General features: G+C 47.0%; 2 protein-coding genes across 3 annotated transcripts; both read left to right on the top strand.

Moving 5' to 3' along the window:
* The first annotated feature begins 11,414 nt into the window (after positions 1 to 11,414).
* On the top strand, positions 11,415 to 95,927 carry Wapl (cohesin release factor wings apart-like). Of its 2 annotated transcripts, XM_077686146.1 has the most exons (19): positions 11,415 to 11,570; positions 16,304 to 16,416; positions 19,977 to 20,165; positions 20,690 to 21,751; positions 24,182 to 24,247; positions 26,482 to 26,625; positions 26,999 to 27,135; positions 27,319 to 27,430; positions 28,665 to 28,922; positions 40,316 to 40,427; positions 46,111 to 46,223; positions 47,074 to 47,150; positions 59,343 to 59,560; positions 68,161 to 68,276; positions 70,110 to 70,244; positions 73,761 to 73,938; positions 75,716 to 75,804; positions 85,973 to 86,068; positions 94,168 to 95,927. In XM_077686146.1, exons 3-19 carry the CDS (start codon positions 19,989 to 19,991, stop codon positions 94,231 to 94,233), a joined length of 3,156 nt encoding a protein of 1,051 aa, XP_077542272.1. In that variant the 5' UTR covers positions 11,415 to 11,570; positions 16,304 to 16,416; positions 19,977 to 19,988; the 3' UTR covers positions 94,234 to 95,927. The 2 variants fall into 2 exon arrangements, with proteins under 2 accessions (XP_077542272.1, XP_077542273.1); XM_077686147.1 differs by lacking the exon at positions 16,304 to 16,416 and having other exon boundaries at positions 11,417 to 11,570.
* Positions 95,928 to 102,459: 6,532 nt separating this feature from the next.
* Positions 102,460 to 109,014, top strand: LOC144160109 (TBC1 domain family member 25-like). The gene is made up of 3 exons (XM_077691718.1): positions 102,460 to 103,446; positions 105,183 to 105,228; positions 108,923 to 109,014. Exons 1-3 carry the CDS (start codon positions 102,460 to 102,462, stop codon positions 109,012 to 109,014), a joined length of 1,125 nt encoding a protein of 374 aa, XP_077547844.1.
* The last annotated feature ends 35,165 nt before the right edge of the window (positions 109,015 to 144,179 follow it).

Below are 144,179 nucleotides of genomic sequence, written 5' to 3' on the forward strand. Positions count from 1 at the left end.
GGTTCCCCTACGGGAAGATGACGACGGTGGTTGAACGCGAACCTATCTCGTGATGGATTCTTTGGTTGGCCAATCCCTAGGGGCATCCTGCCACAATCAGCATCAGAGGCGCTGCGGACGGGGCTGGTTGAGCTGCAAGGCGCGTGGCGCTTCCCGCCACAGCTTTCCCACGGGAAATTCAGCATCCCCCTCTAAAGTTTTCAGTTCGTCGTTTCCGTTGACGTTCAGCTTCGCGTGCCTTCGTTGTATCAGTAGCTTCTTGACGTAGTTTGAATGAGTCAAGGACATAAGGCGCGTTCGTAGCACTTGCTCCTGTCCCGGATTTGTAGCGTAGTGGGAAGAGCACCGCGTACCTGCCGTTGCGGCCAGAGAGTCGTGGGATCGAAACCGGGCGCTGCTGACTATTTCTTCTTTTTATAGTGTAGTATCGCGGAGCTGTGGGTGTAAGGAGGAGAGTTGCGCATGCGCAGTGAGCGTGTGGACGGCGCCGCCATCAACGACGCAGGACCAGGCGAGCCTAAGAAATGCTCCGCATTTAAAACGCCGATAGCTACGCAGCGGTCAGTAACCTCCCCATCTACGGAGCCAAACACCAGGTTAGCGCATATGAATCGGCCACCTACGGCACCGTCAAGGGGGTGATCCGAGGAGTCCCGCTGACGGACTCCGCTCAGGAAATCAACGACTTCATAGTGCACGAGTATAACCCCACAGCACTACAAGCCAACCGCATAGGCAAGTCTATGTCGGTGGTCATAGCGTTTCAAGGCTCCAAGGTTCGGAACTACGAAAGTACGGCAACCTGCTGGTCGAGTGCTCGCTATACCGCAAGCAGATCGACATGTGCTACCAGTGCGGCCGCCTCGGCCACCGCATGGATGTATGCCGGAACCCAATGAACCGGATCTACCGCGGCTGCGGCGTCCAGAACCCCGACAAAATTCACAAATGTAAGCCCAAGTGCAGCCTCTGCGGGGGCGACCACCTAACCGCGGACAAAGAATGTAAAGCAAGGTATAAGACGCCGTACGTGGTACGCAAGCGAAGATGGGAACGCCGAAAAGCAAAAGAAGACTCGGAGTCGCCGCCGCGGTGTGACGGGTCGTCGTCCGGACGCCGAGGCTGCTCCCTGACCCGGAGAGGGAGAAACGCAAGTGCAGCGAGGAGTGATTCGAGAGCAACGGCACCTGCCGGCGACGCCACCGCAACGGGGGCCCGCAGACGCGAGTCGCGTTCGAGGTCCAAGTCGAAGACCAAGCGGAACGTCGCCGAGAAAGAGGTGGGCTGGGCGGCTGGACCTCCCGTCGCTCTTACCAGCAGCAACTTCCCTCCCCTCGTCCCCACCCCTCCTACCACCCCTCCTAGTGGCGAGGAATGTAAGCAATGCTCAGAACTCAAGCAAATGATAGAGAGGCAGAGTCAACAGGTCAGAGCTCTAATGGAGCGTGTCGAGGCGTTAAATAAATCCAAGAGCGGTAACAACAGCAGTAGTAGTAACAACGGGGACGCCAACGAGGTCAAGAGAAAGGTAGCCAAAAGAGGCACCCTCCCGCCGTCGCCGCCGATGGCGCAGAGCCGGAGGCACCGCCGGCAACAGCAGTAGTACCAATGGAAGAAGAGAAGGCTGAAGAAGCGGCCGTCGTTACACCCGCTGATACCACCGCCGCTCCCACGATGCAGACGGTCATGAACGTGTTGTCGCAGCTCACCAATCAGGTAGCGCACATTTCCAACCAAGTAACTCAAGTCATCGAGCAAGTAGGTAACCTAACCACAAGAGTGGGTAACCTTGGAGAAAAATACAACAGGTTATTCAACAAAATGTAGACATTCGACGCGAAACTCAGTCACGTCACGGTAATTAAGAAGAGAACGACATCAGTAGCACTGAGAGGCAGGACACGAGAAGTTAGCACCGCGGAAAACAAGGCTACCGCCCAACATGCAGAAGAAGACTAAGGGCAAGCAGAAAGAGACCGCGACATTACTCCAATGGAACTGCAGGGGAGTAAGACACAAGATCGGGGAGCTTCAGTTATACGTGGACAACCTAGAACACAAACCAGACGTCATTACGCTACAGGAAACCAATGGCCGAGTCAAGCTCTTAAACGGACCCTAGCGAGAAGGGCATGGCGACCCTGGTGTACAGTAAAGTGGCGGCTACACACCACGTTACTGCTTAATTAATGCGGCTGCGAGCACACGCTAATCGAAATTCACGACTGAAAAGTAGGAAACGTTAGTAATGTGTTCGTTCTGAACGCATATTGCCGACCTTCGAGACGGTCAGTCAACTTTGAGGCCACCATCTTAACTGCGTGAAAGAAGCAAAAACGAGACCGATTCTCATATTAGGAGACTTCAAAGCCGCACACACGCAGTGGGGTATACAAGTACTCGTCCAAGAAGGGGAAGCAACTCGCAAAAGCGCTAGAAGGCCATGACATGACGGTGGTAAATGAGCCGGGCGTACCGACCAGGACGGGCACGGGCACGGCGAGAGACACAACCACGGACCTGAGGCTAGTACGGGGGGACCTTGAAGGTTCTAGGGAACATGAGCGACAAGAGTCGGACGGAGCTCCTGGACCTCGCCAACGCAGCTTGGGAGAAGGGCTCGTTACTCAAAGAATGGAAGGAAGCGGAGGTGCGCTCATTCCCAAGCCGGGGAAGCCAGCTCACGTCGACAACCTGCGACCCATCTCTCTCACGTCGTGCGTGGGGAAGGTGGTCGAACGCATGGTATTTAAGAGACTCCAGAAGCACCTAGACACCACCCAACAGATGCCACCGACCATGTACGGTTTCCGAGGGCGCCTGAGCACGTAAGATGTCCTAGTGCAGATACACGAACTGGTGATCAAAAAAACCAAGAACCCGACCCCGAGGGCGATTCTGGCGCTCGACCTCAAGGGAGCTTTTGACCACGTAAGCCACGACAGCATACTCCGTAACGTGCGAGAGACAGGGTGCGGAGAGCGAACGTGCAAGTACGTCCGGGACTTCCTCAGTAATAGAACGGCAAAGATCAAGATCGGGGACAAGACGTCGCGACCGATAGCGCAGGGAGACAGGGGCACCCCGCAAGGGTCGGTCCTATCGCCCCTGCTCTTCAACCTGGCGCTACTCCCGCTCCCAGCCCTGCTCCAAGGCATAGAGGACATTGACCACGCTCTCTACGCGGGCGACATCACCGCGTGGATGTCTAGAGCGGGGTCGGAGAGTTGGATGGAAGAGACTCTTCAAAGAGCGGCCGACACCGTACACGACTATGCAAAAACACGCGGTCTCGACTTCTTGGCACAAAAATCAGAACTTTTAATCATAAAGCCACGAAGAAAGAAAGGAGAGCAAGAGAAGGTGCTTATTACCATAGACGGGACGAACATAACGCCGACCACGCAAGCCCGAATCTTGGGAGTGATCTTCCAGAACAACGGCAAGGCGGCAGTGGCGCTAAGCAAGATCAAGACCACCACGGAACAGATCACGAACATGATCCGAAGGGTCACAAACAGGCGAAGAGGACTGAAGGAAGACGACGTGCTCACGCTGATCCAGGCATTTGTGACGTCGCGCATCGTATACGCGGCGCCGTACCTACAGCTACTCAAGAAAGACAGATATCAACTGTACGCGATCCTACGCAAAGCAACAAAGGTGGCGCTAGATATCCCGCGCCACTCGTCCACCGAGAAGCTGCTAGGCATGGCCAAACACAATACGGTGGAAGAGTTGGTAGAAGCCCACCTGTCTACCCGGAGAGTACGGCTCAGCCAAACCTCGGCGGGCCGAATAGTACTGGCCAAGTTCAGCTGGCAAGAGGCCGACCACACGGAAACGGGACCTTTACCCAACCTTTGGGCGCAGAAAATCAAAGGCAAACCCCTGCCTCGAAACATGAGACCAGGCCGCAACGACGGGCGCAGAGCGGCCAGGCTCAAGGCCCTCATCGAAACGCTAAGACAAGCGGAAGAACAAGAAGACGCGACGGGGTTCACCATCTACACGGACGCCTCTCTACCCAAGTTTTTGACGCGAGCCGCGATATCGGTCACGACGCAAGACGCGCTGGTGACGTGCGCCTCTGTCAAAACGGCGTTCCCGGAAGAAGCGGAAGAGGCGGCAATAGCCTTGGCGCTCACGCTGCCTAACGTGAGCAAAATAATCACGGACTCGCAGGAAGTGTATGGTAATTATAGAAAAGGGCAGGTGTCTCTGACGGCACTCAGAATACTAGAGGGAGGAATACGCCGCATACCTGAGCAGAAAGTCGAACTGATATGGACACCGGCTCACTCAGGGCTGGAGGGCAACGAACTCGACCACCAGCTCGCCCGAGAACTTGAGCACCGGGCAGACGAGCACGAGCCGCAGGCCATAACAACTTACTAGGACATCACGAGCCACTACAGGGAAGGCAGACGGCGGTACCCCGAACCGCACAAAACGCTCAGCAGAGCGCAGAAAACGATCTATAGGCAAATACAAGCAGGATCCTAGCCGCGCTCCTATCTCCAAAGCAGAATGTACCCCGAGAGATACGAGAAAGAGTGTAGCTTCTGTGGGCAATTGGACACGCTCCGGCATGTCATCGGAGAGTGAGATTTCACCGAGACCATCCCCCCACCCCTTACCCAACCATCCACCACCCTTCTCACACCCCTTAACGAGCGATGGGAGACCTTGCTGACCAGCCCCGCCTTGGAAGACCAGCTCGTCCTGATCTCCAGGGGCCAGGCAGCCGCGGAAGCATATGGGTCACGTGAAGGGGGAACCACCCCATCCGGCACGTAGTCGCCGCAATTTTGTTTTGCTCAATATAGTTGTTCTCTCTCTCTCTCTCTCTCTCTCTCTCTCTCTCTCTCTCTCTCTCTCTCTCTCTCTCTTGCTTTCGCCGTGAGAAGCGCTGCCTGATATGCCAGGCAGGGAAACAAAAGATGAGGGAGCCCACCTCAGCGCGCGCTGCGCGAATTTTTCGCGTGCACTACCTTTGATGTGAAGCCACTCGTTGCGTAATCTTCCTGCTAATACCATGCGTGTGTATCGCAAGCATCATAGTCGAACAGGCAGACAGGCGACCGCACGTTGGGAAACTTTGAAATAGCCGAGGCGATGTAATCGTTAGATTTGCGGAGAGAAATGGCATGATGATAATAATGAATGCATCCTTTCGCAAACGAATAAACAGAAAATGAACATGGAAACCCCCAAAGATAAAACTAAAAGTAAAATCGGCGTCATTCTACGTACCGATTCAAGAACTGTGCTGGATGCTATGTGCTAGGCAATGTCAAAAGCAGCGACCGCAGGCTGATGAGAGGCAGGATTAGGCTAGATCTAAAAAAAAAGAAAATTCTCCAGAAGCTGAACTTTCTGAGTTCCAGAAGGCTGTTTTCGATAGGAATTTATTTACGGTCATTGCTAACTCGCTGGGTGTTTTAACCAACAGAGTTTTGGCGGGAGCATTATGTTGGGCTGTTGCAGTGCCCAGCCCGCAGACTGCACAAGCCGAATGCCTGATGAAGACGACGAGCAGGCTCCACAGTTGCTGCAGGACGACGCCAGTGCAACAGCTGCAGGGGAAGCTTCTTCTGCCGTAGGGCCTGCAAGAAGCGCTCCACCAGCGCCAAGCAGAGGGCAGCGGTCACGTCGTATAGACTCGGATTTAAGCTTCCTCAAGCGGGCTGAGGCCAACAGAGAGCGACGGCAACAAGAAAATTTGTAAGTGATGCAAAGGATCGCGAAGGCCTTCAAGAACTGCAGCTCCCAGAGGAGCACTTACGTGTAGTCAATTTGCTACGGGTTCAGTTTACATCATTATCGTTCTGTTTTATTATTGGCAAAGTCCGTGACCGCAAAATATATACATGTAAAATAACCACTTCATGATTTGTTTCCTCTTGGTATGCCTTTGTAGCTGCAGCATCTCTAGTAGAATGTGCACGTGTCAACCACTCTGGACAACTATATATATATATATATGTGTGTGTGTGTGTGTGTGTGTGTGTGTGTGTGTGTGTGTGTGTGTGTGTGTGTGTGTGTGTGTGTGTGTGTGTGTGTGTGTGTGTGTGTGCCCGAGAGGTCATACGTTGTATTGTTTCTTTTACTATCCGAGACGACGCGCATTTAGGAGAACGTACAGGGTGCAAAAATAGTAGAGTACATGTAACACAGCTCCTGCAATGATGAAGTCTTGCACCATTAAAAAGAACTCCCACAGTGTGGCTTTTATCATGCGCGTTACAGTCTCGAAAAGGTAGAGTTACAAGACTGATTACATACAACACGCACAGGTAGGGTTTATTTTTCTAACCCAGCGTCAAAGAAATTGTGCAGCGGGCACACAACTGTGCACTGGCTGCACGCAATTGTGGACACAGTCGCTGCATTTTGCTCGCCACAGTGCGTGAAGCAGGGAGTTATGCACTGCTGTATGGTGATCGCACGGCGCATGTCTTCCGCAAGTGATGAATTCGCAACAGAAACGTCATTTCCGACATCGTCGGGGCAAGGTGCAGTTGCTGTTTCGTCCAAAAAGTCATGCTCTGCATTGCACAGATTCTGCAAAACGCATGCGGCCATGACAACGTAGCAGCAACGGCCGACCGTCTTAGCGCCCACAAGAGTCGCCTGAACCGTTGTGGCTACCCTCTGCAGGTTAAGCCTCTTGCTGAATGCTCTCTTCAAGGCCCGAAATGTTCTCTCTGTGTCCCTGTAGGGCGTGAGGAGCCAGGACAACAAGGGGTACACGGATTCTCAAGGAATGTACCCGTTGGAGCACTTGGCCTGCGCACCTTGATAAAAGGGGTTTCCGTAAGTGCACGGGCGTTGTGTACGGAACCAGGATATCCATGAATACTACGAACAGCTTGTTTTGGTCATTGCAAATTCCTTGTAGAATTATCGACATTAACTTCTTCCTGGTAAAGTATGACTCCGGTGACTCTTTAGGGTTTAGAATTTGGATATGACCGCCGTCAACGCAGGCGACCGTCTCGCGAGGTCCCTTGCCTCCACGTTTCGCACGAAAGGCGCCTTTGCGGCGTTCTGCGGCATCGGTTGGCCAGCTGATAGCATCTTCGCTTATGAAGGGCAGAAGTTCTATCACCCTGGTGATGCAGTTGTGGACGGTCGATTCTGCCACGTCAAATTTGCCTGCTATTGCGTGTATGCTTACTTGCGCCCCGGGGTAGGCAAGTGCAATGGCGACGGTTTTATCAGCTGGAATCTGCCGGCGTCCCTGCAGTGCTTTGGGGGAGAAGGGTGACGTCTCGTGGCGAGCTGCCACCTCGGCGAACGCTCCTCTTGACAATTTAAAAGTGCGTTTGAACTCGTCGTCGCTGTACGACTGAACGACACTATCGAAATTCACGGGAATAGGCTTTGCATCCCGGCGTGCGAATTTCGCCACAAGATGCGCCACCGTTTCGTCGTAGTCACCGTCGGAGTCGAGTGTCTCCAAAATTGCCGGTAGGGCACCAGCTAGGTAAGCAGTTCATTGCGACCGGCCAGAGCAAACCTCACAACACTTGTTCAGCGCGCAGTCAGAATACGCACACAAACAGTTTCCCGTCTGCCTGTACAGCGGACGCTTACAAACACGTACTCCTAAAAGGCACGTTTGGCTGCGTCGACAACGTTTCTCGACGCAACCGAGAATTTTTTTTACTTGCTTTGACAACGGTTACTCGTTTTTTCTTTTGATCGGATGTTGTTGAAAGTCCTTGTCACAAAGGCTATTGTTTAAGCAAGAAGCTTTCACTTCAAATTTCCCTACATACGACTATTGATCGGTGAACTTGCGAGTGGCAGAGCGCCGTCACTGTCCCCGCACTTTTGTCGACGCTGTAAACGTATTTAGCGCTGCAAAGCTTTTGGTAGCATTTCGGCTGGCGTACCCGCAAATTTTCCCGCCATTTTTGCTGGGGGCTACCTTGGTTGCCAGACTACGACTGCCCACTGTTGATTAGCTCGCATCATACATTCTCGGGTACTATTAACGTATTGGGGCCCGTAAAGGCCACGGATCTGTCAACCCGCTGTGGTTACAAACACTTGCACGCTCGCGCCGCGAACTCGAGCTAGAGCCCGGGTTCGTTTTTTTTTTTTTTTTCGCTTCGTTCCCACGGGAGGTACTACAAACGTATTGGGGCCCGTAAAGGCCGGGGATCTGTCAGTCCGCTCTGGTTGCAAACCCCTGCGAGCTCGCGCCGCGGCTCGGGGCCGGGTGACCCGCATATTTTCCCGCCATTTTTTCGCGGGGCTACCATGGCTGCCACACCAGGACTCGCCAGGTTGCCACACCATACGTTTGTAGTACCTCCCGTGGGAACGAAGCGAAAAAAAAACGAACCCGGGCTCGAGCCTGAGTTCGCGGCGCGAGCGCGCAAGTGTTTGTAACCAGAGCGGGCTGACAGATCCATGGCCTTTACGGGCCCCAATACGTTTATAGTACCCGGGAATGTATGATGCGAGCTAATCAACAGTCGGCAGTCCTGGTCTGGCAACCAAGGTAGCCCCGCGAAAAAATGGCGGGAAAATTTTCGGGTACGCCAGCCGAAATGCTACCCAGCTTGGTACTACGAGGAAGTACTACCCGGAAGTCTAAGGTGTTGTGCAGCGCCCCCTGGGCAGCGCTGGAGCCTTATGAACCAGGGCGTATCGGCGAGCACCGGAGCGGCTTTATCGCCGAACTGTGAAAATATTTTCGAGTGTCGCTGTGAATGAGGACTTATCGGACGCGTAAATATTGTGTACCAGCCTTCAGAGACTAATTAGTCCCGAAAAATGGCCCATAAAGCTTCTTAAAGCGCTGTTCTGACTGGCGCCCATCGCCAAACTCCTGTTCACTGGTTTCATAGCTGTGAGGCGGCTTTTTTTTTTCTATTTCTACGTACACAGAAACCATGCATATCAGGGGTGGCAACCTGCGGCCCGCGGGCCGCCCGCGGGAAAGTGTTGTGCGGCCCCGGCACTACGTGAGAACCCCCCTCCGCAATTGTCACTTCCTAAGGGAAACATGGCAATTCTAACCTCATGAGGTTAGACAGGAACAAAGCAAGATCGCTTCCAGTTGGCATTGCTTCCCATCTTCACACTTAGCCAGATAACGTCTTCACTTCCTTTCTTTGCACCGGTCTTCCCAGTACGTAACATCACTGTTTATAGGTATTTAGGCACAAACGCCAGAATAGGAATTTATAGGCACTATAAAAACGCCACGCAAGCTTTTCTTAAAGGGGCACTGACACAAAAGATTTTGCTTGTTTTTTGTTTTTGTTGTTGCGATAAGTAGCTAATGACCTACTTATCACGTGTGGAAACCTCATTTCCTTCAGCGTGCGACGGTTGTTTAATTAGAGGCGTTTTCAATGCGGCCAGTCGCAGTTTCGGCTGCAGGGGGTGCCGCGAAACGCGAGATTTTGTGTAAACAAAGTTGACCACGTGACCGTCGGACTGATATCACAGAGCAGAGCTGCCGTAGTACTGTCGAATCCGCGTCGCCGGCAGTTTCTGCGAATGCCCCCACGTACTGATCTCGTGAGCCGCTTAACTAAAAAGCTACCGTGGACGTGACGCAGGGGCGGCGAGTGCAGATTGCTGCCGCGGCTAGAGAACGACGCGCGACGTTCGAGACAGTGGGTGGGAAGACGCGCGCTGGGAGCAGCCGGCCGGTCTGCCTACAGGTCCGCCTACAGATGTGTTCGGCTTAGCACTGCGGCGGATATTCGATTGCAGCTCTCGTAAGCGGTGCAGATGACGATTTTTGCCATGTTTGGGATTTGGGTGATTTGGGTCCCATTTCGTGCAGCGGTAATAAGCTATCGCTGGAGCTACCTGCACCACATCGCGGCCGTGGGCGCCGCCAGGGCAGCGACCGTGCGGCCCGCTCAGTGCGCTTTTGGTGTCCCCGGCGCGTTTTCGCGCTCAGTCTAATAAAAAAAAACAATAAAAATAGAGTGCCTGGAGTCGCTGTAGAACTTAGGTCGCGACCAGCTGCCCGATGAGCCGACGAAATCACGGCGCCTCCGCCGCCAACGATCGGGTCGTTCGTTGCAAGAGAGCAGAAGCTCCGACCTCCGATTGGAGCGGCGAGCCGGCGAAAAATGCCGGCAGTGCGGAAGAGGCCAACACAAACTCGTGACGTGTTTGGATGTTGTTTATTTACAAAATATCCAGGGAATGTCGATTGCGCGAGGTCCTCCGCTGGCTGCTCGGTTGCGTTTCGCACACTTTAAAATTGATTTTAAATATGTTCTAGGCTGTATTTGCCGCTGATATTTTGCACATGATGTGTGTGTGATCACACCAATCTATCTCCGAAGTTATGTCGCCTTCAAAATTTTGTGTCAGTACCCCTTTAACCTTTAATTCATGCCCATATATCAATATGGGGTGATAAGAGCACAAGGAACAGAATAGTCGTTTGCCTAAAATCCTGTCTATTTATCAGTAATAGCTTTTCTGTTGTAGTGTGATCTTCTCGCTCAAGAATGTGTGGAGGGATTCGTGCGAGTGTTAATTGATGCTTGGGAAGGTTTGTTCATAGTGCAAAGGAGGGTAGCAGCGCCAAATATGAGGCGATAAGAGATGACGAGTTTGTCGCCTTCTTCGTCTCTTGGCTCATCATATTTTGCGCTGTTCCCCTTGGTTCGTACCAGACATTTTAATATAGCGTTTCTTGAAGTTTGGTGCTCAAGCATCTGTAAACACTCCAGAGAACAGGTAGTGATCAGATAGCAGAGCGGAGAACCGGTCCCGGTACGATACCCGGTACATCTGCGCATGCGCACAACCAGTTTTTCCGGCACTGCGCACGCGCAGTAGTGCCGGTCGCCTACCGGGCACCGTACCGGAACCGCTTCTCCGGCACTAAAGGGAAGCGAATTTATATTGAAAGAGAAATGGAGTGCTTGAAATATCTCAGTATATTTCTAACGCATGCAAACATGCAGCCTCGCGCGCACAAATACACACAAACGCACATTAGTAACATAGCCAGTTGGTTGAAAAACCAGACCCCCCCTCCCCCCTCCCTAAAAATAAGGAAAAACTGTTTGGCGCATTCCTATGTGCAACAACAATCCCTCTGACCGTTACTAACGCTGTTAATCGGCTTAAAACGTTAGAAAGCGAGCATTATGAGCAACGTGGAGACAACAGAGAAAAAATTACGCAGATATGTTTCGGAGACGAGTCAGACGACACGCTCAATGCATACAGATTCTTCTCTTTGAAATTCCCTCCATTCGCGGCCTGAAACTTTATTTTCTATTTTCAGCTATTTGCTTGTTTTTTGGCAATAATTGAGTATAAAGTAAACTAATGACCCGTTATTTATACCTTTTTTGCTAAAAAATTATAATTTTGAAGTGATTCGTACGGAACTGCGGTTCACACGGCTGTTATCCACTTCCCGTGTTTTTGATGCTGGAATTATGGCGGACAGCCCGATGGCGGGTTTGCTAGGCTGGCAAAATGTAACTCCTCTGTACGCTAATTGATGGCTATTGATCTCCGAGTTCAGCGGTAAATTGATGGAGAAGTGGATGCTCTTAAACTAGGTATTGTTTTTTAACGTTTGATTGTTTGCGTGTTCTTTTCCTACTGCTCGGTGTGTTTTAGCGCTTACTCAACAAAAGGCCTAGGTTATTTCGAGCCGTCTAACCGAGCTGCATTACGGTAAAGAACGGCGACGTTGTTTCAGTTTTGAGTGAAGTGCATTACTACGCGTTTACCTTGGTGCCCGCAGTGAGATTAACGCCTGTATGGTGAGCCGATGAATTCTGCTCGCCAAACTGCTGCCTACGAGCATACTTCGCAAGCGCATCGACTGCAGTCTACGTGGGTACAGCCCGTTATCATTGAACTTCCGTTTACATCTCATGGCGGAGCTTAGATGTTGCTCCGTTAATTTGGCTTTGTGGGCGTTGTTTATGAACGATGCAGATTGCGGACATGTGAAACGCGCGTGCGAGCTGCTTGTGCTTCCCACTGGTTTGATTCGACCGTTGATCGTAACGTCGGCTGTTACGTAACCGAAGCACGCGCTGCGCGCCAATTTCGCGACTTGAATGTTTTTGTGGTAGGCTTTTTTACTGGACCGTTAATGCGGTCACCGATTTAATCGCTAGGCATCCCATCTTGATACTGTGGTGCGTAGGCATTGTTCGGGTTGCCTTCCTCTCCTACAGTACGCCTTTTTATACGAACATTGGTTGTGGGCTTTAGCTGGTGAAACGAAAAGGACGAACCGGTAGCATCACTTTGGATCGCGTTCTCCGGTTCATCCTGGGCACTTTAACCCAAGGCTGAGGTGAACAGCGCTTGCAAGGAGCGCCATTGAGGACGGCTAGGGAGAGCTCACTAGCGGGGACAGGAAGCTTCGCGACTCCTTTGCGACCATGCATCACTGCGGTGTCACTGGCATTTGCCGCGTGGATACTCGAGTAGCTGCGCGCTCCAGTCGCCTTGAGACTCCCCACAGGGAGCACTGGAGCTCGTCTGCAGCTGCTCGGTGGCGGGTTATGGTAGCCTTCACTGCGGCATCGTAATTTGTCACCGCCACCTATATTACTTTACGTGATATCGCAAAGGTCACCCGTAAGCAGCTCTAGTGGGGATTGTCGAACAGCGCGATTGTTCAGTTTTCGTTAGGTTATTGAAACAGGTGGCTACGCTATGTGAAACAGTGTGAAAAGCCAAAGGGTTAATTAAAATTGTTTTCGTGGGGTCTTATTGATCACATAAGCTGTTGCCCTTATGTCATCAACGAGATCTGCTGCGTGTTTACTTCTGGGCCTCGTTTCGGTACTACTGTGTTTAATCATCTAGGCAAACGAGGAGTTGCCGTTTTATCTGATAGGTGGAGGGTGTAGAGAGCTTCAGGTCTGTGGGGTGTTGATGATTGATAGTTAATTTCAATAAGCTGCACATAGAAAGGTCTCTGCTTCCTTTTAACCTTGACTGTTGTTAAGCGGATTCAATTCCTTTTGTGTTCCGAAATGAATTGCTTCAAAGAACATCAAAATCAAATGAAACAGTCACTGGGTAAGAGCTTTCTTTGGAGGGTGGAAAGCAGTAAACTCTAGGGGCTGAGGGCTTCTAAACACAATGGTAGCAGAAATATTTTAGTGTATGTAATGGGCATTAATGCAAGGTCGAGTCATATACTTGGTTAATTTGGGTTCAGTGTTCTTCAATTGTGTCTGTGAAATAGACATTTTCCAACCTACACTGTAAATGGTATTTTGGCAATTCAAGCAGGTGTTCTGACACTTAGTTATTAGCTACGAGTACACCGTGCAGTAGTGCCCAATCATAATAGCGCCACACACACTTCTGCAGAGGTAAAGCTTTAGTGCAAACTGAAGAGGTTAATAGTCCTGCAAATGGCAAGGTTTGCCACTTCAGGTAGGGGGTGTCATTATTTTGCAGTGACAGGTAAACAGCTTCATACCAAGCCAGTTGTGTAAAACTTCGGGTGCCAGATTCATAACTACATCCCTCAAAACCTGCACAATTTCAGTAATCGTCTCTACAAAGTCGTGGGGGTGTGGCAGTTCTTCTGCTAGGTAAACAGCAGCTTGCCTGCGCGTCATTTCCTTTTACAGAATGTGAAGGCGTTTACCACAAGAGTATTGCTTTACACATAAAATTACACAGATTCAGTGCTTGTTTTTTTTTTTCTAAAAAAATTGTCTTTTTTCTTATGCAAGAGGGAAAAAAACTATTTATAGCCAATGGGATAGGACCTCATGACAACTTTTATAAGTGCCAGTAATACCTTCGGTTGATTTTTAGTCCGCAGGACGCTAGAAAAGAAGCTGAACAGAAAGATTGCACATGTTATTTCTGACAGGTGTGTGCATTCTTTCCATTGTGCCAGATAGGTTGTATTGGTAAAAGAAGCAAGCTAGGTAGTACACATGCCTCGGCAAAACTGGGCGCCACTCACTCACTCGCACAGAAAAAAATATTTTTCCTCACGCACTCACTCACGCTCAACAGTTGACCTCACCACTTGCACTCACGCTCACTACGTGCCACTCCACCACTCGCACTCACTTGCGCTCGCGCTCACCACTCGTCGTCACCCTCGCACGCGAGTGTGTGCAGCAGACCCTCCATGAGTCATGAAACGGTATTAGTGCATTATGGCGTCGGAAGGCCATCCAAATCATATTCCTAAAGCAACGCACCACGAGAGAATTAATTCTAGAGTGCCCCATAGCAGGAGCTCAGTGAGGACATATTTTGGACGCTAAAAGCAATCCCGCCATGAACAACCATCACAGCGAGCGGCTCCTGCGCGAATACCAACAGCGAGTACAAGCGCAATAGTGGGGCTCACCGCGGCAAGCACCGCAAACAGCACGAGTAGCGCGAGTGCTCTCGCGAGTGGTGACTGGGGCTCGCCACGAGTGGCACTTGCACTCACGAGTGCCGCTCACTGCGCATGAGGCCTGCACTTACTTGCACTCACACTCGCCAGTCCGAAACGATGCTGAGGCTCACTCACCACACACTCATGAGTGGTAAGTGGGTGAGTGTACTTTTGAGTGAGCCTTCCCACCTACGGCAGTACATGTCGGGCAGCGGGACACTCCGTTCCACTTGTGTGTTGGGGAACATGAAGACACCGTGCACGATAAAACGCTGAACATTTTTATGCTTTTAAATCTGAACAGTTCAGTGAAGCTTCTCATGACCACTCTTCAAGGGACCTCGAAGAGGAGTTTGTTCACGGGAAGCTTTGCTGAATTGAAATGAGCCAAGGTAACTTGTAATTAGGAGACAAGTGAGTCATGTGCGAGTTTTATTTAGAGAGGATTTGTGTAGAAGCAAAACTCTATGCGGCATTTGTAATGTGCTTAGTGCCTTAATTAGGGTGGTATATTTTATCTGCATTGTTTGCACCACCAATAGTAGTGCCCTGCCAGTCGCTTTTAGTTCGAAACCTACAGTGACAGTCCAAAGCTGGCTGTGTGCTTAGCTTGAATCACATGAGGGATGGGCATTGCTATTCTGTTGCATTCACTTTAGGTATGAGGGGTACTGTAAAACCCTTTGTTTGTGCGCTCCTAATTTTCGTGAATTGGGGGCACACAGAATTTTATATTTTGGTATTGCAGTTACACTCCAGTCAGGAGTTATGCTTTTGTTGTTATAACAGATCACTCATACAGTAGCACTGAATCTCAAGGCAAAAGTGGTCAGACACAAATTTAATTGTAGGATGCCGCAGACGTAGTTATCACCGAGCGTATGCTGCAGAGATAAAGGGGGAAAGGATGTGAGGATTTTCTGTGGTCATCGGCAATCAGAAGGAAACAAACCTCTGGCGTGTGATGACCGCTCCCCACCTATGTTCACCCGCAGCGCTTACTCGAGGTTGGATTTGGGAACGGTTTTGTGCCGTGAAAGATTTTGCAGCAGCTTGCTTGATGCAGTGACAGATTGAAGATGTTTGCCTTGGTAAGATCAATATACCCATAGAGGATAATCCAGAGTGGTCAAGAAAGGCGCATACATGCCAAGCTTCCCACATCTTGTGGCCTTGCCCTTGTACAAGGAGTTGTTTGCTTTCAAGGAGTTGTTTGCTTTCTAGTGAGCCAGTTGTCTTGGCTATATATTTTTTTTCAGCTTTTTATTTCTTGTGAGGGGACCAAGAAAGACTTAAACAAAAAACTCAGGAACTGCTTTTTTTTTTTTTTTGAGGGGGGCATTTGTGAAGAGATTTGCGGCAAATCTGTGCACACCCCACTTGTCAAGGAATGAAGAACAGTAGACGTCCATGGCAGTTGATTCTCCTTCGAGTCCCAAACTTCAATCTGAGGGGTTTGTGAAATTTAGTGGCTGCAAATGTGTATCATATGCTCAAGTTGCAGAAGTTTAGGGCTGCGAAAGTGAGGTTTCTTCAGCAACTGGCAGATGTAGAGCACTATCTCGAAAGATGCATGCAGAACAAAACGTGCATCGCATTAGTCTTTAACTGATCTATTTGCATTATAGGTCCAATGGCATAAAATCTAGGAATTAAAGTTTCTTCAGATAGGATGTTTGATTAAATGGAGTTGTGTTATTCGAGAGTGTGCTTTGTGGTTAATTCTTTGCAGATACCGCCTCTTGCATTTTGTGCTGCTGTTTAGCATTTGAATGTGGCAACTGAAAACAGCACCTGTTGTGTGTGTCTAGCCTTCTGCTGACTGCACTTGTCCTCGTCATGCACAGACAGGAGTGTACTTGTGTTACTTTGCCTATGCAGGGAATCATGTTTGCTCGTTTTACTTCATAGGATGATGGTTTGGAGGATGTGGGTGCGTAAAACTTTGCAAGCTGTCGTAAACAAGGCCTTGTGCACCTGAGCGCATTGCCAGCTGACACCTGCACCCTACGATTAGTGCGAAAGTGAGTTTCTCGGCATGTGTACTTGCAAAGCATGCCCCTCTGCAGAGGGTACACTTTGCAATGTCTCGAGCTCGCCTTTTTCCTGGCTACTTGTAGCCCTCTCATGCTCAAGTTCCTTTTTTAAGGAAAGGCATTCCTTCATTGTCAGTTTTTTCTCCTTCTTTTGATATCGTCAGTGCACACACCTTTTGTGATCACACCCATTCACTTACTGTGTCTTGAGCAAGTCCCTCATGGCTGTAGCATTGCACATGGGATGCTGCAGTGTCACGCCTGCTGTGAGATGGTGCAGCTGTCTCGAGCTTTGATGTGGAGTGCTTTTATTTTGTTCCGATGACAAGGTCGCATTCATTGACTCAGATTTCATGCTTGGCAGTGACTCCAAAGCTGAAAAACCAGGGCTCTGATTCTTCTGCACTGTTCTTCTGGAGTGCCTTGGCCCATCTGCTCTGCTATCCGAAGCACATAAGGTGCATGGAGCACGAAACTGAAGTTGCTTAGAGGGTGGCAAATGCAAATGGTCCTCTAAGGTCATGACAGGTGGCGGCACTTTACAGAGCTTCTTTGTTTCATTTCACATTGAGCCGATAAAGAGGACTACGTAGGTCTGACATGCAACCTTGCGTGTTTAGGACTTTGACAGTGCGACCGAGTTTAAAAAGGATGCAGAGATCCTGAGTGCCTAAACAAAACTGTGAGCTGAGTTTCTTTTAAATGCATTAACAGAGAAAAGGAGGTCAATCACAGGTTCACTTACGGTGCTGATTTAATAAATTAAGCAGTTAAGTACCGAGGTTACGGAAATGCCACCACCCTCCGGTGTTTCCATTTGTTTCTAGGCACTGACATTTATAGCTTATCATTTGCTAAGTTGACCTTTGAGTGAGTGGCACCTGAATAGATTGTGATGGAGGGGCCTAGTGCATAGAAGTAACGCTGCAGTTGTCAAGGTGCAGGAACTGCCTGTTACTGTAGTCAGTAGGAGAACCTGCTTGCTGAGTGAACTCTGTAAACGAGGCCACGTTTGCCGTGGTCGTGCAGTTATTCCTGCACAGCACCATGTTCCGCTTGCAGAACTGGCTTTTTAAAAGCAGTGCCACATATTTCCTGGTACCTGTTCTGCCTGTTGAAGCATAATAGTCGTGCCGAGTCAGTTTTTAGGTTAGCGATAAACGTAGACGGAAATTACCTGTGAAATTAATCACGTGCTCTGCTGTATGTCTACCACACTTTTCTACATCTATGTCCCTGTGATCTGGATTGTAATAAGGATCTTTTTGAAGGTGTGAACCTGTCAAAGGGTGTTTTTAATTTCAGTATGTTTAGCTCATTTGCTAATAGTTTGCTCTTGTACAGGGAAGGGAGCAAATGAATAGCCAGTGCTTTAATCCGTACCCTCTAGTTGCTCCTTGCCAAGAAAGAATTGTGAAAAACAAAGAAGGATGCTTATGCCTTTGTGGATTCGAATAAGCATAAACTCCTGGAAATAAATTCATCGATACATTTAATTTTGTGCTCCAGAACAAAGCATTAAAATGAATTGGCTAACTGTTCTGTGGCTGCAGTGTGGCTTTGGAAAAGTAATGGGCACCCAAGTATAGCTGAAAGACTTGGGAACACGAACAGATGCTTAAAATGATCGTATCGCGGTGTATACTATGACCAAATGGTTTAAATGGCATTTGTTGGATGCAGTACTTTCGACTGAACAAAATTGAAAATCCACGCTTCGGTTTTTATTTCTTTAAAACTATCTAAGCCTCCGCGAGAGGCTGAGGAAAGGACATGTGGGGCCCATCATGTCCACCTTGAAGAATGTTAAGAAACTGATGGTAATTTCTTGTCTTGTTTCAATATTTTAGTTACTATTTATAATTATAATTACTACTTATAATTAAGGCAGTGGCTTCTTTTACACTCACTGGGATTTGCTCTGGTGGCTGAGAGGCTGAAGTGTGCTGCTGAGGAAAATGGTCCCAGCTTGCAGTCCTGTCTGCAGTGTCCTTTTTTGTAGTGGAGATGAAAAACAGGGATGCCCTTGTGTACAGATTTGAGCTCATGATAAAGATCTTTCGAGTGGTGTGAATTAATTTGCAGCAAGGGCAAAAGTTTGAATTGTGTCTGTTACAAAGACGTCTTTTCCACGGCCTGTGACATGTGCAGAAATCAACCAACAAGCCTTGCTTATTTTGCATCACATCCTTTGGTCAATCAGAGCCCGCTCAAAATAGTCATTAAATAGACAAAACTCAGAATTATGCCCCAGGCTTAGCTTTATCACGTAAAACACCAATTTGGCACTTGCCTAGAAAATTTCGATGAAAAATAGTTTGACCAGTCAAACTGGCTTACACAGTTGAAGGTCATTGATCAGTTCTTGCGGAAACCCGCCCAGTGGCTAAGGCGTTGTGCTGCTGAGCACGAGAACGCGGGTTCGATTATCGGCCGCGGCGGCCTCTTTTTTGATGGAGGCGAAAAGCAAAAACTCCTGTGTGTACGAGATTTCAGCGCACGTTAAAGATCCCCAGATAGTCAAAATTAATCCGTAGCCCTCCACTACGGCGTGCCTCATCGCCTGCATTGCGTTGGCGCATTAAATTCTACAATCAATCAATCAATTCTTGCGGCAAGCCGCAGCTTGTTCCACGTAACTCATGTCTGGCTAATATTTTTACTTAAGGACTGGTGAAAAGTCATTAGTAAGAACTCCCGAAGCCCATTTGCAGTCACAATAAATGAAACCGAGAACATTAAATTTATAGTAAACGTGCAAGCATGCAACATGTGGTTTGGTTGAGAAGACAGGTTTTGTTTAATTGCCATTGCAATGTGAAAGATGGCAGATTGGATATGTAGCCATGAGTGCAAGCAGGCATAAATAAACCATTTTTCCCGTTACCCTGAAGAGTAGTAAAAGAACAAAAAGCTGTTAAACTGTTCTGCCCAGTGCTTCTGTTCATTTTGTTTTTTCTGCTAGAGGTTTGAAGTAATTTTCGTGTTCATCCCAAAGGCTCGGGCGTCCTTTTGTGTGATCGTGTTTGTGAGCTGCACTTTCAGGCCTTTATGGAAGTCTGAAATTCAAGCTTCCGGCTTCGTTCATTGCGGGGTCCTTGCTTGCATATTGTTGTGGCATTTAGGTGCGGCTTCCCGCACTTCTAACACATTTTGCTGGAAAAAAAAAATGGGGGACATTAAGTTTTATTGCTGCTTTTTTATGGGAAATGGGAACATGAATACAAAGCCTGCATAATTCAAAATTTGGACAGTCTTGATTTCAGAAAGCCTGCAGCAGCTGCATGCTGGGGGGTGTTGCTGGAAGCCAGCTTGTCTGAACCATGTCTACTAAGATTCTCTGTATGTTTGTGGTAGGCAAGACATGGCTGTGTCCATTGTGAATGTGCAATAAGAATTCAAGGGTCCCCAAATCTTGTTGGCTATATTTGTAATTTGTAAAGTACAGTTTGAGCGGGGTTTGCTTGGCCAGCCTTTGTTTCTGATTTGTTGTGGGTATTTTTTCGAGTGCGTGTTGGCCTCGTGTATGACCAGTTGTGCCCCTGCAGGTCTGCATCACCATGTCAAAGTTTGGGGCCAAAACATACGGCCGTAAGCACGACTGCCGCCTGGCACCTTCCTTGGAGCAGATAATACTTGACAAAGGAGACAGCAAGACCAGCTCAGCCAAAATGTCGGTGGCAGCTGTGCACCGATGGGGCATGACTTCGTTCACGTCCCTTCGCAAGGCAACCCAGGTATGGGCCCCCAAACATGCCTCATGGGACTGGTCAAACTATTTAAATTTGGCATTACTGGCATTGTTAAGGGCGGAGGGAGGGGTAATTTTTTTTTACGGTGCATGGCATTACAGCAGATTATTTATGGTTAAGTGCAAAAATATTGTATAAGCCACTGTGCTTATGCACTTAACTATAAATAATCTGCATACTTGAACTTAAAGGCTATCTGCATAGGCATAAGCCACTTAATGGCTACTTGGTGTTCTCTAAAGTATTGTTGTAAAGGCTCATGCCAGCTTATGCCATATAGTTCAGCTTTAAAAATGGTGCTGTTGAGTCTGCTAGCCTGCTACTATATCTCTGTGGTAAAATTAGTTAAAATTGTGCCGTGTATTGTTTTGCTGTGTAGTGTATTGTCCCGGCCAAGTACAGTTTATTTAATAAGGCGCAACTGTAATTTTTCAGGCATCAAAGATGTCTGTGTTGATGGGGAAAGTAAGTAAATAGGCTGTCGTGTTGTGTGATTTTTTTTCTTTCAGGCTAATGGCCAGCCCGATGGAGCAAATGATGCATCGGCGCCATCAGAAGCAAAAGCACCGCCGGGCTCCTGTGACGACCCGTTCAACTTTGAAAGTGACCACGACGATGCTGTATCTCGTGGGGGCAAATGCTCCGATCCTCAAGGTTCCACAGGAGATTCTTCCCAAGCAAGCTTCCGGCCCCCACCCCCAAAGCCCAAGAAGTTCTTCAAGAGCCGCAACACGACATCATCATCGCTGGCCTCCCAGACATCGGCACGGGCCGTGGCACAGTTTGACAGGTTGCGCGCTTCCACCACCTCCGCCCCACTGCCTGTTAAACCTCCTAAAGAGAAGGCCGAACCCTCGTCTAAAGTGGGCATCAGTTGGGGCCCCGATGATGGTGTGGACTTCCGGTGTGTGAAGCTAGAAAAAAGTAGCCGCGCTGCTGCATTCTCGAGGGACCCGCCGCCTGTCACAGAGGAGCCAGTCAAAAGCAGCGAGCCCTGTGAGGCTGAGGAGCGGCGCTCACTCCGCACTCCAGCTGTCCGAACATATTCTCGGAAAAGGAACGCAGGTGGGGCCCCAGTTGAGGTGCCAGGCGTTGTGGTGCCCGTCAAGAGAACTGCCGCGACAGTGGCCGTCAGTGAGGCCATGGTGTCAGGCTTGGTGCTGGTGGTGCCAAGTGCAGACTTGGGTGCGGCCTCTTGTGTGGAGGGGAGCATGGGCGATGAGGCAGCCTCCGAACCAGTGTCTGTCGCTGACTCACCTGTAGACAATGAGGAGATGGACAGTGAACTGGCACTGTCACCTTGGCAGAGCACAGCGCCGGTGGCCTCCAGCCCTCCGCATACCAGTTCCCAGGACTCGAATTCCAACCCCATGGATGCTGGGGGATCGTCGCAGAACTTCGCGGAAGAAGAGCCTGAGGAGTCGCCAGCCCCCGCCTCGCAGAGCTCTGCATCCAGCTCTCAGAACTCTGCGTCCACCTCGCAAGCGGAGTGTGCCAAGCCTCCGGAACCAAAGGCATCCTCTTCGAGGTGCATATTTAAGAGCAAAAAGATATTCCAGAGCCCCAAAAAGGTAATTGGCTGTTCGTCACTTTTGTAGCAAGTCTGTTATAAGTTAAGGGAAATCGCTGCCTTGTTCTGACATGGAGATGCTTGTTTGTTAAGTTGGGGGAGAGGACACACAGTGCTGTGGCCATTAAAGTCATTCCCGTCTTTCTTTTCTTTTTTTTTTCTTTTTGCTTTTGTACGTACATATGAAATACGGTGCTGTTACTACTCTAATGCTTTGGGCTTGGGAGGAAAGAAAACAACCTTGTGGGAGCACCTCATTGTTGTCTTGTATGGGAAGGCCCAATTTTCAGAATATAGAGAGTGCATACGCATGACTCCTACTGTGGAAAAAATTCACGTGGTGTTCTGTGGTGTTCAGCTACTTTTTTCAAAAACTAATTGGTTCAAAATTTTGTGGACTACAAAAGAAAAAATGAAGCTTAATAAACATTCTCGATTGTATAAATTTCAGATTCGGGTTTTGGGCTATGTACAGGATTTTTTTTGCAAAAACACGAAACTTTAGTAAAAACATTGAAACTTGAGAAGAATGCCCAATAAAGATATTGCATCAAAAGCAAATAATGTTGAAATAATTCTAAAATATACAAAATGTTTTCCGATTCATTACCAAATATCCTACAAATTGAGGCTTCCAGCTGAATAAATTTAAAGCTACACAGAAACCATACAAAGCTCTGTAACTGGCATTAAAAATAGCATAAAGGTGCACAGCTGTGAAGCTTTTATAGCTGGCACACTACAGAACAGGTTCTCTTCTTGGGCAAAGAACAGGTTCTCTTCTTGGGCAAAATGTTCGCTTTGATCAACGAGCAACAAGTGTCCAATACATGTAAACATTAAGGGGGATGCTGGTCTTGAAACAACTTTTAATTTTCAAGTAAACTTTGTGAAACTTGTCAGTTTTGTTGCTTTTTTTTCCCCTTTGATTTCAAATATGCCATTATTTTTTCAGTTGGTCAATTAGTTCCCAAGATAATTAGAGATAATTAGCCATTTTTGGTAAAACAATAGACAAAGCAGTGTTTGTCATAAAACTGTAATCTTTATATTTTCCAATACTATGAACCCTGGTGAATGCAATAATCGAAGCTGTTTTTTGATGCACCGCTTGGAACTAATTTTACAGCTCATTAAACATTGGTGTTTGAAATGGGCATTCAAAATGGTTCCTTGCCACTGGTGCCACCAAACTTTAATGAGCTGTAAACTTAGTTCCATACGATGCATCAAAAAACAGCTTCGATTACTGCATTCACCAAGGTTCATAGTATTGGAAAATATAAAGATTACAGTTTTATGACAAACACTGCTTTGTCTATTGTTTGACCAAAATGGCTAATTATCTCTAATTATCTTGGGAACTAATTGACCAACTAAAAAAATGATGGCATATTTGAAATCAGTGAGGGAAAAGCAGCAAGACTCGCAAAGTTTACTTGAAAATTAAAAGAAATTGTTTTAAGACCAGTGTCGCCCCTCAAATAAGACACCTGGCAGCTCTAACATTGCCAATATCAATAAAAACATCTGGACCAACCATCAAAAAGACCAAAGTGGGTTTTGAGGAAACAAAGCTAACTGATAAGCTTCCATTTTCTGGCCTGGTTTCACTGCCTGTGGCTGTCTGAGTGAACTTTAGCGTTATTGTCAGATGCTGACTGTTGAGTCATCAAAGAAATTGAATCATGGCGATATGAAAGGATGGAGAAATTGGCAGTTAGCATGCAGAGTGTCTCCCAGGTGTACATCTTTCTTAAAAACATCTTGTTGTCTTCTTGGTTGGTTCAAAAGTTTTTTTTCGCCATGCAGAAAAACAAAGTATCGTACTGCAACCAAAACCATTAGAAATAGCGGGATGTACCTCCTAATGCTGGTGTGTATTCAAGATTAGTCTTTGAATCTGTTGATAGTGGGTCATTGAAACCCAGTAGATGTGGTGGTAGATGGTGAATTGAATTTCAATAGAATTGCGCAAAAATATCCATTGTAAGAGTTCATTGTTAAGCTTTGAGAGTAAACTTGTTTTTGAAATGGTCGAACTTCTGCTCCAGGGCAGACGAAATATTAATGTTAGCTGTATTGCAGTCTGATGCACACAATTCAGATACCATATTTAGCTGCACGTGGGAAGCAGTTCTTTTTCAGGAGGTGTTACAAAATTAATAACAAATTTCAGACAGAATTCATTGAGAATGAGAAGTTGCTTTTGTTTTAAGACTTTCTTACCCCCTTGAACAAAAGCATTGGCACTGACATTGCTGAGATATGAGAATTAGATGGCAGTATGGCTGTGTGTTAGTGCCAGCCTAGTGTGGGTAAAATAGGTTCATTTTACTTTTTGGGTTTCGAAGATGTGTAGACAAAATCTTCATGGGGCATTGCGAGCTGGACTCAATTTCTCACTGAGGTTTTCCTTTTCCTCTTGCAGCCTAAGGCAGTTTACAAGATGCGGCACTGGCAAACTGCAGATGCTGAAGATGAAGAATTATTAGAGGTACTAAGTTCATCCTTATCTATCTCTCGCGCCCTACCTCCCTGCCCACCCTTTGTTCTACTATGTGGTTTTTACATCCCTTTACCTGGAAGGCAGTTTTTTTTTGGGGGGGGGGGGGGGGGGGGGGTCTTTTAATCCTTTGTCGTCTAGAACTTTTACCCACTTTGCGGCCGTTCAGGTTCGCAACATTTTGGCAGTTTCTGGCGACACGAAAAAAACAACACAAATTGTGCAAGAAAAACTCACAGGATATTTAACTTTTCTGTTGAATTCTGCTTGCAACTCCTTGGTCGATGTTTGAGCAGCGTGTGAAACCACTCGAAGCATTCTTCTGGGTGCAGGCAGGCCAGGGTTGCAACTGCAGAAAAGCACAGTTTCCGTGCTGTCTCCTTTTGTTTTTCTATCTCTACAAACAGCACAGTCCTTGCTGCTTTGGCCTGGGAGCTTGAAGATAAAATGGCTCGTCCCAAGTAGCCTTTCCTCGCACTCCATACATTTAGACGGGCCCCACTTTTTGTCTCGAGCCCTCAGATCACCCACCAGCTGTCGTATGAGGTTGCGGTGGTACTGCAGGTTTCACTGCTAGTTCCCTGCATGATTCTTAGCTGTGTGCGCCTCCAAATAAAACTGTTGGTAATGGAAACCTCTAAATGCCAGGAAAAAATCTTTCGCCAATCTTTCGACAAAATGCATAGTTCAGAGTAATGATCCGCATGGTGCTGTCTCCATTGCTGTCGTGGTCTTCACCCCTCACTTCTGTCGAATCACTGTCATCGTTAACTGAGGGAGGCATGCAATCCTCTACGTCACTGAAGTCATCATCGCTTTCGCGAAGTGCACCACTGTAGAACGCACGTGATGAGGACGCGGCCATGCTTCTCGGCGAACAGTGCGTACGTGCAAACGCTCTGGAATCCAAAAGGCCCGTGCTGAACATTGTGCTGCACCCTACTGCTAAAAGAAGACAGCTTCAACAAAGTTCACTTATTCCTCAAGAGATGACGCATCATGTATACAAAGAATGCGGGCGCATTGTAGTGGGAAAGCCCGCGAAATTTAACCTTGAACACCCATGTTGGGCGTGGCTCGACAGCGGACTGTTACAGCCGTAACACACTGCAAAGGGCTACAAGCCGGTAAAGTGGTGCTGTGAATTCCTCTGTCAATAATTATGGAAGCAGAGATTATAAAAGTAGACATAAAGCAAAAACAAATTTGAAGGAACAAACCGTGATCAGTTCCAGCCTGCCTGCCTGTTGGAAAATGAAAATGCACTTCATCATCACTTCACAAGGTCAAACAGTGACTGTGGGTTTTGCCTTGAGAGGGTTTAGCACTGTGTGGGTGTTTCTCACATTCTCTTCTTTGCCACTGCTGTCTTGCGGACCACTAGCTTTATTACCAGTCAATACACAAGGTACCTTTTGGATAAGAGTATATTTTGGGGAAGAGGATATTGTGGTGCTTGCCAAAATGTCCCCTTCTTTGTCATTGACAATTTTTAATCTTTTTAGTTGCTTACTAGCCTCTGTGCGCGGCAGCTGTTTGCAGTGAAAATCCACCACATCCTCACAATGCCAAGGACTGTGCCCTAGATATGTTATGAATTCTAATGTCTTGCAAAGGTCAATATCAGTTTGCTGGGGTGTAGATGTTATAAAAAAAATGGCAAATTTTTATACCTGCACAGTGTACAGGTATAAAAAAAAAACGTTTGAAATGTATGGTGCCTTAATAACACTATAATTGGCAAAACATAAAAACTGTCAAGGAAGTGAATGTTTTTTTTAAATAGTTATTAGCAACTGATTTTGCTTCCTGTTGCTTTTCCAGACGTGTTGATGCCTTCGAGCGTATTCTATTGTCTGGGCAGACGGTGCCATGTATAGTTTCATTTAATAAGTTATGGGAAGTCAAGGGTGGATCTGGGGCAGCCACTTCACCGTCTCATGTCAAATATGTTGTTCTGCAAGCAGCTGAGTGGAGTTTTCCTGCAGGTAAAGCGTAATAGTGATTGTAGCCTTCTCCTAACTAAATTTTGTAATGTATTTGTTAGTGGATGCTTTTTTATGTGTGTTGTTGTTTTGCGCTGGTTATCCCTTTATGTATTAGTGTTTTGCCCTCCTGTAAGGCTGCATCAGGATTCTCTCTCCCCCCCCCCCCCCCCCCCCTTCCCTTTCTCCTCCGAAAATTGTAATCTTCATTGTGGGTGAAACATTTTCAATACATTTCAGACTGCACAGAACCAGAACAGGCTCGCTGAAGAATTTGATGACAATATATTTAGTGACGAAGCTCTCACAAAGGAAGTGCACCAGCCTTCACAACCATGGAAGGATACTGTAACATCTGTGAAATGTCCCCGTAAGGCTCGAGAGGTAAGGCTACCATTGATTCGTAAGATGGTGGAAGCAACGGTTGTAGGATGACATTGCGCTGGCTCCCGTTGTGTTTCAATCGCTCGGGAGTTAGTCTGGAGATTGTCGTGCTTTTAGCTGTGGCAGCATGTGCAGGCTGTTGAGTCTGTCCATTGTCCCCAGCCTAGTAATCCTTATGTACCTTCCTGTTCATTGGCACCACTATGTGGACGAAAAAATGGAGGAAGTGGCCAAGGGGACAGGCAAAGAAAAAAATCTCTTCTGCCACCCATTTTGCCTCAAGCCACCCAGAATCCCTCGTGTACTCTGCCTCCTTCTCTACAATGAGGAGTTTTTGGTTGCTGAAGGCTCTGTCATGTACTTTTTTTTCCAGCTATATACAGTAGTTCGCAATGTGAAAAAGGCATATCAGTGCCATGAATCTGGAGAAACACAAGAGTTCAATGATGACATTGAGTATCTGCTGGAGGGAGTGCAACCAAGCAACCCCATTGCAGCCAGGTGTCTCAGGTAAGCAAAACTTTGAAGCTTTAGTACTCTTTAGGTATCAGGGACATGTGGGCAGGAAAGCTTGCAGTAATGGCTGGACTGAATTCTTTGCTAAAATATTGGTGGACCGCAAACCGCTGTGCAGTTTTGGTGAATACTGTTAGCTGGTCTCACATAGCTCTGTTTGCGCTTGCTTATTTGCAGTGTTGTTGGCTTGGCTTCTAAGTGCATGGTTCCAGCATTTCGGATGCACCTACGAGCTCATGGGATCATGTCCAAGTTCTTCAGTGCCTTAACTGATGCTCCTTCGGATCCAGTGAGTTATCCCCTTTGACTTTGCATTTGTCAGACTATTATCCTTATTTCCTTTTTTCTGTTATTTGCCCCATTTTTTCCCCATTGGAGAAAATACATGTATGAACACTGTTCTAAACTCCGATTGATAATCCACTGCTAAAAGAAAGCAAAAATGATGCATAATTGGGCTCTTCCACGCTGTAGGACACACAAGACGTGCTAGGTGAACAACTTGCCAGAGCATAGTGCTATTGGAAATGTCTGCAGCTGTCCCTGCAAAATACTGTGCCTGCAAACACTCAAAATACTGTGGCGATGACGAAATAAGTGCCATACTCAGTAGCATTTCTGACTGATTCGGTTAACATGCTAGCTGCGAACCTCTTGAGGTTTGAGCGGCAAATCTGTATGCAAACACTGGGCATGAGTTATTTTGGGTATTGCTGTGTCTACAGGTGGCTGGTTTTTATTGTCTTGTACTGCGAGCCAGTATTGATGTACCTGTGTGCACCTTTAGTTTGGCCACAGTGGTGAGCACAGGTGTCACTGCTACTTGTCTCAAACTGTGGGCAAAAGCAGTGAGCAAGCATGTATGCTACAATAGACTCAGCGTCTCTGGTTTTTGCAGAGCCAGGAGTATGAACCAGTGCAACTGCTATGACCTTGTAAAACGACTTATTCGTCTTTTGGGAACATGCTCTAAAAGCATTGCGATTTTCTCCTGCAACTTGCATGTTGAAACTTTTCCTCGAATGAAGAAGCTGTACTTCTCGATCATCCATCAAAGAAACAATGAAATATTTTCGCACTGATGGCATTAGTTCTTGTACTCAAATTACATAAGCAGCACTACAGTTCTCAAAGATACCAGTGTACAGAATTGAAGACTAGAGGAGTGAGGCGATGAACACAGCACTGCACTTGTAACTTCCTCAGGTCGCCCTTCGCTTCTTGCCTTTGTGTTTATGCCAGTTTCCTGCGAAAATGAATGTGCACCAACTTGCCCAGCTTGCCATCATGGTAAATTAGCGAGCTGTTTTCTCACAAGTGGTGTGGGCTATGCCGTGCTCACTGTCATTTATGGCTGATCAGTTTAACATGCCAGCTGCATCTGGTGTGGCCCATCTTATTGTAAGTGACTACGTTGCTCCAAATCTAATGTCTTCTGAACTAAACTTTTTTAGTATCCTATTCCCCCTGGAGCCAGCCAGTGTGTTGACGTGCTTGCCCTCTGCCCCTGTTTGTCCTTGCAGAGCCTGTCACTGTGCACAGCGACGCTGTTCTTTGTGCTGAGCCAGGACCGGCTGACGATGGACCTGGATGCGTCCACGCTGTCCCTGATGCTGCAGCTGTTTGAGTCGGACCCCCAGCAGCAGGGCCAGGAGGGCCTGGCAGCGCCCCGGCCCCCTTCCTCCGAGCTCACCGAGAGGCATCGCGAGAAGGTGCAGCAGCTCTGTGAGCAGATGCAGCAGAAGGGACATGCCAAGCACCTAAACCTCAACAGAGTTAACGTGAGGGACCTCTTCGTCTCACCTTATTCCCCTCTGGGTTTTTTTTTTTTTTTTTTTTTACGTGTTGAATGGAATTTGCAGTTTTACCCGCCTTGACCCAGCAGTTGTCAGTCCTCACTGACTGGTGTACTGTGTTTGTATAAAACACTGCTGATTTTGCACAGGTTAAATGCTACATTGCACTTGTGACTCTACTCGTGGTACGTCCTTGTTGTCAGTTGCAATTTGCTTTTCAGTTAGAGAGTTGCCTGCACGATTCCAAGGTAGCCTTGAGCAGGCTCTTTGATGAGCTGTAGCATGCATAGCTTCAACTCTTTGACGAGATGTAGCATAGCCTTTGCAAGGCCACCTAGGACTTGGATGCGTACAATTCAAACTGTGTATGGTGCAATTTGCGCACTGGCTGCAGTGTTTTGGAAATGAACGCATCGAAAACGTGGCTTGTCTGTTTCTGTGTGCTTCGTATAGCCTCAGTACGAACATTGAAATGTGGAAGCTCATTGTGTAGCACAGCAGAGTGGCACATCGGGAGTATTATTGCTGCTAGGACAAGCATCTAGACGCTACCTTTACTTCAACAGCATACAAAGCCACCAGGAAGGTATCCACTTCCTATTGGCTTTGAAGCTGTAAGGTTTGAGTGGGTTACCTGAAGCTTACATAGGGCTTTATAATTTCACTGTGAGGTGTACAGAACAAGGTTGACTGCTGAAGTCACTAGAAATGCGAGTATAATAAAGACGAGATTTGTTTTCACGTTGCCTTAACTCTTTCGCAACCGCGAAAAAAGGGCCGATTTTCGACATCCTCAATCACATTTTTTTTCTTGAGTAATTTTTATTGCATTTGGCATTGTGATATACCAAATTGTACATTTTTAATCAAGCTTTCGAACAAAAATAACTCCAGTGTGATAGGTAGGAAACTGTTTGTTATATTAGCTGTTAACAAAGGAAAAAACACACCAAACCGAAGTAAACAAAACATACACATGCAGCTGAACAAAGCTGCAAAATTAAATTCAAAGTTCTGGAATATACAAAACGTTACACATGATGTCAGCTCACATTCTGGAAAGTTTCATTTCTGTACGTTATAAACTCTATTTTTCATGGCCCTTCAAGCTAGGGGTGGTGACTGCTGTGCCACTCAGAAAAGCAGTTGCGGGAGGACGTGAAGCATAGGGGCACTTCGCATGTGCTGCACTTGTTATATGTTTTCTGTTCTACTTTCTTCTTTCGATAGCACAGCTTGCAGTTCTTCGACTTCTCCATTTTCTGGGGTTGGTTGCGAATTGGCTCTAGACTTGGATATGGGGCACGGTCTTGCTCGATGTCATTATAATCCAAGATCTGCTGAATGAGCTGCTCTCTAAAAGCAAGCTGGTCGAATCGGGCATTTTGGGCTAGCTCTGGGACTCCTGGGTTTTCTTTTCGATGGCCTTGGTAGAGGATGAAACTGTTAACACACGCTATGTCCACGCAATGAAAAAACAGGGTTTTCCACCAGCGCACGCATTTCCTCAAGACATTGTAGGTTCCAATTATTTGGTCCGATTTATCTACACCCAGCATGCCAGCATTGTAGTCTTGGACAAGCAGAGGCCTTTTGATGGTAATCAAAGTCCATCTGTCACCTGTCTTCTGCCTTCGTGTGGCTGGGACAAACTTGTTGGCTGTATGAATGGTACTCATCAGGTTCACGGCGCGCCGGTCTTTCCATTGCATATATAAAATGTTGCCATCGCGAAGCCACCGAACGTCTCCGCGCTGAGCTCTTCGTTCCCACCCAACATCCTTCAGCTCAGTTGGAAAACATCGGCGATCTTTCCGGGTGGTACCACAGGCAAGGGTTTTGCGCTCGAGCAGATGGTCAAAAAGTTTCCCCGAGGTGTAGAAGTTGTCCATGTAAATTCTGTACCCCTGGTCTAGATACTCTGAGCACAGGCTGCTGACCACATCAAAAGCTAGGCCATGTGGTCCTGGTCTTTCACGCTTGCCTGTGTATACAGAGAACTGGAGGGTATACCCTGTTTCGGAGTCGGCTAGTACCCAAAGTTTATACCCCCACTTAGTCACTTTGTCCCGGATATACTGCCTCATTCCTGATCTGCCTTTTGATTTCACCATACGTTCGTCCACCGAGAGGTCCCGCTTTGGTTGAAAAAAATTTGCTGACGTCTGATTGATGTGCTTCAGAAGCCAGGACACCTTCCAGATCTTGCCAACAGTGGCTTCACTTGCAAAGTCGTCCGGGTCCGATACGTGTAAAAAGGCTAGTAGAGCTACAAACCGGTTTCGGGGCATAATCTTTGATGGGAGAAGGCCACTGTATATACTCCCCGTGCTCCAGTATAAGTGCAGTCGTGGTACTTCAACAATTCCCATGTAGATGATGATCGCAATGAAACGCATCATCTCCAGCGGAGTTACTTCTTCCCATGAGCCGTCACGACGAGCATAGGTCGGCTTGTCAAGAATGTTCATCCAGGCGTACTTGTTTGTGTTTTCACACAACATTCTGATCACTTCGGCCGTAAAAAACATCATAAAAAAATCCAGCGCTCTTGCGAACTTCCGGGTGCCACTCCGCCGTGTAGCGTCGATATGGACACCGGGCTGTCGCTTGGGCTCAAACTTCACACGTCGTGGCGCATTGGGCAAAATATCTCCACCGTATGTTGCCGAGACACTAAGGAAACAGAATAAACAACTGTCGTCAGTTATAAAGACCGCACACTGTATTTATACAATGGGAGCGCTGAAACGAAACTTACGTGCGCACAGTGGCTGATGTCCCCGGCTGCTGCGATGAAATGTCACTGTCTGAACTGAAGTCCAACGATTCGACATCATCACTAGACTCCTCGCTGCTGCTCTCGTCAAAAGAATCGGACTTAGAAGCGGCCGAAGTGCTTGGTTTCGCTTTTTGGTTTCGAGTAGCGCGCGGAGGAGCCGCCGCCATGATTGCCCAACAACGCCGTCACCCCGACTCAAACTTGTATTTTTCTCGGCGCCTCCATGCGGTGAAAACAACAAAACGAAATCGAAACCAAAACTTTAGTTCTTTTCGAACACATCAGAGGGCGCCACTTGTCCGTAGTCTCTGAAACAAATTTTTGGCGGCCGGTTCAAAACGTCGATACCATCGCATCGATGCCCTATGGCGCGGTTGCGAAAGAGTTAATTTTGCACATAGAGTTATGAATATAATGTGGCAGAAGAGACAGCATGTCATTGGGTAAAACAAAATTCCCAGTGTCTGACCTTTCACTGCTCTGACCTTTAACTAGCCAAGGCTGCTGTCTTTTCTGCTTGCATGAATACTTCTGCAGTGTACAGTGGAATCTCGATGATATGATTCTGGGTGATACGAATTTCAGGATGATACGAATTTCTGATAAGTCCTGGCGAAATTGCATTGTTTGCCTAGGGAAAAATTTCGGCTCTTATGAACGGACCTGCGCGGCCCGGCGGATGATACGAATGAGCCGGCGAGGCGCCCGACTGCCGAGCGAGCAATCGACGGAGATATACGGGCTTTCTGTCGCCTCTTTGTCGCTCTTTCTCCAGGAGTGGCCGGGCTGTTTTCTGCTTGCGAAAACGTGCCGCACACTCCACAGGCGCGCTGACACCGCCGCGAAACCAACAGCACGCTGTGGGCGGCGCGGGCGGCGGCGGCAACATGGCGGTGGCTTCGGCCGCAAAGTGGTGCGGAGCGCTTGAGCAACCGCTTCTAACTGCTTTTTAAAAGGCCGCTCAAAGCACACATAAAGTTTCTTGTGCGGTAAACGAGCTAATAATGTGGGCGAAAACAGTGCTATAAAACATCATCCGCGCCGCTAGTGAAAGTGCCCATGAAATATCTGCTGGGGTGCTAAGCCTAAGCATCTCCGGCTGAGCCAGAGTTAGCCAGCCGGCTTTCTCAAACTCTTCGAAACTGCCGTCATGAGGCGCGTGCCTTCCCATTGGCGCAAATCGTCAGGCTCCTCCCTCTGCCACGCGCTTCACGCGTCATTTTCTGACCATGGCACAGGGGGCACTGCGAGTAAGGAGACGAAAGTCCAGAAAAAACTGCTCGGCGACATGGAGTTTTAAAAAAAGCAGAAAAATGTCACGGATTTCTTCACGCGAAAGTAAGAAAAGAAATAAACGAAAATTTTTTTTAGTGCTCAATTTTTTGGTCTTTGTTGGTTCATACGAATTTCGGATGATACGAATATTTTTCGCGGACCCGCGAGATTCGTATCATCGAGATTTTACTGTACATAGGTGAATCGTTTTGAAATTAATGCTTCTGACACGCGCATTAAATATGGAATCTCTATTAGTTATGCGGCAAGAGAATATTTAAATGCTGTGTTGAGATATATTTTCTGGGAATCGCATTGTTGTCAGTTTTCCCCGAGCCAAATGGAGCTAAGAACCTTTATCCAGTTTCTGTTTAATACCTTGTTGCATGGTAATAGCACTAACTGCCAGGAAAGCATGCACATGAAGGTTTTTGTATGAAGACAGTGGCTAAATGATTTAGCAAAATGAAGATCTTGTGAGCATAGCATGTGGCAAGACCCTGGCCGTTAAACAGCACCACTTGTTCCTCTTTCTTCCTTCAGCTGGCTCTTAACATACAGTGTCTGACAACAAATTTGCGTGTAAGCTTTGATTATGTACAGTACATGTTCACGGGTAAGTAAAGATGAGCTAGTGTAACTTGTAAAGTTCACAAGGGATTGGGAGACTTGGGGGTGACAAGGAGGAAGGAGCATGAAGCACAACGGCTTGACATCAACCAATTCTCTGCTGCATGTGAAGGAACTTCATGTGTATGCACTGCTCTCGTTGCCTCAAGCCATTTCTTGGTCAAAAGCAATGCTCGACTCATGCTTTGAGACACTCGGTCTTCTATCCTACGTTCTCAGTCGCTGCGAGAAACAGTGCGTTTCATTGTTTGGATTCTCATTGCTCAAGTGTGCTGCCATTTTTAAGCCATCGTTGCCAGGCTACATGCACACAAAGGTAGAAAAACGGTCCCCCTTCCTTCAAACTTCTTTTGCCCTCTGGTGCTGAAATGAAACTTAAGACGATAAAGTGTCCCTACCCTATCTTTGGTGGTAGAAGGCTCACAGCATGAGGCTGATTGAGTGGGAATTTTTATTGGCCAAATCGTGCAGCTTCCCATGACCAGTACAGCTTTGGCCTGGACGTGAAAGGGCGAAAAATCTCCATTAATCAGTGGTCTTCCTTTATGTAGCATAGGCTCCGGAACGATCGCCGGGTGGCACTGCACTCTCCCCTCTGGGGGAGTACGCCGGGGCGGGCGCCGCTTCGGCACGTGCTTTTTCCGCTGCGCGCGTGCTGCATTTCTCGCGCTAGGAAGAGGGCTGGGTAAAATTTTCTTTCGACTTATGAAAGCATACGCATTAGCACGTGTCCAGCAAGTTCGGTTTACACGTAGAGTAGCTACTGGGTCCATTTTTGCCGGTGCTTGTCTTGTCGTCTGCTACGCGCCAGTCGAACGGCCGAGCGCCCCGGCGGTTTCACGGGATAAAGAGTGCTCTTGTAGGCGACCCTTGGTTGGTCTTACCACCTCAGTCATCGCGAAACGACTGCGTCTGGTGAACGGCTTTTCAGCGCCCTAAGCAGACGCCCCTCGGCCCGCTCCTCCGCGTCTGGCAAGTGCACGCGCAGCTCGCGCTGTCTCCCGCACCGCCTGAGGCATCCAGCCTCCTACTCACGAATGCGACAAAGAGACCGCCGGCTGCGCAAGCCACTTAACTCTTTCGCTACCGCAGAAAATTGACCAATTTTGGGGGGGTCCAAGAAAACATTTTTTTTTTCTGCTAAAAAATTATTTAGGCACTAATTGCAGGAGCACAAAATACAGATTATTTAACGGCCTTTCCAATAACACCAGTTTTTTAAAGGTTTTCATATATCATAGTTGTGAAAAAAAATATCAAAATCAAAAGTTTTGTCAAGTTGTCGAAAAAAATGATAAAAAAGGAGTTGTGTATATCAAACCACCGGTAGTACAAAAAAATTAGAATATACATTTTGCAGGGAAACATTTCAAAAACACACCCTAAAAAAAATGTCGACTTGCGCGGAACAGTTTTTCAGATATAAAAAAAAAATGTTAGCACGCACGGTGCTCGTGTCATGCGGTGAAGCCCAACCTCTAATTCAAACTGTGCAATTTTGGGTGGTTCCTTGGAATAAATCTGGCGGTTTGACGTTATCAGAGGCACCAATTTGCCCCCACATAACGTAAAAACATCTTGTCAATGGCTGACTTTGCATTTACAGCGAGCACAATATTTGGGACAAGCACGCGATGCAGAAAAAAACATGCATGAAGTTGAAAACGGAACGCCGTGGCTGATGTTTGTTGTCGTTCACGGTCAGTTATCTCTCAAAACATAAAGCTGAGCTTTATTACCATATTCTTACTCGCAATTGTAGCCTTGCTCGCAAAAATGAGGTACGATGAGCTAGAATCGTCCCCTGCGATCTTTGGCCGAGTAGCAGTCGCGCGCTAAAAAAGATCAGCACAACGAGCCTCCTCTATTGCAGCGCCACCTAACATTTTTTAAATGAAACAGTACAAAAACTTATCAGAGACTCCGTCCGAATAGACAGTTCAACTAAGCAGCAACATTAGACACCCGGATATACCCTCGCATGAAAACGAAACTGGAAGGCGAACAGCTGGCAGTGTAAGGCCGGTTTGAAGCGCTGTCCTCGGCGGAACAGATATCTGGCGACTGGGTGTGACCTTTTGACTTGCATCTGAAGTTCTTATCGCAGAAATCGGGTTAGGGTGGGGGGAAATGAGGAGCGGCGTGCTTTGTTCGAGGATCAGTCGCGGACGCTTCAGGCGCCATGGCAGTTAGCCTTGAAGTTGGGTAACTGCGTAGTTGCGCTAAATATGAATTTCGCGATGCAGAAACGAAACCGAAACTGTTGTAAACTGTTTGGGAATGGTCCTGGGGTAAGTAGAACTACCAGAGTACTTAGGACAACTTGCGCAAAGGCAATAAAACTGCCTAAAATCATAAAGTAGCTTTGCAACCAGGCACTGCTTGACATTTTCAGCCGATTTCTGGGATTATTACTGTCAGAGCGTGAACCTGACGATTGAAAATCGTTTGCTAGTTCCCCATTCACGCCCTGATAGCAAAAAACAAGCGCTGGTGCAGAGTAATTACGAGTTGCACGCATTCTTCGTTGGTAGCCTTGAGGCGCGATGACCACGCCCCTTTTCCACAACCAGGTGATTCAAAAGCGTGTCAAAAATCACGTTTCCGTTGCAAAAATGAAAACAAAACTGATTTTGAAAGGCCATTTTCTGATCTAACTCCGAACAGCTTTACTTGTTCGAGAAACGCCTGGAACGCTATGAAAAGGCGCTCCCAAAAGTATCGATCAAATTGATCGATTTTGATAGGCGCGGTAGCGAAAGAGTTAAGCCAGCACGTACAAAGAGCGGCGGGAACACTCCTCACTAGCCCGAAACGAAAAGATGAAACTGAAAGCGAAGCAAACCCCCCATATTGTTGCATGGTCAGCTGCCACGACAGTAAAGAAGAGGATCCATTCGTTAAATTCTGCATATTTCCCGCGAAAGCGCAGCAAAAGGATAGGCGGTAAGCATGGATCACTGCAGTTCGAAAGGTGAAATAAGTTGACACATTTTTGTTTGTATCTGTGTGCTTTCAGTTTCATTACCCGGCTTTGAAAATGTGAACTAGTGTTCTAATGAGTCCTCCCCTCTACACTTTTTTTAATGCATGCTGCCAATGATTGTTTTCCGCTATAATAAATGAACTTCAGAGTTGTTTAGCTGGTGCCGTTCGATATCGTCCATATATAACACAATAGGTTGACATTTTGCATGGGTGAAAAAAAAAAAAAAGTTTCTAGCGATTTACCTGGCTGTAGTAGCTCTGGTCCGTCTTGTCATTGTGACTTGTGTTCTGGACGGGATTGCTGCGTTGTTCGCTTTTTTCCCACATTTAGAAATACTGGTAATTAAAAGAGGTATACACCAAATTCTGTATATTATAGTAATTAAAAGTTATACGCCACAAGCTGTTCTGTTGTTTCCGCGAACTGTCACGCTAACCCATACTTGTACTCCAAGCGGGTGACAAACATTGCGAACAAAAATTTCTTCAAGGACAAGTAAAATGGAAATGCGGCGCTGTCAGCGCACCCCTTATTTAGCGTGTGCATTTCTAATGCGTTTTTATAAGATGCAGCTGATTGTTTCAAGAGTAAGAAATAACCTATTAACCATAATCACGTTTATCTTACATTTCTTGCAAGCCTCAGTATTTCTGCAGTCCAGAAAGTCCGGTCGATGTCCGAAGCGCGAGCACACGAAGGGAGTAACAAACAAGAGAAAAGTACGCTGTGACAAGCTGAACACCTGTCGCCTTGCAGAAGAAAAGAGCAACCGACGACCGCCGAACAACGCGTTTCCCCCCTTAAAATCGTCGGGGCAGTCTGCCGGTCGAGCGGCAGGAGGCGCGTCTGTAGCAGACAACAAGACAAACGTCGACAAAAATGAACTCAGTAACTACTCTACGTTTAAACCGAACTTGCTGGACACGTGCTGACGCGTCTGGTTTCATAAGTCAAAAAAAAATTTTACCCAGCACTCTTCCTAGCGCGAAAAATGCAGCACGCACGCAGCGGAAAAAGCACGTGCCAAAGCGGCCGCCGCCGCCGCGTACTCCCCCGGAGGGGAGAGGGCAGCGCTTCCCTCGCCCGGCAAACTTTAGCTTCGCCTCCCTATACACAATATATGCCCATGTCGCATAACATTAGCAAAGTCATTTCCTGTTTCCTGATGCCTGTGAAGAGCATCTTTTCCTGTACAAGAGATTACCAAAGATGGTAGTGGCAATCAACGTACCAAACGTCCAGTGCCCAACACTGGGCACTACAATCTCTAGAATTTCGCATTGATACGTCTCTTCCCTTATCCCACCCACCCGGCTAAGACGTGCTGCTGAGCCCAAGGACTTGGGTTCGATTCCTGGCCGTGGTGGCCGCTTTTCTGGTGGAGGTAAAATGCAAAAATGCCCGTGTGTTCGAGATTTCGGCACATGTAAAGATCCCCAGGTGGTCAAAATTAATCCGGAACTCCCACTACAGTGCGCCTCATCACCTGTGTAGCGTCGGCGCATTAAACCTTTTAATCATTCAATCTCCTCCTATCCCCATGTAGTATGTTTAAAGAAGCCATGAAGAGAAAATACAACTTCGTTTAATTTGAAAGAACTAGGATTCAGTATCTCACTCAGCTCCATTACAGCCCCAAAAGATGTTTTTTAACGAAAAAAAAGCTAGAAGTGTTTAAAAACTTTCAAATTTTGTGCCACAGTGACGTGTTATGAGCAAGAATGACGTCATACGGGCCAACAATAAAACGTAATTTTCGGTGCGTTAACTGCACGTTAGCATTCAAGTGATGCGGTCAAATGGAACTAGAGGCCCCATTACAGACGTCCATTCATGTGTCGTCGCGACAGGTCAGTCAGGCGGCCGCCAATCGCACAAACAAGGTTCCGTGACGTCATAGAAAAGTTGCGGGAAATTGGCTAGGGGGTCGCGACTGCTTCACACGTTTTCTTTAATATCTCCGTTATTTGTTCGAAGATTGCGATGATATTGGTATCATTGTTATCGGGACTAAGCAGTCTTCCTAATAAACCCAACTTGTATTTTGTCTTCATGGCTCCTTTAAGAATCTTTTTTTTTCGGCCCCTTCACCCTATTTTCCCCTCTTGTTGCGTGAGGTTCGCCTCGCTTGTATAAAGCGGATGCCTGAACCACTAACAAACGTGTGTCTCTTTCTTCCTGTGTCCCGTTTGTGGCACAGTTGCTTAAATTCTTACGATTACGCATGTACTTAAAAACCAAAATTTCAACCCTCTTAAGGTGCTACAAGTAGGCAAAGGCAGATATCAGGCTTGAACCTTGGCTGGTACACTGTGCAGCAATCTCGTGGCCTGATTGCACTTGCACCGTCCCAGCGAGGGAGAGAGAGTGACAAACGTTTTGTTGGACCTTTAAAGGCCCCCGTGGGGGGCATGCTGACCGGTGTACCGGCGATTGCAAGAAGGGCAAAGTCGGTGCTTCAAACCTCGGGCCGAGTGCCGAGAGTTTGACCTTTCTTCTGCCCAGCCTTGCACCCTCCTTGCTCGACCACCAGCAACATACCATTGCAATATTCATGTGCATTAGTTTCACCATGTTGCGGGTAAGGCGTTGTGCTACTGAGCCCAAGGACGCGGGTTCGATTCGTGGCAGCGGTGGCCGCTTTTCTGATGGAGGCAAAAAGTGAAAATGCCTGTGTGTACGAGATTTCAGCGTATGTTAATTTAAGGACCTTCAGGTGGTCAAAATTAATACGGAGCCCTTTGCTACGGCGCACCTCTTCGCCTGTGTAGCATTGGCACATTACAAAACCAAATAATCAATCAAATAACCAAAGCTTCAACATGTTCTGACTGTGAAGAGAGCGTTTGTAGCATTTTGACTCATTTGAAGGAGAAAGTGTGCGAGAGACTGCTAAGTAGATGGCGCGGGAAAGAAAGAAGCCCCTAATGACACTGGCCACCCGTCATCAATAACGGGATGTTTGAACCATGTTGTCGTGAACCGGAAACCGCTACTTTTTTTTTGGTTCAGTTCGGGTTTGGGTTCAGTTCCGGCAAAAATACTGGTTCAGTTCCGCTTTTCGGTTCGGTTCCGGTTTTCGGTTTGGTTCCGGTTTGACACCCTGATTTCTTGGCAGTAGCTTTGGTCGGTGGCTGTCAATCACACAACCAAGACCCTGTGATGTTATAAACCCAGCGAGAAAGTGGCTGGTCGGTCGCCACTGCTTCATCTATTTTCTTTAATATCTAGATTATTTGTTTTAAGGTTCCTATAAAATCGATATCATTGATATTGGGACAAAACAATCTTCTTAATGAACCAAACTTGTTATTTTGTCTGCATGGCCCCTTTATATTTATTGCCCAGGCTTCAACGTAAAGGTAGTTTGGGCACGTAATGCTCTTCCATTTTGTTACTGAAGTGGCTTTACTCATCTGGTTCCATAAGTTGTCAGGTGGACTTTATTTTTATTTATTTGTTTTTCTGACCACGATTTTCAAGTGTTTGGCAGCACAATGTTATAGATTTTAGGCTAACAGCAGCACATGCATGTTACTAGTCTGTTCTCCCTAAGCCCATTTGGCCGTGGTTTTGTCAGAGTGTAGTAAAAAAAAAAAAAAGATGTTTGTTTGCTGAAGGTTTTGTTGAAATGAAAGTTCAACCCCCCAAGATTGCTGTAATCTGTGTTTTTGTTTTTCTTTCTGAATTATTTGTGCACAGACTGGCACACTGGCACTTGAGACTCTACTAAGCTTGACGTCTAGGAGAGCAGGAGAGTGGTTCAAGGAGGAGCTGCGGTTACAAGGTGGACTGACACATATTGTAAATACTGGTGAGGCTGCTAAAATTACCCTCTTTGTTTGCTGGTTGTCCTGATGGTCCTGCTTTTGTAGTTTTTTGTTCTCTCTACTTTGACAAGCAGGTTTATTGAAGCATCATTGCTCTCACAAATCGCCTGTGAAAGGTTGGGAACACAAGATTTCCAAATATTAAAAAGTTGTTTGAGTTTCATGTGTGGTTAATTTTTACCTCTTAGCTGTATGCTGCTGTAGTTTTTTCTTTTTGTAGTTATTGGTGACTGTTGCTTGCTTTTAAGAGCACTTGATGTGCTTCTATGGCACCAAATCGTCTAGGAACAAGCAGCACCGAAATTTGGACTGGTTGGTATAAGCTGGAAAGTGAGAAGCACACAGTAACAGGGACGGAAGGAAGAAACCCAAGCAAGTGCTTACTCCCAACTGCAAGATTTATTCACGCAGATGAAATTCACACAAGAACTGCAAAGGTTACACGAACATAGAAGCGATGAGTGCGCACTCCTTTTCATGCACAGTGACAGAGGTTTGTAATTTGTCAGTCGCTAACATTTTTTAGTGTGTCAATAATGCTTGCAGTTGAGATTACATGCTTTTTTGGGTTATTCCTTCCTCCGTCCTCTGTTACTGTGCGCTTCTCACTTTCTTGTCTCAGTCTGGGCCAGGAAACCAGTTTAACGAACCACTTTCCTCTATTGGCAACCTCTGTCTGGCTTCTGAGGCTTATTTGCACTTTCTTTGAGCCTGAAACAAGGGGGGGTGACTGGGAATGTTTAAAGTGCTGCATCTTTAATATTGATTGTACTTGTCCAGCAACTCTGTGGGTGATAGTTTAGGCAAAGAAGTAAAGATCAAAATTTTCCCAGTTGAGCTGTGTAGCAGTCAAAAAATGTACTGTGTTCGATGATGTGCCAGATAGCACAGTAGATTTCAAATGGGGGCTAGGGAATCTGGTTTATGGCAGGGGTCCAGACACTTCACTATGTTAAGGCTTCAGTAAACAGTGCGAAGACCTTTTAGTCCTGTAATGTCCATTCAGCCTTTAACCTCAACCATTTATTGTTATATGATTCAGCACTGTAAAAGCTTAACACTTGCCGGCTTTTTAATTGACACTTTTGAAGTGCAGAGCATGGTCGCCTGGCTGTGACATCGAGAAATTTCAACCCACACGTTAGCCGAACGAAGGGCCTGCATCAGAACGTGTCAATCTTCGGCTTGGTGTGATGATGCTGGTTGCTTGACCACGAAGGCTGTTCTCTCGCTCATGAGCATTGCAGCTCATCAGGCCCTGCTTACTGGGCAGGGTGTCTAGTGACCGGGAAAACAGGGAAAAGTCAGGGAGGACCCGCCGCGACGGCTCAGTGGCTAAGGCGTTACACTGCTAAGCACGAGGTCGCAGGTTCGATTCCCGGCCGCGGCGGCCGCTTTTCTGATGGAGGCGAAAAGCAAAAACGCCCGTGCGTTTGAGATTTCGGTGCATGTTAAAGATCCCCAGGTGGTCAAAATTAATCCGGAGCCCTCCACTATGGCGCGCCTCATCGCCTGCGTTGCGTCGGCGCGTTAAACCTTACAATCAATCAATCAAAGTCAGGGAATTTTGAGCCACCGGGAAAAGTCGGAAAATTGTCAGTGAATTTTTCAATCAAGTAGTACCAGTCAGGGAAAACCACTTCGGGGACTGCCCACGCTGTTTTAGAATAGGGGAAACCAGTGTTAAAGTCCCCCAAGAAGTTACACGAACGCAACATGTTCGCGGGCGACGAAAGCGTGATTCGCATGAAACGTTTTCTCGGCACGGTGTGCCGAGCGGCAGGCGCCGGCAACATGGCGGCAGCACCGGTCGCAAAGTAGTGCGGTAGCTCCAACGGCTGCTTTTACCGCTTATTAAAATCTTAAAGTGCTACTCAAGGCACAAACGCACTTGCTTGTGCAGGAAAGGAGCCACCGCAGGCACGAAATTGTCGACACGGCTGTGAAAATGCCACGCACGAATTGCGTGCAGAAACTCGGCGTGCGGTTCACGCAGCTCGCAGCTGGCTTAGGTTGCTGGGTGCACTTGCGCAGAGGAACGATGTGTGTGATGCAGAAATCACACGCACAACGCGCTTTTTTTCCAGCGAATTTTAAAAGGCAGTGCTTTTCGGGAGCTAATCTTGAAAGAACTTCTTTCTTATGACATCAGGAGCCAGAATTACATAATCAAAAATGAACATGACAGGGTTTAGCATGAACCGCACGCGGCGTTTTCTGCTCGCGAAAACGCGCCGCGCATGTCACAGGCGCGCTGACGCTGCCGCGGAACCACCCGCACGCTGCGCGCGGTGCTGCCGGCGGCGGCAACATGGTGGCGGCTTTGACCGCAAAGCTCGAGCGACCGCTTCTAGCGCTCTCTAAAATGCCGCACAAGGCACGCCCGAAGTTGCTTGTGCGGTAAAGGAGCTTTTAATGTGGGCGAAAACGTTACTATAAAACATCTTCCGCGCCGCTAGTGAAAGCTCCCATGCAATACTGCCCTGGGTGGTAAGCCTAAGCATCTCTGGAGGAGCCAGCCAGATGAGGCGCGCGGCTCCCCATTGGCGAAAGTCGTCAGGCTCTTCTCACTGCCGCTCGCCACGTGCGTCATTTTCTGAGCGAGGCAGAAGCTGCCGTGCGCGCGAATCGTTGACGCGGGCGTCAAAAAATCGCACGCGCAATGCCGACGCGCCAGACTCGCGTGCGAAAACGCATGTCGAGCCAGGACAATCAAGAAAAAAAGCAAAAGGTACTCGCTGAAGCGCGACTTGAAGCTTCTATCCCGCAAGACTCTCTGAAGCCGTAACTGAAGGCAAGCAAACCTCAAGCTGAACGAACTGAAGTTAATCAAAGTGCAATTTGAGAATCAGGGCACTTGCAACAAATGTGTTTTTCCCTACGATAGAATGTGTTTTCTGTACGCTTTTTATATGCTTCACGGACCATTTCCATAGAATGGCGCCTGTTGTATAGGTCAGGGAATTTCGACTAAAATGGTCATTGAAAACATGGAAAAGTCAGGGAAATTGAATTAGGCAATTTGCTAGACACCCTGCTGGGTCTCACAGTCCATTTTCATTTGAAAGAGCACTCGAAGTGAAGCCAGTCTTATGTGTATTGTGACAGAAATGCCTTTGAGAACAAAAGAGACCCTGGGTTGTATTCAAGGCTGCATTCACGTACATAATCTGTCTATAATCAAACCAGTAAATGATGAACAAGCAAATTTCACGTGACTTCAGCAGGCAAAATAGTTATGGCACAGCTGTGTGAATGTATTTCTCTCTCTCTCTCTCTCTCTCTGTCTCTCTCCTTTACACTTCTTTCTGTTTTAAACATTTTACGATTTGTTCTGTATTATGATGAAGGAGCAGGTGTGCCTTTTATAATCGAAAATTGTTTAGATGATACCCTCAATGAGGACTGGGCACAATGGTATCATTTTGACACAGACACGTGATACTCTCAAAAATTGTATTTCCGATATCAATACAAAATATAGAAGTGAAATGCTTTTTTAATAATGGTACTAATAATGGTACAGGCATGTACCTTTGATGGCTTAATACCTTGTTGAAATTACATACACAAGGTTTATAAAGGAACTCAAAACGGCATTGCGTTATTTGGGGCAGCAAGCTCATCTGTGGTTTGGGCAATAAACATTGGCTGTTCCTTATGAAACTGGTGAAACTAATCAGACTACAGACAGACTAATCAGCTTGTCATCATTGTCAGACTGTCTATGTCCACTTTGGGACAAAGGCTTCTCCCCCATAAACTTCCAACCACTCCTATTTTGCGTTGTCTGAATCCATTTCTTGCTCCTGAATTTTCGTCACTATACTCGGTGACAACTTAAGAACGGCACCGGAAGTTGCCGCTGTGCCTTATCACCGTAGCGGGATGTTTCTCCGCGCGGCGCAAATAGGGCGTTACAGGGAATATTTTGACCATGGTGTGAGCCGTTCCCGTGATTTTTTGGACTTAATATGCTTATAAACGACTCCAGTGACGAAAAACAAACTGCGTGAGACAAGGCAGACGACATCACGCATTCATAGCAAACGCCTTTCAAAACGCGCGCGCACTGACGTCATGGGTCCGGCGCTTTGGCAAAGTGATACACTACATGAGGTGGTGCCGTTCTTGAGTTGTAACCGAGTATATTATTAATTATGTCATCCCTCCATCAAGTTATGTGTCTTCCCCTACTTCATCTCTCGGTAGGCATTTTGTTATGCCGATGGTTCATTAGTTGTCAGTTCTTCCGAACTAGTGTGTCTTTGACCAGAGGTTGTTCCCTGATTCTAGTTTGATCTCCGCGGTTCGAGTGAGAGCCCCGGACTTTGCAAAAACCACACTCCCTGCTTTAAAATCTGTGGTGCACTTCTTTAAGTATTGGGTCTCATTAAAGTGCATGTTACATTTAAAAAGTATTGTCGAGTCCAATACATGGTTGCATTTGTTATTTCCTAGTAATAAGGGACATACATACACGAACTGTGTTGAAAGATAATATCAAAGATAAATGTGACTTGATAACAGCCCAGCCCTATGGCCAATTTCTGTGCGTCTGTGCTTCCCCCCCCCCCCCCCCCCCTTCGTGAACCAAAGCGAAATGTTGCCTATTTGAAAGGGAGCACAACAGGGAGATACCATCTCACCAAAAAAGTTCATGACATGTTTACAGAGGGCATTCCGGAGGCTTGTCTGGGAAAACACAGGGTTACAGATAAATGGGGAATACTTAAGTGCCCTTCGAGGTTTGCAGACGACATACTCTTGCTGAGTGAGTCAGCAGAACACCCGAAAAAAATGCTTGAGGAACTGCAGTCAAAAAGCTTCGCCATTGGTTAAATGAACATGCTGAAAGAGCCCTTTTCAACCTAGGTAATGAAACGCAAGAGCGAGTAGGAGAATGTAACTACCTTGGACAGGTTTTCAGTGCCGATCCCCACCACAAAAAAGCAATCCGGCACAGAATAGGAATGGGCTGGGGAGCACTCAACAAGCATTCCCAAATAATGAAAAGTATTCAACCAGTGCGTTCTACCGGTGGGGATGTATGGGGCGGAAACTTGGCAGCTTACTAAACAACTATAAAGCAAACTTAGGTTGGCTGAACGGGCCACGGAACGAAGGATGATAGGAAGAACGCTTAGGGATAGAAAATGAGCTTCCTGGATCAGGAAACAAACTTGAGTGAAAGATATCATAGTTCAAATTTAAAAAAAAAGGCATTAATTTGGGCTGGCCGTGTAGTGAGACGAAATGACAACCGGTGGACCACCAGGGCAACAGAGTGGATACCGAGACACGGGTTTAGAAGGGGAAGGCCAGTAACTCGATGGAGGGACGAAATAAGGCAATTCAGAGGCAAAGAATGGGCTTCGACAGCACAAAACGGAAGCTTGTTGAGGTCAATGGTAGAGGCCTGCGTCCCGCAGTGGACCCAAATAGGCTGATGATGATGGTGGTGGTGGTAGGGGTGGTGAAAATGATGATGATTTCCCGAAGAACATACAGGCTGGTTTCTTCTGAGTAGTTTTTTTCTCTCTCTTCTCGCGTGAAACGTCGCCTCGTATTGAAGGCTTATAAGTGCAACACCTGTCTTTCAAAATGTTATTTTTCTTTTCTAGCCATGAAGTGCTCACCTTGTTGGCTGTGTGATTTCTGTTGCAGTGCGTGATTGCCTCGGTTACTTTGGGCAAGGGGTGTCGATCTTGAAGAATCCCACAGACTTCCAGCTGGAGAAGCTCAAAAAGATTGACAGATGCTCCCGTGTGCTAGAAAATGTAAGTTGTTTATGAAGCTACACTGAGCTGAAAAAATGCTCTGAATATTTTGACAGGGTGCTGAGTTGTTCTGCTGGCATTCTTGACTGTCTCTTGATCAGTTCCTTTCAAAGGTCTACTTCTTTGCACTTATTAATGGCAAATATTTGGGACTGTTTATTGCGATTGTAGTCATCAAATATTTACAAAAGTAAATAAATGCTGCTTCACAAATGTTTATATATGGCATTTGCAAAATGCTTTCATTATCGACATTAACGTTATTAGCAATATATTAGTGCTGAAGTAATAATTCTGCAGTCAAACCCAAATATGATAGGGCTGATTGTAACGGTAGGGTTTTTTATGCTTTAGGGCCTATATGTGCATGGTTACAGTAGTTGATATCAAATTCAGAGCATGGCTTACTTCGGGTGTCTGCAGATAATGCAGCCATTTGCACAAAAGTGGCTGTGTCAAAAAATGGCTTTCTCGTCTAAGCCAAGGCAGAGAGGGTGGTATCAGCACATTTATAGCAAAGTAGGAAAAGGAGGGGAAAAGTAAGGAGGCAATGGATGAAGTGTTAGCTGCATCATGTCTGTCTTGTCGGTTGACGAGCGACGATAAAAGCGTACACACCGATCGGTTGCTGGAACTCAACTGCCCTTATTAAGCGAAGAGAAATGGCGAAACAGCCCCGGTCCCCGATGTCGTCGTGGTGCAGACATGGAACACGATAAGTCACGCGTCATACATCCAGCGGCTCAGGTAACGCGAACGGCCCGAGCACAGCGTGGGAAAGGCACCTTCAGTGAGCCGTAGTGCGCGTCCGCTATAAGGTCGACATAATCTGTTTTTGTGTTTGACCCAGGTCACATATATGAACACCGACAACCAGAGGTACCTGCTGGACTTCAAAGACTCCCTTATGGTTTCCTCATATATCAGGTAAGATTGCCATAATAATGTCAGTGATGAGGGCAGCTTTTAGCCACAATGTTTCTAGTAAATTGGGTAAAGGTTCTCGCATCAAACTTTTGAAGACAGGGTTATGCAACATCAGGTGGGTAAAATAGAGCTGTATGGCAGCTCAATCGTTTGCATGTTACCAGGGGAATGGACTGCGTTACAGCCACCTATACAAGACGAATATCTATGTTAGTTTTAAGTTTCCATAAGTAACTCATTGCAGTTATAGGTACGTGAAAGAAGAAACGCTATTACTTTTTCAACCCTGTGCAAAAATGGGATATTCAAGGAACTGTGAAGACAACCAGCAAGTTGGTTTCACACGAAAGCCTGACCTTCCCATAGCCATTTGAGCATTGATTCGGTGCCAAAAGATCCCTTAATTGCTGAAAAATTGCTAATCAAGCAACGCAGTTCCCTTCCTCATTTCTCTCGCAGCGATTCCATGATGCAAACAGCGGCTGCTGCAGCCGCTGTTTGCGTCATGATAAAATCGGAAGCAAGCGAGGCAGGGGTATAGCGGTATAGAAGCAACTGAATACAACGCTACCACGTTCCAAGCGGTTTCATCAATTTCTGTCGCATCAGGAGTGCTTACCCGAACTCCCACGTCCTTTTCTGCTCCGGGCCACTAAGCAGAATGTTTCTTGATAGGACCCGTGATCAGTATTGACCCGCAAAGCCTCCTCTGATAGCATTACCCACGCACGCTTAGACGAGTAGTGCCATTCAGCGGCAGCCAGGGAACACGTGTGCACCAGATGTTGCATACACTTGAAAATACTGACTTCAGCCAAAATTGGCACTCCCGTGGGGTTTTTTTAGTGCAGTAAAAGCACGCAGAGGGTCATAATAAATGTGGCTGTGGACGCAGCACAGTACAAGGGTCGCACAATTATCCGTCCGAGTAATTGCACCAGGTATTGCACTGAAACCAAAATGAGCTTCTGGGCGCCTGGTATCGCCGCGAAATCTATCGGCTGTGCTCCCATCATATTGTTTCCAGCTTTCTTTTTGTTCTTCGACATTCAAACATGACGCTACAAAAACTTCCAGATAATATTTTATAAACTTCTGAAAGCATATTGTTAAAATATTTGTAATGCAATTTTAACCTCTTCCAGTGTAAGTTGCTATACCTGTCTTTACCTTTTCACTATTTTCTACCTTATTTTAGAAAAGCTATGCTTAAGAGTGGTATATTCGTGTTCTCGAGCTAATCTAATTGATCTAGAACAACTTGTATTTTGCCTTCAGTGTCCCGTTAAATGGGAACTAGGTAATTTTTTTTTTAGCAGAAAGGTGAATGGGTGGGCAAAATATCAGATAGGAATTTCATTCAACATGGGGCTCTTGCAGATATGAAGAGCGCAACCAAAAAGCAAGCATTATGCAGCTTGAATTCTTCTGGGCCCTCTGCACATGTAGTACAGTGGGAATCGCAGGCATGGTTGGAATACAATTTTATGCATATACACGTAGTCAGAACAAGCTACTTCACGAAGCACAAACATGCAGAAAAAAAATTAGTGCCCTTCCACTTTGGGAAGAAGGATGACCTGCAAAGCTGGGCACAGTCCACGGAGTGCATGTAACAAAGCACATTTTCCTGTAATTTGCGATTGAGCATACTTTCTAGCCAATTAGCGGAATGATACTTGGTAGAACGCCAGCTTTATTCTCGCGGACAAACATGGATCTGTCTGTTTTACTGCGGCATCATAGGCGTCTTACTGTTTCTGTAACACACCGACCCGATCCGCTAGACCACTGAGACAACACCGGACAGGTCGTATTGGGCCATTTGGCATCCACATTTAAACCACCCGCCAGCACAACAGACATATGCCAACTTTCATGCCTGCATAAGGACATAAAAGCTATAGCTGTGATTGAACGCCCTCCTCCCAAACAAAGCTCACATAAATTGGCAACCGGTTATGTGTGCGGGCTTAGAAGTGAAAGAAACCGTCGAAAATGTTGCCCTGAAAGCTCTTTAACCTGTTGCCTATTCCCATTGATAGTATGCTATCGATGAATACAAGTACAAACTTTGGCGCTCTCCGAGCGGTTCTGGACCGCTAATGCCATCCAAATGGTAAATGAGAAATTATTTTATCAGTTTCGCTTTCGACTTTCGTTTTTCCGCCGCGGGGGGGATTTTTAAATGTCCTTTGCCGGCAGGGAGACGAGCTCACGTGGTTTCAGTTATGGCGTTGCCGCCGCTCGCCGATGCTCTATGCAGACGTTGAATTTCGACCGATTGCGATGTATCTGAGCTTGAGTCTGTGCATGATGGTAGCAGCACAGACACGGAAGACGACTTAGATTCGTCAGACTAAAGTACGGACGGCGAAAGTGCGTAAAATCGCCCCAGACCATCATCAGGTGTGCGCCGATGAGTTTCGCTTTCTTCTCCGGTAGCTCTAATGCGGGCGCGGGTTGTTGTAAACAGATCCGGCCCTGTTCTAAAGGCCACAGCTCTTATTGGCAGGGTGTTGACTTTGTTCGGGCCAGACCGGTTGGCGCCGGCTGCACAGTGAGTCGAGTTCTCTCCAGGAAGGCGGCCCAGAGTTGACCTCGGCGTAGCACTCCGGAGCAGCGTGCAGCTGTTCGTGTTTATATTTATATTTTTGTATGTAAATAACTTTTGTACTTACACCGCTCATATTTGCAGTATTATTCTATAAGGTGTTCAAAGTGTATATTTCAAAATTGTTTTTGTCTACCGTGTGCAAAGTAGCATTGAGGTCATCAATTTTTTTTCTTTTTGTTACTTTTGTTTTCACAATTTTTTGATAAAATTAGGAATACGTCTGTTGTTTGAAATTATTACTGTTAGAAGGCCCCATTCTTCTTCTATCATTTCATAACTTACACTTTAGCATCCATCATTTTCTGTGGTAAGAAAAAAAATCTTTTCTGGACTACCTGAAAACAACTAGTGGACACTGGTGTTTATATAACTGTGTGTACATAAATAACTTTTGTGCTTACAGAGCTCATTTTTGCAGTATTACTTTTTAAGGGTCTTATGTTCAAATTGTATATTTCAAATTTTTTTGTGTGTACCCTGTGCAAAGTGTCATTGATGTTTTTGTCATTTTTTTTTCTTTTTCTTTCTTTTTATTTTTTTAATAATTTTTTAATAAAATGTGTAGCAGATCTGTTGCTTGAAATTATTAGTGTTAGGAAGCCCTATTCTTTCTCTATCATTTCATATCTTACACTTCAGCATAAGGCATTATCTGTGGCGAAGAAAAAATATTACCTGGAACACCAAAAAACAACGGATTTTTCCGCGGTCATGAAAGTGTTAAGCTGAATAAGTAATAATGGCCCACGTCAGTGTTCCAAGTGGGAAAGTTTCTGGTCATCCGGGAGCGGTTCACAGCTACTCGACCAGCTGGAACTTGAGGTAGTAATGGCAGCGTCAGTGCTTTCCATTGTTTTTATTGCCCATTCGCACTTCTGTTCGGGCCAACGCTCCTTCAATTCCCGCTCTTCCTCCAAGTGAATGACATGCGTCCTTCCCACAGCAAGTTAAAACCTGTAAGTCCTCGAGCTTTATTCTAGTGGACAAACATGTGACCGTCTGTTTTCCTCCCCCGTTGTGGGCATGTTACTGTCTGTGTAACACACCAACCAAGTCCCAAACCGCTCGATTAAAGAGGACAGCTGCCAGGGCGCATTGAGCCAACAGCCTTCCAAGTTTAACTCTCCCACTAGCACAATGGGCATGTCATTGGCAGCGGCATGACGCCCAGCTCTGCGTGCACGCCCCCTCCTTCAACAACTATCCCGTGCAGGCATAGACTGGCGACCGGTGAAGGGTGCATCCTGAGGCCTTAAATACACGGGGGAAATGTTGCTCGGAAAGCCTTTCAAGCTGTAGAAGAATAATGATCTCACAGCGGCATTCCATGTGGGCAAGTTGCTCTTCAATCGCAAGGAATTCGCACCTACTTGGCGAGGTGGAATTTGAGGCGGCAAAGGCAGCATCAGTTTTCGGTCGTTTTTGCGCCCATTCACATTTCCGTTGATTCTCCGCATTCATCTTATAACGGTGGTACCGCCAGTTCGATGCTTGTTTTGTGGTTTTTTTCCTATACATGAATACTGAGCTCTATGCTGCATGCCTCATTAGCCTGATGCATGTGCTCGGTGTCTTGGGCGAGAACTGTTGGATCCTGCCTGAGTTTTTTGTTTATGACACGAAATTTTCCGACCGCCAAGCGGCTGACAGCTTCACTGCAAAACACACTAGGTAGAAACACACACGTAGTGGTGCTGTTGTGTAAAAAGTACCACATCCCGAAAATTACCGACTTAGTCATCTTGAACAAATGTTTGGTCTCGGCAGCTGACACAACTATTTTTCTATGTCACTCCATGACGCTTTTCGAGGGAGATTGAAAATGGGTATTCATAAATACACTAATGGGAGAGAAAAAAAAAAGACAGTGATGCAAAGCAACCAATAGACTACAGTCTACGCCCGTTACAACGGACCCTCTGACTCCGGAAAAAAACGTCCGCTGTAGCCGAAGTATGCACTATCCGACAGGGGGGGGGGGGGGGGGGGGGGGGGGGAGGAGAGAGTATGAGCGAGCCCTAAAGTGGGTACTTTGACCGATATTGCATATGCATAGTACATACACTTTGTTCTTTCTATACGGCTGCAGCACCCCTGCAGTGTTCGCACGATGGCAAAGAATCGCGTAAACACTGTTTCCAAAGCTTAGCACCGGCACTTGGAAAAGGCCTAGCGCATGCGGTCAAGCTTGTAAAGACACATGATGAGCTGAGCAAATAAATCAAGAATATAACTAGGCGCAATTATTAACCAGCTATAAAACATCAGGCGCGACCATCAGCATTAGCTAGGCTCTTTTAAATCCCCTCACGACGAGGGAGGTTTTCCCGAAACCGTTCGTCAAACAATTCGGATCGCTGCCTGACGTTGCCTCAAGGCGGCTTACATTTTTAGCGATTTTAGTCTGGTAATTTAAACAGCTGTAATGAAATATTCTGATGACGGACAGCTGTAAAATCGAAAGTTAGACCAGTTGGACTGCTCACGGTTACCGGCAGATTGCACACAATGGATGGGGAATAACCCCTCTACTTGAGGCCTTTCTTACCTTTTTCACCGAACGGAACGGGAAGAATGCATGCATGGGAATAATGAAACCCGAACTTCACTTAACCCGAGTTTTTTATTAGATAAAAAGACTGACGAGGGCAGACTCGCCTACGGGTGCACAACTTTGAGTATTGATAGCCCTGTTTTCAATCTCACCGAAGTCGCGTTTATCGGCAGCGGCCTTGTTCTTCACAGTAGAGCGGACCGTCTGCTTAGACAGGCCTGTACTTCTGGCGATGTTGGCCTGTTTTTCCGCATGTTCAACAATGTTGATTACGATTAATTTTTCCGAAAGTGAAATCAGCTACCCTGCCGCTCATGCCGCTGGTTGCACAAAAAAAAAAAAAAAGCCACTGGCACTGGCATGGCTTGGCTTGGCTGCGCCAACGACCCGGCTGCCAGCAATGTTGCCAGACATAACAGTTTTCTTGACAAAATAAACGAAGAAAAAGCACATCGGGTGCCGGCCCCGCTGAAGTCCACTATAAACATTCAGTGGAAACAAATTTTGCCTAATATTTAGTCTGTTGTAGCCGATAGTCTGCTCTAGCCGGGTCCGTTATGAGCGGAGTGGACTCCATTTAAAATGCATGGGGACCAGACAAACCAACAGAAATGGTCTGTTGTAACCGGAAGTCCGTTGTTGCCGGATCCACTATAACAAGCGTAGACTGTATAAAAATTATTTGTTTCAAGTTTACAATAAGATTGATATTATTATTATTACAACTCGGCAGTCTTTTTATGAACCAAACTGGTATTGTGTCTTCATGGACTCTATGAAACCTGGTGATGATACGTGCAATAATGAAACCAGAACAGGAGATTTTGGTCGTGAACAATTGTTTGGCCCTGCATGTTTTATCCGATGCAAGTTTGACAGGCTAAATTCTGGAGATATGTATGGGCTTCTATAGGAACTTCAAAGGGAGTTAAGACTACTTTGTCACATACAGTGGTTTGCTATAACGAGGTTTGACTGTACTTCGAACTGTAATAGCGCTCTGCAAATTGAAGCATAGCGAACACTTATTTGCGAAAAAATTTACCTTTCAGATTCCTGTGTCTACAGAATATGTGGGGCAGTTTAAGCCATCTTAAAGGGACACTCAGGACAAAACCGAAGTTGGTCTAATAGATAGATTGGCATCTGCAGAAATTGAATGTACCAGTCTCTGGGGCAGTACCTTGAAAATAATTGCGTAAATAATCAAGAAATGAAGCTATCAGTCGCCGAGCAGAGATGACGTAAACAGTGAGTGAGCGGATGTGCCAACAGTCACATGACGAACAACGGAACGAGAAACGCACACACAAGCTCTCAAAGAAACACATAAAATCTTTATTTGCATGTTAACTTTTATAAGTCAAACAATTATAAATTTACGTGCCGGCAAGTAGTGCGTCTGCTTTCCACGGTTTCGCTCTTCTGTAGGCAGTAATTTGCACCTAATAGAACAAGTTCTGTGTTCCGTCACGTAGCGCTGTCTGCCCGTACGAAGTTTCGCACCCAGGCCGGCGGCCGAAGCTGTATGTGCGTTGTGGTTACGTTCGCTTCGCTATGAAATTTGACGGCGTGCTCCTGCTGGCGGGTGGATTGTGCTTACTACGTTGGAATTATCAATAGTGACGATTCAACCCCGCACCGGGTATGTAAAGTGTATGCAGGTTTTTTTTTTTTTTTTTTTAATCTTCTTGGCTTACGCCTGAGGGAAGTAACTTATACCCCGGCTACACTAGCGTCCGAATGTCATTTGACTCAAATGGGGTGCTTCAATGCCATTCAGAAACCGCCGTGCTACACTACAGTTTCGATGGCATTTGAAAGCCTTCACAATTGCTTGCTGTGCTGTAGTGGCGCTGTTGTCGCCCAATTCTGTTTTCGTACAACAATCAAATTTAGGAGCAGTCTAAGGCAGTAAAATGATATTAAGGGGGCACATGGGTCTTTGATCAAAAACTTTATTTTTACAGTTATTATGATAAAAATTGGGGTGCACATGTAGTTTCTCATTCTGATTGTAGATATAAAATTTGTTTTTGAGTAAAATGATTATATTCAAATTTATTTGGATTTTTATATTCAATTTTTTGACAGCCTTTCTAAAAAAACTGCTGGAGGGATGCAGCTAAACAGGGAACTAGTGAACTGTGCACAAATCAAAGAGTGCAACAAGACTAACATTATCGTTCTATCTGGTCTGTAGCAGAAGTTACGACCACTGATCTCCACTTAGTTGCTGGATGGCGCTTCGCCGCTGTCGCGGCCGGGCGCGCGCACGGCCACCGGAAGCTCAACGGCTCGTCCCGGAAGTCGGGCGTCTGCTATGCTTTTCAACCGCTGATGAGCATCCCGATTGGCGGATTTTGGCATTTTGTTCTCACTTTATTGCATTTTGGCTATACACATTGCGTTCAGATCGCAACATATGCTATACCGAAATATGCGACGTTAATATGAAGCAGAATTTAATTGCAAAGGAGAACGAAAATGTCACTTGGGTCTTGGTTTGGGAGATGACGCAGCTCTAACGGGATTTATGCTAGAAATTTATGCTAGGGATTTATGCTAGAAAGAAAACAACGTGGGCACGGCGACAGGCTGTAGCCGAGTTCGTGCGCCCGTTCTGTCAAAACAGTTGTCAGTAAAGTGGTCACTGCAGAGCCTGCTGCCTGGGGATGGAGAGCTAGTTACACGGGCACAGTTAACCACGGTTAAGCAAACCGCGGTTAGACAAAACCGCAGTTTGCTGCGTTACACGACAGACGAAACTGCGGTTACGTCGCTAACCATGGTTAGCGCAAACTGAGCTTGGCACCTCAGTTCGGTCACGCTAACCGCACTTTCTGCAGCCGCAGTGCTCAAAATCGCACAATTCAGTTCGGACGCAAGTGGCGGCGCATCAGCGGAGGCGGAAAAAAAAATCACCTGGCGTTCGGAAGAGACAAAGGTTCTCAAATAGCGGGCGCCCAAAAGCTGTCCCCAAGACGCGCTTACGTTCTTTGCATCGCTCTCGCAATCAGCGCGACTGCCCGTCAGCAGCGGATCAACTACGACAAACGCCGTGCTAAATTTGTAAATTCCGCACGTCGTCCGCCAGAAATGTATACAGCAGGCAATCTTGAAGCGTTTTCAGCACACGGAAACGATCGGCGCGCGCGTCGGCCGTGCTTGTAAACACGCCGGCGCGCCTGCCCGCACGGCACTGCTTGCGGCCCGAACCGTCCCAGACCACGGCAGCAACAGCTTATCGCATCGCCGCTCTTTGAAATCAATCTGATCGCGGAAAAGAACTTCCGCATTCGAGAAAATGGATGTTAGTGCGGTGAAAAATTGTGCTATGGATTGTAATTATTCGCAGTTGTAGAGATAGCGGTGGTCAAATATCTATACCGCGATGCTAAAACAGACCTAAGCAAACCAAGCCGGTTGCGAGCTGTTGGGGAAGCCCCTCTTCTCGCCGCGCACGAGTGCGTTGCGTTTGTGTCAGAAGCGAATGCTTTAACGATATTTCTTTTTGTCTACACTGCTTCTCTTTTTTTTATCGTGAAGTTAAAAGTGTGGTAATTTATTTTTGTTGCGCTCATAATCAAGTGACTGCGGTTACCAAACTTGCAATTTCGCGTGCAACATCCAAAACCGCAGTTGGCGATAACCGCGGTTAAAGTTTAGTAACCACGGTTAAACTTAACTGCGGTTACTTTCGCCGTGTAACTAGGGTATAAGTTTGCCACCCAACGCCGGTATAAATCCGGCTTAGAGCGAGGGAATCTGCGTAACAAGAGCCCCAGCTTAAAAACGACACTGATATGACATTTGCGTTTCGCTGCGTATCACGCACGTCGTTCAGAATATTGTAATACTTCCAAGTAGAACGTCTTCCCAGACGACTTCTCTGGTCTGCTTGTGCAGTTTACGGCGCAACAAGCAGGCATTTTTGGCGGAATGCGTGCGAAACCAGCCCATGCGTAGCATGCGCTATGCTGGAACGGCCCGACTTCCGGGACGAGCGCTCGAACTTCCGGCGGCCGTGCGCCGGAGACCTCGAAGCGCCATCCAGCAACTCTGGTGGAGATCAGTGGTTACGACCATTTGAAGTTTGGGCCTGGAAGGCAAAACCGGTTTTTCTGGTTGCCACCTTTCAAGCCCAATATTCAAATGGTCATAACTTCTGCTACAGACCAGATAGAACGATAATGTTAGTCTTATTGCACTCTTTGATTTGTGCACAGTTCACTGGTTCCCTGTTTAGCTGCATCCCTCCAGCAGTTTTTTACAAAGGCTGTCAAAAAATTGAATATAAAAATCCAAATAAATTTGAATATAATCATTTTACTCAAAAACAAATTTGATATCTACAATCAGAATGAGAAACTACATGAGCCCCCCAATTTTCATCATCATAATTACAAAAATAAACTTTTTTGGTTTAAGACCAGTGAGCCCCCTTATTAAATTAGAAGAGACACCAGTTTTGACTCTAATGTAGTTGCTGTTTGCGTAGTTTTTTTTTTTGCAACTGACCCACTGGTTATGAGAGTATCAAAACTAAATATGTTGATTTCATATTTTAAGTAAATGAACAGTGAACAAAGTTCCACAAACAAAAATATTTTGTTTCTTTTACGTACAGAAGTATTACATTTTTTATTGCCGATCCAAGACTCTGCGTGCGAGTGTGCTAGAAATGGCATTTGAAATCCCAAATGTCTCTCTCGGTGCTTATTTGGCTCGAATGTCATTTGAGTTGAATGGCATTTCAAAACCCAGTGTAGCAGCACAACTTGGAATTTCAGTCAAATGACATTCGGGCGCTAGTGTAGCAGGGGTATTAGTTGCCCCCGTAAATCGCAAAAAGCAAGTGCTACCCTTACAACGAAGAGAAGGTTATCAGTCGCCTGTTAATTTCACGCTTCAGCCTCAAAGCGCTTGCTGTAATGATGTTTGTTCGAAACCATTTCTTGATTGTCTTGAAGTTGAATAAAATGTGTGCGTCAAACCGTGTTTCTTGATTCAGGGCATTGTGTGCTGCTATGCTTCCACTATGGTGCGTAATAAAATGGTACTATTTGTATCATGTTGTGCACATAGTTCACTGGCACCAAGTTGTTCATTATTGGTGGCTTGGGCGCTCGTAAAAGCTCTAGGCACACTTCTGGCGCAGATGGGCTAATAGGCAACTCGCTTCGCAAAACATTCGACAGATGGGGCAGTAAGCGTTACCGTATTGCGACAGAAAAAATTTCGCTTTGCCTGCTGTTACAAGTTAAACTAACAGATGGCACCATGTTGTTGAGCCAAGTGCATCGAAGCGACTAAAACCCAACTATCCATAGTGAAAATGCAGATCAAAAGAGCGTCCCTGGCGTCGTTCTCGCTGCAGTCGCACTGTCCGCTAGACATTTTGTAGGTGAAGTAAAAGGCTGCGTGGCACATTCACATTGTTTAACCACCATCTCGCGTCCCGTGCAGCACAAAGACAGAGAGTGGCAGGTAACAAGTGTAGGCAGGCAAGTTGTTTTGTCATGTGCGTCGAGTGCGTGACCAGTGGCTCCTGTGGCTGCGATGGTTTTCTCGGTAGGTTTTAGTTTCCCTGCTAGACCACACCGCTGTCTCACTTGCTTCTGGCAACCGTTTACGTCACGCAAAACGTCATGAAATGGTGCAAGGAATGAAAGGCGTTTTTCAATTGGTAATTTCTTGGCAGTTAAAGCATCTTTTGCCACCAAATAAATGCTGAGAGGGCTTCGGGGCAGTTGAACTTTCGTCTGAGCCCAATTTGCTGTTTGCCTTCAGTGTCCCTTTAATTTAAGTGCATACCTTTTGCTGTACAGTTGTAGGCTCCTTTAGGCCCAGGGACCATTTTCAGCTTTTCTTTTCTTTTTGCCTTCTTGTTTCCGTTCTCTTCTTAGTCCTTTTTATTGAGCCCGTAAGTGCTAAAATCTTAAAATCGTGTTGATCGTTCTGTGAACCAAGGTCACTGAGGAAAACAATGCTGCGCAAGCGAGAGCATTGCTAGGCAATGCCCAGGTGTGTCAGGCATGCTAGCCACAGCAGCTGCTGTGTGTGCTACTGGAGAATGTGGTAGTTGCACAGTATGTGCAGATGACAACATTCAGAGGAAGTTAGCGTATAAATAGCCAGATTTCGGATTACGGGGTGTTGTCACCTTGCGTTTGCGCGGGACATCGCCTCTAGAGCTTTCCTCGTCTCGCAATATTTTCAAAGAGGTGGATGGGTCAATTACTTTGACTGATGTCGATGCTCACTGTCACAGTTGCTGAGTTCAACAGCGTAAATGACACCAAACTCAACATGTATCCGTTGGTCCCGAAGGGGTGGCTAAACTACGAGCGCAAGTAGCGCTGAAATTGCCCTGTAAAAGAAAATAAAAACAATATGGACGAAACAGAAAAGGCAAGATAACCAAGAATACCCAAGCAACGCTCTTCCACTCAAACGCTACCATTCGCATTCGCCTAAGTGAAACGACTTCCTTTTTTTTTTTTTTTCTTGTTGACAGGCTACTGTGTACACATTGTTCTGACCTGTAAACATGCAAGAGAAGTATGCACTGCTGGTCTGGTGGTCTGAATGTGTGTGTTCAAGGAGGTGGTAAGTTGGGCGTGTTGATATGACTCCATTTTTGGTTCAACGGCGCAAATTGAACGAGGACAATGCGGGCACCCATGTTGTCCTCTTCGCTTTGGCCTCGCCCAATTTGCGCTGTTGAACCAAAAATTATGTGCGTGTGTTTCATGTTTTGTGTACACTGGTCAGTGGTCTAATGCCAGGTGACTGTGAACGTGGCAGAGGTGTCTTAAATTGTAGGTTTACAGACTCCTGGTGTGCATGTTGCGGGCCTTGCAATCCGGTGATACTCACTGGACGTTGCAGACAATGAAACCTGCCACAGGGAACTTACAATGCTTTGGAGTTTTCTTGTTAATGATCTTTGTCGTCACTCCGCGCGGCTTGGTACTCGTTTCTCCCACCACAATGCCCGTCCCATGGTGCCTTGCAGGCTGTTGCTGCTGTGCCAGTCAAGCCTGCTGGAGCACCCAGTGTTGAGCGAGCCCACTGCTACTGCTGGCAGCAGCAACGGGGGTAACAGTGGTGGCAAGGCTGGCGAGAGCCAGATCACCTCGGTGGTTCTGCAGAGCATGCGGGGGCCTGGTGCGGTCTTCTTCTCCTGCCTCCTGTCAGTTCTGCGCGTCCTGTTGAACATGACCCATGACAGTGGTGAGCTTGCATTTCTCTGCCCGCACTCATTCCTCAGCTTGCGCTTACCCAGGCACTGAACGGCGCATGGGTTTTTAGTGTATGTGTTGCCATGCATGCATGCACAAGCACTACCGAGTGAGTCGTCATGGTTGCCATTGCTGTCGTCATTGGCTCAGACGGTTTTATAGTCGAAAGCAATGTCCGGGCCAGCTTTATGAGAGGAATTTGATGCTAATCAAGTGCGCCGGCATTTTTAAGCAACTTTTACTCTGCTAGATCTGCACCATAGTCAAAAGACCCCTTTTTTTTTTTTTTTTTTTCCTTGGGTTTCTCCTACCCACTGGTGTTGAAAATAGAACGGAAACTAAAGAACAATCCTGTTTGTCTGGTGGGGAAAGAAATACAGCATTGGGCTGGATGAGTGGCTCATCTCTGGTGTTGGTGCAACGCGGGCCTGGGGGCTGAAAGGTTACCGTATTTATAGAATCTAACGCGCCCTCGATTGTAACGTGCACCTGTTTTTCGAGGACCGAAGAAGAAAAAAACGCTATGTCCTTGATTGTAATGCGCACTAGACTCATTATTTAGTACAACAATGCAACTTTTTCTCGCTTGGAATAAGCAAGGTTTATTCGAAAGGTGGCATGAAATGAAATGCACTGGCTATTGCCGGCAAGACAGTCACCATGACGACGGTCCGGTGCAGCGCCGTCGCTGCCCCAGCAGCTCTGTCGTTTGGGTCTCTGAGCCGCTCGCTGCTGCTGCAGGTACTCCGCTAGGTCTTGAATTTGGGGATATCGTCCCTTCTTTGGTCCGCTGAACCCTTTCCGTGTCGCCTTGCTTGTGAAAATTTTCTCTTTCTGCTTGCGCCAGTCCCGCACGCAAGTCTTTGAACACTGAACGCATGTGACGAGGCCCGATTTCCATCGCTTTCCGTGCACAAGATTACTTTCTTCTTAAACGCAGCATCGTGGTGAACCCGCCGTGTTTTTGCAGTGGGAAATTCCATGGTGGAAAGAACAGAGGAACGCAAAAAAAGACCACGCAGACAATAAAGGCAAAGATGCGCCTACTAAAAATGCTTCAGTAGTCAAGCAGCCATCTTGAAACGTCGATGGAGATATGGCCATACGGCGATGCAGTTTTGAGTCGTACTCGATTGTAACGCTCATGTGATTTTGGGACCGATTTTTCCAGAAAAAGGTGCGTGTTAGGTTCGAATAAATACGGTATATCTGCAGTTACGTGGATAAAGAATCAGTTGGAAGTTTGCGGTCGTCCGTGTGTATACTTTTCGTCCCGTGTGTTTCTTCTGCGCTACATTTGACCACCATGAATTACCAACTAGCCCAGTCTACAGCTTTACTAAGTTACATTCCTGCTTGAAGTGCGATCTGGAATGCTGCAAATGACGTCGTGTCGTGTGGGACCGCAGCGAGTGCCATCCGCGAACTCTGCGGGGCAGTGGAGGGTCAGTGTAATGCAGTGTGCTGTCGTGCCAGTGGTTGGAGCCCAACAAGCGAGTGGAGGGTCGCTGGAACTGGCATTGGGCTTCATTCAAGAGAACTGAGCTGTCAGGTCAGGTGGCAGCGGCAGCAGTCATGGGCCAGACTAAGCATAGACTGGTTGGTTGTAGGGTTTAACACGTCGACGCAGCACAGGTGATGAAGTGCGCCGTAGTGGCGGGCTCTGGATTAATTTTGACCACCTGGGGATCTTTAACCCTTTCAGGGTCGAATTTTTTTTCGCCAAATGCGACCCCCCAGGGTCGATTTTTGTTATTGCTGATTTAAATTATTCGGATGAATCTATTTCGAGAAAAAATTATTGTAATTTTTTTAGGGTGACCATAAAGTGACAAAAAAATTGTTTGTGTTGTTACATACATGTGGTTTATTCATGAGTAACACAAGAAAAATTCTAAATAAAAACGAGAGTAATAAGCTGGCACCTTTTGAGTGATTCGAAATCAGATAAATATCAGTTTCGCGGGCGCAAAAAGCGGGAGGCGCCCAGAGGACAATACCGAAACCAGCCGCTGCGCGTGGGCGCGCGGCCGGATGCGCGAGCGATAGACGGCGCACCGCTCCTATAAAATACAAAAAAAAAAACGAGAAAAGAGCCTCATCAGTTTCGCAGGCGCCCTTGGTCTGTGGCAGGTGCAAGAAGCGAGAGGCGCCCGGTGGGCGATACTCAGTGCGCCCCCTCGTTACCGGATGCGCAAGCGATAGCCGGCATGCCACTGAGGTAATTGATAAAAAAATAAAAAAAGACCCATTGGCGCAAGAAAATAATTTGACGTATTTCCGTAGTGTGGCAGCACATGCCAAGCAAGAGAAGTTGGCGAAAAAGGCGCGCTTTTTAAACATACAAGCGATGACGTACATATACGTTATTGACCATTTTGAAGGTGTTTGCAGAGGACATATATGTACATCCGTGACCCTGAAAGGGTTAACGTGTGCCGAAATAAAAATGGCCGCCGCGGCCGGGAATCAAAACCGTGACCTCATGCTCAGCAGCACAACGCCTTGGCCACTGAGCCACCGCGGCGGGTACTAAGCATAGACTGGAGGAGGGCACCCAGACAATAGTGTGTATGAGAAATACCGAAATTACTTGCGTAATCATCCCACTTTCTTTTCTAAAAGAATTGATGCAAAGTTGGGGGCGCGATCATTGCAAGGGGGTAAATTCTGAGGAAATGTTTTGGGCTACAGGCAGGGGAATTGAAACATGTTGCATAATGGAATGTTACAGGTGCCGTACGCAGAAACTTAATTTTGAACAAGACTTACCTTTGTAATTTTGTACATTCATTATGTACAAGAATTGCACTGTGCCTGTTTATTTGTTGGTGAATGCAAGCTTACTCAGAGTCCAAATTTGAGCTGTCATCACACACTGCCTCATCAGGGTCCACATTCCATTGCTGACTATGTCTTCATGCTCCCAGACAGAGCAAGTAGTCCTCCGTGGTGTCGAGTGAGTGCGATATCGCAGTCCTCTTGGAACTCTTGACGATTACATCATTGCCAATCTTGCTTCATGCTTCCAGAGCCTAAGTGCAAAGTACCATATTTTTTCGGATATTAGGCGGTCCTGGTTATAAGGCGAGGGTGCAGTTTGAAGAGTCAAAAAGGAAAAAAAGTATATTTCTACCAATATCAGGCTATAGAAACGAAGGAAGGAAGGCAAGGCAGTTAAGTTCCTTACCTTTCAGCAAAGCAGACACCAATTATTCATGGACTATCAGCGCACAAAGATATTTATTCGGAGCAATATGACAGACGCAATCAGAAACTGCTATCCTCAGGGGTGGTGGTATCAAATAGTCTTCCTACTTGCACACTTGAAGAGGTCAGCGTATTTGGTGCTGCCAACAGTGTTAGAAATGCAGCACTTGCGGAATGATGCCGCCACCATGGCTTTGGGGATCAGTGCCCAAGCGTATACCAACCACTGAGTGAGCATTTAAGGGGTGCCTGCTTTTGAAGCACTGAGAAAGAAAATCTTTCAGGAGGAACTTCAAGCACTCCAAAAAAAGGCAAAATGGTGTCGACTTGTTTACAAGCTTTGCAGCTACTACTGGCGCTTGAAGCGACTACTGCTGGCTTAGCTCGATGACATGGTCGAAGGCATCTGCTGCCATAGCGTCTGCTGTATCATGAGCTATTCAGTACACTTGCAGCTGCCAAAACTCGGTAATTACTTTCTGCAAACTGCGTTTCAGTAAGTTTTACCTTAAAATCTCTAACGGTGTTGTTGGGTTCTTTTGAAAGCTTCGAAATGGTCAAAAGGTGGAAACCAAACTCACACCAAAATCGCCATATTGCTATACCGAGCTTTGAATATAAGGCGGGGTATGACTTTGAAACTATGGATTTTGGAAAAAAAACCTCGCCTTATATTTGAATAAATACGGTAGCTCGACTGACAGCCTTTGGATTGTGCCATCTGAAGTCAAAGCATGGTTGCCCACGGCCATCTAGTCCGCATACAGCCTCCTAACATTACCCTTGAATGGATACGTCAAGAGGCTGTAGCACTGGCTGAGGCCACCCGATATAGCAGCAATGTCTGTGCATATTTCTTCCAGCTTTGCACGAATACTTTCCACTGGGTAGCCACAAAAGCTTTCCACTGCAAGAAGTGAGGGAAGAAGTGTTCCCAGTTGTTGCCTGACAGTTGAGGTCCAATCGACCGTGAGGTCTGCTGTCATCTACCCCTCTTTTGGCACCCGGATGTGGATACCACAAGGAAAAGTTTCCTTTGGAAGGGTCTTCTGTTTGAAAATAACGGAAGGTGGCAGCTTTAGTCTTTCTGCTGTGACGGCCAACATCACAGTGGACCTCTGTTTTTCAGCACCCAACATTTTGATGACACTGCATGCACCCTTCTCCTTGACTGTCTTGTTTCGTGGCATGTTGAAGCTCAGTGGGGTCTGATCAGTGGGGTCTGATCTGACCACTGCTTGAACTGAAGTATTGAGCAGGGATTCCTGCCTCCTGGCAATTGTGCATGCTTGGTTCTGGATCAGTTATATTTTTGGCATTATTGTCAATGCCATCACAGTTTGGTATATATGGTATTCACCGGAAAATTTTGCGGTCAATTCCTTCGCTTGGAAGCTCTGGAAATGGTCATGTCTGTGCCAAATGGCGCAGCTTGTGCCACGGCGCCCGCACCTCGATGGGGGGGGGGAAAGCACTGGCGTGTGTCATCTGCCCCATTCAACCCGATTCGTGGCGGTGGTATCAACAGATATGTTATTAATCGCATTCACATTGGAGTGGAGGCATTATTTTGCATTCGGTGGGGGACAGTTTGAACCATCAAACACACGGGTGCTTAGCACGGACAGTACCGCCATCTCACGGAGCCCGACGTAACGCGTTACGGTGCACATACGTGGTTGTCCGCATGCATGCCACGCCAGTGAATACAACCTATACAGCCTACTAGCTAAATGCCAGCTGAACCTAACCTAGTGTGTCCTTGAATGAAGGTGAAATGAACGGTGTCGCAGCTGTCAGTGGCACCTCTCTCTTCTGACCAAAGTTGCAACCAATTATTGAGGGAGGTGACAAAAAATTGTCAGCGTTATGCCCGCAGCCTTCGACCATACAGCATGGGTGAAATACGAACTAAAGCTCGAATTCGGGCTTGTAGGTTACGTGGCATGTCGGTGAAACAGTGCAGGGACGAGGACGAAAGGAAAAGGAGACGGAAGTGGCGGTAGTTTTCGCTCTCTCTCGTCGCCTGTGATTTCGCTCCTACGATTTTTCACTGGCATGTACTAAAGCAAGTTTTTTTCGGGATGATCAAATATACACCGCTTAAATCCGTAATTCTGTCGCGAAACAACTTTTTTGAATCACAATTCCAGCCCTTTACATTGTCCTTAAAGATTGACATTTGTTGCCACAATCAACAGAACAGAACTTCATTTTTATTGTCACCAGATTGTAGTGACAGGACATGCAATTGTGAGGATAAGGGCATTTAAAAAGAAGTTGCCAATTTTGCTCAACCTTGCACGAAATGAAGACACATGGCTGGGATTTACAGGCAATAAGCGCTAGCTTGTAGGCGGCTTCTGGAGATCCAAAACGACATGTGCAGGAATCTTCTGGAAGCTTTTCAAAACGTCCCCACCTGCTGGAGCAGCAAACGTGCACTGCCGTTGGGCCCCAATTTTTGCAGAGCTGTTCGATTCCATGGGTAACTAAACATGAGAGTGGAAACCAGTGGCCACTGTAGTGCAAGCGTTGCTCCCGGAACAGGTTGCAACATAATTGCCTGCTGACCAGCATCCCACGTTTTAACGGGTGATTGTCTTACTGTACGCGAGTCATGGTCCTGGAGCACATATCTGCAGCTGGAGAAGCAGCAGCACCTTTTGTGTCTCTGGTACAGCTTTGCAGTAAGATTTCTTAACCTCAGTGGCTATGCATGTTGGCCCACATATTGAAACCATTGGCTACGCCACGGAAAGTGAGAAAAATTGGACCTTGCTCTTAGCTGCACTAGAAGAGCTTGCGCCACCACAGCAAGAATGCGACACTTTCCGCCAGCACAGGCCCTACACCATGTGTGTTCTGTGCAGACTTCCTTCTAATCCAAGCTCCAGCATATGTCAAGTCTCTGGGCATCACTGGGCGACTGGACAGGTGGCGGTGAATACATTGGATTCGAAATTATTCAGCCAAAGTTGCCATTTGCTTTGAATTTGATCAAACCTTGCATTCCCTATTTGCCCAAGTGTACAATAATTGTTGAAAAAAAAAAAAGTGCCAGTTATTAACTTGAGGGTTTCAGACGAGCAAATCTTGTCCTAGCCAAAGCGTCCCCAAATGGTTGTGGCCAAGCAGAGCTCGTCCTAGCGGAATAGGTTCTCTTCGTGAATGTTCAGGACAATGAGCACTCGTCTGTGACTTAGATTGCACAGCAGATGGAAGCACTTGCTTGCCCATTTCAGTTTCTCCTGTGGCAGAAGTGCACTTTTTGAGTGAAAACATGGCATCTGGTGGTGGCTACACATGCACATGCATAATGGCCTGCAAACCCATAAAAAAGCACTTTTCATTTCAGCTTCATCTTCTTCCAATGAAGATTATTCAGATACTGGTGTTTATCCTGTGTCCGGAAGTGAAGAAGACTACAATGATACTGAATTGAGAAGCTTTTCTACTGATGCTAGAGACATCTCTGAAGCAAGAATTACGAGTGGTCGTCAGCCGCTCTGTGTCATTCCGTTTCGAAATTTACAGGAGTCCTGACGCTTCCCGAGTAAAATAGCAAAAAGTTGATTACTCTACTCATGAAAAATGATGTGGTGCTTGCGTCTGTTTTCATTTTTTTGGTTTGTATTTTATTAGCAGCAGGCTAATAAAATACAAACCTGTGCGACATCCAGAAGTAAAATGTGCTGTGTTGATTTCACTTACTATATAGTGGAAATATTTTTTCAACTTCGAGTAGTTGCTGTGTAGCTCCACAAGATTAAAATTCAGCATTAGAAAAAATAGGCACTTTGGTAATGAAATTATAAAAAAAAAAAAACACTTAAGGTGTTGAGCATGTTTTGAATGTGTAGAAAATGCGTGTTTGGCTTTGTCTCACAGCTGTGTGGTTGTGCAGAAAACCCACCGGAAGGGTTCACTGCCATGCCATGTGGTGAAGCCAAAAGGGTAGGGGTGTGCGAATAGTGAAATTTGATCTCGAATCGAATTCGAATCGAATAGTGTCGAATAGTGGACAAAAATGTCGAATATCGAATACCAAAGCTTTTTTTGGAAGAACAAGTAGGTTGGACACTAATAAACACATGCTCATGTCCTTGAGCTCTAAATAGTAAATACACTAAAAAGAATTGAAGAAATCACAAACTGTCATGTTAAAAATATTACAAATTATCCAAATCTCCAAGTAGTGAACGTGGTGTTTGCCCATCAAGTGATTCAAGAGCGGGCTTGTCGTGCTTGCCGGCGTCTTGAGCGCGGAGCCGCATTTCTTGCAGATAGCAGAGGACGGACTTGCCTTCTCGAAAAACTTCCAAAGTACACTTCTTTTTTCACCGTGGCTGTTCATGCTGAATGGCACGGCACGGAGGAGAATCACGGGCGTGCGACGACCATGGCGACGACGGCGACGACCGTCAGATTGGCTATGGATAGGCGTCGAGAAAGGGTCTAGGACGGGTGATGATAGTGTGTTACAGCAAGGCCAGAATCACAAAAATTTAACAATACCATAATTATACGCTATTTTGCGGCTGCACAGTCGTGTGATAAAATTAATTAACAAAAGAAAAATGATATTTTACGTCCTATTATCAGGGGGGAAGCGTCAGTGTCATCGCCATCACAAAATGGTGTCGTCGTAGTAATTTGTTTTGTCCCGAGTGGGACGCATCATATTTGTTTCCAATGACCTGAAAACGGCAACGCACCTCATTATTTCAAAAACCCGTATGTGAGGAACGTTTTCTGCACGCTAAACACTGCTGTGTCGCTCTTTCTTTCCGTGTACGCCAGTGACGCAAAAAAATCGAGGAACTATCCAATTACATGTCGGCAATGACGTCTCTGCGGGCGAAAAGGAGGGATATGTCCAAACCTCAAAGACAACTTTCCTGGCCGAAAACGGGTTGCTGGCAATTGTTTGACCAAAACCTTTCGACGTTAGGGTCAGTAAGGGCCACACTAATCTAGCCGCAACTTTGGCAGCGTTCCGAATATTCGTCACGTCGAATTATTCGAAAGTCCGAATGCTGGGTATTCGAAAGTCGAATCGAATTATTCGGGCAAGAAATATTCGAATCGAATTCGAAAATCGAATATTCGCACACCCCTACAAAAGGGTGCTTGCCCCTAAGCCAGCTTTTGTGTTTTGCAAGTCTTCAGTATTCGTGAGACGGAAATACTGAAGACCATAAAAATGGGTTTACATGCCAAGCACTATTCACGAAATAATTCGAAGTTTGAGGTATTCACACACCTCCATGTATTGTATTACCGCCATACTGGTGGGTCCCCTTTTCCAAAATTGGCTCCTACTTTGAGTTGGTTTTGCAACCACATGACCCCCTCTCCTCTCCCCTTCTTTTATTTCAGCTTTGGGCAGCAATGTGGTTGGCAGCCAGCCCGGGCTCCTGCCTGCCCTTCTGCTCTGCATTCTTCAAGTTCCTAAAGCAGTGCCATTAGAACAGCGTTTCGACCTTCTGGTTTTGGTGAGTGTTTGGCAGTGGAGTTACGAAAGAAAGGGTTTCCCCTCCCCCCTTTTTTTTTGAAAATTAGGGAGGTGGACGGGTGATGATGACAGGTCAGCGTGACCGTGCTGGGGAGCATGTCCACATCGTAAATGCATGGGGAGTGCTATACTCGGGTACAACTTAAGAATGACGACTGAAGTCGCTCCTGCGCCTCGTCACCGCACCGGCGGTTCCTCCACGTGGCGCAGAGTCCCTTAGAGTATTTTAACGTGACACAAGTTCTTTTCATGATTTTTCAGACATAATCGGGCTATAAATTACTGCAACGACAAAAAAAGAGGCTAGGGGAGAAAAAGTAGACAGTGCCACGCATTAACCGCTATCTCCTCTCAAAACACCCGCACACGTTGACGTCCGAGTCCGTTGCTTTGGTGGAGTGATACACCACATGAGCATTTTTGCCATTCTTAACTTGTACCCGAGTGCTACCAGAGGCACTATGTTAGCTAATAGTGGCATCGTAGAAGAGCAGTCTTTTGGAAGCGTTTGCATCGTCTATGTATATTTCAACTTATTCTCCACACGCAGTGTCCACAAGCTGTAATGATCCTATTGCACGACGGGTGAGTTTAGCCCCCAAGGTACCTCAGGCCATCATTAACAAAGGTGCCACGTGCGACTAAAGTGGAAGCTTGGGCTAGGCAATGAAGTATGACAGAAAATAGAATGGTGCGAAAGACCGAGATGAGAGAGGGAAGCACTGCAGTGCTAGGCTGTTTCCCTCTCTCATCCTTACCGTTTGTTCTATTTTATTTTCTATCATGTACAAACTCTGATGACGTTTTTGTCATTGCTGGCTGGTGCCTACAAACACCAAAATCTTATCTTTGAGCTTGATGGACTTCTGAGTTGCCAAAACACCTCCAGAATTTTTTTTAAATCTTTCTCAGTAGCCTTAATATGTTTTCTTATCCATCATGTTGATAGCCATCACCAGTGCTGCGGCTTGTATATACCAAAAACACTGTATTGTCGCATGGGGTCGTGTATTGTTCAGGAAGCTGTACAGTTTACATCAACAGTTTGAACGTCGCGTTTGCAAGTCGCAGTTTTATGAGTTTCACAAATTAACAAGATTTCGTTTGTGCACTGCAATAGCTGTGGTCTGTGGTGTGCTGTGCATGAATGAAAGCCGTTCCATGCTTACAAAAGGAACTGTCCACTGAATGTTATACTGATTGCAAGGTAGGTAGTCGCATCTTGGTGGTGGTTGTCACAAACAACTGTGTGCCTGCACCACACAGCAGAACTGCTGAGCTGGCTTCGATAGCTTGAATCTCGCTGCTGGCTAATGTCAGTGCCCTGTCACTTTTGAAATGGGAGGCCCAAGGTGGGTTATGACAAAGGCCCCTCTTATTTTTTTATTTTTTTTTTTCCATTCCATTTTGGAAGCACAACTCTGTAATGGAGGAGCATGGCAGTGGAATATTTAGAAGTTGCTTTTGCAGATCAAATTTAGGTGGTTGCGATTGGCCTACTGCAATAAGAACAGCACATCACAACAAAAGTACCGTTTGAGCATCTGAAACTGCTCATAATCGGTTAACATGAAGGTTTTAAAATGGTATTCTTGTGTGAATATTAACTCCTGGGTGTGGATGTCTGGCACAGGAAAGAAAAAAAAATATCTGCAGATTTTAAAGTGCCATTTCCAGAAAAATCTATTTGTCTCAGTTTTTCTATTGTGAAGACCTGTGCTGTTCCTGGCACGTGAAGATTAACACTTGCTTCTTTCTTCCTCTCCCCTCCCCCTTTCCAATTTGCTTTTTTGTGGATGCACTTGTGGTTCAGTCACTTGGCTTGCTCATCAACTTGGTGGAGCACTGTGAGGGGAACAGGGAGCGTCTAGCCAACACACAAACTGTGGGCTCATTTGAGTCTGTCTGCGACCAAATGGAGATGCCAGCCTTCAATGCCCTCATGGACGTAAGTAGGCGTCCCTCCTTGCTGACGCAGGCCTGTGAGGCCCTTGCTTATTTTTCAACACGCAGCAACTTGGGCATTGCTTTCTTCCTAAAGCATGCAGTGTGTTTGGTTATCAAACCCTAAAGAAAAGTAAATGGCTCCCAGTGTTTAAATGTACTAGAACATAAGGGCTGGCATTTAATGAAGACGTGCCCTGTGTTCCATCAGGGTTTGAGATGTAACATGCTTTATAATAAGAAATGTTTAGACTATAAGTTGCATGTAACTGGGTCATCCCTTGCCTTGTTTCATGTAACAGGGGTGTGACAGCTGCGCATATTGCGCCTTTTTGATACAATTCCATTTTCCTGCGCCAAGCTGCTCCAAAAGCACGAAAATGGCGAAAATTGCGCCAAACTGCTCCAGAAGAGCCTCAACGGCACGGATTTTGATGCTCATGTCAGTTTCGGCGGGGACGAAAGCCTCCCGCATCCCAGTCACCGCTTTTATCGTCGGTCAATCGCAAACACAGAAATGGCACAAATAGAAAGACTGAAACGAAGCAAGCGATAGCTTCTAAAACTCGATTCGCCTTCCGTCCGGGTTCGCTGAAACGGCCTCGATTAGTCATCGCTGTGGCAACAAACATGGCCGCCACCTGATCTGGCTCCTACCAACGCGCTCAGTGCGCATCGCCGATAGTTTCCCTGGTTTATTTTGCGCTATCAGCTGGGTTCCAGTCTATTCATTCTATCTGTTGTGGCTCTGAACAGGGACGTTAACGCGGGGATATTGTTTGAGATTGGTGCCAGATTACGGGAAGTTGCGCGGCTCGAAAAAAAGTTCATTGAGATGTGGGGCCTACGACTTCGGCGTGGTTTGTCCTTGAGTGCGAAACGCAGTGCGCGCGGCTATAAACGGGTTTGTGAAGTGAAGTTTTTGGCTCGTTGTGGTGTTATAAAATGCTGAGGTGCTGCTGTGCTTAGAAGCGCGATCGCGAGCCTCGGGGATGGAACGGTCGACACGAAAGTTGCGGGCTGTGCTGCGGCGCCGCGACCTGTTCAGGCTGCGCCCAATAGCTGCAGGACTACACGGTTGCCATAGAACGCGACTATAACACTTGATGTATGCAAAGTGAAATTTAATGCCAAAATCTAGGTGGCTAAACAGTAACGCTACTCAAATGACTGGGTAGGCTGGTCGGGCTATGCGACCGTTAGCTCGAAGTTGCTCAACTGTTGCCGTGACTACAGTCGTTCGTACAATGCAGCCTGGGATTACAAAAATAATAATTTTAGCATTAAAACACAAAAAAATGCCACAATTGCGGAGCCCTTAAATGTGATAAGAGTTTTAGCAGTCCGTCTGTTCCGTCGTGTACGTAGTTACCGTGCTGACCGGGACTCGTCTGGGCACTTGGGCATTCGTAGCGGTAGGAGGATTAGTTCCGCGGGCCTGCCTTCGCCTTGTCCGCGCCTCCTCGCCCTTCCTCTCGCCCTTCCGCGCCTCCTCGGCGCAGACCGGTCCGGGTCAACCCGGTAACAAAGTAACCAACAGAACAGATGGACTGCTAAAACTCTCTAATGTTAACGGCAGTTTTGTTGTCAGTGTTGCGTGCAGCCGCAACACAATATCACCAGTTAGGAAAAGGTAGTGCAGTTAGTACTTTATGATACTCCTAAAACTCTTTCAGATAAGGCTGTTTTAGTGTTCTGTGTATTCAAAACTGATTGAAATGTGCACTTGACCCTGCAAATTGCTGAAATAATGATTTTTTAGCTCACAACACGATGTATTAAATGTCCCTAACTGCTCCAAATCAAGATTCTTCTGCTCCAAAATCGAAATTTTGCTGCTCCGAAAACTGCTCCCAAATCTGTTTGGGCTGTCTCACCCCTGATGTAAGAATGATGGTTTTAACTTTGAACTTTTCGGCAGTAATTGTTTACACGAGTGAAAAAATTGACCAAACCCTTGTCTTGCCTTGTTGGTTTAGTGGGTTTTGTGGCAATGTTGGGCAGAAAATTTTGAATTGTTTATACCTTTAGTACGAAGTTTTGTGATCGTGTGTGTATCAGCAATGCCACACCACAATGTTTTTTTTTTTTTAGCTGAATAAAATTTAAAACCGTTGCTTCCGTCTCTGTCTTTAGCTTGCAGGCCTGCGTAAATATGATTTTTATTTTTAAAACAAATACAAAGCCGGTAATGGACTTGCATGAATAGTTCCAAATCGAAGCAAATATTTGAAATCAAGGTGAATACCTTATGATTTCCCATATGAAAGCTTGAATTTACAATTTGTTGCATATAATTTAGTAACTAGCTTTATAAAAAGAGGCTCATTTAAAAGCTTTTGTAAATCTTTTTCATGGCCTAAAACTAGGTAACATAATGGAGCCATCCTGCTGCTTTTTAGCTTTATTGACGATATGAGATATTATGTGGAGTAACTTCTATCTCATGTGGCACCCTTAACCACGAGGGTTTCAGTATTCATGTAGGGTATAAGTATTTTGAGAAAATATTATTATGGCAATTTCCCTGGGAGAAAACACACACAACACAGATCAGGGGCAGTTTCATGAATTTGTGCAAATTTTTGGAAAAAATTGTGTTGGGCAGTGTAAGGCAAGAAATGTTAGCCTGATTTATAAAAGCTTGGAGGCATGCCATCCTGGCATGGTGTTACCATTCCCACTTTGTACGTGGGTTCCTCTCAGTACTAAAAACACCTGAATTATATATTGTAAACACCGATGCTACAAATGTCGCTTGCACAAAAACCTTGAATACAGGTTTTCCTGAAGGCATTTCACACCTGATATGAATGTACAAAAAGCATTGAGTCCACATTTGGTGCAAGTGCATTTGAACCAACATGTGTGACTGGCAAACTAGCTTAGCCAGTGCAGCAGTGGCAACACCTTCTGGCCAAGAAAGCTTTATTTTGGTGTCATAGTATGAAGATGGAGTAATTATTCATTATTCCTGGTGTCATAAATAAAAAAAAACATTACAAGGCTTTAAAAAACATGTTATACATCATTTATTAAAAAAGAAAAACAGGCACTAGAGCAGTGCAGAGTGAGGCTTTGAGGCTTCCTCATCTAGAAGGTGTTGATAGAGGGCACTTGGCTGGGGTCATGTATCAGGATGTGAAAAGAGAAGCACTAGTGTGGAGCCATCCCAGTGCCAAGGAGGTAAGAGGTGCTCATTCCAAAATGACCTTCGCTATGCCCTCCAGTTGCACGCAACAGGCATTGAGGGTGAGTCTCGATGCCACTACTGGGGAAAGCATTTTACCGGAACTGCATTTTTGCGTTTTCGAACGTCAAAATACTTCGAAAATATTCTGGGGTTTCTAGTAGTGATGTTCAATTCAGACCTGAATCAAATATTGTATTGCTCGCTTCTATATTTGAGGGTTTCGAATATTTGCCCTCCCCTAGTAGTTTGGGCTGAGCTTTGCTATCCAAATGCCGGTGGTGTGGCCTTGGCGAGCTGTGTGGCCGATTGTTGCTCTCTGGGGTGCAGTTGTTCATGGACAAGGTGGAGGCAGCCCACCAGTCAGAAGAGCAGGCCGATGCCCTGCTCAGCAGCCAGGAGCAGAAGGTGAAGGCCTCTTTGGAGCCACGAGAAGGAGACGCGCTACCCACCAGCCAGCCGCCCGTATCTTCCCAGGCTGACGACCTTGAGGAAACCCTCATGAAAGGTGGGTACAAGAGATGCACAACTTTCACGCCGTTCAACTTGTTGTAGCAGACATTTTTAAATTGTTCTCCAAGAAATAATTTGTAACTTCAGGAAAGATTTAAAAAGAAAAAGACAATCTTCTTCTATGCACGCCTTAAAGGGGCAGACAACCGATTATTGTCGAGTGCATGTCGTCTAGCTCATACGAAAGCCAGCATTTTATATACTGGGGTAACCGCAGGGAATTTTCAAATAAACGGGGAAATAATTTTAATTTTGCTCTAAGCTTTCTGAAGCCTGAAAAGTGGCAACATGTAGTGTTTAAACGTGACACTACCTTACGTCTCCAAACAATTTTGTCGATTTCAACGCGGGATTCAAAAACCGCAGGAAGGAATAGGAAAGGTTGCACATTATTGTTTGTTTTAGCCGGGGACAAATTTTTAAATACCTCTTCTAATTTCACGTGCAGTTAAATGTGTGTTGCCACACAGCTCACTGTCATGGTTGCCAGCATTCCTTTTGACGGGACACGTATGGCTGGTAGACCGATTTCAAAAGTTGTACGGCACTATCAGAAAAACCCTTTCGGGGTAAGATGTTTTAAGTGATGCCATTTCATTTGGGATATAGGAAATATACTTTAGAGAAGTTGGTTGTCTGTCCCTTTAAAAAAATATATAGTTGGTATAGTTGATCATACTTAAAAGCACTCCAACAGGTGCAGCAGAGAAGAAAATGGTAGACAAAGGATAAACAAGACAAGCTCTGTGCCCGTCCTGCCTAACACGGCTGTTCACTATTTTCTCTCCGTTGCGCTTTGAATGCTTTAATTATGCATACAGTTTTAATCACAATTTTTATGGTAACTGTGGCATTTGATATTTCTTTGGGTGTCCTGCAGCTTTGTAAATAAAAAAAAAATTCTTACTTTTACTCTGTAAAAAGTTATTGCTCTTGATATCTCATCCTATTATTTTATCATGATTTAGAAATTATAGTGGATAGTTTGAACAATCTGAATGAGCATTATTACGTTTTTTTTTCTTCAAGAATTTGAAATCTTTTTTTAAGGCTCAGTCTTTGCAGTGTTGCAAGCAGCCTTGGCTTTTGTCTGACGCAATGCCTCTCACATTTTGGGGTGTCTTATTGCTAAATGCTCCCGAAAGCCAAACTTGTGATGCCCGTGTGTTTTGTGGGTATGAAGATTCCTCGGCGTCATAGCTCACACTCGAGACATGTCGCAAGGCTAGCTCAGCTGAGCCACGCCACAGATCGCCAACTGGTGTAGCTGTGGAGAAAAGCCAGGAACACACACGACACAGAAATAGCCCACACCAATGTTTACTGGCACTCCAATAATGTACGCTGGGCACGTTGCTCAGTCCCAACGAGATCAACTGGCCAGGCCAGGAGAATGGTGTGAGGGGTGGAAAGGGCAGGCAAATGGGAACAGGCGTACTTATGTCGGGCCCGGTGGCTGTCTCCTATGCAAAGAGACCTTCCCTTGGCCCACACAGCTACACGAGTGCACTGGATAACCTGTAAACCAGCCACGTGGAAAGGAGCGTTATGACGCTCTTGCCCCATGGCGAGAGCGGGCGGCCGCCGCACAAGGGAGAGGGATCTCCCCCTCTCGCTTAAAGGGAAGCCCCGTGAGGAATAGGGAACATGGTGTAACTCTGCAGCTTCCACAGTTGTCTCTCTTTGATTTTTTGTTGTGTTATATCTGTATGCTCTCGTGTATGCCTGCTGCTATTCTTGGCCGTACTTACAGTCTTTGCTTCCAATTGCAGCCCTTCAGAAAGCCGGAAAACACATGGAGCACAGCATAGTGTGCGCCTACATCGCTTTGCTTCTGGGCTGTGCTGTTCAGAATAACAAGGCAAGTGACAACTCATTTTCTGGAAAGCGTAAATTCCACTAGCCATGCTTCATGTCACAACAGGCCAGCTGTTCCTTTTACACTTGAGACCGTAATGTTTGAACTATATCATAGGTAATCTGTCAGTTATTCCAGGGATGACACACTTAAATGGGACCCCAAAGACAACGTGCGTCCTAGCCTTTGATAGCTTGCTTAATTCCATTCCAGCCTGACAAGGTGTTGTCACCCATACACGGAAAAATTAAAAATATTCACAAACTGTCGAATTTTGCACTGTACAATGTCAGCAGTGATGTCATAGGGGAATGCCGAGAACAGAGTTGTCGGTGCATTAACACCATGTTAGCATTCAAGTAGAGCGATCAAATGGAACCAGAGGCAGCTTTACAATCGTGCAGTTGTGTTTAATAATGGGAAAGCAAGTGGCCATGCGGACAAAACACAAGTTTGGTTCATTCGAAAGATTGCCTCGTTAGAATCATACTGACACCACTTTTAACGTACACTTTTCTCAAATAAGCTATATACAGTGTAGACCGCATATAACGTACAGAGGAATCTCAGTGATACGAATTCGGTTGATACGAATTTCGCTGTGATACGAATTTTCAAAATTCCCCGGCGAAAATGCATTGTATGCAATGTAAAAAAATTCGGATGATCCGTACACATTTATCACTCCGGTGCCGGTGATACGAACACGTGAGCCGCGAGCAGATGACTGTGGCGTGGATGAGAGGCGGGAGTGTTGGCGCGGCCGTGCGCCGTGGTTGTGCGTGGGCACAAAAGCATTAGTCCTCCCCTGCTGACGGTAATTCTCCTCGTAGGGTGTTTACAATAGCGGCAGGAGAGGTGCTGCTCCGAACGAACAGAACGTTTCGCCCTCTCGACGCCTTGTCCTTCTTCCTCCCTTCTTTTATCCCACGCTACAATCTCTTCTCTCGGTACCTTTCGTTTCCACTGGCTGCAGCTCTGGTGCCTCCAGCTTCCTTTTTTGTGTTACATTTTTTGAATAAAACACGGCAATCATGCGTTCCCTCATTTGTGACGGTGAATACCTTCGCCATTTTGCCTTCTCCACATTCCTCGCTTCTAAGGTCTATACTCAGCGCTCTAGTTACCCTGTTGTCTCCTTGCCGTGTTGCCTGCACCACTTGTGCGTCGATTATGTTGAAGTGTGAACCGCATGGAGCGTTTTCTCCTCATGAAAACGCGCCGCGCACGCCAAAGGCGCGCTGACGCAAGCGGCGGCAGCGGCGTCACCAGCTGCGATGTGGTGCGGGCAGCTCGAACGACCGCTTTTTAAGATGCCGCTTAAGGGGGGACGCGGCTTTCAACTTCGGAAAAATGACCAAAACATCGTTTTTTTGAAACCCGCATATTCGGCTTCTATGTTTCTTATTCTATGCGTCTGCAAAGTTTTTCCGCTGAAAAGCGTCGCAAAGTGGCATAAAAAATACTTTTGTCAGGCGCGGTGACAAACTATCAGCGCAAAAGGGCGAAAAAACGGCAATTTTCGGAGCGCTCTATCTCCGCAACGGTGCCACCGGGCGCGGCCATTTTGATATGGTTAGATCGGCCGAGCAATCGTCTTTCCGGTTCCGTTCGTCTCTTTTATCTTCGTTCATTCACAAACGCACGAACGGCAGAAAAGAAACGACGCACAAACGAAGCTAGAAATAGATGCTGAAGCGCTATTCGTCCTCCGCTAGGGCCGCGCCAAGACGACCCTCCTGATTGGGTGTCGCGGCGCAATGCAAGATGGCGGCCGCCTGAACTGCGTAGCGTGGGCGGTTTGAGTTCATTTTCGCTGCTTCGCTCGGCCAAGTTTCTGTTCAATCTGTGATATTTAACACGGACGTTATCGCGATGGGAAGGCCTGAGATCACGAGCCAGATTACGGAAAGTTGTGTGGCTTGAAAGGCGGAGGTCATCGAACGCTTCGTGGTGCGCGTGACTCTACCGTCGCCAGACCCCGGAGAGTGACGCGGTGTGCGCGCTTGCGATAGCGGTTCGTGAAGTGAACTTTTAGTCAGATTTGCGATGGTTACACGCTTAGTTATTGCTGTGTTTTGATTGTGGGCTCGCTAGCCTTGGGAAAGAAACGGTCGACGCGTCAAACGCTGCGGCGCGCACGGCATAGCCGACGCGCATTGGAGCATCACATGACTGCGCAACCGGTTACGATTGAACGCCAGTTGTTGTAATTAATGCCTGCGACGTTAGATTTAATCTTAAAAGCGACCTGACCAGCCATATCGGGAATAATCAAAGTACGATATGTGGCGGTAAGCGTGCGCTGCGATGCGCGCGAGCCATATCGCCTTTCTTGCGCAACGTTTCCTGTGCACTTGTAATAGTCATGCAAACAGGTTTGAGTTAGGAATATAGGAATAAAAATATGTTCTCTGCGTTAAAAACTTACCCTACTGTTGCAGCATTTAACAGTGAATTTTTTAGGGAAAAAATTGATACCGATGCATATATCTATGGCTTAGGGCATACTGGCTGTGCTGCGAGAAATATTGGATGCCTTGAATGTCAAAAGTAGTAAAAAAATGCCCTTGCACTGAAGTTTGAGTTATGCAGAATATTATACCAAGCTTCAAAGTAGCTCATTTGCATCCTTGTGGCATGCAAACTTTTCTCAATGAACACCTGCACGTATGAGTACGAAGTTGCTGTGCCAGGCAAGATGATAAAACATAAAAAAGCCAAAAATGTTCAAATTTAAGTAAAAGAAAATGTTCAACTTTTTGCCATGGTGACAACACTGCAAAAGGAGGTTGTCCGGTGCGATCCAGCCAACCAGCTAACCTACTTTGCATTGAAAGCCCATTGAAACCCATCTCCCCCTCCGTTTGGTCTGCAAACTGGGGTATGTACTCTTCACGGAGGAGCTGAAAATGATGTTTTGTGGAAAGAGAAAGGCTGTAAAAGGCATTCTAATTTCAAGGAATGGCCTTCCAAAAGCCCCATGTTCAAAAGGACACGAAAGGCTACAACCCTGACGACTTTTGATAAGTGAAACCTATGTTGCAACTTTGGAAGCCGTTTTCTCAAAACAGTTTTTTTTGCCACCTGTGTCGCTTGTACCAGGGATTTCTTCGTGACCGCTGTGTCTGTTTTGATTCCGTTTCTTGCATTACATTCTTTGATGAACAGTTCAGGTCGTGACACTTTTGGTTTTACAGATTTGTTTATTTTTTATTTTTTTATTCAAATAATCGCTCACAGTCGACATGCCTGTTGCACATTAACCTCTAAAAAAATGAAAACTAAAAAACATTGTGTTGTAAAAAAAAAAATTCTAAAACTGTCACGACCTCGTCCATTCCTTTGGGAATGCAAAGCACTTCGAACAAGTTTTCTATCGTGTTTGATAAGCCGCTCAGGCTCGGTACAAGCGGAACAGAAAGAAAATTTAATAAATAGAAAAGTTATCAAAATATTACCTTGAAATTTTTATGGTGTTATCACAGAAGCATTTCCAGTTGCTGTGCCAATTTTCATCAAAATCCACAAAGAAATAAAAAAGTTGATTTTGAAAGCCACGTCCCCCCTTAAGGGGGGACGTGGGGATCGGAGTGAACTTTTTTGTTTTTTGGCGTAGAGTGATGAAATTCGGCAAGCACATTGGAAAGCACTCCAAATGGTGAAATTTAAAATTTCATGATGATACCTTCAGTAGTTCTTGTGTTACAGAGGTGTACATGTTGCCCGCTCGTGAAAAGCCTAGCAAGGTATTGACACATGCTAGGAAGTTCTGAATACTTCTCAATTATAGTCAAAAGAACACTACAGGGCAAGACAGTCCTCAAATTTTTTTTACACCCTTCATTTTTTTTACAGAAAAGAATAATTTCACTTGTAACCTATAGGACATAATTGACCTAGCCATAAATTCCACATTAAAAAATAACGAGGCCCTAAAATGAAAATCCAAGACTGTCTCGCCCTGCAGAACTCTTCAAGGATCGAAATAAAACAGACAGGGTCAAAATCTGCCCAGTGATTGCCACGCTATCCTTTCCACGAGCAACGAAGAACTCGTAAAATGCACTTTTGAGAAAACGGCTCTTAAAGTTTACGATGATGTCACAATTTTCAAACTGCACCAGCAGCATAGTCCTTGCTGTCGTTGCTTGGGGACAACCTCGCATACCTTTGCCCTTTGATTTGGTGCATCTGGGATGCCTTCCTGGCTCATTGGAGGTTTCTATGTGTAGGCCTTTAGATGGCAGAAGCACCAGTTTTACGCAGAGTGTACCAAAAAGTTTACTATGGGCTACTAGGGTACCTATATTTTACTTCATGTATGCCTAATGCATAGCTGTCTCCAAAATGAAGAGTAAGGCATGGTTTTTTTTTATTAATGTGCCAGCAGACTTTCAGCTTATTTCTGGGTGTCATAACCTTGATGAAGCTACAGCTTAGTACATGAGGCTGTTCAGTGTCAAAAATTATATCAGGGCATCACACGCATAAGATGAGCTATTTGAAGGCAGAATATACATTTGTTTTACATAATTACAACATTAATATTATAAGAATGCCATGCTCTTCTTCAGGCGAAAAAAGCATTGCAAAATGGACATTATAATTGCAAACATTGCAAAAATAGAAAAAAATAGTGACATTAAAATTTTTTTAAACGCTGTAACATTACGGCATCTTCTCTAATTAATTTAATACTGAAAATATAATTGTGTAATCCCAGACTTGGTTGTACGAACTAGTTTAGAGCCACGGAAAAAGTTTCTCAAATAAGCCGGGTAACGTGGTTCATTGCACCCCCCCCCCCCCCCCCCTTCCCTACAATCCCCGACGCGCACGTTCACCACGATCGTAATTTAGGTAACCTTACTATGTTTAGCAACTTTACTTTTGCCATTAAATTACACTTTGCGTACATCAATTATTACTACTCGCGCGCAATAGCAACCGATCCCGCTATCGGCCGCTGCCCGAACACGTCGCGCCAATGCAGCGCGCGCCGCAACTTCTGGCAAGCCGGTCATTCCATTCCTGAAGCTCGCGAGCTCGCTGTAAAACACAGCAATAACTAAGCGTTTTATAACACGGCAATGCGTCCAAAAGTTCACTTCACGAACACCAATTGTACACGGACGCACCGAGTTTCCCACTCAAGGACGCACCACGGCGATGTCGCGGGCACGTTTTCGATGCGTCTTTCGAGCCGCGCACTTCCCTATCTGGCGCACGATCTCAAGCATTATCGCCGCGATAACGATAGCGTCACTGTACGGAATCGCAAAGCATGAAACCACTGAACGGGAACCGAGCCGACCGCGAAACCGAGCGACACGGAGTGCGTGCGAACTGCGCGTCAGCCGAAACGCCCGGCGGCCATCTTGTTGTGGCCATGGCGGCACCCAATCCGGAGAGCCGTCTTAGCTAACGCGGCTGGAGAGCCAATCGCGTGTTAGATTTTATCGGTTGCTTCGTTTCACCGTCTCTCATTTTCCGCCGTTTGTGCGTTTGTGAATGAGCGACAATGAAAGCAGCGACAGGAAATCGGAAGTTGAAGACTCTGCCAATCTAACGCGACCAAGATGGCGGCGCCCGGTGCCGTCGTTCCGGAGATACAGCGCTGCGAAAATTGCCGTTTTTTCGTCATTTTGCGGAAATAATTTGTCACCTCAGCTGACGTAAATATTTTTCTTTGGCACTTCGCGATCGTTTTCGACGGGGAAACTTTGCAGACGCATAGAATATAAAACGTGCAATCCGAAAATGTGACTTCCGAAAAAACGATTTTTTGGTCACTTTTCGCCATCTGATCCCCGCGTCCCCCCTTAAGGAACAAATGAAATTGCTTGTACAGTAAAGGAGCTGATAATGTGAGCGAAAACGACACTATAAAGCATCGTCTGCGCGGCTAGGAAAAGCGCCAATCAAATATCCGCAACCATGGTAAGCCCTATCTCCGGCGGGGCCAGCGGGCTCTCCGGAGCGTTTTCAAACTGCCACCATGAAGAGCGTGCCTCGCCATTGGCGCAAGTCGGCAGGCTCCTCCCACTGCCGTGCGCGTTGGGCGTCATTTTCCGAGCAAGGTAGAATCTGTCGCGGGGGCAAAATCGTCAACGCTGGCGTGACGCGCACGCAACGCCGCCGCGTACGAATCGCATGCGGTTCGTGTGCGACGTCGCGTCGACGAAAAGCACGCATTCTTTTGACTCCCGCATTGACGATTCTAGCCGGCACCCCAGCACCAGCCTCTGCCTCGGTTGCCGCGAACGGCAGTGGGAGGAGCCTCACGACTTGCGCCAATGGGGAGACGTGTGCCTCTTGGCGGCAATTTCGAAGCGCTCGCAGCATCTGGCTGGGCCATCAGCGCGGCGGATATTTGGCGCGAATGGCATTTTATAGCGCAGTTTTCTCCCACACTGTGAGCTCCTTTCCCACATGATCAATTTAGTTTACGCCTTGGGCTGCGTTTTAACAAAAGGTTACAAGAGGTCGCTGAAGCTACTTGCACCTCTTCACGGCAAAAGCCGACGCCATGTTGCCGCCACCTGTCACATGCGCGGCACTATTCCATTTTTTCTTGTTTTCTGATGATACGAATTTTCGGGTGATACGGATATTTTCGCCGCCCCTTGAGATTCGTATGACTGAGATTTCGCTGTATGTCGCAGGAGCCGCAAAAATCCGCACTATAAGCGGTACGCACTATAGCCAAAACATGTGGGAATCCAACCGCATTGCAACCTACCTCTCAAATCATCCTATGTTTATCATCACTCAAACGCACAGCACTAAAAAACAAAAGCACAACCTTTTTCTCTCTCTCTCTCTCTCTCTCTCTCTCTCTCTCTCTCTCTCTCTCTCTCTCTCTCTCTCTCTCTCTCTCTCTCTCTCTCTCACATTTGCCGCCTTTACAGGGTTGCACATTGCAAAGGTGGATATACAAATGGCGAGCACGGCTTTAACTTCCGTTGTGTTTTGCAGGACCATGGGTGTGTTTTTAGAGTCTGTGAACAGATGCCGCAGGACGTGTTAAAAATGCCAGCGAGTCTTTTTTTTTTTTTTTTTTTTCCCTCCACCTTATGTTCATGTTCATGATGCCGAAGGCGGCTGCTTATCAGTGCAACATACTGGTGGTGGATATCTTCGGATTCGCGCGGCTCGCTTGTTCGGAAAGGGAAAGAGCAGTGGCTTATCTGTACACTACAAGCATGCATGGTTGATCTTTACTCTTTCGTGACCACAGTAAAATGGCCGATTTTGAGTGCTTCCAGAAAAACCTTTTTTTTTTTTTTTCTCTCTTGAGCTACTAGACACATTTAGCGTTGCTATGCATGAAATTGTAGCTTATAGATTTCTCTTTCATATATATTTCTCTTTCAAACAAATAACAGCAGTTTTGTGAAATATGTAATTATTGAGTGTTTATTGGTCAACGAAACAGAAAAAAAAGTGCACAAAATGAGTATACACAAAACACAAATAGGCCATTTTACTGAGCCTAAAAATTATTTCAGGAACTCTAAGATATAAGAAATGTTCCTACGTTTCTAAGCTATGATTCAATATATACATCAGCACTGTACACCGACTTTTGGATTTTTGCGGTCCCACCAACGTAGCGGCCCTGACGGGGCTGTTCAACTCCGCAAAGCCGCTCGAGAGTCAGTTGGTCTCTCTAAAATATGCATTCAAGCATGCTTGTGTGTGTTCTCACACAATATCTTTATCACTGAAGTGGTAAAAACCAAGAAAAAAATGTTTAGCGCTCTTGAGAAGCAGGCTATCTTGAAGGTGATAACGTGATACGGCGCGGTGCATTTGGCAAAATATCCCCGCCGCCTGTTGTCCAGACCCTACACATGAAAGTAATACCGCAGTCGTCAGATATTAGGCACGTTTTGTTCATAAATACAGTGTGAAGTAAAAACGAACCTTGCCTGGCAGCACCTGTCGAAGTCTGAGGCTGTTGAATGGGAGAGTTTTCATCAGAACTAAAATCTGAAGAATCCACATCATTGCTGGAGTGGTCACTGCTGCTGGGGTAAAAAAAAAAATCAACAGCAGCAGTGGTTTCAGCAGTCCCGGTAACCGCTGTCCGCCTTTGAAGAGCGCGCATGAAACAGGACTTGCTGCTACCTTGGGTTCAAATTTCACTCCCGGCGCCGTCTACCCATGTGAAAAGTAAACAAACGGCAGCAAAGCCGAAAAGGGGGTTTCTATTGAACACGCCAGATGGCGGCAGGATCCGAATAGTGCCATTTTTAGTTATTGCGGGTGGTTTGAAAATCATCGTTCACCCATGAACGATGGCCTATGGTGTGGTTGCGAAAGAGTTAAGCTGCAAATCCATACCATTTATGTAAAAAAAAGAGTAAAAAGCCTCTTAACGGCCCATAAGAAATTTTTTAGTAAGACCCCAGTATTTTCTGTATAACTCAAAAAATAATTATGCCACTTGAAAACTAATTGCATATTTGAATTGAGGAAGACAGAACACGTGTGCACAGTGATCTCCATTATCATAGACCAATTAATAAAAAAGTTCATTTTAACTCTTTCGGGACCGCTCCATAGTCGATCGATCACATATGATCGATGGTTTCGCGAGCCTGCAGAATACAAATTTTCGCTCGATGGAACACCTAGCGACATCTAGGAGATAGTTTGAAAACTGGAGTATTCTCTTTTGTGAAGTTTCTTTTTTTATCGCCAGGCGGCAACGCGTCAGATATTTTATTCTGACGGGCAGCGGTTTCGAATGTAAACAAACATGGCGTCATACTCGTGCGAGCGCGATAAGAAATCCGCCTCGTCTCGGTTCGCATATCTTTGCCTTCTACTGTGGATTTTAACGATGAGAGTGGCAGTGAAGAGTCGAAATGCGGCTTTAGAGATCGAATTTCAGCTCGAGTGAGGATTCGGGTGTCGATCAGCCTGGAACATCAAATCGCGCTCAAAGGTGGGTGTTGGTTTCGGTTTCAATTGGCTCTGGAGTAGGTATGTGCGCTCGAACTATGTTCTGGCTGGTTTATATTTATTCGCTAGGGTGTTAACTACCTATGGTGGTGATCTCCTGCCACCAGCGCAGAAACGGATCAAGTTTTCGCCGAGACAAGAGCCCGGCGTGTACCTGGGCGACGACGTAGCCATGGCCCTAGTGCCAAAGAGATCACACACAAAACAAAAACCCAGTTACACCTAGCCGCATAAAACTTTTTCAATGAGGAAACAAAGAATTGTGTTAGATTTTGTATATCCTGAAATAATTTTATTATTTTTAATATTTTTATATTTACGCTTTTTTCTATATTTTTCCGTAGTTTTCTTACGAAGTTCTTAGTTTCAGATTTTTTCATGGTTCTATCGTCAGTGTTGAAGTAAAACTTGGTATTGTATGTAAAAGAACACAGAATTAGCTGCATTTTGGTATATGCTAAGGCAGGATGGTGCCTTTGCTTTATGTAAAAAAAAATTTGTACCCAGACCTCCCTTTTTCATCACTTTTTCCGGCGGTCCCGAAAGAGTTAAGACCAGCGTCTCCCCTTAACTCACTGTCATATTCTGTGGGTGTTGGCTGAAGAAAAGTGACAATAGGCATTGGGGCCTTGGAAGGACAGTTCTGCTTCAGCCCTGCTTCAGCCCTGCTGCACACAGTTTATGAAATGAACTATGGTTATTGTGTTCTTTGTGATTTTCGTGATGTGCTGTTGCCCACAGTGTGGCATGTTAACTTGCTTGGCAGTCTGCCGGTATAAGCCCACTTGGCTGTTATGTCTCTTTAAGCTTGTCCCATTTTTAAGTTCCACAGCTAACAGGTGTTGCCGGAAAAGAAATTAGAAAATGACATAAAAGTAAATTACGTATTTTTGTCCATTCAATAATACTTCATGTTGTGGCGAATGCCTGGGAATAGCTTTCTGTTTAGTTTTAAAATCTAAACTTTAAAACTGTACTAGTACCCGTACCCTCATTAGGGCTTTTCAGTTATCAGTCTTGGACTCATGAGGACTCTCCGAGAAACTATCCACAGTGAGTCCAAGACTGTTCATCGAAGGGCTCCAATGTCTTCTTGAAGCCTCAACTCACTTTTATTCTTTCTTGATGGTTATCTTGCATGCCTTGGCAGGATGTGGTCCAAGTATAATAAATTGTGATTTACTTTTGTGCGCAGGAGTTAGCGGAAATGCTGCAAGAGTACACCCCGGATGGCAAGTTTCAGCCACTGGTTGAAGCATTGAAGAAGTTTCACAACTTTATCAACTTGACGGTACGTGATATTTACCTAGAAAATTTGATGACTCGTGGAATGGTTACCTTTCTTTTTACTATTTTTGTGTGGTTTTTATTTCCTTTTATTTTATTTTATTTCCTTTGCGTGTAGTTTGTGGTGACACTTTTTGGGCTAGGGTACCCTTTCATGTGAACAGTAATAGCCAACAAATTTAACCAGAACATCCAATTGCTTCCTAGTTGAACTGCAACAATTAGCTAGTACTGTTCTCAAATGCAGCTGACAGTGTTTATGCAAGGCCTTTCTTTAAAAGATGGAAACGCAGAGATGGCACCGAAGTGCTGTCTCCTGTTTACAGCAAACTTGTTAATCTCTAATATACACAGCAATGTAAGTATTCACGTTTTGCATAAACACCAGAACAGTGCATCCTAGTGACTAATGTCTATAAGTGGCACCATCTGCTCATTTGACTTATGCTGTCAGGATCTGTTGGTAGCAAAAATATTTCTCGACAAGAAATGGTTTTCTCAGATACGCAGCCATTCTGTTTTGGTTGGAAATCGCAGTGTCAAATTTTTCGAGCGTTTTATGCAGAACAGAACAAGCATTGAAACCAGCCTTAAAGGGACACTGAAGTGATATGTAAACATTGCGGGATTACTAGCGCAAATTGTAGTCCGGAGTCCCCAGGCCATGTTTCGACCACTCTAGGCGCGTTTACGCGATTTTATTTAGTAGAAAAACTAATTCGAAAACGCTGTCCTCCTCTCTTTACGCTCGCCCATTTTCTGTGGCGTTTTCGTGTGACGTCAGGAGGGGATGAGCTGGCAATTGGCTGCGCCACGGCTGCGCTACTGCACGGCTCCCCGGCCGACAGAGTCAGTCGGCCCAGCGTTTCGTCCGCCGGCGGGTCGTCGCAATCAAGGAGGTTAAAAAAAATTGCTTGGTCGCAATTCGTTCGCTTAGTTGAAACGAAGCCAGGACACGTTTGTGAATGGAAGAATATGCCTTTCTTTACTTGGTTTGTTTGTACACTGTATCTAGCTCCAAGTCAAGGTCGCTTCACACAAGCGCTGCACATGCGACGCTTCGCTGACTGGTACGCCAGTAGGAAAATATAAGGCCTATTGAAGGCGGGAGAAGAGTCAGCGAAGTCAATATAGGTACTAAGCAAATAAAATCAACTGATATTTTTACCGTACAGCGTAAAACTAGGGCGCGGGAAGCACTTTTTTACGCTGGGCGAACAAGCACAACGGTCAGCAGCACGACTACGCATCTGCGAACGCTTTTCCGTCTACGAAATGCAATTGCTAGACGTGAGCTACTGTGGAAACTCGGGCGACGCTTACTGCACGATCGCAGTACAACAAATAGTCACCTAAGCGGCTTGAAATGCCAAAACTAAATAAAAGTGTAAACCGGTTGTACAATATATACCTTTATTAGCAAGGCTTTCGCGTCCCGCTCCGTAGCTTAGCAGTCTGGGGCGCTAGGAATTCACCGTAAATGTTTTGCGAGTCACGAGTTCGAATCCCCGCGGGTACGTGCTTTTTTTTTTTTGTAAGTTAACTTTTTTGTTTTCCGCCGATGTTTTCTATATTGAGTTCACCTTTTTTGGGGCCGCAACGTTCATGGCTACACGAACTAGTTCACAAAACGCGCGCAGGCTGGCACTGGCGCGCTAGCGAGTTCTCGTTGGCGTGCTGTTGCCATAAGCACCGACTGCTTGCAGGTAGTGGGCACAGGCCAGAATGAACAGACCCTTGGCCTGGTGCGAACACGCTTTTTACGATACAGGCATGAGGGAGGCAAGCTCCAAATATGGGGTAAAAGCGCATGACATTTGGGCGTCTGCGGGTACGCGGAGGGCGTTCATGCACTGCGTAGGTCTCGGCTAGTGAATGCTACGACTACAAGCCGTCCTGGGAGGCTTATCTTGTGCATTTTACAGCCGACAACATGGCAGAAGCGCGGTACGATGATTACTGAGATATTGAGAATGCCCATCCAACAAAGCCATTGGTTATGTTTTACAGAACCGAAACCGAAACCAAAACTTGTGTGATTGCTAACCTTGGGCATCGTCCAATCACGGCGCCCCTCCTCTCAACGTCACAGCCTTAGTTGGTGCGGCCGCCGCAAACCGCGCATGGTAGTTTTTCTTCTTTCGCGCTTTGTAAAATAATTACCGATTTGTCAACCGGATAAACGATGAAAAGTGTGCTAATTTGAGCCAGTCTACGCAGTGCAAGCAAAAACGGGAGCTTGACAAATTCACTTCAGTGTCCCTTTAAAGGGCCCGTGAAATGGGGTTTTTGGGGGGATCAATGGTATCGCACTGCAGCGGCTATTTATTGAACTGATCTGTGATGTACTAGTCTGACCTTGATTTAAGCAATTTTTTAACGAGTGTAAAAACTCCAAAAAGCTACAAAAACATATTTCGTGTGGGACTGCGTTTATACCGTGGCAGGCATTTGTGTTGTACCGGAGTGCAAAGCAATTACACACCTGGCTCGACACTCACCTGTACAGGGTGGAAGGACACAGTAAGCGCCAAAGAAGCAACTCGTGTGACGCGAGTGATCAGCACTCCGTTTCTGGAACAAGAGTTTCATCAGTTTCATTTCTGTTTTCTTGACTGCTGTACCCAAAAGGATTCTCTGCACTCTCATCTGTGATTCACTGTTTCGAGCGTAGCATCAACGTTGTTTCTGTTATGAGGTAAAGAGCATGCGCAGCCCCTGGTTGGGGCATCTACAACTCCTGCCAAGGAGTTTCGTTTCGTTGCTTCTTATCAAGTCGTAATTGTAGAAAAATGTGGTTGGATGTGCTCAACCTTCTGAGCGAACCATGTTGCCTAATGTCTTTTGCGCACTTTACTATTTACTGTGTTTCCATTTCCGCTGAAAACGAAAAGCTCCGTTTGCAGTTTCCGTATTTTTGGTTACCGGCTGCTGTAATGCAAGTAGCAGGAGTGAGACAGCTGCGCATATTGCGCAGTTTTGATACAAACTGGTTTTCCTGCGCCGGGCTGCTCCAAAAGCTTGAAAATTGCAAGAATTGCGCCAAACTGCTCCAAAACAGTCTAAGAGCCGTGGCTTTTAACTCTTTTTCAGTTTCAGTGGAAAAAAAATGCTTACTGACGACATAATTTTCCCGAAATGGTGCTGTTTGTAAAGGTTTAATTGATTGATCATTCAATAAAAAAACCCACATTTTCCCCGAGATAGTTCTTTTGGAAGTCACAATGTCGGTTTGCACATGTTATATTCTGGGTGTTTTCAAAGTTTTCCCATCGAAAAACATTGCAAAGTCCTGTAAAAAAATATGTACTGAGGCGACAAACTACTTGTGCAAGTAGATGAAAAAAACGACAATTTTTGGAGCATCGTATCTCCGGAACGACGTTAGTGGGCGCCGCCATCTTTGTGTGGTGGAGATTCGAAAATATGGCCACCTGGCGAAGCAGTTGCTCGTGGTTCAGACCGAGTGCTCTTTGCCGATTTCTACCGTGGTTGTGGTTATGGGGGTGGCTGGGTCTGCATTCCGGAAAGTTGCGTGACTCGAAAGACGGAGTTCGTCTAAAACAACGTGGTGCCTGCGAATTCGCTGTGTTTCGGCCTTGAGTGTGAGGCGCAGTGCGTGCTTGAAGTGAAATTTCGGACTCATGGCAGTGTTATAAAACGCTCAGTTATTGCTGCCTTGCGAGCGGCGGGAACAGGACGATCGACAATGCAGAAGTGGCGGCGCAGGCTACATCGCCACAAAATGTTCAAGCAGTGTCCGATTGCGGGGCGGGCTATTATTGCAAGCTAGTGATATTGCAATGGTGCATCTATCTGAAGTGAAATTTAATGCCGAAAGGGAGGTAGCTAAACATACCAACGTTACTCAAATTACGATCGTAGTGAATGTGCACTGTGGGAATTGAAATGGGAGGACTGGGGGGGGGGGGGGGTGCGCCGACTGTCACGTCGTTGCGCTCTACACTTGGGCTTAAAGCAGAGTCTGGGATTACAAAAATAATAATTTCAGCATTCACATGATAATAAAAATGCCTTACGATTGCTTAGTTTTTCAATTCGATATTTTCAATGGAGCTCCACGCTATCTATGCATAGAGCCTAAGAATTTAAAAATGGTTTGTAAAAAGGTATTCGTATCATCCGCCGGGCTGCGCAGGTCCGTTCGTAAGGGCCGAAATTTTTCCCATTGCAAACAATGCGATTTCACCGTGACTTATCAGAAATTCGTATCATCCCGAAATTCGTATCGCCCAGAATCATATCATTGAGATTCCACCGTATCACGTTTTGCGTAATCATATCCACAACTTTTCGTCAGGGTGTCGAACCAAAGAAGGTACAGGTTTGGGTGGGATGCAAGTGACTTCATTTCATCCCGCTTCAGTTTTGATTCGACTAAATGATGTATTGAGCCGGTTCGCGAACCGGTTTGCTTGGTTGAATAACCAAATGCAAAAAAAAAAAAAAGTTCAAAGTGGCCATGAAGACAAAATGTTAGTTTGGTTCATTCAAAAGTCTGTTTTCTGAAAATAACAGTGATGCAATTTTAGCATCAACTATAAAACATAAGCTACATATTAGGGAAAACAGATGAAGTAGTAAAGATTCACTTGCCACTTTCTCGTACAGCCCTTATTACATCGTAGGGGCTACATAAAACCACCGCCAAGAGGCTACGTCTGCAGGGTTTATGGGTCCGTCTTGTTTTGCTTTATTGTGCCACTTAAATACTAATGTGGATTTAACACACCGCTAACACTGTTTAAAATATTTACCCTGTTAGTCACTGCTGCTGTTGTGTAGCGGGCGATTTGCAAATTTTTCTGTTTCTAATCTTTTTGGGTGAAACAACGTCTTTTAGGCCATCATGGAGTTGAACAAAACGCTAGCTGCGGTGGCTCAGTAGCTAAGGCGTTGCGCAGCTGAGCACGAGGTTGCGGGTTCGATTCCCGGCCGCGGTGGCCACTTTTCTGATGGAGGCGAAAGGCAAAAACGCCTGTGTGTACGAGATTTCGGCGCATGTTAAAGATCCCCAAGGCGGTCAAAATTAATCCGGAGCCCTCCACTACGGCGCGCCTCATCGCCTGCATTGCGTCGGCGCATTGAACCCTACCATCAATCAGTTCTTCCAAATAACGTCAGGTTGTACTTCGTATTTACGGTTTCTTTTAACATCCCAGGCCAAGCGTGTAAGGAGACGCAGCAGAGGATTAGCACCGACCACGGCCTTGGATGCCTTCGGTCTTTAGCTGCATTTCACTTCAACCAAGGCAATTGCACCTGTGTCTCTGTACCGAAAACAATCTCCAAAAAATCTCCCACATAAAGCACACACGGGTGCACACCCATGCACACACGCTCATGCACGCACACGCAACTGGCCTTTCGCTCCACCTGTGGAGAGCAGCTTTCTTGGTGAGCCATTTTCTCATGGCAGAGATTGAGGAATCACTCGAGTTGCTTTGCAATGTAGATGCGGTCACCATCCATGACACAAAACCTCAAAGCTATAATGAAACCATGTGAATGTACGCAGAAAGGGCACGCAAAGAGTGCATGACTACGCAAGAACACCTGGTACACAGCGTGTGACTGATGCACATGGCTGAAGTCGACAAATCAGTGCTTTGGAAAAGGGAGAACCTACGATTGTAGTTTGTTACGGTGTGTCTTGTTGCCTAATAGAATGTTCAAAAACCGGTGTGGATAGATCATTATCAAGAGGCAGGAAAACTTCAGAATAGTTGTGGGATATGAGGGGTTCCTCGGGGACCTTGCCAGCACTCTGGGGTAGGCCACCACGCTAGCTCCCGGTGTGTCAACCACGCTGGCTCTCATGCTTACAGCAGCCCAGTGAAGTTCGCCGATACGAGAACACAGTAGACAGAAGTGCCGAAGCACAGCCGTTTATTTGGGGAATTCCAAAGCATGCAAGCACAAGGCTCAATGGCGTTCACGAATCACGCCGTCCAAGTCGTGACCGCGAACGGGAGGCAGGCACTCGCGGCGCGCGACAAACAAAGTTTCCACCTGAGATACATGTATCCGCCGACATTGCCGCGCTGCTCCGGTGAGACTCTCCCCGTCTCCCTGCTTCGCACGTTCCTGCACGGACCGGTGGTGCCATCTCTCAGGGGCGCCGACGAACAGCGGAGCGCCGGACCAGTTTCAGCAGACAAATCTCTCCCGAAGTGTGCGCCGGCTCAGGATCGCGGTTCTCCACGATTCCCACACAGTAAAATAAAGACTTGAGTACATAGCATCCTGGCCCCAGGGTTAATGGACAGCGCTTGTCCAGAGCAACGGCAAGTGCAAACTTAATGTGGGCCCTGTTGTTGCTTTTTGTTTAACAGCCTGCTTTTTTGCATTTGAACTAGTGGAGTCCCACTACAAATAGTTTGTCAACTCAGTCCATGAAGCCTTCTGAATTGTTTTGTGTTTACATCTCTAAGCTTATTTTGCAGCAATTATCCAAGGCAATTAATCTTCGCTTTGAATGCGATTCGAACTAATAAGCTACTGCTATTCACACAAGCTGCCTCTCGAGCAGAGCCAGGTATTCGTCGTGCTACACTTTTCTTCTGCTTCATTTTTTTTTTTAATTTATTTTATTATTGTTGTTGTTGAAGTTTCAATGCTCTTTATATAATCTCCCATCACGGTGGACATTGAAACCCTAGAATTAAGCCTGCGTACCAGCTTATCCCCTCTGTTCATTAGCGGGAGACATGTTTATATACCAGTGGTAGACTTTTCAGTTGTGATATAAGAAAAAAATATTTTAGCAGCCACATGAGAATGCTACCCATGAATTTGATTGTTGGTAACCTAGGGCAATTTGTTCGCAATCACCTGCCTCAGGGTGTGCACCAGAATATTGTAAAGTAAGCTTTACTTAAATGCTGAGTCAATGCATTATTGCTCTGATCACTGGAGTGTATTTCAAGATAGCTGTCAACGATGTTCGCGTCACTGTGAATGAGTCTCTGTTCCTCCTCACACATTTCATCCTGCCTTCCACTACAATGCGAAATGTAATACAGATTATGCAATTATGTACTAAAAACGTAGTTAGACACTTGAAGGATGGGGTGAAACACTTTTGGGGGGAGGCCTTTAAATTTGTCGACAGCAGTACACCCACTCTGGAAGAAGTAACAGTAGCGGCAGAATTGCAGGTTGGGATAGTCAGTTAAAGTGCTTCTCCGAAAACTAAGCAGCCCTTCTGAAACAGACAAAACAGCACTAAAGGCGGAAAGGATGAGCACTGGGCAAATGAGACAGTGCCGTGGACTGGCCTGCTTCCTGCATGTGTCATCTACCTTAGTGCTGTTGTTTCTTCAAATATGAAATAAGTAGTGGCAGCAAGATCTGGGAATGAATCTCTTGCACCCCAGTGGGTCACAGTTGTCAAGTGTTTACACTTTCTAGATGGGTGGCCTTTTTAAATGATTTATGAAATGCAACAAGTGGGCACATGGGGGGGTGTGTGGGCCTTCACCATCACCCAGCACAGCAATCTTGCGGTCTGATTGCCCCAGCGCACTCGCAGTGGGCGAAGGGCAGAGTCGATGTGTCATATCTCCTGCAGGCTGCCGAGAGTGACTACTACTTCTTCTCTTTTCTTCCTTTTTTTTTTCTTCTTCTTCTTGGCCTTGCAAGTATGGGTGCAAGTGCGCATCCCTTTCCCCAAGTTGTGTTCAAGAATAGTGGGTTGATAGGATTTATCTTCAGGGGAAGAGTGGGCATGAGATTATGAAGTTGATAGTAGATGAAAGAGAAAAGCCCAAATGACACTGACTGCGCATTATTGGCAACTGATGGTCGAACCATTTCCTTGTAAACTGCTTTTTTGTTGTTGCTGTTGTTGTTGTTCACCTCTGGAGCGAGTTCAGTGTGCTCAACGAGAATATCGATTCTGGTCTGACAGCCTGCTTTTGGGGAAATTTTCTGGTAGCACATGCGGAGTTTGAAATATTGCTCGGTGCAGTGTGTGTCCAATATAGGCAAGCTTGTTTACATTGTGCTTTTTTTTTATTGTCTGCATTGACAGTGGCATTTTTGGCTGTGTGAATTGAGGCATCTCGTGTTTATTTACAGGGTGTCCTTGGAAATACGGCCACAAGAAGCATCCAACGTGTGATTGAGGTGCTCGAAGACAGCTGATCACCCAAGGCCCGGCACCTGTGACTACCGAAACCAACAGCCTGGATGATTCCATGACGTCGTCACTTCCGCTCATCAGCATTTGCGCATGCTTAATGTGAAAGCCATTTTGTTGACACCCTTTCCCTTAGCTCTGTACATAACATGTCACATTGTTCTTTTCCCCTCAGCCATTTCTTTCGCTTCCAACCATTGGACGAGGTTGTTTCAGTTACACTGCACAGCTTTACTGGAAAAGGGAGAGGAATGGCGTGGTGGTATTGAGGCCCACCTTTTTGGCAGAGATGTTTTGCGCATACTTCTTGTGGTTGTTCTTGTTACCTGTGCAAAAAAGGCAGTCTAGCCACTCGTTCTTCTTGCAGAACACTTAATATTGACAAGGTTTTATATAACCGCAGCTATGTACGTACATGCAAGACGAATGCGCTGCTTCATAGTTGTTTGTTTTGTGACTTTAATCTGCGGAGGTGGCTTATTTAAGACGATTGTTTGTGACCATTATTTTGTGTGTCACGCGTTTACACCTGCAGTCTTACTTTTTGGGGCAGGCGCCTTTTGTGGAAATATTTTTTTGCTGTCTATATTTAATTGACCGGCCTTGTGGGCTTCCCCTGATTCTTCGTGGGCTCTTTTATGTCGTTTTTTGACAACTCGTAGTGCATATAGTTGAGCAACTTGTTCAGCTCGTGCCTCTGGGCTTAGGTGAGAATTAATTTTTAGAAGCGCTTCTTTTGAGCACCATTTTTAGTCAAACGGAAATTTAGAACTTGCTATATGAGTTCTCCAGTGATTTATATGACCTCTAGCAGACAAGTTTTAGTGCAGCGTTTTATTTTTAAAATTTTCAAGGTCTGCAGAGTGCAGGACAGAAAGGGACAACAAGGCAGCTTTCCCTTGTCTCCCTTATTTATTTTTTTTTTAAATTTACAAGTAGCTCTTAGTTTTACAAGGGTAACTGAAGGTCCATTGAAATTACCATAATCATAGGGAAGTGCGTGGGGCACTTTTTCCTCTGATTATTTTACGTTGTTCTGTATGAGGAGGTTTCTGGGAGAGTAAGCATGCTGTTGTCAAGTTTTGCGTAGAGGGAATCAAATGTTGTAAAAGGTGGCTAAATGCGTTAGGGGCAGGTGTAGGACACATTTCTAGTTTTACTGATGCACTCAGGCCTTTTCTTGCCATCTAGAGGGATACACAGAAGTGAGTGGTGTAATGTCATGTATGTTTCTTGTGCTGTGTGTATATCAGAGCAGTCTAACCTAGATTGAGCAGTGGTATGGCTGACTGTAAAGCCAGATTCCAAGTGCGGCACTTTTTTTCGTTTCTTTGCGCGAGCATCGACTTGGCTGTGAATTAGGCCACCTGTGTATATACGACCATCCTATCACCAACACTGCATTCTTTCTTTTTTTTTGTTTGTTTTATATAAGGTCTATGTTTAATGAGGCTATTTATTGACTCTCCATATATTCTGGTGCATTGTGCTGTGTGACTGTTTTGTTTCTTCTTGTGGGCACCGTGTTAATTCTGGAGTTGTACAAAGTTCATGTGTTCATGGACGTATGTTGCACGTGCTTCCCCCATTTCATCTTCTTATGTTTAATGAGGATGTGGTATTTGTATCAGAATATTTATCTACAGGACAAAAGCAACCAATGTTCTGAAAAGGAGTCAATAAATTTTATGAAAATATATTTTTTCTATATTCATTCTTTGGGCATGTGTTTGTTGGGTCACTACTTAGGCCATGTTACTTGCCCACTCTTCCTAATTCAATGGATGATTGTTAGCAACTGCGCTGCTGTAGGCCATACGAGCATGAAAGTTTGAAAACCTTGGAACTTTGAGTGGATAAACTGGCTGTCGCATGTTAGCCACTAAGAACCTCCGAATAGACAGTCTTTTTACCTCTAAAAAAACCTTATATAACAAAAAAAAGCAAAATAGGCAGCTTCACTAATATTTTTTTCAATCATTTCTTACATGTAGCTGTTCCATTGGACCAAAAATGACCACATTTAATATTTAAATGTACTTAGCATAGCTTCTAAAAACATATGGCTCACAGTAATGGCCGGATTGTGTTATTTTTCTACAGTTGCACTTGCCTGCGTTTTGGCACATCCAACCAAGCTCCACATCTGCCAACTGCACTGAAGTGCACCGATGTCCACATAGCATTTCTTCAAATAAGTTTGTTTTTCGCAGGGCAAAGCACGAATTTGGTTGGCACTTGCATACCCACAAGATTACAGCAAAATTCTTTGGAGCAAGGAAATTTTTCGCTCTGCTGGCAGTCCGCACCAACGGAGTCCTGGACTGAGGAGCCCGACCAGGATCCCGCTCGACTTCACTGTTAATAAAGTTTGCTCCTCCTTCTCGGCAACGCTAATTAGGCAGCACACTTATGTTATCATGAGCTCTGACCTTTCGACAAAAGAACTAGAGAGGAATTAATGCAAATCGTTCCCCTAGTACACCACGCACATGTACTACAGTAAAAGCTCATTAATTCGAACTCGAAGGGGACCACAAAATTGTTCGAATTAGCGGGTGGGTGCTAGAATGAGGGAACATTGCGCCACTCTCTGTGGGCAGAACACAAAGAGGCGACGTCTGGGCTCATCGCGACTTATGCGCTACTACAGGTTTGTTGAGCGCGCCAGGTGATTGCAGGCCCAGACCAGCGACCGTGGCACAAAGAAAACCTGCAACAGCATACACCGGAGCACTGGCCCTGGAGAACTGTTGCAGCAGTGTGGTGCACGCACTATGCTGTTGTTTTTTTGTTTCGTTGTGTTTCATCTCTACGAACATTGATTTGTTTTGGATTAGCAACACATTGTAATCACTCTGAGCCAACTTCTTCTGCGAGGAGCGATGGAAACCAGGGGATCCCAGTTCGCCTCATTCGCCATAGCGCCTCATTCGTTCTGTCTGGTTTTTTTTTTCGCTCTACGTTTGTCCCTTGTGTTACAAAAAAGCGCTTTTCCAACCATGTACAACTACCGATACCAACTAGCCCAACAACAAGCCTTACTGAACCAATTCGAATTAACTGTTCTGGATATCGACGCGTTCGAATTATCGGTAGTTTTCCCCCATTAAAATATACAGGGCTGTGCCGGGACCAGGGTGTCAGTTCAAATTAACCGAGTTCGAATTAACGAGCTTTTATTGTAGTAATCTAGAAACATCAAAAGGACAGCTAAACCGTGGTGTAATCTCCTTGTTGCGTTATTAGCGGGGTACCGCAGTGCTTAAAAATTTTATTTGTAAATTTATTTCTTTTCTCTGATAAGGCGCAGTCATAGACAGACTAAGCAACATTAGCCGAGTGGCACCTGAAATTGCGTGATGCGGCACAGATGCGAGAGCAAGAACGTAGATAAAGCATGCAATCAAGAGTCGCTGAATGGTTGATGGTGGTTCTGTGTGAATCAGCTGATGAGCTGTCTTGCTTTTTGTAAACTCCATTTCCTCTCAAGTGCAGACATTTATGCGGCTTATCAAGGTGATAGGGAATGCTTTCAGCTTCCCCCATTTGGGCTGGGGGACTGTCTATGTGCGAAGTCAGTGGCTTCTGTGCCGCACCCCCCATATAGTTTGATTTCCAGTTGGTCATTTCAGCTTTTGCTGCTGGTGACTGCGCCAGTAGCATGGGGTAGTAAAAAAATAGCATTTTTCTAGCAGATGCAGGCACCGTGCTTCTGCAACTATTGAGCCATTCCAGGCATTCCTTCCTGTTGCCGGTTTCGTTTTCTCGTGCAGGATGCGCTCGTCATCATGGGAAGCCCCTCCTAGCGTATATGCTCTTTTAAAGTACGATAATTGTGTGTATTTCATGCTGTCTCCATATTTTCCTATAAGCGGAAGTCCGGAAGGATAGTAGGAAGTATGTCATGGGAGAGGATGAGGAGGATTGCGATTTTAATGGCTTAATTTGTAAAGGGGTCTCCCATCTGATTGGAGCCTCTAGGCTTTGCAATGTTGGGGGGCTTTGATCTGCACTGTGGAGCAAAATTTATCGGTAGAGTATCAATATTGAGAGGGCAGCGCACCCAGATGCCACTAAGTTACTTTTGTACCACACCAAAGGTGATCCGAAATAGTACTTTTGGTGCTCCAAAACTGCTAAAAAACTGCCTTTTTCGCGCTCCAATACTTCTCCAGAATTGCTTTTTTCCTGCTCCAAAAATCTCCAAATGCTAACCTGGCTGGGCAACTACTGTGCTCGTGACACCAGACAATAAAAAACCCGCCCGCATCTTCCCACGGGGGGAACTCGAGTAAATGCGTCGCAGAGTGGTGGGGGTATCGCGTGAATGTTGCGTAACTGGGTATGGTTTGGGAATGCTTAATTGTTATTTCGTCTTTATTATTCTTATTTATTGAATGAAGGAGAAGCGAAGGCAAGGAGTGTAAAGTTAAAGTCTGTCTTTATTGCTTGGTGCCGTCAAGCAAATCGTCAATTCAAGCGAAAGCCAAGCAAAGACGCCCGTGACTGAATTCCGAACGCGTGCTCCGCCGCTTATATACACAACGCCCGCGTTCGAGGGAGAGGAGTACGGGGGAGAGACGCGCATGCGCACACTTCCGTACACAAGCGCGCGAACTTTCCACGCACCCATCACGCCGTTATCACGTGTACACGCCCTGCCGCCGTTACTGTTGAGCGCGACGCAGCGCACGGGTAGCTACGACGCATGCGCGCACAGACGCGCTCCCCCCGCACCGCCGCAGCTGTTGTTGAGAGCGACGGAGCGCACGGGGTGCACGCGCTCCTCCCGCACCGCCGCGCGTGTTTCCAAACGCTTCGCTGCACAGAGCACGCACGTGACATGTGTGATGTCACTGCGCGCGCTATTCTTTTAGGCTCCTGCTAAAACAAACCCACCGTTCTGGCTCTGTAGCCTTGACGTAGAGCACCGAGTGCTGGCGCTGACGGCTTGGGTTCGAGCCCCAGCAGGTCTATCTCGTGGGTTATTTTTTTTTAATTGCGTATATTTTCCTAAATATAATTTTTTTTAAATCTCAAATCTACGCTTTGTTTTTGTTAATAATGGTGATTTGGCATGTTTTAGGTCGCTTTAGGCTTGGGCGCAGCCAATGACCACATTGAATTACCGTTTTCCATCGCGAGAACAGACATGTCACGTGGGTGCTCTGTGCAGCGAAGCGTTTGGAAATATGCCACCGCCGCACCTGTTGTTGAGAGCGATGAGGGTACGGGGGAGAGACGCGCACCTGCGCCTCGACGCGACGCGCATGCGCAGTGAGCGTGTGGACGGCGCCGACAACATCGACGAGTTACATCGCGAGCCTAAGAAATGCTCCGTATTTAAAAAAACTCGTGGTGTATTGAAGGCGGAGGGAGGTTAATGTACAACCTGCATGTTTAAGGCTGTACTTCACATGTAAAACCTGCGTGCCTGTGGCTGCACTTCACATCCCCCCTTTTATTGGCAAAGCAATGAGTGAGCGAATTAACTGCACCTGATGCACAAATGCACTATCAGCTTGTCCACTACGGGGTAGGGAGGGTTAATACGAGATTGAGCACTTGCCGAGGTCCCTATTTTCTTTTTACTGCGGGATCTTTATAGTTCTGCTTCTGTCGTTATTGCTGTTGCAACTTGAAGCGGTACTTTAGTTGGCCGTATGCATTGCAGAACAGGACGTGGACGTGAGCCCATGGCTGAGCTGCGAACAGTGATTGCACTCGAACAGACGTCTTTGAACAAGCTGCTCCGCTAATCCTCTCACCAGACTTATTGAAGAAGCTCGGTAACAGCATGGTTTCAGGAGGTCTTTGATGTCTCAAAGTTAAGCGCTCGCGGCCTGGAGCGCCCATACACGGCTCAAGGCAGTGCTCCCTTCCACCCGCACTCCGCCTTGCAGGAACCTTGCCCACTCCTCACCAAGGGACCGCCATCCCCAGGATCTGGATCGGTTCCCCGGCAGCCTCGCAGACACCACACCAGTATTCAAGGAAACTCCACTAGGATAGCATGGCGCTGTCCAGACCGGCCTGGCCTCGTTAGACCCGCTTACTCTTCTCCAATGCTTTCGTCATTAGACCATCCTTTCTCTGCTTGAACTCCACCTCCAGCCTCTTACTAACTCCCATGACATTATCTAAGAATTCAACAAAGCGTTCTCAATATATATGTGGTTGGCATTTGCCTGGATCCCAAGCCACGTGGTTTGCAGGGACGGAAACCAGCCTGCAGACCATGCAGCACGAGAGAGCCTCCTTACCACACCTCCGCTGGTTGCCCCTGATTCAGCTTCATGCGACACATAAGCGCGACACATGCGGCCTATGGAGGGAACTTGAACTGTGGCGAGCGAATGACTGAATCACGCTTGGTGGTGCCGCCCCGCAGACTTCACATGCTTCTGTACACTGGAGTTCTTTTGCGAACGTTTTGTTCCACTTCGCGACGACCAACGTGACATCTGACTGCGTCCACAATATTAAGACTTTTCTGCGTGCCTAACCCATTTTGCTAACGACTCACTTCGAGAGGACAATGGGAGTCCACGGGAAAACCGAAACTGGAAAAGGCCAGTAGTGGCGATTGCGGCAGTGGCGCCATCTGGCTAATGCAGGCCTAACTGCTCACTGTAAACGGTCTATAAACACAGCCGTGGCAAACGCTGCCCTCACTTCCCATGTCCGTCAAACAATGGCTCCGTTCTGCTCAACCAACACTCCAATTTGGTCCGTTTTGCCGCTCTCAAATTCTATTCAACCTGCCCCATTTGATCTGGCTTTGTCAGGATTTTCGGGAGGCCGCGAAAGCTTGCATCGTGCACCTCCCCTCCTCTCCTCCCCCTCTAGAAACACCACCTTACTACTATCCTGAATTTCTGCATCAATTACTATCACAGTATCCTGGCAAGAATTGTGAGGCGGTGCCTGCCCCCTTCTGCTCGGCTGCCATATGCCCACAGCGTGTTCCATCAAGCTTCCAAATGACTCGAATTGATTGCTCCAAAAGATCCTTTCTTTCCGCACCTACCCCTTCCTCTTTCCCGTAACGGCCTAGGGGCCCTCCATCTATAAATAAAGGCTCTTATCATTTATTCACAACGATCGTAATGATAGTGTGCCGATGCCCCAGCAATCGGCGGCATCTTAGCCAGCGTCCCGGCTAATTGTGGGACTAGCGTCAAATCCTGCCCTGGCGAGCCTGCGAGGGCAAAAGTGATATTAGGGACCATAGTGATATCAACGTCGCCGCCATCTTGGGCTTGGAGGTGTAGTAATTGCCATGGCAACACGGCGAGGAGGCGCACTTGGGGCGGTGGGGGGGTGTTTTCGTCCCCTCACTTCTCCCCGCCGCTCTGGTGCTGGCCTCGCGCCCTTCGCGCCGCCCGGGGCCGCTACGCCTCGCCGAGACCGGCGCGCAGCCACGCAGGCATACGCTGCCCGGTCAGTAAGACAACAGCCAAAATCGCACTTCAACACTTTATTCATGTTACGAAAATGCGACCGAGCACAAACGCAACGTGCGGCGATAAGCACTGATGTACGACACTACATAGCAAAAGTTGATATCAAACACGGTACACGTAGTTGTACAGCTCTTTGCACGTTGTTGTCCAGATTCACTTCACGGTTTTATATACGAACGAGTGTATCACCTTTTGCTAACACGAAGCAAAATCACTTCTTCCTGCGATTCGTCCCTGTGGATGGGGCATATCCCCTCATCTGTGGTATTCAGAACGCCACTACGCGAGTGCGAGCCCCGCGGCTTCTCTAGCGCTCCGCTCTTGCTCCGGCAGCAGCGGCGACCGTTACGCCGTTATCTCGTCGCGCATGCGCGCATCTGGTCAAGCCGGGAGGAGGCAGAGAGGGAGCAACAGTGCGAGGAGGGGGAGTGGTTTGCTTGCCCCACGCCGCTGCGACTTGGAGCGGGTAAATCAAATAAGAACTAACAAAAAGTAACCTCGGGCTGGCCCCAGCACGCGCGATCGCCTGCTGCCGCCGATGGACAATCCCCAAGGGTGATAGCGCCAGGGCTGATCCACCAGGGTTGAGTGCTGGCCACGCGCCGCAAGTGCGGCGCCAGCCACGGGCGACCGATAAACGGGGACCCCAGTTTTGGGTTCACGGGCGAAAGCGTTCGGACGTGTCCCGCCTCGTCTCTCTTCGGCAGCCGCGACAACAGTATACGGTCACACGCATTTGTCCTTCCCATCTTCTGCCGCAGAATGCCTCGCCCCGACGGTGAGGCAACGACGCTGAGGCTCCAGCACTTGTCGGACCTTGTCGAGCACTTCGACCATGTCTTCCTCAGGTACCTGGAGGAGCGTGGGGCCCATGACCTTTTGTTCTGCTATCGGGGGCTTCTGCTGGAGCTGAAACGGGAGTTCGCCTTTGAAGACGCGCTGCGCAAGCTCGAGGTTCTCTGGGGCTCCCTGGCTCCTCCCGCCGAGGACGAGCTGGAGCTCCATGAGCGTCCGCATCGGGATGAAGACATGCAGTCTCCTCTGCCATCGCGCGTAGGCAACCCCTACTGCAAGGTGCGCGCTATCCGCCGGCGGAGCTCTGCCAGCTCGGTGCACGCCTCACCCGCCGTGCGAGTTCCAATCGAACAGACCGTAGGCAGCGACGAAGACTACTCGCAGGGCCACGAGCCCATGACCACGTCCATGACGCGCGAGCTCGGTATGGAGCTGGATTGCCTCAACCGCAGGGTGCTCCATCATACAGACCGATCGAAAGATAACACCGTCTCGGAGACAACCAAGCAGGTTGGCAACGGGGCCGGACTTCGCCGGGACGCCGCTCCGGCGTACGTCACCGTCGCTCCTCCCCGCCGGAGATCTTCCGACTTGGAAGAGAGTGCATCGCCGACCCGGGTTGTGCGTGCTGCTTCATCGTCCAACCAGACCAGTGAGGGCTATGCCTCCGAAGAAGGTGGCGTGAGTACGCCCTCCAGGGAGGCTTCCACCGAGACCATCGACTCGGGCGCGGTCAGCAGCAACCCTCTCTCACAGACTTGCAAGGCTACCATGGTGCCACCTCAGGCAACCTCCAGGGGCGTCGGAAAGTCTCGCCTCCCGGTATCGCAGGACCTCGGCGGCGGCAATCCATTCATGATGTTCCTGTTGCCGACGCTGCTGATGCAGTACCAAGGTGGGGTCAAGCGCAACAACGTGGACTACAATGAGCTGGCCATGCACTTCTACAAGATGGTGCGCGGACACCTCCTGCAATGGGTGCTGCAGCATGCCAGAGCCCTGTTCGCTGAGTACCTCCAGCTCGGTGTTTTATTCACCTGTTCCTTTACTGACGGTGATGGTAGTAGGCGATTAAACGTCTTTGTACTCCTCGTCTTGTACATTTAAACCTTCAACGTGCAGCCAGCACCATAATCTCTTGCTTAAGGATTGTACTTGTAGGTCTTGCGTTTCGCATGGAAGATTGTTCCTCCCGCCACAACAAACACTCATAGTGAGGTCCTCTTTGCCTTGGCATTGTTCACGGGAACAGGAAACACAAAGTGGGCAGACTTGAGTCTTAGCTGTCATAAAATTGAATTCTAGCCGCTCCGGAGATCGACGTTGCCGAACTAACTTGGGCACGGCATTGTGAGGAATGCCACTCATTCTAGAGGTGTGTGTTGCTTTATTGTGAGAAAAAAAAGTTAACTCAGCCGATAACTGCCTTTCGTGTTGAGGGCACCTGAATAAAGCTGAGTCTAGGAGGAGCATAATTCAGAAAAGAAGATAGAAAGGGAGAAGAAAGCTGGTTTATAAGCCCCGCAGTGTGGTCATCACTGGCAGCATCATAGCCGGTCCGACAGACCCGTGTCCTTTGAAAAGTCCAGCAGGGCGCGGAACGCTTTGTCGCGATTTGAAGGGTAACAGTCCGGGAAGTGTATGACAGCTGCATCTTACCGGTACTCACCTACGGGGCAGAAACTTGGAGGCTCACTAAGAGGGTTCAACTTAAAATGAGAACGACTCAACGGTAGATAGGTGTAACATTAAGGGACAAGAAGAGTGCGGAGTGGGTCAGGGAATAAACGCGTGTTAAAGGAGCCATGAAGAGAAAATACAACTTCGTTTAATTTGAAAGAACTAGGATTCAGCATCTCACTCAGCTCCATTACAGCCACAAAATATGTTTTTAACGAAAAAAAAGCAAGTATTTAAAAAATTTCAAATTTTGCGCCACAGTGACGTTTTATGAGCAAGAATGACGTCATACGGGCCAACAATAAAACAATTTTCAGTGCGTTAACTGCACGTTAGCATTCAAGTGATGCGGTCAAATGGAACTAGAGGCCCCATTACAGACGTCCAGTCATTTGTCGTCGCGACAGGTCAGTTAGGCGGCCGCCAATCGCACAAACAGGGTTCCGTGACGTCATAGAAAAGTTGCAGGAAATTTGCTAGGGGGTCGCGACTGCTTCACACGTTTTCTTTAATATCTCCATTATTTGTTCGAAGATTGCGATGATATTGGTATCATTGTTATCGGGACTAAGCACTCTTTCTAATAAACCAAACTTGTATTTTGTCTTCATGGCTCCTTTAAGGACATATTAGTAAAAATTAAGAAGAAGAAATGGGCGTGGGCAGGGCATGTAATGCGAAGGCAAGATAACCGTTGCTCATTAAGGGTAACAGAATGGATCCCCGGCAAGCGTGGCAGGGGGCGGCAGAAAGTTAGATGGGCAGATGAGATCAAGAAGTTTGCGGGGATCAATTGGTCGCAGTTAGCACAGTACCGGGATAATTGGAGATTAATGGGAAAGGCCTTTGCCCTGCAGTGGGAGCAGATGGTCTTGTGATGATGATGATTATGAGTCCGGGAACAACAGGTTCGAAGTGGTGCATGAAGGCAGTCCGAGTTTCGCGTACGAAGCACTGATCGAGCCTGAGAATGTTGCAGACAGTCACCTGTGACTCCTTTCTGCTCAAAGGTGAAAGCCGATTCGCAGGCGGAGGAGGAGAGCTCGGCCAACTCGGGTCAGTCCCCTCGAAAAAAATTGGCCGCGTATCTACTCCTTTCGTTGCAAATGTCGTCAAAAGACGATAGTCTTTGTAGACATTTGCCAAGGAAATGCCCCCCTTTGCTTTCCCGCTCACCTCTCATGCTGTTCCTGTACCGTCGCGCTCATTCCAAGTTAAACACACTAAAGGTTTGCGCAAGGCGATTTGAATTTACCGCGTTCCACTGCTACAGGCCGGGTTTCTCGATGCCAGCGCTGCAGTACGGCGGAGACGCGCGTGAATGGAGGCGGCCGACTACAAGGTTTATAGAACCGCGTGGCCGTGCTCCACGTGCGTTCCAAGCAGAACGTGGAACCCAGCTAGTGGAACCTTTCGTTGCTGTTGCCGCGTGATTTTTTATATGCCGCCAGGAGGCGGCGGTTTTATGCAGTAGATGTAGAATATCATTTGTTATCGAAAAACCAAGCATCCATGAATTTTTTAATAAAGGAACACTGTAAATATCCCTTGTGTACTAATTTCCTGTCTTATATTTGCGTAATATCTTGTTGTTGTTCAACAAAGTTGACAAGTATGAACATATAAACCGGGCTTAGACGTTTACATTTGGCTGTGAGTATATGACTATTGCGCAATATCAATTTTACTTTAGCCGGGTGGCTGAATCGAGTTACAGACAGACAGACGGACAGACAGACAGACAGACATACAGACAGACCAAAATTTCTGGGTTTAAGTAGCCCAAGAAAGGCTATCGTCTTTAAAAACGGGTTCCTTCGAGGTCCCACGCCACTTGATCAGGAGTTAACGGGTGGCTTTGAGAACACGACTGGACTGGCCGATTAGCTGTTTGATTGCTGAACCCCAGGTCAGGCGTAACTCCAAGGTATCTGACCTGGGTCTCCCACCGGAGCTGGGACTCTGGGAGCCATGTACTTCCAAAGGAGAGGCTCTATACCATGCTCTGGGGTTGGCGTGGAACATCGTGGCTCCAGACTTGTCAGTCGAAAGTCGCAGTGCGATCGCCGTGATATATTCCGAAACCGCGTCCAGCCCTCTTTGCAGACATTTTCTGATTTGGCTGATCTGACGCTTTGGTTCCCGGGTCTGCAGGGCTACACCGGCAGCATAAATGGAGATGTGAACTCTGTGTTCTAGGTCTGTTGGTATGCTGTCAGACAACCCCGCCAACACCCCTGATGCTCAGTCTTGCCGCATCTATGGGACGTATTAAAGGGTCGAAACGGAACTGAGGCCTTCACACTGAAGAGCCATCAGTGGAGAAAGTGTCAAATGGAAACCGATTCTTGAAACACCGTATTAAATTTTAAATGCAGAGCATTTCTTTAACTCGCACTGTCACCCGTCGTCCCTCGGCGTTGTCCGCAGCCAGCCCCTACACTATAAAAAAAATAGTTATCGGCGCCTGGTTTCGATCCCGCGACCCTGCGGGCGGAACGCAATGTACATGGTGCTCTACCCACTGCGCGACAAAGCCGACACAGAATGGGAGGCTACGAACGCGCCTTATATCCTTGACTCATTCAAACTACGTCAAGAAGCTGCTGAAACAACGCATTCACTACCACCAACTCCCCAAACACTAAACGTTAACGCAATACACCCACCCCCTATGCGACGCATTTACTCGAGTCCCCCTCGCGGGGAGATGGGCCCAATTTTTTCACTCGCTTTCTTTGAGGCAGTTGGTTTATGTTCGTGTTGTCAGAATAACGCTAAACAAGAACTGATCCAGAAACGTAAGACAACAGACAGGCGCCATTTGTTGTCTTATCTTTCCGTGTCTCGAGTGGTTATAGGGTATTTTTATCTAAGCACTAGCTTGTTTTCAAACTCATTCGCACAGGTTTCATGATATCATGATGTTTTAAAGAGAATTTTATTGAAACGTCAATGAACCAAATAAGGGACACATAGGTGATGTGACAGGGACAGCCGGTACTTTGCACGCTGTATGAAAAGTCTGGACAGTCCTTGCTGAATTTGGGGCAGTCGGTGGACCAGCTCGAGAGTGAGTGGGAATGCAAACGGCACATGAATATATTGCTACAATCTTAGCATGCTTTCCATGCCTTATTCGGTGACACTGAAGCGACTTTTCAGACTTGAGGTCCCCGTGCACTCCTCCATGATCGCCAGGACCTCTGCACCTCTTGTTGCTGCTTTTTCTTGGTTGTTTTGCATGCCCATGAACCTCTCCGTAGGTCTTCGTGAGAAATACCCAGCGCAATTTCCCTTCAAAAGATGTTATGCAATTTCCGTTCAAAAGATGCAGTTTCCCTTTAAAAAAATAGCCCGACCCCAATAATTGCTGAATGTCCATGAACAACGAAAATTGGTATGGTCACGCATATTGCGGCAAAGTGCGCGACCATACCAGTGCGTGACCATACTTAGGGAAAAAGAAAACGTGTAGTGCATGTCAAGAAAGAAATCACACAGAAACTCCTTTCGGTGTTAAAGCGGTGGCTAGGAACCGTCTGGTGTTAATCGTTATGTGCTGGAGGGTTCAGTCCAATGGCGACAAACACCGCCGAAGAATCGTGACAACTGAGAAACACGGTTACGACGACATGTTCATTCTGCCAGCACAATTAAGAGGAGCAATGCTATCGGTAGCAATGCTAACCCATCATTGAAACTTCCAGGAGAACCACGCGTGATTGAAATGGAGGGAGACTTCTGCCAATGAGGCAAATATAACATTTAAATTGTATTACATGCAGTGTCTTATGTTTTGTGGTTCTTGTGTTTCTTCTACTTCAGCGTGAGCAGGCTGTCTAACCGGATATTGTTCGTTTCGGTTCGGGTTCCGGTTAAGCCTTTCGGGTTCAGTTCCGGGTTCGGTTCCCGAGCACCACACCGTCCAGTTCGAACCGCCTCAAACGGGTTCAAACGGGTTCGGAGAAAGAAAAAAACAGGACTGTCTTTCAAGGGCAAAGCCTCTTCGGGGCTGGGGCTGTCGGCGTCTCATATGGTCGCCTCCTTTCGTCGTCTCATGTCATCGTCGATGCAGTCACGGCACTAAAACACCGGGGCACTCGTTTAATTTTCGCGCGAGAACGTAACGCGTACTAAAAGAACACACCGGGACACTCGTTTTCCAACGCCTCACGCTAGAACGCTTCGTGCTTCAAGCAAAGCTGTACCTCTACCCCTTAACGGTTTTATTTCCGTTGGCAAAAACGCCAAAGCACCAAGAATACACTTATACACTGCATGCTTCACCCCTCCCCAGGTTTCACGTTAGTGGATATGGCCCGGAATTTTCGTTTTACTCTAAGTGCTGCGTTTTCGTTTGCCTGTCACGTCGGTATGAAAACAAATTCATAAGGTAGGTTTCTTTTTGCAAATGTTGTGACTTGGCAAGCTTAACTCCATAATCCATTGCAAAATGTTTTCCATGGGAGGCCAACGATTGTAACATTATTTGGAGCGAAATAAAAGGTTCGCAGGGGCACTTAAGGCTGCTTACGTGTGTGAATGCGAAAGCATTATTAGTCTTCATGGACGCAAGTTTAGTTTTATTATTTGTTTTAGTTCATTATAACGATTAAACGGAATTTTATTCTTGGCTCATAAACCCGTATTTCCATACCCACCAGTTGTTTTCTTGAGGAAAACAACAACAATGGTTCTACGTAGCCGCTACAGTGCCGCCTTGTGTTCGACTCCCCTTACCGACCAGTGACCGGCCGCACCTCGTGCTATGTTCTGGTGGGCAGGCCTGTAGCCTCCTGGCCAGTGGGCAGCACCCCGGTCTCACCGGAGATGAAATAGCAGACAGCAACACAGCCGCTTCTGCTTTGCGAAACTGCGAGGACATAACTTGTGCACCGCTTCGTGATCTCAGACCACTTACTAAAAAAGAGAAACTTCGCGAACACTGGCAGCAGGAATGGGACACGGGAGTAGCAAACAAGCTTCACACAACCAAACCAAAAAGGCAGATACACAACAGAAAAATAAAATAGGTTCGTGCAAGTTACATTTTGCGGACTCAGAATAAGGCGCACTCGTACTCGTGCACCCGTGCCTCTTAAAGGGCACACAGGGACTCCGCGCAGTAAGGATGTGGGGGAGGGATTTCCGTTCTCCATGTCTTGGTCGAATGCAGTGAACGCGGCGCAGAGAGCCACAAACATTTTCCAAAACTCTGCGCACATCACATGCCACTGCATCCAGCGCAGACGAACCTGTGTTATCAGGGCGCGCTTCACAGCTGATTTTTTTTAAATATTTAGCCCATATTGGTCTTTTGCCGACCGTTTCATGTCGCAAGTGATTGCGGAACTTAGTCTTTTACCATCGTCTTTATCAGCTGCCATTGCCATCTTCGCTCTTTATTAGGCACGCTTTTAATTTCATCAATTTCATTCCTTTGCGCCAGAAAACGCTAACCTGCTACTACACGATCTGATAATTGGATATGCGTGCTGTTGTGCACACCGATTGTCTTATTCTGGCGACCCAATCTTCCCCAGTCTCCAGTACAGCGGTCTCCTTCAGAATGCTGCTTGTGCTTTTTTTTCTGCATTTTAGCAACGTCAGGCCTTTTATTAAAATGGCCCTCCTGTACTTCTAGCTCCGTCTGTCGGTATCCATTGTTGCGCTCGGGGCCCACCTGTTGTCATTTCATCCCATTACATGCCCAACCCAAGTCCAGTTGTTTTTTGTTAATTTGAACCATGATATCTTCCACCCGAGTTCCCTGATTCAAAGCGCTCGCTTCCAGTCCCTCATCGTTGCTCGTATACTATCCTTATTTCCTTCGCTAGCTGCCGTGACCTAAGTTTTCTTTCCCGGGGTTTAGTAAGGCTAAAAAAACAATTGAGCGCAAACAAATCGACAGAAGACACAGAAACACCAGACGGGACTAGGTCTTTCTGTGTCTTCTGTCGATTTGTTCGCGCTACATTCTTTTTCGAATCATGAACCAACGAGCCCACCAGCAAGTTTTACTATAAGCTTAGTAAGGTGCCAATTTTTTCACGCATATGTCATCACCGGCAATACTCATTGGTTGTGGGCCATTGTTTTCAGCGATCTCCTTCAGAATGCTGCTTGTGCTTTTTTTCTGCATTTTAGCAACGTTAGGCCGTTTATTAAAATGGCCCTCCGCTACTTCTTGCTCCGTCTGTCGGTATCCATTGTTACTCTCGTGGCCCAATTCTCAAATAATGATACGATCATTATTTGAGAGTGCCTGCTGAGTGCACCCAAGCCCATACCTATTCTGCGTCGGATTTCATCCTCGTGGTTAAGATCTGAACACTGACAACCTGTCCAAGGTTGTATTCGTCCACTTGTTCTAGCATTTCTTTACCTAGTATAAAGAGTGAAGATAATTCATCCTGCGTGCCTATTTAGATTTATTTATTTATTTATTTATTTATTTATTTATTTATTTATTTATTTATTTATTTATTTATTTATTTATTTATTTATTTATTTATTTATTTATTTATTTATTTATTTATTTATTTATTTATTTATTTATTTATTTATTTATTTATTTATTTATTTATTTATTTATTTATTTATTTATTTATTTATTTATTTATTTATTAACAAGTTAACAAGTTAACTTGCAGAAGTGAGCGATACAACACACAAATGACATCAAAAAGATGGACATATACATAAAGCAGTTCTGCGGGGTACTGACGGCGTGCATACAATGCAACACTTCATACAGAAATTCTAGACAGCGAACAGCACAAAAATGCAAGAGGATCAGACAGCAGAAGAGAGAAAGAAAAGAAATTCTACGTTAGAGTCAACAAGATAACAAACTCAGGGCAACATCAACCGGTTTTGAAACAGCAACTTTATGACCGGCGTAGAGCGACCATTGGGAAAGACGCTGCGCTGCGCGCACGGCGTGGAAGTGCAGCAGTTGGACGAACAGTAAGCTCGTGTGCGCAAGAATTGTTTTTAACGCCGATAGGAAATGATGAAGGTACCCACATTCCACAACGATATTTATCTTTATCTATATTTGTCTTATCGATACTTATCTTTATTCCTGAGTGCAGGTCATCAAGCAATTTTTGCAGGTGGAGAGCGGACCTCAAGCACATGGTTTGATCGTGCGCCCGCAGAAGTGAGCATGTCCGGCAGAAAGGACGCCCTTTTTAGACATTAGAACCGTGGAGCAGTGGGAGACCGCTCTGCTCAGCTCCGATCCCGAAGTGCGAGTCCAACTCGTCCGGATGGACGAAGACGTCGCCGGTGTCCCAGGGCTCCTGGCTGGGAAGAAGACCGAAGAGGATCTCCTACCTCTTCCTTTTCCTCGACCCCATACTCAGCCTGCTCACTTATTTTTTGCGCGGACCGTTTTTCACCCTCTTACGATTTTTATCGCGCATAATTAATCTTAAATTTGTTTTCAACAAATACGTTCAAAATCCTGATCACAAGATTTGCGAACTTTTACTATATTATCCTTAACTATATTCGTTTCGAATTGAAGATGCTCAATCACTAGGCTTAATATACTTACTACAAGTGTGCGAATGTTCGAATGTTCTGCGAATATTGTTTTCTGTTTGATTCCATTCGCAGCGCAGTTTTACCGTTCGAATATTCAAAATTTACGAATAGAGCAATAAAAGTTGGCTTGGCCGCACGGCATTCGAACTTCTGAGCTCCACCACAAGCGTGCCTTTTGGGTTGGCTTTTTTGCACGATGTAGAAGCTGTGCAAAAAAAGCCTAGCACGCGCAAGCCTCGCGTGAATCAAGTGTATGCGAACTCTGGTGTATGTCAGCTGAAGTAGAACGCTACTCGCGTAAAATTTACAACCCGGAACTGCTTGCAATGGTTTTAGCAACGTACTGGTCACAACCGCCACTAGCGTGCTTAGCGAGGGCCTCTTTGAAATCACTGGAGGGACTGCGGCCAGTCAAATGCATTTCCTGCGTTCACAGAAACGTGTGCCAAATTTTTGTTCCACTGTTTTGCTATTTTGTCATAACTTTTTATTTTTAATTTTCGCAGCAGAGCTGTTTAAGCTTGAGCTTGGCCCGTTGGCGTTCGCAAAAAGAAATACCAAGGAGAAAAACTCCGGCGCGCGGCGCCCGGCACGACCTTCGCACAGCCGCGTAGGTGCCAATCCTTGCCTAGGCATGACGTCATCGCACGCGCCGCCACCACTCGACCTTCGAGAACACTGCGCCAGCGTTAGCGGCGTGATCACTTGCGTGCTCTTCTTCTCACCAGTTCACGTGCGTTCGCACCTGCACAGGGGAGCACAGACGCCTAGTTCACGCTACAGACGCCGAGTTCGCGAAGCCGGTTGTCGCCGGTTCCAGCGGGTGCTAACGCGGTTCACTTCTGGAGTAATCTGAAAGCCTGCGGACAAAACGATCCGGGCCTGTCACTCATGGAGAACTTTCAGCGGCAAGTTTGGAAATCCATGTGAGGTGCAAGTTGCAACAGCCGGGTCTCTGACGAAGGGAGAGGGGCCGCCAGCTCTGCTGTTTCTCTAGCATTGCAGCGCTAATGCAAGCTGCGCTAATTTTTTTGTACCATTTTCTTATCAAGCTCTAGCACATGAACATCCAGATGCGTCAAGCTTTGACTTCTTAAAATGTATTTTTTGTAGCTATATTTTAAAACCTCTATGATAAAGATATTCGTATTTGAAACATTCAATTTCATTCGCAGTCAGTTTTTACTATTCACATTCGGTTCGCAGTCCTAAATTTGATATTTGCACACTTCTAACACTTGTACATATATATAGTTTCCTTAACCTTGATGTCGCTATGGTTTCAAATCGACGGAAAGTTTTTATCAGTCAAACAGCGCTCTTGAACCTCTACAATACCGGGAAAAGCATGCGAACAATTTTGCCCCATGGCCAGGATTTCGGGACACGGCGTCGAGTTTCGAAAAACTGACACCACGTGGCGTCGCGACCTGAAGACACAATTCCTTCTCTCTTGTTCTCTCCCCCGCGGTGCGAGAAGCAGGGCCTTCACACAGGGTCTAGCCGCTCGCGACGGTTTCCCAAACAGGCCAGCTTTTCGCCTTTGAAATTCGCCGAACCAGGAAGGAAAAAAAAAAAAAAAACAAGAGGGGAGCCCTCACAAAACGACCCCGCATGGGCTGCGGTTCCCCCGTGTGAAGGGTGCCTCGATGCGCCCCCGCTCTGCGGGCGCGCATCGAGGCACCCTACCCGTGTGGACGGGGAGGGCTCGCCCCGCTCGGACGCCTGCTTTTTTCGTGGCGCTCGTGCCGCATTTCTCACTCGAAGGAAAGAGCTGGGTAAAATTTTCTTTCGACTTGTGAAACAATGTGCGTTAGTACGTATCGAGCAGGCTCGGGTCAACTGCAGCGTCGCTAATGAGTTAACTTTTGCCAGTGTCGTCTTGTCGTCTGCTACGGACGCATCGTCTGCTCACCGCGCCGCTCGACCAGCCCGGTGTCCTGGCTATTTCACGGAATGAAACGTGTTGTTGGGGGACGTCGGTTCCGAAAGCCTTTCAGGTCCCATGGGTCACCTTTTCGACATTAAGGGGTCATCTGTTCAATTTGTCACAGGGCATTTTTATTTCCTTCCGCTTGCATGATACTTGTTCGCACTTGGCACATCCCGAACTTTTTTTTTTTTGCTGTTGAACAACTTGCACAAATTGCGTTGGTACATTGATTCGTACATTAGAATTAATCAGGTGTCTGATATGTGGGCGTCTTTTGAAGACGCATGCAATTAAACGAAACGAGCTTTTCTTTTTCTGCTCGCTTTTAATTTCTACGCGCGAACATTCACACCCGAATTCAGGAAAATTATTTTTCCTATGCTAATATCTGCATTGACAAATAATTTGCAGCACAAAAACATTTTGCGTTATTGTTGCAAAGCACAAGCGGTAGAGCAAGATCATAATCTATTATTTCGAGGTTCATAAAAAACCAAAAATCAAATGCCTCAACACTTACCTACTTTGCGTTAAGGTTGAGGTGCAAGTATACTAACATTATGAGTAACGGAAAACAAAGATATACGCAATTAACGCGACAGTGCCAAAACAAGCAGATGAGCATATGCAAGTCTTCGGCAAGTAAAAGAAAAACACGTTATGAATGTTTTCTATTGCGTGGGACGCGTCCGCTCAACGGGCTTTCCGGTGCCTCCAAAGCTAAAAAAGACGCACGCCGGCCCGACGAGAACGCTTCTGAAAAGAGCACGTGCTGGATCGACTTGCACGCGCTAGCCCCTGAGGCAGCTTTGCTCAAGAAGAGAAAGGTGCTACTGATTGCGGGTAGGTTCTTCTGTTCTTTTAGACGTACACTAAAATATTTTAATACTCCCCGCCCCAACCACCGGCTAGTGTGCGACATGATCAGTGAACAATATTCTTGGACTAGCGCTCTTACGTGAAACGCCCTGTCCGTCATACTACCTGAAATGGGGTATGCTACCATACTGTAAGTAGTATTTTTATTTACAGTACGTTCCCCGGGTATGTGCCGAGTCATAGTCACGAGGAGAAGATAAGAAATTGGCTGCGTATCTGGTTGCTTCGCTGCAAATGTATACCATAGCCTTCGGCCGCCCCCGCCTCGTAACATCCTCCCCTCTCCCCCTCACGCTGTTCTTCTCCCCCTGCCTCCCCCATAATTAATGCAATTGAAGTTTGATGAATTAGATTCAATTTTCCCTCGTTTTCTTGGTTTGCGCGCCACCTGTTGGGACCTTTTCTTTCAATTGTTCTTGGAACAGCGCCTCAAAAACCTCACCCCGCCTGGGTTCCTGGCTTGGTTTTCACTCATTTGGTTTTGCCCCAAATTAACTCGCTATAGAAATTTCTCTCTACCTACGCTTCCAAGAGCTGCTGAGGTATTCGTGAACAAGTGCCACTCCCTAACCAAAGCTGATCTGCACCGCCTCATTTGGTTTTGCCCCAAATTAACTCGCTATAGAAATTTCTCTGCCCCCACCAACGATCCCGCGATAGCCATAGACCCTCACTCCGTGGGCTCCGTGGGCACTCCATCCTTCACAAGATTGCTGTATTCGCAGTCACAAGCGGTCTAGCACGAGCTGTATAGAACGGCCGGTCTGCTCCCCTTCCTTACCCATTCCTTTGATCCTATTCCCCCAACAGGCCTAGGGCCAGCCTTGCCCCAAATAAAGGTTTCTCTCTCTCACTCTTGAGGAGACATCTTTCTTTTATTATATTTACTTTTATCTGGCCTGTTTTTGACACCGTCTTTTACCGCATTTTTATTAAAACCAATCGCACGTCTATTTTTGAATAAAAGAACGCTGCTGCGGCCAGTTATGCACTAATGTTTTGCCTCAATTATGCCTAATGCTTTTTTAAAGACGATAGACTTTCTTGGGCTACTTAAACGCGATTGATTGATTGATATATCTTTATTTGGCGAGCATGAAGCGCAGATGTTAGGGCGCCCGCCCGGTGGACGGCACCGATTCAGCCACCGGTTCAAAAGTTATAAATATTATTAAACAAGACGCTTATATACGCAAAACCGTTCCAAACTTCTAAAACTGCCAAGATTTGTCATACATGTCCCAATAATATGGCGCGAAGGAAACCCCAGGTACATTTGAGGCAAAATGTAAGCACATAACCGGGATTACGCGCGTTCTTTTAAATAAGCATAGACATGGCCTTGGTTTTCACGATAGCAATTTAAAAAAGAGGCGTTAAAACAATGGTTTGACCAAAAAATACGAAAAGAAGCTGGCGCCCGAGCCTCGAGCTCGAGCGCAACCCTAAGCCGAACAGTAGCAAAGGTTCCAACAGATGGCGTGCGAGCTCTGCAGCGCGGGAAAAGTGGATTTAATTTAGCTAACCTCCATCGCGTCAGACGCGCGAGGAGTGAGAGAGGGGGGAGGAGAATGTATGAGACGGCAGGGGCTGCAGAAGACTATCGCCTTTCGACGACATTTGCAGCGAAGCGAGCAGATACGCGGCCAAGTTTTTCTTCTGAACAATATTGACACGTAGAAATATATGCACTCCGCCAGGTTCAGTAGCTTTGGACGGTTTTGCCTATATATACTCCTTGTATATATACTCCTATATATACTCATTGTTTCATGTTTGGCCCAGCGGCTGAATCGAGTGACAGACGGACAGATAGACAGACAGAAAAGAAAAAAGGACGATTGAGAGTGCACGTTCGGCAACTGGACACTAATGCTTTCTCCATCACTGTATCATAAAAAGTGCTTAGGTGTCCTCGGAATTTACACCTAGGAAAGAGAGCTGCAATTATTGTGTGTGGCACCGAAGGGTGCACAGAAAAGGCACAGTTCAGAAGCTTGGTGCGCAAGCTTAGCAATAAACGTCTTTTTTTGGAAGTGCCTACGTTTGAGCAAGTTTTATTTGTTACAAGTCTTAATGAAAACCGTTTCTCAGCTCATTTACACAAAGTTTCATGAACGACAGCATAAAGCTTTAAGAGCTGCATAATTTGTCCCTTTCGACGTCAGTGTAACATTATATGTGCCGTAACATCGTTAAATATCTCTTTTTGCGCAGATGCAAGGCGCCATACAAGGCGGCAAGAAGCTGCTCTTTTTGTGACTTTCTGAACCCTCGCCCGCGCCCCTAGAAAAAAATAAGATACATAATAATTGGTATTGCCTAAAGGAGTTATTAAATAAAGCTCTAAAAAATCTCAAATTCTGACCGAAAACTTTCAAAGCATAAACACAAACGATGCAATCAGTGCGTAGACAGTCATCCATAACCTAATACCTACGCAAATAATAAGTTGCCGAAAGTTTCACACAAATAAGCACACAAATCCGTTCGCAGAAAAGTTGGCGTACGAAAATGTCGGTGCACCGGAATGCTTGCACCGTAACATCCCGCATTGAAATGTTCCAGTACATCGAAATGTCCTAGACCCGTCTAAAATGGGCCGTTCATAGGCGTCTAAATAGTAGTAACTTGGAATCCCAAACATCAATGCTCAACATTGGGGTTAATTTCAGGTGCAGCACTACCATTGCGTTCGTATAATTCACGACACTTTAACTGTAACAGTGTGCTGTAAATGTATAATTGCTTCCATTTCGGTTAAGCGCCATTGACTTTTTCACGTATATGCATGCTTCTTACGGCGTCGTTTATACTTTTTATAACCGTTTTTAACGCATATCAGTTTTTAACTGGTGCTGTTCTGATGGAAGCGCCTTGGAAGCAGTGGAGCGCGGCCACAATTTTAATATTTACAATTAACAAAATATCAAACACATTCTCTAGAGCGCAGACAAGAATGAGAAAATTCGCAAAGCTTAAAGGCAACAAATATTGAACAAAAAGCTGCGGGAAAAAAACTGCGAAACTACGGCAATATACTGGGAATTTTTCAAAAGGATGAAAAACAATTAATTAAACTTGAACACACCTCTAATTAATATATTCCCTCTGGTAAAAAGCGTTTAAATAGCATTGGGATGAATGGTACATAAATTGAATAAAATAACAATTTAAACGAAAAAAACCAACGAACATTGGTGAATCTATAAACCGGCATTCGAGAAAACGATTTTTGATAAAACGGACGCCGCTTCGATATAATAGCGTTAAAAAAGCGGCGCTCGTTCAGCTCTTGGCAACCCCCCTTGCGCCATAATTTCAGTCTCAGAAACTTGAAGATAGTGCTTTATTTTTATTTATTTACTTTTCATACTTCCAGCCTGAGTGCCAGGCCTTAGGCATGTGTGGGAATAGATATATACAGTAACAAGGACGGCATGATTACCTGTATACATAAGAAAAACACAATACAGCAAAAGAAGAGAAAACGCTCAACAGATTACAAATACATTCATACTAATCCGTATGTAAAAAAAGACAAAATGGCATACCTGCGCGCAAACATATACGTTTTACACCATTTAACGCATCACTGCAGGAAACCGTGCGGAAAACTTATTTTCACATTTGACACCGTACTAACATAGCGTTATTTGCCACCTCAGAAAAAAGAAAGAAAACGAAGAAGCAAAAACTGTACACAGTAGCGCGTGTGGACACGTCGTGGGTCCTTCAGGCACAGTTCTTGTGCTGGAAAGTCTCCCCCCCCCCCCCCTCTCACCCCCCCCCCCCCGCGCGCGAAAAAACCAGGGGAGCACGCTTTGTTTGCTCTGCCCAATCTAAAAATGAGGAGGGGGGACAGTCAAGTCAGCCAAACCTTTTTAGTGGCAGCAATTATCTCCCCCACTTCCTTGGGATAAACCAGGAGAGCAGGCCTTGTTCGTCCTCGTGCACACTACCGACTGCCTCTTTGTTACTCTCAGCGACAACAGATGGGAACCCTCCCTGGTTCCGCTGAGGAGAGGCGAGTGTTCGGGTGGAGACGGTCCTCCTCTCCACTCCTTCCAGGAAAAAGGAGGGGGACGGGGGCGCCACGTAGCGTCAGTTTTTCGAAGTTTGTGGCGATACGCCTCACCCCGGGCATGAAAAGTGTTGCAGGGAACCTACACAAACAACGTTGCAAAAAATCTACAATAACAGGTTTGTAGCCCACAACCTGAAGTACTCAAACCCGGGAGTCGTTTTTTCTATCTGTTTTCTGAGCGCCACAATTTTGTGTTAACTAGTGCGGAACGACCTGAAATCCAGCCTGTTCTCATAGGCCGCAGCAGAAAAATTTTAGACGGCCCGGGAACCTCGTGAGTTAGTCGTACAAGCCCAATATTTTGCCACGGCATGCCGCTAGAGCCGTGCTACGGATATCCCGGAGTCGATTTTTCTAGCTGTCTTCGTTATTAAACGGCGGCCGTTTCTTTTTTCTGCCCCATTCAGTTACGCCCCGGACGGGCGAAGCGCCGGGAGAGGGGCGCAGTCAGGTTTCCGCGGCGCGTGTCCCTCAATCCTGGGGATAGTATATTTTGGGGGTAATACCCTTAGTAGTTAGCCTTAATTATCCCAGTTAAATGTTAGAACCCTAGGTTAAATTCACAATATGTGGAGGGCATTGTATCTACGAATAAAACTTCTAATTAACTTCAGACTATAGTATAGAGACTGGCGATGCAGCCTGTGCGTGGCTTGCTGTGACAGATGATGTGGCGGTAATGATGATGAAGATTATTATTATTATTATTATTATTATTATTATTATTATTATTATTATTATTATTATTATTATTATTATTATTATTATTATTATTATTATTATTTTCTTCTCTATGCTGATGATGTCAAACTATTTAGGCACACTAGCGGCGTTCAGGACTGCTATGCATTACAGAGGGATGTGTCGGAATTATCGGTCTGGTGCAGCAAAAACTGTCTAATCTTAAACCCCGGTAAAACAAAGATTGTCACGTACAGCCGGAAAACCCGTCGTCTACTGTTTTTCTACAGTATAGAGGGAGCTCCTTTGCAAAGGGTTGAGGAGATTAGGGACCTCGGGGTTCTTTTCGACAGTACCCTCTCTTTTTCTCCTCATATTAGGCTCATCACCCGGCGAGCGCTCCGAAGTCTTGGAAATGTGTGTCGGATTACAAAGGAATTCTCTTCCCCAGATCCATTTCTAATGCTATACAATGCAATACGTATCCCTCAGTTAGAATATGCTTCTGTTGCTTGGAACGGCATCTCCAAATCTAATAGTGAACTAATAGAACATGTGCAGAAGAAGTTTTTGTCCATATTTAAGCACCGTCATCACAATCGCAGTTTTCATCCTGATTCTGACTTACCCATAGTTCCTTCCATTCCTTCCTTGAACTGCAGACGTATGCGTGCAGATCTTGCATTTCTTCACAAAATTGTTCATGGTGACCTTTCTTGCGCAGACCTGCTTAACTGTTTAGACTTTAGTGTTCCACAAAGGCCCACCAGGTCGCATCGCCCTTTCTTGACCGCTGCGCGCAACTCCAATCATTCTCCTGTGCACAGAATACAGAATTGTTACAACCGCTTCTTTGAACGCCTTGAGATCTTCCAAAAATCCTTTACAATTTGCCGTACTGCGTTGTTGAATACAGTATGTTAAACATCTATGATATCTCTGTCGTTCGTTTGCGCTGTTGAATACAGTATGTTAAACATCTATGATATCTCTGTCGTTCGTTTTTTTTTTCTGGAATTTGGTTTCTCTGCGTTTGTGTCTAATCAACTGATAGTTGCCTATTTTTCAAACTGTTTACTGTCATTTGTTCGTCTTATTATTTGTCTCTACTCTCTTGCCGTTGTTTTTGTTGTATTACTGTCAAACTTTGTTGCTCTGCCTGTCGTGTGACCTTTACGACAGGCAGAGCAATATAGGCATCTTCTTTTTTTATCTTTTTACCTGTACCCAGGTTCCGCCTCTTTATCAGTGATGCCAATTCCGCTAAATCTGGCGGATTTCATTTTATTCTGGCGGGGAAAAAATTAGTCTAGCGGCTAGTGGATTTTTTGACGGGCCATTTTCATACATAGCGGATTTCCGGCGGATACCTCACGCAGTGCACCGATTCAAAATCGCCCTGCAAGAAACAATTTTCGTGTCCTCTAAAATGCAGAAATTGCTTAACTTCCGAGGTTAGGAGGGCTCCTGTTCACTTGCTTCACCTATCTCAGAAAAACAAATCCGTGAGGTTTCAAAACGGCTCTGAGAATGATCGGGAAAATTCAAAACCAGTGGAGCAAAATCACCTTCCTGGACTGGAAGCAAATATCGTTCACGCAGTCGTTCTGGTGTGAAGTTCACTCCTATAAGGACGCCTGCGGCGAAAACCCGTTCGCCGAGCTGGCCGGATTCGCCATGTCGATGCTCGTGCTGCCGAAGTAGAGATGAGGTTTAGTCAGCTTAACATAGTAAAATCCGAAATGAGGAACAAGCCGAAGCCTGAAACAACAAACTCCATCCTCGTCGTAAAAGCAGGACTGAAGTGACACCAGAAAAGTTGTTTTGATTGCGAACTTTCCGCAGCAGTTGTTAGTGCACTCGGGACATCTGCAACGTATGTGCAACCAAGTCACCTTTCTGGTCCCTCAACAAGTACCAGCGGTCCTGTGGAGATGGTGTCAGACGACGACAGCGGCGACGAAGACCTTCATGTGTTTTTCGTTGACCCGTGAGTTCTTTTTTTGTCATCACTGTGAACATTTATAACTTTTAGCCTCTTCTGTGACGAGGTTGACCAATGACGACCACCGCAGCACTGAAACCTGAAGTGTTCTGTTAGACTCCTTGGAAGACTCTTTTATATAATATTTCAGCTCTCGTAGTTTTGGGAAGCTTTTAAGAATGATAAAGGTGTTTATCATACAAAATTGCACAGTTATTATAGGCCCTAGAATAAAATAGGCCCTAGCGGGAAATTTAGCGGATATGTTTTAGAATCTAGCGGAATCTGGCGGATTTCTCATTGCTTTTTAGCGGATGTCTGATGCCCAGCGATGGCAACACTGTGCTTTATTTCTGTCATTTTCACTACTTCAATTTGTGTGTGTCTTGTCGCTTGTTTGTTCTTGCAATATGTTTCTTGTATTTTGTTATTACGTAACTATCCGTGCGCCAGCCCTCAGGCCTCTGGCTATTCCTGGGCACGTAAATAAGCATGATTGATTATTATTATTTTTTTTATTGCTGAAATTTGGTTTCTCTGCGGTTCTGTTTAACCAGTATAGTTGCCTATTTTTCAAACTGTTTACTTATCATGCTTGTCTTATCATTTGTTTCTATACTCTTGTCATTGTATTTGTCGTCTTACTGTCAAACTTTGTTCTCTGCTTGTGTATTCATTACAAGAAGCTGAGCCATAAAGGCATCTTCTTTTTTCTTTTTTACCTGTACCTAGGCTCCGCCTGTGCTTTATTTCTGTAATTTTCGCTACTTCAATTTGTGTGTGTCTTGTCGCTTGTTTGTTTCTTGCAATATGTTTCTTGTATTTTGTTTTCATGTAACCATCCGTGCGCCAGCACTCAGGCCTCTGGCTGTTCCTGGGCACGTAAATAAACATGATTGATTGATTGATTATTATTATTATTATGACGATGATGATGTGCATAGATGATTTCAGTTATTTACAGGGTCTGGCCAAGACGTGTTTCGTATGTACGCCACAGAAGCTTTTGTCGTGTAAGAGACACGTTTGGAACGCGACCATGCATCTTATTGCATACTCAGTTGCAGTCCTACGGAAAGCAGCCGGCCTTAAGACATTGCGAGAGACACTCTGCTGCGAAGTCAACTAAGTTATGCTCTTGAGGTTAAGGTGAGGTGGAACTTTAGGTGAGCCTGAAGGTAGAAGGTGAAATCTATAGTCTGCAACTAACATTGAGCTAAGCTCTATGTTACCTCAACTGTGGCCCTCAACCTCACTGGTGAAGTTGACGTTGAAATAAGGTCGCGAAAACTTACGGTTTGAGTCGAGTTTAAAGCTACTGAGGTCATTTGCCGTCCTCTGGAAGTAGCAGCTGCAGATGTATTTTATATTTTTACTGTAATAAATGGTTGAAAATGTTTTGAGCGTTCTACAGCTTGACAGGATTGTTTAACTGGAAAGTATTTGCCAAATGGGAATGACAGCTGTAAGTAATGACTGCAAGGAATGTATAAATAATAATATGGTGTTTGAAGCTCAAAAATTCATAATTTAAAGCTTATAGCTACAAAAACATTTCGTGCCTGAAGAATCGATACGTTTTCAAAAAAATTTAGTTTGCTAAAAACGTATCTGAATTCGTCAGGGCAATAAAAAGCGAAACTTGAAAAAGTGTCCATGCAAAAAAATTCCCCGCATTTCCCCGAGGGGAAGAATGTGAAAGTGCGAATGCACGAGTTGAATTTGCGTGGTTCGGTAATGTTCGTGAAAGAGAGATCACACACACACACACAAAACCAAAGAAAGAAAGATGCATTTATTCACAGACACCTATTTGTGTTGTCGTTGTACTTGATTGCTAGAGCGGATCTCAGCTTTGAAATTTCGTGTCAGTACTCCTTTAAGCAGGTGCATTAGCCCTTCTCACGCCCGATTCTTGGCCAATCCCCCACGTGGGTACGTGCCATGTCAGCGGCCAGGCAGCGCGCGCCCATCTCCCCCCGTTGCCATGGAAGACGAGGAGATTCCTGGCCAATCCCCCACGTGGGTATGTGCCATGTGCATTCGCACGAGCGCGGACATCGCCGGTGGACGCAGGTTCAGGGTCGCTTAAGAAGTGCATTCGCACTTAAAAGTAATCCACTGATCTCTAACCTCAGTTTAACGTAAATGGCAATGAAACTGGAATCTCATATGGTGAGGTTCAAATTCGTCTCAGGTACTTTGCGAGGTCAAAACCTCGTCACGTTGTCAACTTTTTCCCCTGGTAGATTGTTACCACCTAATGTATGATACCAGTATGATACCAGTTAAACATGTGTGAATAGCATTAGGCCTTCGAATAAAGCTTAGTATAAGCTTAATTGGTGAATACAACTTCTTTACGTGCTTGAGGTTCAGGTAAGTTATAGCTGGGGTGAGGTCGAGGTGGGAGGGGAGGTTGGTGTTGAGGGAAGCTTGCCTGACCAGTCTTCAATCTCACTAGTGGGGTTTATAGATGCAGTCACGAAAGCGACCTAACCTCGAGATGAGGTCAAAGCTCGTAATGTACTGCTTAGGTGCTGCGTTTTAACAAGGTGGACGTGACCCCCTAGACAAGGAATGTTATTGTACCGGGAAAGTTAATAGGGGAAAGCTTGTAGGCTAATAAGGGAAAATACACTTGTGACCGTGTCATCCTCCTGCATAAGATAGTTCACACGAGTTGCCCCTTCTGCACGCTGTACTCGACGATCTGATCCCTTGAATATTGGGCCATTCAGGTAGAATCGTGACCGTTTTAATTTTGCCTTTTTTCCACTGATGGTGGATTCATGGAATGAACTTGATGGGTGTCTGCGCAGACTGGGTGCTGAGCAATTTGAAAAAGAGTTACGCAATCATGTGTTTCGTTGTATTGTACTTATTCTTTGGGCTGAACATCTGTACTCACTCCCGCGGTGTCTCAGAAACTGAGACAGCAGTATCGATCTGTAAATAAATAAATTACACTGTACGCACGGCATTGCGAATAATATTTCGGAGCCCCTGCATCGGCTGTGGAGACGCCCAGTGCACGGTGTACACTAGAGCCACTAAATAAGCTACGAAACCTGATTCTAGTGTACACGTCCCAGCTGAGAACGCGTTCCGGGAGGCGTGCTTGCACCCGCACTGGTCAACTCGTCCATTTCCCAGATCGCCGGAACTGAAGGTGCCGAGAAAGACGCGCGGAATAATTTCACGACGGATGTGGCCTCCGGCCTTCGTTCGTGCGGTTACTTCCGTGTCATCATCGCGCGCGACGCGACAGCGCCGTTGGCACGCTGCACGCGATCGTTGTGCGTGCGTCGCACTCGCGGCGGCGGCTCTCGGGCTTGACGAGCCGCGCGGACGTCGACTGGAAGTGACAACTTTGACAAGCGTGTTCCGCGCCAGTCGGGCATGGAGCGCCTGTCAGTGCGCGCACCGGAGAACGATTTCCTGCATCGGCCGAATATCGCCGCGGTTCCTCCATCCCGCAGCGGCGGCGGCGCACGTCACGGCGTTGCCCGCTACTTTTCTTCCCTCTCCGCCACGTCATTGGCGGGCTGCGACAGCCGGCGCTGCGATATCGGATCTGACATTCAGCCGACAGCCACTTTAACAGCCCGACAACTCCTTCCGAGGTTTCGATCTCGTCTCACTCTTTTTCGCCTTCCAAATGCGCGCATAAAATATGAGGCCAGGCCGCTGGCAGTTCTTGGCGGAAGTGCTTCACCGCTGCTCGTGCGGGGAAATTGGGGAGCGAGGGGCGCTGCACTTAGGACGCCTGCTCTACGAAAACGCTGCTCAAACTTGACGCGTCCCCCTCCGCGGAAGTGGGGACAGGAACAGATGTATGCTTCTCTGTGCGCCAAGAAGCCCCCATCGACAGCACACTGCTGCCGATGCGCTCGACACCTCGAAATGGCGCCCGCTTATACAATGCGCGATTGTGCGGAAGCAGAACGGGTGACCGAATATCTGCCTCAAGTGCCAACTGGGAAAATTGTCGCCAAGTTGATTCTTTCGCGACCATTTCATTTACATGCTTACCTCCTTTTTGCTATCTTTAGTCCGAAATGTCATGGCGTAGCGTAATGCGGCTCTAGATGCCCCACGTCCGTGCTTCCGCAGAAGGGCAGATTTCCGTTGCACATGCACGGCTGTTGGAAACTGAATTATGAACTTATACGGTGAACGCACTCTCAGTGCTGCAGGGAGCGGCAGCCGTAACCGCGCGCACAGTGCCAGCTCATTCAGCTGACCCGAACTTTGAACAATGCAGCAGAAAGGTGCGCATTGCGTCCGCCAAGAAAGATTTTGTCAACAGTTTATATACAAATGCGCTTGACGCCGGTAGAAGTTCTGGCTGTCAGATCTTCCAACAAAGAACATTTCTCTTCCCTCTTGTATGTATGCGCATTGCGCTTGAGCGCACGCCAGCTGCACTAGGTTATGTCAGTGCTAATGAAAAGTGTACAAACGGCACTACGAACAAGGCGGGGGAATGAGACGAACACAAGGGCTGGGTACCGGTCAGCCAAGTATTGTTTTGTCCGATGGCTTTATGCACGCGCCACTCTAGCGACGCAGGAAAAAAATTTAGTGCCCTTGCACTCTTTGAAAAAGAATGCATGCCCAGCAAAGCTGTGGTGCTGAGCCTCAACAAGAGCGACAATATGCTTTGATCGGGTAGTAGTCCAAGGGGTGCACGAAGCAAAACACGTCCGCTTGTAATTTGCGATTGAGCAGACTTCCCGCTTAATTACATGAATGAAACTTCGACGAACTAGAGTTCTATTCTAGTGGACAAACATAAAGCTGTCCGTTTCCCTCTCGTCGACGTCCATGAATGTATTGACAGCAGACGAGAATTCCACAATATTTACAACTTCACTTAGAACTATGTAATTTTTAAAAGTAAATAAAACTTCCGACAAGAAGTGATAGGTGGTATTGGGTGTGGGGCATTTCGGGCAGTCGGGCGGGTATGTCGTGGGGCACCATGAGCAGGCGTCGCTAGTATTGAGGGACGGGTGAGGAGCGGAGTAGAAAAGGTGGCTTTGGCGGTAATGGTGCATTATGTCAGTGCACCTGCTGGGGACGGGAAGTCGAGGGAAAGAGGGGTTTGAGTCGCGCCAGCGGTCCTCGGCGCGCATGTGCACAGTTCTTTTTTAACAGCAATGCTGTTTAAGCTAAGCTGGTGGTTGAAATGGGCCGGCGAACGTGCGCAGAAGAACCTCGCCGAACGGTGACGTCATCGGGCGCTTCAACACCACGGTAGCTTTGACTCGCCGCGCTCGGGCGGCACCTGCTGGAGGCGCAATACAACTGGTACAAGCACGGCTTTGGAAACGTATGGCGTGGTGGCTCGCTCTGTGGCTTGTTGCGACGAGTGGTGCAGTTTTGACGGTGCAAAGAGAAGAATTAATGCCACAATGAACGAAGCCAGAAGGTCAGAGAAGCGATAACGTTAACCAACTTTTTAATTAGCGTCCCACGGGCCAGACCACACAAGTCGAACTGTGGCCACCGAACGAGTTCAAAAATTTTGAGCAAAAGCTCAGCCCGCTGCACACTCTGCTACTCTTGGAGCTTCAACGCAAAGCCGATGGGCACGCGTACATTGTACATACAGTTAAACCTGGATATAACGAACCTCTATGCAACGAATTCCTTCATTTAACGAAGTTTTTTTAATTCCCCATTGCCAGCCCCATCGAAACCCGTGTGCTTGCGACCTCTATGTAACGAAGGTGTTGCGACGGTTAACCTTGATGTAACGAATTTTCTACGCTGATGAGCCATTGTTTTTTTTAACTTTTTCTGAAAAACCGACTGGAGAAATGCACTTATTTAGCGAATTTAGTCCGCACCGCAAACTACCGTGCGTTACTACGTGTGGGTGTGGTGTCGGTTAGGTGCTAGGCCTGCTCGTCGGCGTGTAGTCGCTCGTCTTCACTGCCATGGCCGTGCCACTGCTCTCTGTGGTGTCGGTTCGTCGGTGGGGAGTTCTGTTGCCAGAAAGCGAGAAGTTTTGTCTTTCTAAGACAAGCTCGCAATTGTAAATGCCGTCTCCGCAGATGAGGAAGAAGAAATTAGCCGCCTGGCACCCTCTCACCAATTATGAGTGCGGGAAAGAGTGTAAAGTTCGCGAAAAGGCGTCCTTTCAGCATAAGTTTGGTCCTTGAAACACGTTAAGGCGCCGAAAAATCTCAAAAGGCAAAACTGATAGTGAAGTTACGTTTGCGAATACGGAGGTGAGGGAGATTGCTTTTTTGGAGTGCCGTGTAGTGACTAAGCTCGTGGAAAAGCAGCAGGTGCAAATCACGCCGTTTTTCACTGCGAAATAAATTCTTGGAGGGCGAGTTCACCGTCATTGCCAGTCACTAGAATTTTGGTTTCATTTCTGCTTCATTCACGCGAGCCTGAAGTGGAAACCTGCATGTAACGAAAAATTGCGCGAATTGTTGACAACTTCGTTATATCCAGGTTTGACTGTACTTTAATGAGAGAGTGTTCATTGCTCTTTGGGGGAATAACGACGACAACACGCACGAAACTTGACCTAGTCTCGAAGCATAACCACGCATACACTTTGCCGAAGCAAAAATAAGCTAGGTGGGTCCGCAAGCTTCGCTGTTTGCCCAGTCTTCACACCACTAGTGCGAAGCTGCCCCATTTTTTTTTTTTTTTTACTGGCCAAATGATTCGCTCATTCAAATTCAGATTGTGAAGCTATTGCGCGCCGAAGCTACATCCGGGCTATGAGTAGCGCCGTAGTGGAGGGCTCTAGATTAATTTTGACCAACTGGGGATCTTTAACGTGCGCCGAAATCTCGAACACGCCGGCGTTTTCGCCTTTCGCCTCCATCAGAAAAGCGGCCGCCGCGGCCGGGATCGAACCCTAGTCCTTTGGCTCAGCAGCACAACACCTTAGCCCCTGAGCCACCGGGAGGGGTCAAATAATGCACTGCGGTTGCATTTTCTCTCTTAGTTGGGAGTGCCGGCTGCGTAGCGTTACGCATTCGGCGGAAGCTCATCCGCCAAACGGCTGTATTTTGGCCCGCAGCCATTTTTTTTGTGGTCGTAAACAATTGTGCCGAGGGCGAATTTATGGGGGCTGACAGGGGGAAGGGGGGGGGGTTACGACTATCGTAACCCCTTACGAATTTTTATGAATTTTTACGACTATCCTTTCGTCCGTCTATTGGTCGGTATAGGTATAGGTACGGAGGGACATACGTTAGTTAAGAGAGTGGTCCTCTTTACCACCTAAAAAATTGCCTAGCATGAAGAGATAGGTTTAGAGAAATGTGTTCCGACAGCAGACACAGCGCCACTCTATGAAGCATGATTTTATAACAAAAAAGAAAAGAGCACGTTGAGTGATTTTGCGGGAGCGTATTTTCCCACGTTAGCCCCTGGATCAGATGTTCCGCGACCATTTTTGCCCCCTTTTACCCCCTGCCCGTGCATCCGTTGCAATGTTGCGGGGCATAAAGGCTTAAACTGCGCATAACCATGCCCGGTCAGTTGCCGCAGTGTAATTTCGCGAATTTAGGGTTTCACGGGAACACGATTCAAACTCGTAGATATCAACAGTGCGACAAGGAAGGCATCATTTAAAGATAGCATACTTTTGTTTTGATCGGAACGTTGGCCCTTATCCGTCGGCTAGCAGTTAGTAACGCTTATCCACTTCTTGGCTAAGGCGTTGTGCTGCTGAGCCTAAGGACGCGGGTTCGATTCCAGGCCGCGGCGGCCGCTTTTCTGATGGAGGCGAAAAGCGAAAACGCCCGTGTGTTTGAGATTTTCCCCGCGCCTTAAAGGTCCCAGGTGGTCAAAATTAATCCGGAACCCTCCACTACGGCGCGCCTCATCGCCTGTGTACTTATCGTCGGTGAGTTAAACCCCACAACCAATTATAATCAATCAATCTTCTTCGGAAAAGTATACGCCGAGAGCGCGGCGATGCGCCCGACGAGTAATGTTTCAGCTGAAGGCAGTGTATCTAGAGCGCTCACATCCCTCTCAACCGTACGCCCTTCTTATGTCCCCTGCCCTTAATTGAGACAGCGTTACTAGACGACGGACAAGAAGCCTGTCCTGTGTACCCTATTTTAGGGGCGAAGCACCTGAGGGGCTCGGGCTGTAGGCGACTCCTGTCGACGTCTCCAGTAGTCGCGGTACTAAAACACCGGGACACTCGTTTTCACACGCCTCGCGCTAGAACGTAACACGTACTAAAGAAACGTGTGTAATGAATAAAACCGGTTCAAAATAAAGTAACATGATTTAAAGATTTTTGGAACGCTCCCTGTCCGCTTCAGCAATCATCAAGCACAAGAAGAAGCTGTATAATTTGTGTTACACTCAAATACCCACTGGCTCTTGAAGTTAGGCCTGATCGGGTGGGGTGGTCGGTCGAAGCAAGGAAAGGCATACTTACCTGGTACGGGGGCCTCGGTGATCACTGAGGACGAGCCCCCAGGACGGAGGAGTCAAGTTCCAATGTACCGTTTACACGTCTGCCGCCATGGAGCAACTATTGCGACATGGTGGCCTGTCTATCTGCGGCAAGACCGTCGCCATTGAAGCCCTCGCGCCGCGTCTCACCCGCGTGGCTTGTCTCTCCCTCCCTGGGTACGTTGCCGACGAGCATCTCCTTAGGGCAATGGCGCCCTATGGCAAGGTCGTCGCAGTCGAACGGCCTGCCACCGTCGACCGTCCTACAGTCCGCAATGGCCACCGCATCGTTCAAATCGAGATGAAACCGGAAAAGCCCGTGCCAAACTTTATCCGAGTCCTAGAACATCGCGTCATTTGTGACTACCCCGGAGTGCTACGAGTCTGCAGCCGTTGCAAAAAAGCAGGCCATTACCGGAAAGACTGCAAAGAAGATTTCTGCGACCGGTGCTCGACCTTCGGCCACACAACAGCAAGCTGCACGGCAAAATGCAGGCGGTGCCGAGGCGACCACGCCACGGCTGACTGCGTCAAGCCACGAAGCTTCGCTGAAGTTCTCGCCGGTCGCGAGCGACGGCAGCGAAGCGTCGCCATGGAAGAAGATGGTGGGAACGACGGAAGCACGCCCCCTTCAAGCACGGTGTCAGCAGAGGAACCTGCGGCACCGTCTCATAAAGAAGCTAACCCGGTCGAACCCGAAGCGCAAGCGTCCCCACCTCCTCTACACGTGACAGCCACCGATTCACCGCAGGCAACCCCCGCGGGAACGGAACACCCCAGCGAGAGCAGCTCGTGCAGCTCTCCTCAGCCCCTCGTCATCGTGGAAGATGAGTCCTCTATGGAGACCAACGAAGAAGAGGAGCAACTCCACCATTCCAAGGCCGACGATGGCAAGAACGACGAAGCCATGGACTCGGACTCTTCCGTGTCAAGCAGCGAAGTGAAAGTAGCGCGAGCCGAACTTCGACGCGCACACCAAACAAAAAGGATGAAAAAAGAACTTCAACAGCTCAGCGATGACGAAGACACGTAAGCTGAAGGCTCCGCTTCCAACCCTTCTAATCATGCTACTTAGAATAGGAACGCTTAACGTTCGGGGATTTAAAGACGAAAGTAAGCAGAATGACGTCATACATTTCGCTCGCCGTCAAAATATAGATATTTTATTGTTACAAGAAACGAACTTGTCAAGAGCGGCAGAAGTTTACGACCTGAAAAGAAAGTTTGGAGTAGATGGATTTTTCAGCCTTACGACGCGTCAGTTTTGTGGCACCGGTATCTTAATCCTTAGAAAGGATTTGCTTCATAAGCATTTCTTCCACCAAGACTATTGCGGCAGAATACTAACCTTAGACCTGAAAGTAAAAGGCACGAGCCTACGCATAGTAAACATCTACGCCCCCGTTAAAGAGAGCGAACAAAATCCTTTCTATGAAAACCTTAACGCGTACATGACACACAATATGCCAGTGATACTAGGGGGAGATTTTAACAATGTCCTCAATTCTGCCCGAGACGCAAAGAGCCCGATACAGGCACCGCGACCAATGTGGTACACGAGAGAGCTAAGGAAGCTGATCAGTAATTACAACATGGCGGACGTGTGGGTCAAACTGCACGGGCAAACGTACGGCCCCACGTGGGAAAGGGGTCCGGCTAGCTCCCGCATCGACAGGTTTTACGTAACACCCGATATAGCGGACATCGTAACTTTTTCGTCAGTGGAAAACCCTAGACCAAACGCACCGCCGGTATCGGATCACCAGTGCCTAAAAATGAAAATCGCCATCCCCTCGACCGATGTTACGGATCGCCCTTGGCGCCTGTCTAGTAGCTTGTTAATCGATGGAAAAACGAAAGAGAAAGTGGGAGAGTTTCTCCAAAACGAGCTACCAAGAACGGAACCCACTTTAGCCGCCTGGATGACAATTAAAGAAAACCTAAAACAGACGCTCAAAAAATGCGGACGCCGCGTCGCACGCGAACACACCGCACACATGAACGCTGTAGCGACGAAAATACGCATTTTGGAACGCGCGCCACAGAAAACCGCCCTTGTAGGACAGGAGATTGCAATTTTAAAGCAAAAACACACGGAACTTATGCGGGAAACGTCGCTCGACGCGAGACTTAAAGCTTTCAAGATAAACGCCACGGGAGGCCCCAACGCGTATCAGTACTTTCACCAGCGCCCGAAAGCGCCGATCGCCAACATGACAGATATCGACGCGTTCACAGACTATTATCGCGAATTATTTGCTCGAGCCACCGACGACGAGCAAATCTGCAACCTCGGCGATCTTTTGCGCGATGTGCCGACTGTTGACCCAGACTTGCGCGAAGCGTTAGAGGCACCTTTTAGCACAGTCGAATTAGACGATGTTGTTAACAAAGCGCGCACTGATTCATCCCCAGGTCCAGACGGCCTACCATGGGCCTTTTACAAAGTTTTTTGGCCACAACTTCGTGCCTTTTTCACAAAACTTGTGCACCACGCAGCATCAGACCGAAACTGGCCCCAATCGTTCACATCGAGTCTTTTAGTCCCGATTCCGAAAGACAACTCTCGAGCAGACGATCCAAGTACATGGCGGCCAATCTCTCTGCTAAATGTTGACTATAAAATCATAATGTCACTGATATCGAAAAGGATCCAGGCGGCGCTGGAAACGATCATTGACAGATCACAGCATTGCAGCGTGCCGTACCGAAACATGTACAGCCATTTAAGCGCGACCCGTGACATACTAAGCTACGTCACAAAGCGCAATGCAGCTGGGTACATAGTATCACTAGACCAGAAAAAAGCCTATGACAAGGTCAAGCATGAGTACCTTTTCACCACTCTCAGAGAGTATAAAATCCCGAGCACATTAATCGCAGTACTTCAAACAGCCTACACCGCAAATGTGGCTAGGGTCTGCATGGCCGGTATACTAGGAGAGCCTGTTCAACTCGAGAGAGGAGTTCGACAAGGGTGCCCCCTTGCCCCCATACTTTTCATTATCGCCATCGACCCGTACTTGCGAGCAGTACAACAGGATAGAGTTTTCCGGGGAATTCCCCTTCCAGGTAGCTCCTGCCTGAAGGTACTCGCATACGCTGACGACGTGACACTGTATGCGCGAGATGAAGTGGATGTGAAGGAAGGTCTGAAATGTTTCCAGAGTTACGCGAGTCTTTCGGGCGCAGAATTGAACATCCGAAAATCGAACACTATGGCACTTGGACATTTCCGACAACAGCCACCAATATTAGGTCTTCCACTCAACGACAGGCTAAAAATATTAGGTGTCACGTTCAATGAACACGGGCCAATCCAAGAGAACTGGAACACCATAAGGGACAACATCGAAAAAGCTATAAATCAAACACCAACAATCAACATGTCCATGCACGAACGTGTACATGTAGTTAAAGCAACACTTTGCGCGAAAGCATGGCACTTATCCCGCGTACAATTACCTTCACCACAACAGGTCAAGAAAATCCACAAAATCCTCTTCCGATTTATATGGGCAAGCCCCAGGGAACGCGTGCCTCGAGAACAGTTACACAGCACCGTGAACACGGGAGGACTGTCAGTACCGAACCTGTACATTGCCGCCCGGCAGCTCGCTTTGAGAACAATGTTCGACATTCTAGAAGTGAACGACGAACCAGCCGCCACCCTCCTCCGGTACTGGATTGGCCCCCTAGGAAAGCACATAGAGGACATAAACTGGAACCAGGTTGCCAAAAGCGAGACTCCAGGTCGCCACCAAGCCACCGTGGTAACCTACCTGAAAAAAGCCAGGCAACATCTGCAAGACGAAAACCTACGCGAACTATCCCCCATTGAGGCATCAGAAAAGCTCCCCACCACGCCGTTTGGCGTCATACGCCCACCGACTACCCGTCGCCGATCGGAGAAGCGGTGGAAAAGAGCGTGTCCCCCGTGGTTGCCACCGAACCTACGAGAGCTACAGTGGAAGATCGAGGCAAGTGCCATGGCGACCCGCGACCGGCTAGCCAGGTGGCGCATTACGCGCGACTGGTGGTGCACTTACTGCGGGCAGCCAGAGACGACCGACCACGTCTTCGCCCAGTGCAGAGTCCCCAAGGCCTTCTGGCGACGCCTGTCGTGGATCACGAATCTTCACCTCCCACTGAACCCCAAAAACGACCAAGATAGAAATGCAGGAGCACGTGAGAAACTGCGGCTCCTGTACACCGCTCTAGGTCGGCAAGAACTGTGGCGGAACAGGTGTTTCGTTGACTCGTTCCGCGGGAAGCATGCACCGATCATCCTCATGGTGAATAATGTGTCCGGGAAAGCCAAACTCTTCCTCCAAGGCCAGCTCGACCTAACCAACCAGGAATCCTTCCAACAGTCGTGGTGCTTCAGCGGCGTTGTGTGGTTGCGGGGAACGGATCTGGTGGTGCGCGGCACGCGTGCCGGGGATCAACCGTGAACGACTCATCCCGACGAACCGTGCACGTGCTGTGCAAGTGTGAGGCACGCGTGTTAGTGAATTGAAAACGAGTCATCCCAACGAAAAGTGAGGTGCCCGAAACACCAACCAGAGTGACAATGTATACAGAACTATGTGTGTGTGTGCGTGAAGCACCCTGGAGGAGATGAGACACTTTTGTGCCTCCAGGGTGGCGACTGTCGTGTGAAATCCCCAAAGAGGATATAATTTTGTAAATAGTCATTTCTTCTAGCGGGGCAATCCAGCCCTCTCGATGCAACATGGACGCTCAAGGAGGCGCTAACGCCATCCCGTGTCTTTCCATACCCATCCTGTATACATGTGTCACGAATAAATATTTCTGCCCGGCGAGGAGCGGCCATTGCACGGCGCTCGCGTTGACCCCTGCCACTACCCAAAAAAAAAGCCTACAGGAGAAAGTGCCGATTGTACACCCAGGAGCCACCGAAAAAGCAGCAATTTAGAACGGGCAGCGCTCGACCGTGTGGCTTTCCTTATGATCGTGTCTAGCGTGTTCCTGTTCGCCTTCGTTAGCTGGAGGTACAGGGCCGCGATCATAAGGAAAGCCACCAAGACGGCTATGGGCCTGCCCCAGTACTCGTCTACGCAGAAGCTGCTGGACATGGGGGCACATAATACGGTAGACGAGCTCATAGAGGCTCATCGTTCCAACCAGAGAGTGCGACTGAGCCAGACTGGGCACGGCCGAGCAGTCCTTCGGAAGATTGGTTGGCCCATCGAACCACAGACACCCAAGCACCCTCTACCTCCGCCGTGGAGGGAAGCGCTCAAGACCAAGCCCCTGCCGCGAAATATGCAGGCCGGCAGGAACGACGAGATGCGTGCCGCGCGGGCACAGGCACTCGACCGACAGCTGGAAGCAGACCCCCGGGTCCTCTACGTGGACGCCTCACTTCCCCAGCACAGCAGCAAAGCAGTGGCCGCCGTCACGACCATCGACAAGCTGGTGACCAGCGCGTCGCTACGGACGACAGATGCCAGCCAAGCAGAAGAGATGGCCATCGCTCTCGCCCTCACGCACGGAGACGTGCATACGATCGTCACTGATTCCAAGACGGCTTACGGCAACTACCGCAAGGGGATCGTCTCCCACGCGGCCATGGCAATTCTCGCAAAGCGCAGCCCACCGGGACGAGACGTAGAGCTCGTGTAGGTTCCGGCACACTCGACAGTGGAAGGCAACGCCCTCGCCGACCACTACGCCCGCGAACTAGCAGACCGGGCCGAGGACGAGTCGGAGCTACCGCACCCAGTCACGAGCTACCGCGAGATTACCACGCTGTACAGGAGCGCCAGGTGCAGGCTTCCCGTGCCGCACCAGCAACTCGACCGCAAGCAACAAACAGTGCGCCGCGCACAAGCGGGGTCACTGGCGCACCCAGCTTTATTGAACAAGATGTTCCCGGCAGAACACGACCCCATCTGCCCGTTCTGCAAAAAGACGGAAGGCACCCTGCCGCACATACTGGCGGAGTGTACTGAGCTCAAGAATCCTCTACCTTCCCTCCCCCTTCCCCTTCCCCCCCTACCCGAGCGATGGGAGATCTTGATGTCCAGCCCAAACCTGTCGACGCAGCAAGAGCTCGCGTCCAGGGGCCAGGAGCTATTGGACTCATATGGGACTCGTGACTAGGGTTCCACCCCGTCTGACGCCTGCGAGCGTCACCTGAAATGGGCTCAGCGAAAGTTGTTTCTCTCTCTCTCTCTCTCTCGACCGTGTGGCCAAAGGTGCAGCGGGAGCGCCGACTGTGTACGGTCGACATCATCAGAGCAGATCGGCTGAGTGAGAGCGATCAATGTTCAGATGTGTCAGAGACACACGCTTCCCCAAACTGGGGCAGATGGGGTATGCAAATTGCTTATATTCGGTTCAACGGAAGAGAGGACGCCACCGCCTCAGCAAGCGCGCGATTGCTCCTCCCACCGGCGCTTCCCCGGCACCCAATCAGTGCGCGCCGTGTGGCAAGAGAGAGACCTACACTTATACACTGCATGCGTCCCTCCTCCCCGGATTTCACGTTAGTAGAGATGGCCCGTTTTTTGCCCCCCCCCCTCCCCCCAGCTCCCCCCAGTAAGTCCAAGAAAAACTGGCGTCTTTAAAAATGCCCTATCCTGCTCGTGCAGCGGCACGCGCCGTGCATCATAAATGAGCGACAACCCTCGGCATGGTGATGTGCGCGTGCGTGAACCGAAAGAAACCGGGAAAAGTGCAGCTCCTTGGCCCCTTCAAAAGGAAGACACCACCCTGCTGGAAGTTAGCCGGGAGCATACATTCGGGGCCCACCGCTCCGTTTTACTCTGGGGGTGGCGAGCTTATCTGCGATCCCTTTCGCGAACAGCGAAGCGCCACTCCCAGCATCCCCGACTCCCTCCTCTCCTCCTCTCCCCCCCCCCCCCCCCAAATTATTTGCCAATAAAAATCATTCATGAGCCGCTGCATTCTGCGAAGGTGGATGACCAGCGGAGATTGCGTCTCTGTGGACTATCCCCATCCTTGGACGTGGGGACGACCGTAACTTTCACCGAATAATTAAGCATATTGAGACTTAACAGAAGAACATATCCGCTACCGCACAAAAGCCTCACTAAAGAAGAAGAGCGCACTCTCAGGAGATTACGAAGAGACACACTACCCCCACTGGCTAAACTACACGTCTGGTACCCCACGCTAAATTCTTCTTTTTGCCCGCACTGCCGAAAGACGACGGACGCTTACCACACGGTATGGGCATGCCAGTACACGACAACTAAACACCCGATCACAAGCACGTCAATGGAGCAGTGGGAGGCCACCCTGCGCAGCGATGACCCAGCTGCCTGCCGGCGATGGCTGGTAGAGAGAGCCATACCGGCGTTGGAGGTCAGTGGAATCCTGGAATTAGGATAGCCACCTTCTTTCCTCCCTCTGTATTTCTTTTCTTTTGAATAAAGATATTTTCAATCAATCCGGACTATAGGCGGCGTCCCCACTACGACGGCAGAAGTGAGGTGAAATTCAAAACGGGGAACGGCAACTTGTCTTTACGACGGGTCCTCTGCCCCGAGGAGCCGGAGGAAACGCAAGCTCTTGGAACGCCGACATGAGAAGGCGGCGCGAATGTAGACATGGGCGACGCAGGTCACACAGCGGCAAACCTTTGAGGAACCTTTCTCACACTCTACTGATCTTGGAAATCTTGATTTTGAGAACACAAAACAAAGTACACATTATGAAACCACATATAGATCAATATACAACCGAAAAACAAAGCAGGTTAACTGAGGTATCCATATGCAGATTTACAATATAGGCCACATACACGAGACGCGCTCGCACATTTTGAACGGTACACGACCACCAGTGTGCCACAGGTGTGGTGAACGACTCCTTGTGCTGCGCATTTTCATTGAATGCAGGGCGTTGGAGCGACTACGACGACGACATTTCCCTCAACTATTTACTTTTAGAACTCCGTTACAACCATCACTGTTTTTAGCCGATCAACCAATGTACTCATTGAAACGTCTTTTGGCCTACCTTAACGACACTGGATCCTGAAGTCGCATATCCTACCACGTGTGTCCTCAGACCCCTTTGGGAATGAGGGAGGAGCAGATGGTTTTCTATATGGATTGGGAACCTCACTACTCGTGCCAGCGCAAGAGTTGATGCTTCTGAGTTTCCTAGTTCTTTGCGTGCAATATGCCATTTTTATCGCTCTTCACAGCCAGCCATCTTTATGTTTTATACCAAGGGCCATATACACCCGCTGACTAACCAATTTTAAGCTCATCACAAGCATATCAGAAACATTTTAGCAAACCTTTTCAGTCGTTGATTGACCAAACAGTGGTTTTTTTGGCGCTGTTTGGCCATCGGTGCTCTTGCGCCAATAAATTAGATATACTTGCTACTGCAGAGGTATGTCAGCTGCGATAATATCAGGCCTTGCTACCCCTGATGAAGGTGAAGGGATAGAAATGAGAACAAAAAAGGGCCCATCTCCCCGCGAGGGGGACTCGAGTAAATGCGTCGCATAGGGGGTGGGTGTATTGCGTTAACGTTTAGTGTTTGGGGAGTTGGTGGTAGTGAATGCGTTGTATCAGCAGCTTCTTGACGTAGTTTGAATGAGTCAAGAATTTTAAGGCGCGTTCGTAGCCTTTCATTCTGTGTCGGTTTTGTGGCGCAGTGGGAAGAGCACCATGTACCTCGCGTTCCGCCCACAGGTAGTGAATGCGTTGTATCAGCAGCTTCTTGACGTAGTTTGAATGAGTCAAGGATATAAGGCGCGTTCGTAGCCTTCCATTCTGTGTCGGCTTTGTGGCGCAGTGGGTAGAGCACCATGTACCTTGCGTTCCGCCCGCAGGGTCGTGGGATCGAAACCTGGCGCCGGTAAGTATTATTTTTTTATATAGTGTAGGGGGAGGGGTGCGGACCTGTTGTTGAGAGCGAGGAGGGTAGCGTGATGCAAGAGAGGAGGAGTGGGGGAGAGGGCGCGCCTGCGCGTTGAGCTGTTGCGGACGGACATCGGACGCTACATGTGAGTTAAAGAAATGCTCTGCATTTAAAAGACAGGCGACACTGCTGCCGCAAATTAAGGTTTAAACTGCTCTGAAGATCAGGGTTTACGTATGAGGGCAAATGTCACATATGTAGCCACAGACCCAGTTTCATAACACGTAAGTAACTGGCGTGTAATAAGCTCAGATTCGTTGCACGGGGAATAACTTTACAGCCTTAAATGTGCGCCGACTGCGCGGCGCAAGATTAAAATGCCAGTCGCCTGCCCAGGCAAGAAGACCAGGTTCCCCTTTCGAAGCCCTTCAGGCCAATAGGCAAAATGTGAGGGATGTGCCAAGTGCGGGATGAGGAGAAAGGGCGCTAGAAATGAAGCGATAGCAGACCTTGAAAGTAACAAAGAAGGAGGTAACGTGGGCACACCTGGTGCGATTTTTAATAGATTAATAAGCGGAACAGCCTCCGAGCCGATTTCTCGGTCTTAACAGCGCCACTCACTCTAAGAGCTGATCTCTTTGCTAGCTCGACTCTCTGTTTCCGAGCTAGCTTCTTCATTGTTTTTTTTTTTTTTTCTGCCAAGGTGCGCTCGTACCGCGCCAATTTCAACATTTGCGGGGAACTCGTTATTTTTGTTCATGCAGGCGTGAAAAAACGCGCGCCAAGTATAAGCGGGCGTACACGCGGGCGTACTCGAAATAGGCGCACGGCACATTGCTGAACGCGTGCGCGCGCTCTTGTAAGCGATTAGACCCCTTACTCTCAACCCCCCCCCCCCTTTTTTTTTTCTTCCCACCTTGTCGAGCCCCAGGTAAAGCTTTGCTCGTTTACGTAAGTGCTTCCTGCCTCTTTTGGCGAGTTGATGCACGCGAGAGCGGAAGAACAAAGCGACCCAGCCGTGATCTTCCGAGATTTGGCGAGGATTACGCACGCGGGCGTTTTCATCTGAGGAAATGAGTGAGATAGATAGAATGTCAAGTCCCGAAGAAGCAGTGCGAATCCACGCCGAAAGTCCCTGAATGCACTGGATGAGCGGCGTTTCAGGAGCAATGTCCTCAACCCGTGCTCTGACCCGTCCCTCGTTATTGCGAGTTCCGGCAGGCCGTGCCACTCGTGGGCGTATCATTCATTATACCGACCGATCGCTTCGGAAAAGAATCAAAACCCCTTTCTTAACAGAGAAATGGTTAAAACGCGAAGCTTCCTCCCATGCAACCTGAGTCAAAGGCAAAGTTCAAAATCCAAATTGCTTCGACCGTTTATTCTAACTTGTCTGGGCAAGATGTGCTCTTACGTGTCCGTAAACTGCAGCTTTCTCCCTCAACAAAAAGGACCTTCTTCAAACTGCACAGCGAAACTTTGCCTGTTAAGAAGTGGCTGCACAGCGGGAACATTTTTGTGTCTCATCTGCAGCATGCATGACAGTCCTTTCAACAGTGATTACTCTGTAGTTATTTAGCGAAATGTAAAACATTTTCGCGCAGCTAATACTGGGGGTGAAAACTTGCTTTGCGCACAGTTTGAAGTCTTGCACGTTGCGCGACTAAGTACCAGAGTCATGGAAACTATCTCATACAAATGCATGGGGTTAGTAAGACTTGACAGCGAATTACACAAAAAAGTGTTCAGAAAACTGGAAAGTTATTTTAGAGTCATATTCGCGTTGACTTCTTGCTGTATGCCAAATGTCACTTTCCAGAAGTGGTTTTGCTAGGTTCCTGAGAGGTCGGAATTTTGAGCGAGAAAGCTGGGTATGTTCTGTGAACTGTCGCCTGTGCGATGTACCGGAGACTATTGAGCACTGCTTCATAAAATTGTAAGGATGCCATACTATTTTAGGATGTCCTCCAAAGAACTCTTAAGAAGGATTTTGAATTGACTCCACATGGTATACGGTATCTCGTATCACCCGCAGATGGTGCTGTACCATATGATTGTTTTTTTTTCTAATCGCTCTGAATAGTTTATGGAAAACGGGAATGCCGGATAGGCACGCTGAGCCTATGGTTTCTTCCAGATCACACTTCTGCCACAAATGAACATTCATCTTAAAGACGTCTATGACCAAAATGATTCTCGCCCTGACTGGTATCCCATCATTATTTGTTCGCTGTTGCCCTCGCTTTAAACCAAGTGTAAAGAATTGTTCATTGTGTTTAGTAAGTTTGTTTTTCATCTTGCAATCAACTCATTTGTATGTGTACGTAATTAACTAATTTATATGTGTACATAGTTGTAAATATGTGTTGTAAATATCGTTTCCTACATGGACATGTAGCGCAATAAATACCATGGGGAAAACAAAACAAAAAAGTGTTAGAATAGCGCAGTCGGAAAGACGTGAGCTTCATAACGCGAGGGACCCAGGCTCGTTTCCGACCACGGGAAGCATTTTTTTTTTCTTGAGGCGCGTGATTTGCCTTTACTCATCATCATTGTCATCATTATCCATTGTATAAAGTTGGCTTTGCGGTAGTGAGTTTTGCGCGACATCGAACGCCATCAGTGAGAAATAGAAAGCTTCGCTTTATCACCTGTAGCTCGTTGATGCGCGCCTAAATTTTGTAGTGTCGCGGTTTTCTATTTAGGCCCATTGAAGTACACAACGCTGGGATCGAAGCTGCGATCTTTTGTACAGCAGCGTAAAAAAATGCTCTGACAATTTCCTTAGCCCTTGGGATGTGGCATGATGGGAGCTACCATATAGTTTAGTTTATATATATTCAAAAATGAGATTGCACCCTTGCGTTTGTAGTAGTTAACGAAAATAACAGCTCTCGGGTGTAACGCGAAAAGTCTCAGCACCGAAAATTTCTTGCCGTATTTATTCTGAACAATAAACTGAAGTTTAAGGCCAGTCGTGATCAATAGCGCCAGAAGGACGGCACTCCAAAAGAAGTTCCAGTTTAGTCTCCGCTCCCTCGTGCACTGCACTTCCCCGGTGAGATCTCATCATAGCGTGAGCCAACTGTGCCAATACAAGCTGCAGGATAACGGCAGAGAGTGACGCATTACTCCGTGCGAGGAGGAGGAGGAGGAAAAAATTTCATTCGACTGAAGAGCTAGTAGGTGGGCGCGGTCCTTAGTCCACGACTCCGTTGGTTCTACCCGCCGTCTTCGCCATTTCTATCAGCCATTCGGGTCAGAGCTGGCAAGTTCACTCCCCCACTGCTCTTTCGTAGGTCTGGGAACCGTGCGAAGCATATGCATTCCTGTCGAAGTAGGCGTTTTCGTTCTGGGTGACCCGCGACCGCATCACGGGTGTATACCGCAAAGTTCGCTCGATAGATGTCGTGCGAACCGTTCTTTCATTTTGAATGGGAGCTCTCTGACAAGTTTCCTCCGTCAACCACCATCATTATCACTACCACCATCATCATCATCACCATCATTATCGTCGCCGTCATCATCGTTGTCATCATAATCATCATCATCAACAACAACAACAAAAAAAGCCGCCCGCATCTTCCCACTGGGGGAACTCGAGTAAATGCGTCGCATGTACTCGAGTCAAGCAAAGCGTCACGTCAGGCGAAAGCCAAGCAAAGACGCCCTTGACTGAATTCCGAACGCGCGCTCCGCCGCTGATATACGTTGAGGGGACTGCGTAAGCCGGCCCCAGTCGACGACGTTGGCGTACTTGTAAAGCGGCGTGGACTCTAGGTGTTTGAGCGAAGCGCGGATGTTGCTTCGCCGGAGAACGGCACACCGGTTATGCGCAGAGCGCCCGAAGGAGAGGAAACCGCGGAAGAGAGAGTACTGCACATGCGCCGGCCCCAGCGCGTCAGCCGCGGCTATGACGCAACGTGCCGCGGCTATGACGCAACACAATCCAACACAATGCACTTTAATCCAATCCAATCCAATCCAAATCCAATTCAATCGAAGCCAAGCCAATCCAATCCAATCCAATCCAAGCCAATCCAATCGAATCCAATCCAATGCCCCTCGCGAGAGAGTGTTCGAATCCAATCCAATGCCCCTCGCGAGAGAGTTCGCTATCGCCTCGACTCGACGCGCATGCGCAGTGAGCGTGCGGACTACGGACGCCAACGCGGGTGACATCGTGAGTTACTGAAATGCTCTGCATTTAAAACAACAACAGCCGTCCATGTCTGAGAATAAATTATTAGCTGTCGTGCGATAGGCGATAGCGTGTATTCCTAACAAGGTGTGTCACTTATGTCACTGACATCCTTCTGCAACTGCAGCTGCATGATTACTTTGTATAATGTCGTCGATTAGGCTTTTCGCTCATGTCCAATTTGTGGTGCTTCCAGCATTGCGCAGCCAGACTAATCACAAAGCCCTGGCATGTTTTCGGGAGGCCCGTTCGGGAAGGAAGGAAAATGTAAGGAAGGCGCATATATTGCTTGGTGTATCGGGAACCTTGTTTCACCTGTTTACCTGGGGCGCGACTTCAGTTGTAATAAGCGGAACATTTTTTGCACAAATTGTCTACCTGCTGAGTGGATTTGATGTGGAACGGATTAATAATGTTGGAACGGTGAAACCAAATGTTAATGGACGAAGCTTTAAGCGATGTTTGGCCGGCCGTACTCATGTGCGACTGTAATTTCGTTGCCGCCAGCCCACTACAGCCCAGCTCCACACCTCCAAGGAAATACACAGGTACACAGTTGTGACGTTTCACGGCGCGCTAAGGCGCGCAGCGCGAACACCGTCCATGTCGCCCACCGTGCCTGCCCACGCGTGCGCGGCAGCCGCCGATGGAAACGGCGACGCTGACGATGGCGCGAACACAGCTGGACCTGCAGGACTCCGCAGCACGCATCGTTCTTGACGGGCTGCGACGGCGCCAAGGCCGGGGCGGCCATCCATTTTCAATTGAAATTAAGCGCTACCCGTCAGCGAGCTGTGGTTTAATCGCATGATCGATGGGCGCCGCTGTCGAGGACGTCTCTCCCGGTCCATATTTCACGACTGAATGACGGAGGCGCCTGCGCCGCTTTTTCCGAATACGGCCGTCTTTCACGGGCTGTTCGTCCTCTTGAGTTTTTCCTGCTATATATTTATATATATATATATATATATATATATATATATATATATATATATATATATATATATATATATATATATATATATATATATATATATATATATATATATATATATATATATATATATACAGAGATATCACGGGTGCTGTTCAAGGCTGTAAAGCGAGAAACGACATAGAGGGGCGAAAAATAAGGAGGGACTGCCGGGCAGTTTGAAGAATGACTGCGGACGAAGGGTGCTTTGCATTTGGTGTGGGTGTGCGTATGAGAGCGCGTGTGGGGTGACAGCGCGTGATAATATACGCCGCCGCTGAAATTTCCTGGCGCGCGCGCGCCCGCTCTCGAGCTCTCACGCAGCGTCGCGGTCATTGTCGAGTTCAAGCTGGAGCAATATTTCAAACCGGGGCTCATTTTTCTTCG

The sequence above is a fragment of the Haemaphysalis longicornis genome, unplaced genomic scaffold (genome assembly GCF_048455015.1).
Source record: "Haemaphysalis longicornis isolate Haplotype H1 unplaced genomic scaffold, Haemaphysalis longicornis Haplotype H1 scaffold_1, whole genome shotgun sequence".
Taxonomy (NCBI): domain Eukaryota; kingdom Metazoa; phylum Arthropoda; class Arachnida; order Ixodida; family Ixodidae; genus Haemaphysalis; species Haemaphysalis longicornis.

Excerpts from the sequence above, each read along its gene's own strand:
- LOC144160109 (XM_077691718.1), top strand. The coding sequence starts at position 102,460 with ATGCCTCGCCCCGACGGTGAGGCAACGACGCTGAGGCTCCAGCACTTG. Across the intron at positions 103,447-105,182 it reads CCATGCACTTCTACAAGATG|GTGAAAGCCGATTCGCAGGC; the intron begins GTGCGCGGACAC and ends TTCTGCTCAAAG. Across the intron at positions 105,229-108,922 it reads GGAGAGCTCGGCCAACTCGG|TGACCGGCCGCACCTCGTGC; the intron begins GTCAGTCCCCTC and ends CTTACCGACCAG.
- Wapl (XM_077686146.1), top strand. The coding sequence starts at position 19,989 with ATGTCAAAGTTTGGGGCCAAAACATACGGCCGTAAGCACGACTGCCGC. Across the intron at positions 21,752-24,181 it reads TATTCCAGAGCCCCAAAAAG|CCTAAGGCAGTTTACAAGAT; the intron begins GTAATTGGCTGT and ends TTCCTCTTGCAG. Across the intron at positions 40,428-46,110 it reads GACACATATTGTAAATACTG|TGCGTGATTGCCTCGGTTAC; the intron begins GTGAGGCTGCTA and ends TTTCTGTTGCAG.